This window comes from Canis aureus, chromosome 31, assembly GCF_053574225.1.
Source record: "Canis aureus isolate CA01 chromosome 31, VMU_Caureus_v.1.0, whole genome shotgun sequence".
In the NCBI taxonomy this organism is placed as follows: Eukaryota; Metazoa; Chordata; class Mammalia; order Carnivora; family Canidae; genus Canis; species Canis aureus.
In genome coordinates, this window is record NC_135641.1 from 11,146,696 (window position 1) to 11,290,874 (window position 144,179).

At 40.5% G+C, this 144,179-nt stretch overlaps 3 long non-coding RNA genes across 6 annotated transcripts; 2 read left to right on the top strand and 1 right to left on the bottom strand.

Moving 5' to 3' along the window:
• The first annotated feature begins 2,296 nt into the window (after window positions 1-2,296).
• On the top strand, window positions 2,297-22,287 carry LOC144302348 (uncharacterized). Of its 2 annotated transcripts, XR_013369202.1 has the most exons (4): window positions 2,297-2,419; window positions 11,083-11,563; window positions 18,106-18,241; window positions 19,045-22,287. It is a non-coding gene; the product is annotated as an uncharacterized LOC144302348 (long non-coding RNA). The 2 variants fall into 2 exon arrangements; XR_013369203.1 differs by lacking the exon at window positions 11,083-11,563 and having other exon boundaries at window positions 2,298-2,419.
• A 10,559-nt stretch (window positions 22,288-32,846) lies between these two features.
• LOC144302180 (uncharacterized) lies at window positions 32,847-41,465 on the bottom strand. 3 transcript variants are annotated; one of them, XR_013369024.1, is made up of 3 exons: window positions 41,322-41,465; window positions 36,309-36,478; window positions 32,847-33,156 (listed from the first exon to the last, which is right to left on the bottom strand). It is a non-coding gene; the product is annotated as an uncharacterized LOC144302180 (long non-coding RNA). The 3 variants fall into 3 exon arrangements; XR_013369023.1 differs by having other exon boundaries at window positions 41,281-41,465; XR_013369025.1 differs by lacking the exon at window positions 41,322-41,465 and adding an exon at window positions 39,124-39,351.
• Window positions 41,466-41,595: 130 nt separating this feature from the next.
• On the top strand, window positions 41,596-70,708 carry LOC144302181 (uncharacterized). Its single transcript, XR_013369026.1, has 3 exons — window positions 41,596-41,686; window positions 46,690-46,835; window positions 70,569-70,708. It is a non-coding gene; the product is annotated as an uncharacterized LOC144302181 (long non-coding RNA).
• Window positions 70,709-144,179: the final 73,471 nt, after the last annotated feature.

Below are 144,179 nucleotides of genomic sequence, written 5' to 3' on the forward strand. Positions count from 1 at the left end.
TTCAAGGGCCCACAATGAGCATCCAAGCCCATTAACGTCATCCAGAATCAGAGTGTACTTTAGTCCTCTCATCACCGTGACAAGTTCAAGGGCATTCTCCACACTTTGTGATAATAATAATTAATAATAATAATCTTTGTCTATGATCCAATAAATATAAGCTCCAAAACATGTAGAAAAGCATGTCACCCAGTAATAAACATAATTGCAGAGTAAGCCTGTCCTGAATAACATGATTACCATATTCAGTTACAAGTTGTTTCTTCCATCCCACGATCCCCAAAACTCCCCTTTTTTTCTCTTAACTCATAAACAAAAGAGAAGAGGAAAAAATAGTATTTCCCTGAGTAATGTTCTTTCTTCCCATTTAGAAGCAGCCACATGGTTGCCCACAGAGGTTCCTCCAGGCCTTCAGGGGTATCAATTAATTCAGCAACCAGGCAAAGTTTTCCTTGAGAATTGTTACGTAATAGTGAATGAACAGTGACTGTCCTCACAAGGGCAGCCTGGAGTTTCAGTCAAAGCAGATGCTGACAGCTCCGGACTTATCAGAGACTCAAGTGCAATCAAAATTCAGAAAATCAGAATCAAGACAATCCCACAATTCACGTTCAGCCCTTCCTTGGCTCTGAAGACTGCCTGGAATCTTCCATTCACCCTCAGCTTGGCCCCACCCCGGCCCTTTCTTTTCCTGAAGTTCATTCAGATCCCTTGGCTCCGATCTTCAAACGTGGAGGAGAAAAAAAAAAGAACTTGTAAGTATCTTCAGTGCCTTGCAATTACTTTGGGAAGTTCTGCTCTGGCCCCAATGGTTCACTAATGAACCTCCCAGCTGCTTTCACTGGGGCTGGCCTCTGCAAAGGCCAGTGTGAGCCCTCAAAGACATTGTTATTCTAACATACCCCAGTAAGCCAGGAAACTGGAACAAAATTGCTGCATAACCGCTGCCTCCTGACTCTGCTGGCCCTGAAATCTTGTCTTTACAATTTCTGTGATGATGGTGGTGGACCTGCAAGGTCTGGTTCGTAAAACCAAATGTGTGCAAGTGAGGCTAGCAGGAAGATTTTTAAGAAATGAAGGTTGATATTTGCTCTTCCAAATAGTTAATAATTAATTAGATATGCTGTTTCGATCTTAGGCCTTCTTATGCCAAAAAGGAATAATAAAGCTTCAAACTTGATAGAGCATCTGCACACACAGCAAACAGGCCTGCCCACCCTCCAAGCTTTGAAAGACCGCCCAGGGAGCCGTGAAGTCTGACTCCTCCGTAGGGGAGGAGGTAGGTCTCAAGAACCGCAGGATCCAAAAAACAGAAAGCAGGTGGTGTTAGCTGCTTGTTGTCTAAAATTTAAAACTGCAAAGTAGGATTAACATTAGGGATAAATCAGAATAGCGGAGTAAATCGCCTTACTGCTTTAGAAGAAAACCCAGTGAAACTCACATTTGGTTCACCCACTTGTTTCCCAGCTCCAGAGGCCACACTGAGAAGACTACACAGGCTTATAAGGTGTGCAGAGAATTTTGATTGCACAGTAGGAGAAAGATATTGAAACTCTGCTGCAGGGATTCTGGAGCTGCCCCAAACACAGCAAAGCTGCTGGAAAGAAGGATCTATTTGGAATTCCAGAGGCCCTGGAGAGACTCAAAGGCTGTTAATCTGATGCAATTTGAAGGACATGCAAACAGATTAGGCAAAAAACTCCCTCCCTGGAGGAACTGAGGACCGGCTCCAGTGTGCAGTGGGAGGAGCCAGGTGGGGCTGGGCTTCCCAGAGGCGGGAGAGCCCCAGAGGGACTATTAGGGCCAGAAACCCAAATTCCTGCTTTGCTGTGTTATATGGGCCAAATTATTTGACTGCTCTGAGCATCTATGCCCTTGCCTTAAAATGGGTAAGAAACCTACCATACTAGGTTGATGTAGAATTAAAATAGGAATGACTATCTCAGATGCCCAGCACTTGGTAGTGGTCAATAAATATTAACCTCTTCCTGAGATCTGCTTCCTTAGCATATGCCTCTATTGCCCAAACGAATGCTTTATTAAATCATACAACAAAGACACTAGAAATGCTTGATGTTTGAGAAAGAACTTAGTGTACATTTTATATTCTCTTTGGTAAATTGAATGAGCATATTGGTATGTAAGGATATGTAAACCTAGGTTTCTCTAAAGATTCGGAATTACATAGTTAATTGAAGGGAATGCACCAGCCAACCACTCCTCCTGGTTTTTTTTTTGTCTTCGGGTGCCCAGTTCTGGGCTTTTGTCCTAAGAGCCCTCAATTTAATTACTCAGCACGGAGCTCAGAGAAGCCATGTGGCTCCAGCTCCGGGGAAAGGTGGCTTCCTGAGACATGGAGATGGCAATGCCTCTCCTATTCTTTCACTTGTCCAGGCACAGGGGCTGGGGGCATGAACAGGTAAGTATGGGTGAACTGGGGATGCAACAGGGCTCCCTGGTAGAGACTAACCTGTTCAATCACAGTTCACAGTTCAATCCTCTCTCTTAAGGATAATACAGAAAGGAATGTGGTTATTAGAATAGGCATTTGAAAAAATAATAATAATCTGAATGATAATTAACACTTATTGACTGCTGAGTACCTGCCAGGCCTTGTTTTAAGCACTTTAAATATATTAATTGACACCATCTGCCCAACCCAATGGAGGTACCAGTTATCATCCTCATTTTAGAGACTAGGAAATCAGGCCCAAGGGAGGGTCAGTGAATCGTTCAAGATCCCAGAGAAACAGCAAGTATCTGGATTCAAGGCCATCCAGCTCCTGAGTCTGCAGTCTTGACTGTGTATTTGTTTCATTGATTGCTATCCTACGGATCGTTTGCACAATTATCTTGCTCAGAGGAAAGCCCATTCTTAATCCCCAGCTTAAACTCTTAGATTTATTTGTTCAGTGTTGGTGCAGGGTATTAAATAACTAGAGTAGTCTCAGCAAAAGCAATTATGACTTCATTTGAAATTCAAGTATATTAAGCATTGTTGATTTTATTTTCAAGTGAAATAACCTTTCGGTTAGGTTTATGAGTCTTTATGTTTTTGGCAATTTGTTCCATGGCAAAGAAATCCCATTGAAGTTATTCACGGTGTGCTACCAAGGAAAAACTATTATTTTCATTAATTGTCTCAGGTCATAAAGTGTAACCACCACTCATTCTCTGGATACCTCCAGAGAGTCAGAAACAGAGGGTAGGCTTCTGGTTAAAGCAAAGCCTTTTGGATGCCTACTTAACTGTGATTTTAGGAGCACAGGGAAGCTGTAGAAGAGAACTATAATAGAAATGAAACAGCACAGATAATATCAACAGCCAGTCATTCATTAAGCGGCTCTCACTATATCTGAGCCTGCTGCTTGCACTCACCTGTGGTGACTCAAGCTGCCCTAAGGAAGGTTTGATTCATACCCCAGTCCTATGATTATCTTATAATCTTACAGAATTCTAAAAGTCACCCCCATTTTACTTAAAGGGAAACACATGGATGGTCCCCAGACATGTGACAGCTTGACTTAACATTTTTCGACTTCACAACTGTGTAGAAGCAATAGGCATCCAGTAGAAACTGTTCTTTGAATTTGAGATTTGGATCTGTTCCCAAGCCAGTGATACACAGTCTGAGCCTCTCTAATGATGCCGGGCAGCGGCGACAGATCTCATGTATCGCGATGGTGAGGGTCATCAACCTGTACACTTGACAACCAATCTCAACCCATACAATCAAGCTACTTGTCACTTTTGGTACAGTATTTAATGAATTGCATGAGATAGTCAACACTTTGTTATAAAATAGGCTTTGTGTTAGATGACTCTGCCCAACTACAGACCCATGTAAGTGTTCTCAGAACATTTAAGGTAGCCTGGGCTAAGCCGTGATGTTCTATGGGTCAGGTATATTGAATGCATTTAAAAAAGAATATTTCCAGTACAATTAACATACAGTGTTATATTAGTGTCAGGTGTACAATATAGTGATTCAGCAGCTCTATACATTAGCATTCCTCATGGTAAAGAAACTCTTAGTCCTCTTCTTCTGTTTCCCCCCATTCCCGCCCCTCCCCCTTCCCAGCTGGTAACCATGACTTTTTTCCTCCATAGTTAAGCTTTTTTTTTTTTTGGTTGGTCTCTTTCTTCTTTGTTCATTTGTTTTGTTTCTTAAATTCCACATATGAGTGAGATCATATGGTATATGTCTTTTGCTGACTTATTTCATTCAGCATTATACCTTCTAGATGCATTCATGTTGTTGCAAATGGCAAGATTTTGTCCTCTTTTATTATGGCTGAGTAATATTCTGATCATTCACATATTATATACGCTCATTCATATATGTGCATATGTATGTGCATATGCCACTTCTTTTTTATCCATTCATCTGTATGTGGACACATGGACTGGTTCCAAAATTTAACTGCTATAAATAATGCTGTGATGAACATAGGGGTACATCTATTTTTTGATCAGTGTTTCCATATTCTTTCGGTAAATATCCAGGAGTGGAATTACTGGATCCTATGGTAATTTTATTTTTAATTTTTGGAGGGCCCTCCATACTGTTTTCCACAGTGGCTGTACCAGTTTGCATTCCCACCAGCAGTGCATGAGAATTACGTTTTCTCCACATCCCCTAGTTGTTTCCTGGATTTTTTATTTTAGCCATTCTGACAGGTGTGAGGTGATGTCTCATTGTGGTTCTGATTTGCATCTCTCTGGTGATGAGTGGTGTTGAACATCTTTTCATATATCTGTAGACCATCTGTATGCCTTCTGTGGAGAAAGGTCTATTCATGTCTTCTACTCATTAATAATTAGATTACTTGTTTTTTTGTGTGTGTTTAGTTGTATAAGTTGTTTATATATTTTGTGTACTAACCCTTTTCCAGAGATATCATTTGCAAATATCTTCTCCCATTCAGTAGGTTATCTTTTAGTTTTGTTGTTTCCTTTGCTGTGCAGAAGCTTTTTAATTTGATGAAGTCCCAATAGTTTATTTTTGCTTTTGTTTCCCTTGCCGCAGGAGACATAGCTAGAAAAATTTTGCTCGCTGATGTCAAAGAAATTACTGCCTGTGCTCCCTTCTAGAAATTTTATGGTTTCAGGTGTCACATTTAGGTCTAATTCATTCTGAGTTTATTTTTGTGTGTGGTGTAAGAAAGTAGTCCAGTTTCTTTCTCTTTTTTTTAAAAGATTTTATTTATTCATGAGAAACACACAGAGAGAGGCAGAGACACAGGCAGAGGGAGAAGCAGGCTCCTTGGAGGGAAGTTGATGTGGCACTTGATCCCAGACCCAGGATCACACCCTGAGCTGAAGGCAGATGCTCAACCGCTGAGCCACCCAGGTGTCCCGAAAGTGGTCCAGTTTTATCCTTTGACATGTATCTGTCAGTTTTCCCAACATCATTTGTTGGAGAGTCTTTTTCCCTTTGGATATTCTTTCCTGCTTTGTTGAAGCGTAATCAACTATATAATCTTGGATTTATTTTCAAGCTTTCTATTGTGTTCTATTGATCTAGGTGTCTAATTTTGTGCTGATACCATACAGTTTTAATACAGCTTTTTAAAAAAATATTTTATTTTTAAGTAATCTCTACACCCAGTGGGGGCTCCAGCTTACAATTCTGAAATCAAAAGTCACATGCTCTACTGACTGAGTCAACCAGATGCCCCTAATTATGACAGCTTTGTAATATAACTTGAAGTCTGGAATTGTGATGCCTCCAGCTTTAGTTTTTTTTTTTTTTTTTCAAAATTGCTTTGGCTGTTCAGGGTCTTTTCTGATTCCATACAAATTTTAGGATTGATTGTTCTAGTTCTATGAAAATGCTAGTGGTTATTTTGATAGGGATTACATTAAATGTATAGATTGCTTTGGGGAATATAGACATTTTAATAATACTTATTCTTCCAATCCCTGAGCATGCAATGTCTTTCCATTTTATGTGTCATCCTCAAGTACTTTCATCAGTGTTTTATAGTTTTCAGAGTTCAAATCTTTCACCTCTTTGGTTAAGTTTATTCCTAGGTATTTTATTATTTTTGGTGCAATTGTAGATAGGAGTTTTTTCTTAATTTCTCTTTTTGCTGCTTCAATATTAGTATTTAGAAATACAATGGATTTCTATTCATTGATTTTTGTATCCTGTGATTTTCCTGAATTCATGTATTAGTTCTAGCAGTTTTTTGGTAGAGTCTTTAGGATTTTCTATCTACAGTATTTTGTAGTCTGCAAATAATAAAAGTTTTACTTCTTCTTTACCAATTTATATGTCTTATTTCTTTTTGTTGTCTGATCCCTGTGGCTAGGACTTCCACTATGTTTAATAAAAGTGGTAAGAATGGACATCCTTGTCTTGTTCCTGACCTTGATGTATGTATTGAGTATGATGTTAGCTGTAGGTTTTTCATATACAGCCTTTATTACATTGAGATATGTTCCCTCTAAGCCTACTTTGTTGAGAATTTTTATAATGAATGGATATTATACTTCATCAAATTTTTTTCTGCATCTATTAAAATAATCATAGATTTTTTATCCTTTCTTTTATTGATGTGCTGTATCATGTTGATTGATTTGCAAATATTGAACCACCTTGCATCCCTGGAATAAATCCCACTTGGTCATGGTGAATGTTTTTTTAATGTATTGTTGGATTGGGTTTGCTAGTATTTTGTTGAGGATTTTGTGGTTGTTTTTTGAGGATTTTTGCATTTATGTTCATCAGAAATATTGACCTACAGTTCTATTTTTTTGTAGTGTCTTTACCTGGTTTTGCCTTGTAAAATAATCTTGGAAGTTTTTCTTGCTCTTCCATTTTTTGGAATAATTTGAGAAGAATAGGTATTAACTCTTCTTTAACTATTTGGTAGAATTCCCCTGTGAAGTCGTGTGGTCGTGGACTTTTGTTGGGAGTTTTTTTTTTTATTACTGATTCAATTTCATTGCTGGTCATCAGTCTTCAAATTTGTTATTTCTTCCTGCTTCAAATTTGGTAGGTTATATGTTTCTAGGAATTCATCCATTTCTTGTAGGTTGTCGACTTTGTTGGCATATAATTTTTCATAATATTCTCTTATAATCCTTGTATTTCTGCAGGATTGCTTTTATTTCTCTGTTTCATTTCCAGTTTTGTTTATTTGTGTGCTCCCTTTCTTTCTCTCTCTTTGATGAGTCTGGCTAAAGGTTTATCAATTTTGTTGAACTTTTCAAAGGACTAGCTTCTGGTTTCATTCATCTGTTCTATTGTTTCTTTTTAAATTTTCTCTATCATTTATTTCTGTTCTAATTTTTATTTCTTTCCTTCTACCAGTTTTGGGATTTGTTTGTTTTTCTTTTTCTAGCTTCTTTAAGTAGGGTTAGGTTGTTTGTTTGAGATTTTTCATGCTTCTTGGAGTAGGCCTGTATTGCTATAAACTTCCCTCTTAGAACAACTTTTGCAGCATCCCAAAGATTTTGGACCACTGGGTTTTCATTTTCATTTTTTAAATTTATTTTCTTCTTTGATTTCTTGGTTGACTCATTTCTTGTTTGAAAGCATGTTATTTAACCTCTATGTATTTGTATTATATCCAGATTTTTTCCTGTGGTTGGTTCTAGTTTCATACATTGTAGTATAAAGAGATGCATGGATATGATTTCTATCTTTCTAAATTTGTTGAGACTGGTTTTATGGACTAATATGTGGTCTATTCTGGAAAACATTCCATGTGCACTTGAAAAGAATGTGTGTTATGCTGTTGAGATAGAATGTTCTGAATATATCTGTCAAATGCTTCTGGTGCAGTGTGTCATTCAGTCAGTTTCTTTGTTGATTTTCTGTTTGGGTGATCTATCCATTGCTGTAAATGGGATGTTATCATCTCCCACTATTATGGTATTGCTATCAATTACTTCTTTTATATTTGTTATTAGCTACTTTATGTATTTGGGTGCTCCCATGTTAGATGCATAAATATTTACAATTATTATTTCTTCTTTTCGGATTGTTCCCTTTAAGATTACATAGTGTCCTTCTTTGTGTCTCATTACAGTCTTTATTTTAAAGTCTATTTTGTCTGGTATAAGTATTAATACTCTAGCTTTCTTTTCACATCCATTTTCACGGTAAGTACTTTCCCATCCCTTCATTTTCAATCTGCATGCCTTTTTAGGTCTGAAATGAGTTCCTCAAAAGTGGCACAGAAATGAGTCTTGCCTTTTTACCATTCTGTCACCCTTTATCTTTTAATTGGAGCATTTAGTCCATGTACATTCAAAGTAATTGTTAATAGATAGGTACTTATTAACATTTTCTTACCTATTTTATGGTGCTTTTTCTAGTTCTTCTCTGTCTTTTTATTCCCTTGCTTTCTTTTCTCAGTGTACTGGCTTTCTTTAATGATATGATTGGATTCCTTTCTCTATTACGTTTTTTTTTTTTATTTGAGGTTATCATTAGGTTTGTATATGACATCTTCTGCATATAACAGTCTATAGTAAGTTGATGGTTTCTTATGTTTGAACCCATTCTTTATTCCCCTCTCCTCACCCCATGGTTTGGGTATACAGTCCCTGTGTTTTTAGTGAGCCAGTCAGGGGCTGTCTAGGGCTTGAGCTGAATCAGACCGGATGTTTGCCAGAGATGCAGTAGCACCAAACTTCAGGGCACTTTCCTTGTCTTGTTCCACGTGGAGCTTTCATTAGTGGGCAGGGCCTGTTGTTGAACCAGATGTCTGCCTCCAGCCTATGGAACCATAGCCAAACTGGTGTGTGTGTGATTTTTTTTCCCTCTCCTCAGGGCAGGAGTCAACTTTAGAGGTACTGGTTCCTGCCAGGGCTGCTTGCACACTGCCAGGTTTGTGGTTTTGGTTTGGATGGGTTCTAGCCAAGGGCATCTTGGAGGGGACAGGTCTACAGGAGAATACATGGGCAGGGTATACAATGCCGACAAGGTCTACACTGATCCATTGTGGAATGGGACCTGCAGTTGTGCTGGAAAAATTCCTGCTGATGCCCATGGGGTTGGAGGGATGAGTCAATAGAAGTACATGAAGGCAGGGTGTGCTGTTAGCAAGCTAGGTGGAGAGAGTTGAGACTACGCTGGTTCCTACAGATGTCTGTGTTCCAGGTTGGGTGTGGAGGGAGGGAAATGGCATCTACTAGCTCTTTTGTTCTTGGAGAGGTCTCCCAAAGATCCCTGCTCCTCCACCACATGTTCTGAGATTAGTAAACAAATATCCCTTCCATATGCCCCAGGCATTTTTCAAACTGCTGTCTCTATATTGTATCTCCGCTCAGCAGGGCTGTTTACTATGGTGTCTCTTTAAGACTAGGGACTCAGTTTCCTATTGCCTTCCTAGATTTCCCAGAACTGAGCCTATTGATTTTTAAAGTTCCATGTGTTAATACCCAATGGTTTTTAGAACTCATGAAGTTAGGCCCCTCTTGTTTTCAAAGCTAAATCATATCAGGATTTGTCTTTCCCATGTAGGTCCCCCATGCCTGGGATGACTGGTGTGGGGACCTGTTCCTTTCCCATCCCATGCCTGCTGTGTCCCTCCCTTCCAAGGACAGTCTCTAGGGTCTGCTTAGCTCCTAATGGAGTCTCTACCCTTCCTCTTTTCTTTAATATGGCTTCTTCTCTACATTTAGCTGTGGAGTCTGTTCTGACAGTCTCTGGGTCATTTTCTACACTGATGTGAGTGTTACCTAGTTGTATCCATGGAACAGGGTGAGGCTGGGATCCTTCTTCTCTGCCATCATCCCTGGAAGTCCATATTGAGTGCATTTTGGTTTACCAGAACATAATCCCATCAGATGGAGCAAGATCTGTATGGTCATATAGCTTTGGTAAAGGACTGGATGTCATCATTTACTTGTAGGATTACCACAGGCAAGCCAGATGATGTCTTAGCCTCCACCTACTGCCCCCCACAGATGGCCACATTGAAAGTCCCTATGATTGCACATGCAATGTGTGAAAGATTTCGAATTGAAGTAAACATTGCTAAGAGTCATTCAAAATCAGGATACGGAGGAAGCAGGTCCCATGCACTTCTGTTTCAATTTTCAGAACACCATGAACTTTTGAATTTTGTCAATTGTAACTTGTCAGCTGCAACTCTGTCACCTCCTGGAACACATCCTTCTAGTTTGGACTAAAATAGAGATAATGTAACACCTGTCAGCTAAATAGCCAATCATGTATTAATGAATATAACTCTGTTAGCACTCATCACAATTTTTCCAACAGAATTTACTGACCTTGTGGTTTTTGCTGTTATAAGCCTGAACCCCCCACTGAGCTCCCAATTCATAATTCAGAGCATACTTTAGATTTTGGTAGATTCTGTGTCTCCCAATTGCAATCCCAAAGACCCCAAATAAATACTTTTGGCAGCTTTGCAGCCTGTCTTCCTGATAGTTACATGAAACAATGCAGTTCCTGCCACAAGGTGGTCAATAAACAAGAGGCCTTTTTGATGTCTGGAATGCACTAAAAAATGATTAGGCCAAGTGTTACTTAGATTTTATCTAAACCCAGGTGTCCCTTTCCTAGTAGTTCTGTGGAATAAAAACACCAATTTTGGGAGTACCTGGGTGGCTCAGTGGTTGAGCTTCTGCCTTCAGCTCAGGGAGTGATCCTGGGGCCCTGGGATTGAGTCCCACATCATGTCCTCCCTCTGCCTATGTCTCTGCCTCTCTCTCTCTCTCTCTCTCTCTCTCTCTCACATGAATGAATAAATAAAATCTTTAAAACAAAACAAAACAGAAATTTTTAGTGACTCTTGCTAGTTTATTTTTTTCTGATTCAAATGTATTCTTATCAGGAGCCACAGAATTACAATCTAATTTTCTGAAATCTCAAGACTATATTAGGTAATTAAATTAAAAAAAAGAAATTGGAAAAATGAGGGAAAAAAAAATTTAAAACAAGATAAGAAAACAGCATTTAGTTATTAACATTAAAGAACCTTCCAGATTGGAAAAACCATCATGTAATATAGTCACAACAGAAGATGATAAGCTGAATCTACCCCAAACGACTTCATATTTTGATGTGTTCTTATTTGTTTTTTGCCTGCCTTCTAGGTAACCCTTAACTGTGGCATTTAGAACACCTGGATGCAATTATCACCGGTGTCAATCTACATATGCAGAGGAAAGAAACAATTTTCATCCTTCCTGGAATTTGTATAATTAGTCCACAGTAATTATTTAAAAAAAAAATTTGATGCTGAAAGTCTTTTCTCCCCTACATTTTTATGTTGACACTATTGTAAGAGCATCATTACTGGTATTTAGGATGCGAATAATTGAACAAAGTTCTGTATACTTAAGAGATGGTCAGCATAACCTCTTGGTATCTTCTAAGGCCATTCTGTTTTGAGTGGGTATCCATCTACTCCAGCTCTTGGCTGCAAAACCACAGGAAAGAGTGAGAGAGGCCACCGTGCTCACGGCTGTCAGCAGGACAGGATTCTGTCCTCTGGAAGTACAAAGCGATCACCTAAGATACTCAGTTTATTGGCTGGAAAACTGAAGCCCAATCAGACAGCTGGTGTGAAGACAGGTCTGAAACCTGGTTTTTCCCATTGCCCTCCCTAACCTCCCCTTTCTCGCCTCCCTAGGCAACCAGTCATTTGTCTTCTGTCTATACAGTTTTGACCATTAAGAACATGTCATACACGTGAAAAGGATAGTTATTCAGACACGTGAATGGTTATTATTTGAGGCCCTCTGTCCACTAGGGTTGCTCTCACATTTCATGTTGTAATCTAACCTCCCAACTAATGTTTTCCACATGGCAGTTGCTAATATAAAAACTTGAGGTTTATCTGTTTACTATTTTCATCTTTCATCTGATGAATTCTGTTTCATTTGGGAAGTATTATCTGAGTTTCTCACTGAGCCAGGCTCTCCACTGGTCCCAGAGACACGTGGATCATGGAGCTGGGTGCCCCTGCCAGAAGCTTACATTCTAGAAAGGATGCCATGGACACAATGAAGCGTTCACCATGGCTCAGTGCTTCACAATCCTTATGTCTGTTAGGTCATCCTGCATGTGCCAAAATCCTGATAAAAGGAACTTCAGGAAAAACATTTGAGTGAAGATAAATTTCATTCATCATTCATTCTAATTATTTTGGACTTTTTAGTTAAATGCATATTTTACTTTTAAAGAGGGGACACAGGACAAAAATGACAAAATAGAACATACTTTTATTATAGTGATTGTTAGCTTTTGATGGGTAGGAATAAAGGATAAGTGAATTAAGTTTTTCTAGAAGGTATTATCACTGATTCATTATGCAAATATTTATTAAATGCTTACTAGGTGATGTGTGCAGGCCACAGGGCCCTGTGCTTACTTAGCAGGGGTCCTCATGCTTGATTTAATGCTCTGCCATCACTGTCTTAAAACTATTAATTCTCAACAAGGGTCTCTGCATTTTCATTTTGCTCTGGGCCTTGTGTATTATGAAGCAGAATCTTACAAGGTATCAGGCACCCTGCTGGACTTGGAGGGCCTTTCACGGTTAAACATAGTTCCATCTTTGAAAGATAGCATCTCTCCTGTTTGCTTATTTGTGCTTTCTGACCTCTGATGAATCCAAATTGCTTTCATAAAAACAATTGTTTTGAACCTAAAATACTTATTCTTTGTAGATAAAATACACTTTGACTTTAAAATAGTCAACAATGTAATTTTAGTAAATTAAGAATGCAAGATACATGCTAATAATCCCTTTTCTCTTGTTGCATAATGCATATTACACATTTATTATATATTGTAGTTTTTAGAGGCAAGACTTAAGTCCTAAGATAATTCTGGTGGGTTTTTTTTCCCCTGGAAAATTCCTTGTAGATGTTTTCTTCTTCTTTATAATTCAAAAGAATAACACAGAATCTGTCAAAGACGTTTTCTTTTCGTCATTTTTTTCTCAGGAATGCCGTGATCCCCTTTAACTATGCATACATAGATCTGTTTCAGTTCAGAACTCTTTCTCACCCTCTCCACACACACATTTAATGAGAAGAGTTACAATTCACATGCCACACAACTCACCTATTTGTAATGGACAATTTAATATATTTTTTAGCATAGTTGCTGAGTTGTGCAACCATGAGCACAATCTAATTTTAGCATGTTTTTAGCACTCCAAAGAAATCTTGTTCCCATTCCTTCCCTCAATCGTCCCCCCAACCTCAGCCCTAAACAACCACTAACTTACTCTCTATACTTGCCTATTCTGGACATTTTATATGAATGGAATCATTTGATGTATATGGTCTTCCTGACTTTTGTGACTGGGTCTTACCATGTTTTCAAGGTCCATCCACGTTCTAGCATTTATTAGCACTTCATTCCTTTATGATGCCAAATAATATTATGGATATACCATGTTTTTTTATTCATTTATCAGTTGAGGATCATTGGATGGTTTCTACTTTTTAGGTACTATGAATAATATTGCCATGAACATTTATATAAAAGTTTTCATGTAGACGTATGTTTTCATTTCTCTTGAACGTAGGGGGTAGGAGTAAAATGCTGGGTCCTGGAGTGACACTGTGTTTAACATTTTAAGGAACTGCCAAGCTGGTTTCCACAGTGGCTGCCCATTTTTTGCATTCCTACCGGCAGGTCCTAAGGGTTCCCACTTCTCCACTTCCTCGCCAACTCTTGTTATTATCGGCCTTGTAGAGGGAGGCCATCCTAATGGGTACAGCAGTAGCTCATTTTGGTTTTGACTTGCATTTCCCCAGTGATTAATTATGTTGAGAATCTTTTCATGTGCTTATTGGTCATTTGTATATGAAATATTTATTTGAGTTCATTACCCCTTTAAAAATTGAAGTTATTTATCTTTTTTTGCGCATCATATTAGATCTTTAAAATTTTTGTTTATATTTCATTTCTGCTGTTGTCTTTGGGATCACCAGCTATCTGGACCTTGACCTTCTCCTTAGGTTGCTGATACTATTTGAGAGGTTCTTCTGGACACTGCTGTGCACCATTCCCATTTTCAGAGGGAAGTTTCTTCATGTGGCACTTTTCCATGGGCCTCATTTATTTCTGCAGGCAAGAGTTAGTATTTACTAACAGACAGGGGATACTTGGCCTGGCTTTCTGTCTAAATGAGAGACACCACAGTTCACAACTCAGAGCTATCCTTGTGCACCCAAGTCCCGCTCCATGAGGCTGTGTCTCATCATCTCACCAAAGTTGCTCCTGTCATCACTCCTGCCCATTCTCCTTGTCTCTGGGCTTCTCCTCTTCACCTTTTGCCAGGTCATCCACTCTGGTCACCTGCAAATACCTGTGACCTAGGGCCTGTGATGTCTCCCACTGAGTGCCGGTGACAGACATGGGAAATGACTCCACAGCAAGGAAGGTCTACAAGACATTCTCTGTGACATGGAATGAACCTCAGCCTGCCTTAAAGTTAATGTGACATCCCAAAGATTTGGCCATTAGACTATCTGTCTGCATTAATGTCTTATTATTAGTTTTCTGGTGTCTGTAAAGGTATTTGGGGGAAATGTTTAGAGAGAGGTGCTAGGTAGGAATGTATTAAACTCTCAATTCAAAATGTAAAGCACATCTTGGTGGTAAGATACGATACAGGCCGCTAGGAGTTTTAAAAAATTTATAGCCTATTTTGTTTCCTATGGCTATGCCAAAGCAAAGGGCCTTCATCATTGGCTGTCCCCTCTACCGTGGGACAGTCATACATGTTGGGGCAGTTTTTTAATGAGGTCCCTCTGGTCCTTTGAGAGTTAATCATCTTCAGTGGAGTAAGAGAAAGACCTGCTCTAGCTTTTTGGGGAATACTGTTGTAATGAATTGCTAATCAGAAGTCATGTTTGCTAAGTACTGGGTGAAGGTTTTACATCTTTGAAGCCAATCCTTTGGTGCACTAGTCATGCTGACAAGCCCAGAATTAGAAACCACACCTCTTTAAATGTGGTGGCTTCAGAACCATTTTCCAGCTCCTAAACAAATGTGCTGTCAGTTCCAAGAGGCCACTCTTTCCTGATGGATAATTCTTGGGTCATTTGCTGCCACTGGTAACTGAACTGTGGCAGCCTATCTCATTCCTCCACCGGCAGGCAAATTGAGTGGTTATGGGAGAGATGAGCGTTCCTCTTCTGAGAGCACGTGCTGTCTATTCAGCATTAGTTTAAGCTGTATAGCCAGAGTCCAAGTAACACATCTTCATCGGCAGAGAAGGGAGCTGGGAGATGTACTTCCCATCTTCTGGAGCAGATTGATTTGCAGATTTGTTCTCCAGCCCAGGCTTTCTGTCACCAGCATCTCTTTCCCACTCCATGTAGGAGATGAAGAGTCTATCTCATAAATGTGTGTATTATGCTCCACCAGGGGCCACTAGATGAAAGCAGAAAGGGTTCAGATATTGGGGCGGAATCCCAACCTCATGATTCATGCAACAAACATGGGTAGGTTGCTCTTCTTGGTCATGGACTCTGAGATGGAAATTTGTGCCTAGGACGTTTATTGTGGACTGTTTTGGGGATTGACACCTATGAGACAGACAGGGAGGAGGCAGGATTGTACAGAGGGAGAAGCTCAGCTGCAATGCAGTCCTCAGAAGGTCCTTGACAGACCCTGTAGGAAGCTGTAAAGAGAGGATGATTCTTCAAGTTGTCCTGAGTTGGGGAGAGGAAGCCATGACTTTATTCTCTCTTACTGATCATTCACGAGATGTGACTGCCCTTGGAAGGAGGCATTTTCTTGGCCCAAACAATCTCCAAAGAGGATTAACAATGGAGAGCTGTCTGCTTGGCAGTATGCCCAGAAGCTGGGGAAAGTCATCACCAAGGAGGAGTCTGGATGGCACTAGGCAGCAACCACTCTGCCACGTGACCTTGGGAAGTTCTGTGTCTCCTCACAGCCTCAGTGTCTTTATTGATAATGGGATGATTATAATGTCTATCTCATAGAATGGTGGACAGACATTATAAATGACTGAATGACTTAGCTCAGTAAGTACAGAATCCTTCCCCAACATTGACACTGGAAAATGAAAAATCAGATATCCTGGTGTAGATCCTGCCAATTCTCTCCTTGTAAGGATAGATTCTTAACTGTAAATTACTTCTCTGGCCACCAAAACCTTGTCATGCATTGAAGTTCATTCTCTAGTAATACTTTCTGGCTCTTTCTCCTGGGGTGGAGTGTGTGTGGGGGGGGGTGGGGGTGGGGTGGGGCGGGGATGCTGCCTTTTATGTGAACTCCCTGTATTAGTTTCTTATGGCTGCTCTAACATATTACCACAAGCTTGGGGGCTTGAAATAATACACATTTATTCCATTGAAGTTCTGGAGGTCAGAAGACCATAAGGAGTTTTATGGGGCTAAAGTCAAGGTGTCAATTGGGCCAATTCCTTCCAGAGACTCCAGGGGAGAATCCATTCCTGGCATTTTCTGTCTTACAGAGGACATTCTTATTCCCTGGCTCATGTCTCCTTTCATTTGCCTTCCAGTGTCACCACGTTGCTTTCTTCTCCTCTTGTTGTTAAATATTTATCTGCCTTCCTTTTACAAAGACACTTATTATTTCCTGTCAGCCCAGCCCACCTAGATAACCCAGAATAACTTTTCTATCTCAAGATCCTTGATCACACCTACAAAGTCTACTTTGCCATGGAGGGTGACATTCATGGGACCCAGGATCAGGACCTGGCTATCTTTGGGGCCACAATCCAGCCTGCCACCCTCCCCTAGCTCTTTCTCTATTTTTTAAAACAGATGGTAATTTGCCCAAATTGGTCTGTGGGCTTTAGGAGGATAAAAAAGCTCATCTGGGCTATGCCTTCAGGACAAGCAAATGTCACACACATAAGATGCTCCAAAAACACAACGTTAAATCCCAAACTTATTATCCCTTCTTCAAAGCAGCAACTCCTCATGAAAACTATCAAGCTAACAAGGGCTCCTGTGTCTGAGAGGCTAAGATAAAAGGTGTTTTTTTGTTTTGTTTTGTTTTGTCTTGCGATTATTGTTTTTGTTTCTGTTTTGCCACCCTAGGAGAGTTGTTCGGGCCGTTGGCAGTTTTTCTGTGCAGGGCCCTGAATTTGAGGTCAGAAACAATGCCACCATCAGTGAGTAGGGAGCTCATTTGCATGTCGTCGAATCATTGAACCAGTGTGGATTTGCAGCAAATCTTTGCTGACACCACTCCTATTTCCACATACTATTTTACATACCTGGATCCTAGTTTCTCTCTTTGCTTAGCTTAGTATAGAGTAGAATTGTTAAAAAACAATTTAAAGAAAAATCAGGTCATTTCATTAGCCCTTCCTTAATTTAAAGTCTGAAGGACTGAAGCAGTGGCTTTCTCTCCTCTGATTTGTAGCCAGAATCCCTGACTTAGTGGTATTTACCTGGTGGACACTTATTAAACAGAGAAAAATGTAAATCAAGGAAAGAATAAATTATCAAAAACATTATTTCGAAGAGGAAAAAAAATTCTTTCAAAAAAGAAAGGCAGGATTATTTTGACAAAATAATTTAGATCCTTCTGAAAACACAAGAGGTTCTGAATATTGGTCTTGGGCCCTGAGAGGCTCAAGGCAAACACTCAGTTGCTCAATTGACTGGTACAGTATAGGTACCGGGAGCCAGTAGCTCTGGGACTCCGGGTTTTGTTTGTTTGTTTGTTTTAACTTAGTCCTGGGGATTTAGGGCTCTTGCACTTCTGTGTGCTTTAGGAGCATGTGTTCCACTGCGATGAAGCAAGTTGTCAAATAAGAGGTCATTTGGTAGCTTTCCACATTTAAAGCACAGTTTGCTTTTCTACAGATGTCTTGGCAAAGACATATTTTGACTTGGGCCTTGGGTCCAGATAAGATTTGGATCTGAGGGCATCATATCTGAGTAGAGGGTACAAATGAGCAAAAGCCCAGGGGTGGAGGGCTGAAGGGAGCATGGGGGCCTAAGGAGGAAGGTTGAACCTCAAGAGAGGCCATTCTGATTGGAACACACAGCTCAGGTTAGGAGCTCTGAGGAAAGGGGACTTCAGACCACAGAGAGCATGGAATTCCAGAATGAGGAATGTGGTTGTTACTGAGGTGTGTTTGGCCTCAGCTCTGCCTGTTTGGAAGAGCACCTCATCCCCCAGCCCGGGATCCAATTGAAGGATAATTTGTCCTGCTCTGATGCTGGGGCTGCAGGAAGGCCCAGGACCCAGGATCTCGTCTTATCAACCCATCACCTTGGCAAGGTGAGCATCCAGAGGGGCAAAGGACCCCAGTAGCACCACTTAAGAGTTCTTGAATGGGTAGCTTTATTGATACTGGAGGTGGAAAGTAATTTTTCTACCGGGGTTGCTAAGTCAGGAGCTGGAATCTGGATGTGTAGCCAATGCAGCTGAGGATCAGGTGATTTTTCTATAAAATCCCGAATGCTCCGCAGGCCAGATAGACCGGATCGTCTTCCATGTGACAATGAAGGCCAGCTAACTGCTGATCCCGGTCCCTAAGGTCTGCCACACACAACTCCTCTCATCTCCCAGCACTGCAAGTATTCACCCCACCAACGCATATTAAGTACCTAGTGTCTACTAAGCACCGGGTCCTGCTCCCTGCTAATGGTCTTAGTAAGAAAAGAAACAGGCCACTTCTGCAGATGTTGGCAGGCTGGGGAGGAAAGATAGGACAAACCTCTAGCCAAGAGCCAAAAGAAACAAGTGGCAACACACAAACTCAGCTTTGCCAGGAGAGGTTTTGGATGGTAAATGCGTCAGCTAGAATGGCTCATCTAGCTGAATGCATTTTATCAAACCGAATGCAACGGATTATGGTTTAATTGGAATATTTTTGTGCCAGAGCATCCTTCTTTCTTTTTCCCAGGGATGCAGGAGGTAATTTCAGTCTCTGAAGCTAAAAATCAAACGTAAAAGTGAAACCCGTGAATTGCAAAGTAAAATGTAGTTAAGAGAAAGAGGGCGCTGGAGGCAGAGAGGAAGAAAGCAGCAGACTGGAGATTACGCGAGGGATATTTAATATTTAATATTCTGTCCTATAGGTTTAGCCTGAGTGTGAAGGCACAGGAGAGGTTTGCCTCAGTGGAGGGCAATCGCGCCGAGGCCTCTAAAGTCCATGGCAACAGGAATTCTGCCACTCCGGCTCCTGGTTTCTCAGGCCTGTCCCTGCTGGGAGAGGCCTCCTCGGTCTTCCACCTGCGTGGGCCTATCTGGTTAACCACCCAAGGCACAGCCCGTCTTCTGAAACAAAGAGCGCCAGCCAGCTGCCTCTGCTCTCCCTCGGCCTTGGAGGAAGCGCTGTGACAAAGCCCGCAGGACGCCAAGCAGGCTAACTTTGAAGATGAGCCTCCACTGGCTGCATTATGAGGCCAGCGACACTTATCAGACTGATAATCTAAAGATGCTTTTGCCCCTGGAGCAGTATCTCATTCCAGGGCAGCTGCACAGAGACCTTGGCACAGGCGTTTGGAGCCCTGCAGCCCAGCTAAGAGATGCACCAGCTAAGAGACACACCCCGGGCTGTGGCTTCTCCTGCAGACTGGAAGAGAATGGCCTCCAACAGGGAACAGACGCATTGTGTTTCTCCCACTAGAGAAGAAGCAATACTGAGCCTGCATACTGGCCTTGGAGGGGACACAATTAAACATCAGCAGATCTCAGATTCGAACTAAAACACAAAACTTTCAGAAGTCTGGAAAATCTTTTCTATGCCAAAATAACCAATACTTTTGTCTCGAAGGACTTAGAATCACAACCGGGGGCTGTTGAAAAAAAGAATAAAGAAAGCAGTTATGGCAAGCAGAAGTAGAAAACATTTTCCGCTCTGCAAATTGGAAGAGACGGAAGCCACATGTTACAGCTTTCACTTTTACCGGCTGCATGTGTGTAAAATACGGTGCTTCCTGCCGTGAAAATAGGGTAAACTCAACAAATTAGAAACTTTCTTGTGTGAATTCATTTAAAGTAGTTCTAAATTTCACCAATGTAATGTGTTAGTGGAAATGTTCCTTTATTTGAATGTGTTCTAAATTTGCACAAACAGGAGTACTTTATGAGAGACAAGTGCATGGTGGTCACGTTTATGCCTCTAATCCCTCGGAAACAGACCTCTTGTCCTTAGAGAAGAAGAGACCTCCAGTGGGGCTGGGAGTGTTTCCAATCGTGTGGCTCATAGTTGGAGTGGACGCTGGCGACCTGCTCTCAGCAGCTCCCAGAGCAAGGTTGGAAAAGAAACTCAGAACCCCACCTCCTTGGCAATTGTGTTCTCCAGTTCTGCCAAATTGATGCCCTGGTGGGAGACTCTGAATTGGACCTGACTTACGTGGAGGAGGCAAGGTGCTGCTTCCCTGCTTGTATGAGTTAGATGGTGGCTGGCGCCGCATAGATCTGGAGTCTGGGCGTCCTGGGGCAGGTGCCCGAGTCTGCAGGGGGCTGATTTGGTGGAAATGTGGTTCTACAAGGAGCGGCAGTGCAAACAATCCCTCGATTTACTATAGAAGAGGACAGTCTGGTGACCTGAGAGGTGCCTCTGGGAGCCCCACGAGGTGCCCCTGGGAGCCCCACTAGAGCCTGTTTCTCCCGTCTCCCTAATGACTTTGCAAATGTGCACGTCCTGGTATTCAGTCCCTTTGACTTAACCCTATCGGAGTGGGTGGTGTCGCCAGCAGCCAGACGCTGGGTGGAGCACTGGTGAAGAGCTGGTCAACAGTGGGTCCATGAAAGAAGTGTCATTCCTGGTGTACACACAGATTTCTTGGTACAGAGAAGGCCCCTTGTAAGAAGCACAGACCTTGTGTAAAGGTCCCCAGGCACATTGATTGGTGTGTCCGCAGTGAAACAGAAGCAGCTGACTGAGGATGGAGAGCTCCAGGCCTCTGCCGGAATAGCTTGGTTGGGGAGAAACACACCAGCCCTTCTTGGGAAGGCCTGCGGCAGGCCCAGCAGGTCCCCACAAGGAGAAATCCTCCTGCCGATGTGCTGTCAATGTGGGTTGGGATCTTCGTGGATTGCAAGAGGCTGGTTTACAGAGGCTGCCGTAACCTCTGTAAGCTAGACCTCGTATACGGAGATGCAAGCAGGAAGTTCTTCCTAAAGAAACTCGTGGCTGATTTAATGCTTTCTGCCACGAGAGCTGCCCAAAGTCAGGAATGCCCTCTTGGTAAAACACACTTTATAGCTTTCAGGAAGTCAGAGTACTTTTGGTAAGGGGTCACTTTTCCACCCCCGAGACTCGTTAATGATGGTGATTGCAAGTAGCTGAAGCAATATCCTAGAAATTACTATTAAATGTAGTTTTTTTTCTTTGCATGGGGAACAATTTCAAAGCATATGGTATGCGCTGGAGATCTAATTGGGGCAAGCACCCCCTGAACGCCTGTGTTAATCGCTATCTTGAGAATGTAGAGATCCGTCCTCCCTCTATGTTCCAATCAAGCAGAATGCTCAGAAGGACACGTTGTTCAGTGTTCAAGGTCAGGAGCTCCTGGGGTGGCCAACTCGGAGTGTCTCCCTTGTGACAAAGGTGCCCAAGGGGCAGGCCTTGATGTCCTCAACACGCTGGCCGTGCAAGGAGGAGAAGACCGCCGACAGTTTCTAGGCTAGCTTGCTGGGCTTTACAACCTCCCTGTGCTTCAAGCCCAGCGGCGGATATTTTATCCAGTCGGCCACTCCGGAGGCCTGTGCTTCAGTTCCCCAGTAAACCTGTGTATTTGTCGCTGTCTCCAGGGCTTTTATTTGGCCTCACCAGACCATCACCGACCCTTGGCTAAGTCTGCTAGGGCGGAGCTGCACATAAAGTACTTAAATATCTACGGCTGTAGCCACCACCTCATGTATTGTGAATCAGGGGAAGTTGTAATGAGACAAGGCTGCCAGGCTCTAGTTGTGGTCCTGAACCTATAGATGTGTGGTCTTGGGATGGTCATTCACTGGTGTAAGTCTCAGCACTTTTATTTGTAAACTGCCTGATGTACTAAAGTAACTAGAAAAAATAAAAAATAAAAAATAAAGTAACAAGAGCCCTTTCACCTGTAAAGCTGTACAATTTGTTACATGTGTACATGTGAAAACCCTTTGCCTTCTAAATATGCTTCTAAAAGTTTTAACCGGGATCCCTGGGTGGCGCAGCGGTTTGGCGCCTGCCTTTAGCTCAGGGCGCGATCCTGGAGACCTGGGATCGAATCCCACGTCGGGCTCCTGGTGCATGGAGCCTGCTTCTCCCTCTGCCTATGTCTCTGCCTCTCTCTCTGTGATTATCATAAATAAATAAAAGTTTTAACCCCTTGGATGGAAAAAAACATAACTTCATCAATATGGAAAAAATTGATCTTGTAGTGGAAAGCAGCAGTGCCTCTGGATTAAGACCTGAATTCAAGAACTATCTCTTCAGTGAACTGGCCAGGTGACCTGGGGCGGGTTACCTAAATTCTTCAAACCTTTAAAAAAAAAAACAAACAAGCGTGACATCTTTCTGTGCTGAGTAAATATAACATGGATGGGCAGTGTTGAAATTAATAAAGTTTATTAATGAGAAAATATCTCAAAAGAAGGAGAATATAAGTTACACATGGGTGGAGAGAATTTGTGAGGTACGACGGACAAAGCTTAGTGCCCAAAATATATTAGGAAGCAAATACAAAAGAAAAGAAAGAATGAATGAAGGAGGGAAAGAAAGAATAAGGTAGGAAAACTCAAAACAAACAAAAATCCAATTTAAAATACTAAATTTATCTATGAAGAAAATTATAATTGATAAACCTCCCAATACCTATATATAATTGTCTTATAATTAGCTTGGCACTTCTTAAAAAAATCAAAAGGAATTTTTGGTTTTCTTCTCAAAACGAAAACAATCTAGAAGATAAAAAAATGCAACTGACCCCATTACCCACTATAGAATGAAGACACTAGATGGATTATATATTTTTTAATAGGTCAATAATTTAGCATTTTCTGGTTAGAAAGAAATGGCCCATGCTTGTGCTTTTAATTAAGCTAATTAATATCACACAAAAAAGAGTTCATTCTGAAGCTGTTTCTTGTAAATAAAGATATTAAAAAGTGGGGAAATAAAAGAAAGAAGGAATGTAGGAAGAAGGGAAGGAGGGGAGGGAGAGAGAGCAAGGAAGAAAATCAATTGATAGAGGAAGAAACAGATGAAGACAAGTTACGTGTCCTGAATGGCCCAGGAAAATGCCAATCAAGGCCACCATGGGATGTCATTTTGCATCCACCTGGCTGGCAATAATTTTAAAATCTGAAAATACTAAGAGCTGAAGGGAATGTGGATCTACAAGATCTCTTACCCACTGAGACTGCAAGGTAGACACTGGTGCGCATGTTCTGGAAAATAGCCTGGCATCATCTCTGAAGCAGGACATTCACATACCTGGTATCCCAGCACACGCAATCCCATTGCCCAAGGGAACACCAGACACATGTACAGGAGAAGACATGTGTGAAAATGTCAACCAAAGAATGGACGGAGAAACTATCCACAGCGGAACATATTACAGACAGCAAAATGAATGAGCTACAGTTGCACACAACATCAAAGAATGTTAGCTACATGATACGAAATTTTAAAAAGTAAGTAACAAAAGTTTACATAAAGCTTACCTTCTTGGGGTAGCCCCGGTGGCCCAGCGGTTTAGAGCCGCCTGCAGCCCGGGGTGTGATCCTGGAGACCCAGGATCGAGTCCCACATCAGGCTCCCTGCATGGAGCCTGCTTCTCCCTCTGCCCGTGTCTCTGCCTCTCTCTCACTCTCCCTGAATGAATAAATAAATAAATCTTAAAAAAAAAAAGCTTACGTTCTTATGAGAGGAAAAGAGCTAAAATTAAATATAAAATATAAATTATATTAATATAAAAATATATTTATATAATATATTTAATATATATTTATATTTATATAAAATACAAATTATGTAAATTAAAAATATATATAGTATATATATATAAGCTATATATATATATATATATATATATAACTTTAGGAATACATGACATTGCAATAAAGCTACTAACAGGTAAGCAAGGGAAGAAAGACTAAACACAGAGTTCCGGCATGGTTATCCTGCATGGGGGGAAACTGAATGCCTGTGGATGTTACATAAAGATTGTAGTTAAAAATCTTAGCTTCTTGGGTGGTGGGGGGCAGGGAGTGTGGAATCATGGATGTTTATTACATTGTTGAACTAACTAAATATATGTTAACTAAATATATAGCAGAAGAAAAGCAAACCACGCGTGGCTAATGATGAGAGTGTGTCAAGAGGCAAAAATTATGATTCATCCAGTTCTTGCACCTGGAGTCCGAAAGCAGGAAATGCAAGTGTGGCCATGTACTGCCCCCGCCCCCTGCTGTGTGCACATCAGGTGTCCAATATCATTATTATTGCCACCGACCATGAAACCATGGCTGCTTTGGGCACGTGCACAACTCTGCCCAAACAGGTGATGTTAATTTTTTGATGACTTCCTGTCTTTTGTTGAAGTATGTTTTTTCTCCAAACTTAGGACTTCAGTTCACTAAGAGTAGTTTTCAAGAACCGCCGCCTACGTATACATGTTCTGAGGCTCTTCTAAGGGGTCTACATGCTGCAAGTTTTATTTTTTTTTCTTTTTTTTTTTTATTTATTTTTTATTGGTGTTCAATTTACTAACATACAGAATAACCCCCAGTGCCCGTCACCCATTCACTCCCACCCCCCGCCCTCCTCCCCTTCTACCACCCCTAGTTCGTTTCCCAGAGTTAGCAGTCTTTACGTTCTGTCTCCCTTTCTGATATTTCCCACACATTTCTTCTCCCTTCCCTTATATTCCCTTTCACTATTATTTATATTCCCCAAATGAATGAGAACATATAATGTTTGTCCTTCTCCGACTGACTTACTTCACTCAGCATAATACCCTCCAGTTCCATCCACGTTGAAGCAAATGGTGGGTATTTGTCATTTCTAATAGCTGAGTAATATTCCATTGTATACATAAACCACATCTTCTTTATCCATTCATCTTTTGTTGCAAGTTTTAGAGACAAGTACAGACCAGACACAGGCCATTACAGCTCATGTTGGCTGAGGAAGAACCTGCCCTTAAAATCTGACTCAAGAGGGGATGAGGAGCAGAGCAGCGCTAACTCCTTCCAGAGACTTGGATCACTACTTCCTTTCTGAAAAGAAATTTAAGACTTTATTTTTTTTTCATTTTCTTTTTTTAAGTAGGCTCCACACCCAACATGGAGCTTGAATTCACAACCCTGAGAACAAGAGTCACATGCTCTTTCAACTGAGCCAGCCAGATGCCCCAAGACTTTATTTTTCAGAGCAATTCTAGATTTACAACAAACCTGAGAGAGAGGTGCAGAGATTTCCCATCACCCCTGGCCTGCTCCCCACACACAGAGCCTTCCCCAGTATCAACATCCCTCACCAGGCTGATGTGTATTTTACTAAGGATCGACTACACTGGCAATCATCATCCCTCAGAGTTTATAGCTTACTGCAGGGCCTTATCTCCTGTCAAATAACCCTTAGAATCAAAAGCACCTCTTCCAAATCAATAGCTAGCCTGTTTGGGGGATGTCCCCATTCACAGTAAGAAGTGCTCCTAACTTGCACCCGGAGTCCGCTTACCACTATCTGATCCTTAGAACAATAGATCTTGTGGGATCTTTGACTTTAACACTTCTTTGAATGTAGACTTTGTGCGTGCAGCTAGGCATGGCACTGTGGGACCTGCGAGATGAATGCTCTCCTCCCTAATGTGGCCGAGAGTGGAGTGAGGGAGATGACCATGGAGGGCACACGTGGTCCTAAGTGGTGTTGAAACTCTCACCAGCCCTATTGTTTCCAACAGGAGGATTGCCGTACTTGGATGACCCACTCTTAGGGCCCATCCCACAGAGGCAGATGCGGGGTGCTGGCAGCTCCAAAGCAGGAACACCAGGCAGGGAGGTGGCGGCTCAGAAGTGCTGTGGGGAATACGTGGGGCAGGCTCAGACCAGAGCCCTGGGCTAGCCTCAGGCCATCTCTGCCTGGCCTTCTCTGCAGGGCATTCCGATGGGTTTTGGGTCTTGTTTACTTGTCTGTTTGTGGGTTTTTTTTGGTTTGGGTGAGGTTCACTGAGTTATAATTTGCATAATTAGACCCAATGCAGAGTGCATCTAGTAAAATTCACCCCTTGAAGTGTACAATTTTACGAATTTTTAGAAAAGCTTACAATCATCTAACTACCACCATAATGAAGATACAGAACAGTTCTATCCCCCCACAAGGGTCCCCTGTATAGTCTGTAACTGATCCGTTTTCTCCCTGTGTAGTTCTCTGTCTTTCTAGCATGTCGTGGAAGTGGAATCATACAGTATGTAGCTCTTTTGAGTGTGGCTTTCTTCACTTAATGTAATGCAATGGAGATGTAGCCATGGGGTTGCATGATTAGTAAATTCATTCCTTTTTTGTTACTGGGGCACCGTCCGCCATGTGGGAGGACCACAGTCTGTTTATCCATTCACCACCTGATGGGCATTTGGGTTTTTTCACATTGAAATTTTTGGCAGCTGGAAGTTAACTGCCATCATTCCTTCAACTAAGGGCTTGCATATAATGTCAGGTAATAAACTGTCACTTCTTGTCACTATCCAGGCCCTCATCTAATGCACAGGTAAGAGTTAGGGGCCAGTGGATTAGACATATTTACTGTTAACCAGACTCTAAGTGATGCTCTTATGTTATCTCCTTGAATCCTTACTACATCTTTATGATGCAGCTACTTTTTTTTAAAAAAGATTTTATTTATTCATGAGAGACAAAGAGAGAGAGGCAGAAACACAGGCAAAGGGAGAAGCAGGCTCCCTGCAGGGTGCCCGATGTAGGGCTCGATCCTGGGGCACTGAGCCAAAGGCATAGATGCTCAACCACTGAGCCACCCAGGTGCCCCATGATGCAGCTACTTTTATCCCCATTTCATAGATGAAAAACATAAAACTGGAAAGTTAACTGATCGCCCACATTCACTAAATTCTGAGTAGGTTTTGAAGGCCATCCTCTACGTCTGACTCCCTTGCACATATGTAGAATATGCAACTAATATGTTAATGCAAATGAACCCATGTAGGTATGCTAGCTTCCCAAACAGGGCAGGAATTTTCAGCCATCATTTTATCTGAGCTTCTAGAAATCCTAGATGTCATCTGATCTCTCTTGAAAGTTGAGTGCGGTCTCATATTCCCAAGCTTCTGAGGCTTCTGGACACCAGACACAAAAGTAGCTATATGGGGTCATTTCTTCTAGAGTCAGTCTCACATGATGCAGAACCCACAGCTACATCTGGTAATGTCTCAACTTTGGTTGCAATATGCTATTTGAGGAATATTCAAGTTTGGGGGGGGGTGTTTAAAGTTTTTTCTTTAAGATAAAGACCATGAAACTATTAATGTGAAATTGTCAGGGCCCATCCCAGGTCCCTGAATGAGGTCTTTGTGAGGGCCATGAAACCAAAGCTTCACAAGCTTCATGATGAATTCATATCTTGTGCTGTTTTACTTACTGTTTTTGAGCAACACCAATAAATATTTTGAAAATGTTTTAATAGAGATGAATTCAATCAACATATTTTATTAAGATAACTATTGTCAACTTATTTTATTGCATCTTTGGTATTTTTAGCCTAATCCTCTGAACAGGAAAATGTTAACCATTCATCGTATGGAGGGGTCTGTTGCGCCAACAGATTGAAGCCAGCTGGAAGGGATGAGCTGATCTGCAAATTGTCTCGGCCCAGCACGTAGGGAAGTGACAAAAGTTCTTTTTAATTAGGTCAAAATACAGAGCACACCTGGTAGGTAAAATTTTAACCTGGTCACTTTTCTATACTTAGTTTGTTAGAACTGAATTAATTTTTATCTTGAGCCTTCTCTTCCAGCAATGATCATAATTTGCCTCCCAAACCCTCCACAGGATCCTCTTTAAATCCCAGCTTGGTGGTTGGATAGAAGGCCAGCTTCGGGTGGACATGCTGATACTTGGGCATGGGTCTCTCAGCACTGGCTTCCCTGGTTGCACTTCGAGAACTGTCTTCCCTCCACACCAGCATCCCTGGAAGGGTCTGCTTTCTTGTCTGTTCCCTGGTTGCCAGACTTTGTTCTAGTGGCAAGGTGCTGCCAGGTGCACTGTCTTTCTAGATCAAGCTCTGCTCCTCTCTTGGCTGCATATTTTATTGGTCCCTGCAGTGAGTTTGAGAATTTCAGGGCTGAGCAAGGAAAAGAAAATACAAGACCACAAGATGACAATATTGCATGACAAGCTTTATTGAGTATTTGGACAGGACTGCAAGAGAAGAAAAGTCTCTCCCAGTAGGAGAATTTTCAGAGACAGCCACACAGGGCCCCTGGCCGGAAAAGAAAGAAGGTGAAGGAAGTTCCAGGGGGCAGAGGGGACATGGAGAGTGGGCGTTTACATGTCCAGATGATGCTGACTGCAGCTTGGTGAGGGGTCTCTGGGTCAGGGAGCTCTGAAGACAAGCAGTGGTTTGGGTCTTTTATTGCTACAGGATTTGTCTTATCTATAGTTGGCAGATGTTGGGTGCAATTTCATGGGGCTTGCAAAGCGACCAGGCTCTAAATGGCTAAAATTCTGCCTATTTGGGATCTATTGAAAACAATGGTATGTGTAAAATTTGTTTGGTGCCAGTGGCTTTGAGCTAATGGTTGTAGCCCACTGTGGAGAAGTAAACAATGTTGTGGCCAATACAGAGGGGTCCTTTTTGGCATATTTATACAGTAATCCCTACACAGCACTGGGTCACTCAAGAAGTTTTGAGGCTTCCTCAGGACTAGCCCCTGTGGTTTTTCCTTGGGTGCTGTATTGAATAGTAAGGGGACTCCATGAATCTCATCTTCTTGGCGTCAGATTCTGAGACATGGCTCTTCCTCAATCTCAGTTCCCAAGTGGTCTAATACAAAAAGTATTTTAGATTGAACCACAGAGTTGGCAAGAAAATAAGGATTCCACAGAGAATAAAACTGAGGAAAATCAGAAAACCTTGGTTCTCTGCAGCAACCCCTTAGCCAATCTCTTCTCAGTGGCACGGATAATCTGATGATTTGTGCTTGGACATGCAGCACCTCGTGTTCACACCTCAGATCCAACTCAGTTGCTCCAATCCCAGAACTGAACATCAGGCTCATTTATGTGTGAACGATCTATCCTCATGTAAACATGCACTAACCCTAATTATGTTTTAGTAGCTGGGTTATCTGCAACAAGTGTGATAATCTTGAAATTAAATCTGGTTCTGAAAATGAAATGCCTGGAATTGTCATCACTATCAATATTGACATGGAAGAGTAATTGACTTGCTCAATAAAAAGTTTACTAAATGCCTGTAACATTTTATACTTGATCTGTGAAAAGATGATGAATTTTTTCTAATGCATCTTAAAATATTTCCCGGCCAGTGCAATTATTTTAACAGTCTTCCTTTTGTATAGGAAATTATTTGTTGCCAGTGGGGGGAGGTTCTTGCCCACTCCACATGGCCATGCTATTGTCTGTAATGGAAAGATCTCTACTATTTTCTCAAGCTTTGTTATTCAGTTATTTCCCCTAGTATTCTGATGGAGCTTCAAAGAGGAACATAATGGCGGGGATAACATGCTTAATGTTTTGTTCATTATTCAGGGTAGCTAGAGCAGTATGTATTTTATGACACACAACATAGTCATGTACAAGGCTATTGGCTTCTATGTAAGTCTTTAAAATAAAATAAATGCCTCTAAGAAAAAGAAAGCCAATAATAGCCCATGTAAAATACCTGAGGGCGGAATTTAGATCTAAGAGCCCCTTGTTCTTTGCTAAGTCCATTCTATTTCTGGAGAAAATCTAGAGCACTGATGTGAAGATGGTTTAGATTTGATTTCAGATTTCTCAAGATATTTTTTGTTATAGAAAACATGCCACTATTATTCAGCAAACTAATGTGACCACTGGGTCCCTAAACAGCAAGCATATGACTACCAGCGTCAGAAATGAAAGTGTGACAAACCCAGCTAAACTGAAGGCAGATGATCTGGACTAGACTGTTCGTGTGAAGCTCACACCTTAGAAATCTAATCACAAATATTGGAGGTGTAGGTGTGATGTCCCAGGTACAAGTCTGTAAAGTCAGAGGGCATCGTCTTGTATAACACACGATATGTAAACACATGTGGGTTTTTTTTCCCCCATTCACTTGGCTTTTTTTGGTTCCTTTTTCTATGAAATGACCTTTAGAAATAAGGCAGGAAATTAAAGGGGACAGAATAAAACAGAGCTTTCTTTACCGAGTTAGTGGTGGTGTCAGGTGGTTATAAGTGTACTGTCTGTACATTACAAGAGCAAAAATAGAATAATAATTCTTTTAATTAAAAATAAATTTTAGCTTTTTCTCTTTTCGTAGATTTATTTATCTCTCTGTAGCTAGATAGCTAACATTGTTTATTTTGTATTTAGTATGTTCAGATATCATATACCATAGAATCTTTATTAAATTCTAATGTTTTCTAACTTTTCACATGAAATAATATTGATGTGAGATAATATATAGACTTTAATGTCTTTGCATATGTATATGCAGTATTACTTATAATATTAAAAAGGATGTGTACTTTATTTTTGTAAAAGCATCATCTTATAAAAGTCATGTTGTAAAAGAAGGAGGAGTGGATCTGCATGTGGGCTTGTAGTGTTGCTGATGCCATCACCACATTACATTCAGCAAAGAGACACAGCGTCTTTCAGCTAAGTTCCATCACTGGGTCACATCTCATCATGGCCTCCACCTACCTCAAGGCTAACATCAGTCCACACAGAGAAATGGAAGCAAGGAGCCACCAAATTTCAGTGGGCTGCATGTGGGGTAGCATCTGTTTCAAAGGGGGAGGATGTTGAAGAAGGAGTGACAATGACATTATACATCAGATCCTTTTTGGAATAGAATAAAATACTTTAATACAATAAAATGACAATACAATACCTGTGTAACATAAGCACTATGTGTAATCTTAAATTTTCTAACAGACCATTAAAAAAAGGGAAAAGAACCAGGTAAAACTAATTTTTACAGTACTGTACACCCAGTATATCCAACATATTCTTTCAACACATAGTCAATATAAAAATAACTGGGGTATTTTACATTCCATGTTTTGTACTAGGGCTTCGAAATCTGGTCTGTACTTGACACTCACAGCACATTTCAGGTTCAATGAGGCCCATTTCTGATATTCAGTAGCCACCTGAGGCTAGTGGCTACCATAATGCATCAGATTTTTAAATTCATAATAATAATAGCTGATAGACACTGAACTTTTCCTGTACTTGAGCACTAAGTTTTCATGTTATGTCGAATTTAAACTTCATTTTCAACCTAATTGCACCAGCTAGGTGCGTCAGTGCTAAGACTTAAACTCAGATCTTTGGTTTGCCACCTCAAGGCTGAGTGCTCAACTGTGCTACCATTTGCTTTCCACTTAATCTCCACAGCTCTCTACAAAGTCCTTATTTGGGATGTCACAGATTATTGTGTGACATTGCCGCTGTTTCAAGCATAGGAAAAATTCAGTATTATTGGAGGAAATCAGACCTCAGATAGAAGTACTGTTTTCAGTTGTTTCTGCAGATCTGAGATGCCTATCTTGATGTTCCTACTATAGTCACTTATTTTTCTAAAATAATCTGTTCTTCACATGTAACTTGCTGAGATCTCTGAAAACCTCTTCCTAAGGGAGTAGACTCTACACTGTGGATTTCATGTGGTGCTCACCCCAACAACCTCGTTCATTTGGCATTTGTGAGGATGTGTCTCACAGTTGTAAGACTTGTGAGAAAATCTCTGTCTTCATTATACAGAATCCTTGATCCTTGAGGGCAATCCATCATTTAGGAAAGGATGATGGGAGCCCCTTGCCTAAAATAAATGGACTTCATCTGTAGGCTCTCTATAAATATCCATTCTCAATTTACTTATTTAGAGTCTCCTACACACTGGGAGACTGAGTGTTATTTATATCAGTCAGTGTAGAGTTTTGTGATCCACAGTGTTCCAAATTCAATGTTAAACAATTACTTTTCCAAAATATCAGCCTACATGTTCCTGATAACAAAGAAAATTAACAACTTGAATATACCAAAATATTACCCACTGTTTTACACAATAAAACAAATGTCATTTATGTTAATAGAAAGTTGCTTTTATGTAACTAAAGAATTTTCATTTTCATTTGACAAAAACTGTCAATAAGAAGAGAAGAAATGGAAAAGTTGTAGAAAATACATATTAATCTCCTATGGTTTCAATGTACTATCATAAGCTTCAATTTTATAAACACAATCATTTTCTGAATAGATATATTTCAGTGGTTATATACTAAGATTGTTCAACATCTATTGACATTTTTTGCTGGATAATTCTTTGGTGTGAGGGGCTCTCCTGTACATTGCAGAGTGTTTAGAAGCATCCTTGCCTTCTACCCACCAGATTCTAGTAACAAGCTCCAACAGTGTCTCCAGAGATTGCCCTTGCTAAATATCCCTTGGGGGACAAAACATCTCCCCCAGTTGATAACCACTAAGATATATTTCTCATACATGCTTTTTTTTTTACTTTGGTATTTTTCAGGGATAAAAGATTATAACCAGAAAAAGAAGTGTTATTTTATTTAAGATTAAAAGAAAGTAGCACTCCTAAATAAAATGACTACATACATATACCCCAAAAGTGCATTAATAAAGAACAGACATCCCTTGATTTAAGAGTGACACTGAATTAGTTGTCTGTTGCTATTTAACAAATTACTCTAAAACTGAGCAACTTAAACAACAAACTTTTATGACCTCAGTTTCTGTGACTCAGGAATTCAAGGGGCAGCACAGAGGTGGGTAGTTCAGGTTCTTAGGTCTCCCACCAGTTGGGAGTCAAGATGTTGGTTGGGGCTCCAGCCATCTCAACTTGACTAGCGCCGAAGGATCCTCTACTAAGACACTCACATGGGAGTGAGCAAATTTCCGCTTCTCCCAGGCTATTGGACTGAGCCCTCAGTATTTCATCACTCATGTTAGCTTCTTCACAGGCTGCTCTCTCAACATGGCGGCAGCTTCATCCAGCATGGGGGATCTGAGAAGGAGACAAAGCACACCAGAGATGCAAGCCACATGCTTTGCATGATTTGATTTTGGAAATGACATCCCATCACTCCTGCCATATGAAGTGAACCAGTATGACCTGCCCACCCTCAGTGGGTGGGCATTACACCAGAGCATCAGTATTAGGAGGCATGGACCACTGGGAGCACTCAGAGACTGCCTACCATAGTCTCAGTCACATAAACAATTAGCTTCCTATGAAATGAGATTGACAGCCCGCCCTTGCTTTGCTGATAACCACTTCCATAGCTTGCGACCCTTTTTCTCAGCTGAATCATGTGCAACTTTGTCAGTGAATCCCCTGAATCAGTTTTGAGTCAAAAGCCCCCCTCTGCTCCCACCAATGTTGTCAGGACTCCACCCTGTCACAACCCCCAATAACTCACTAAAATGATTATCAGTGACCTAGCAGTGAAGGAACCTCCTCCTTCCTATTACTGAGGCAGCAGCCAAGCAGATGGTCCTTTCTCTCTATGGAGAGCTGAAAGCTTAGGTGGCCGGGAAACATCCTGCTATTGGTTTCCAATGCAAGCTCTACCTCTTACTGTGCCCTTGAGATTATTTTTCTGACTTGCAAAATTTTTTTTTTTTTGATAGCATGGGACCAATACTACCTACCTCTCAAGATTATTGTAAAAATGAAATGAAGAAACACATAGAAAGTTCCTAGGGCATAGTAGGATATGTTAAATAAAAGTTTTCTTATATTCATTGATTTCTATTAAGAAGCAGTTTTTAAATGGTGTTGCACAAGCAGCGCTATGTATTTGTATTAAATTATAGTTAAATACCATTTCTCAGTCCAGCCTGGGTTGTATACAGCAGTGAAATCTGCCTTACTTTGGGAAAATGCTTTGAGTTCCAAGATGTCTGATTTGGAATGAGTTTTGGAATGATGGCTTGTTTAAATTTGAGGACAGAGTGTGATAGATTTGTTTCCTTGTACTTATTAGTGATTTTAACCAGAATTCCTGACAGAACCATTCTTTTAGTCAGATTCCTGGAATAGGAAACAAGAATTCTGGAATCAGGCCTGGTACCAATTGTTGGGCAAAGGGTACCACTTTGGGCAGGTGGCTTGATTTCAACTGGCCTAATTTCCCTGAGTTTACAATGAATGAGGCATATGGATGAGGTAATTTCCAAGGCTACATCTGATAAAATTCTGTGGTATTCATCTTGTTGGAAATGGTAATGTCATGGGGAAAATCATCCAGTAAAGCAGAAAAGATTTTCTAAAATGTGCCAATAACTTTTTCATGTCATTTAGAAAGGACTGCTATTCTCTACACTGAGGTAGGTGTATAAATATGTATTGAGCTAAATGATTTTGCCATTCCTTACAAAGCTTGGTGGAAGCTTGCAGAGGTTCTTTCCTTAGTAGGAACTGGTAATTACTGGGATGCTAGTGACCAACTTATTTTGAAAACAGGTGAGTAAAGGAGAAGAAACAAATGAAACAAACATTTACTCTTTTTTTCCCGGGTAAATGGTACCATTGGCTATCCAAATAGTGGATGAAGAGAAGTTTTTTTACAAAGCATTCCAGCTAATAATATAAATAAGGTATGATAGAAATTAAAATATGCCCATTTTGTAGTCCCCACTATTAGTGAATCCAGTCAGTGAGCATCAACACCAGCTAAAATCATATAAAAAGAGAAAACCAGACCCCATGAACCTCCTCACAGAGGTCCGCAATACCACTGACAAAGCACTCTTGCCATAAAAATGGAGCCAAATCTGATCAAGTTCATCTAGATTCAATTATCTATATAAAGGACATACAGAACACAACATCACATGTAAATAACATCATGTGGATGCAAGCAGCAACATTCAGTCTCTGGCAAGCTCTACAGGACCAATTGATCTAATTTTTTTGCATATATAAGGGAGGAAAGGATTTGTAGAGAAAACTGCTGATTAAGAGATTTATTAATCAATTATAATGTGTGATTGCATCCAAATTCACACAAACTGTAAAAAATGTTAAGAACATTTGTGATATTTGTGAGACAGAGTTTTGAGTACCGACTAGAGAGCCTCGATGTTATTAAGAAATTACAATATTTAAATGTGATAATGGTATTGTAGTTATGTTAAAGAAGTCCATATCTCCTAGATCTGTTCTGACATATTTATACATGAACTGATAAATTTTCTACAAAATAATGTGGGGATGGGGGATAATGTAAGGGGAACATAGACGCAAAATGGTATAATGTGGAGGTAGGGGAGTCATATATGGGGAGTGCACAGATGGTAGTAAAATGGCCAGGAGTTGAAATAGTTAAGATAGGTGACAGAAACAGGGATGTTCATTACACAATTTTAGGTATATGTTTGGAATCTTTCACGGCAAATAGTTAAAAAGTAAATAAATACCAGCAATTGAAAAGAAAAATAAAACCCTTTACCCTCGAATCCGTTCCATGTTTACAAAAGCCACTGAAGAGAGATGTGTTGGCATCCAAATGTACTCAAAACTGGACTTTGTAAAAACTCAACTTTATAGCCAATAGCAAAATACTAACTTTTCCCCTAGCTTTTAAGAGTTAGAAATGGGCTATAAACAGTGATATGTCAGCTCATATGAACTCATGAGAATTTATTAAAATTTTCACTTGTTAAACACACCCATCATTAAAATTAAATTACATAGTCATGATTCAATCATATACCTATACATAATATAATCAACTATGTACATATATTAAAATATAATAAGTATTCAAAAATCATTACTTCTTAATTATTTTACAATATTTTTCCATTTCCATGCTCTTAAGGCTATTTGCATCTACTGTATGTATATATAGTAGCAAAGCTACATATGGTATAGTGCATCTCTTTGCAACTTCATGTTCAGCGATATCACAATGGTTGCTTGCAATTGGCCATGGTGGAGGATTTACAGCATAAAAATTGGCCAGTACTACAAACCAAGGCTTTTATGTTTCCCCTAAGGGCCAGTTGTTAATCATTTACCAGCACACCCTTGACATAAGGAAATCATCCATTTGGTTCTGAATAAAATATGCTTCTAAGACTTAACATTTATTTATTTAAATACTCAAGAAGTAACTATTTCTATCGCCACATTGTCCCATTCTCTTATACCTGTGTTATGTGTCTGTTTCCTCTACTCTCTGTGAGCTCCTGAGGGTAGAGAATGCATTCACTCATCAGTCTGTTCCAAGTGCTAGAAGAGTGGCTGATGCATTTGCTGGTTGAATAATGAGATGATGGCTATCTATTTAGCATCTTCAGCGTGATCATCATGCCAAATACTGTGGAGAGGCAGGAGAGGTATAAGCATTTCCTTTCCCCTCAAAGGGTTTTAGGTCTAACTGGGATACCCCACTGGTAGGGTAAACAATGGTGTCAGGGATACAGAGTCATTTACCAATTTATTAGACAGAAACTACAAATTCTAAAAGAGAGCAATGAACAAGCAGTCAGGAAGGGCAATGGTATTCAGTGAAATTATCCTAGATGGACGCTCACCAAGTTCTTGGTTAGGAAAACACCACAGGCCATACCAGATACTATGCTAAATAATTTGTATATATTTCACTTAATAATCTTAATGATACTATGAGATAGAAATATTACTCCCATATCACAGATAAAAAAACTGAGCCTGAGAAAGAGTAAATAATTTTCAGTGAAAGGTAAGGCTTAGATTTTATCTGACTGTCCGTTTTCAAGAATCAGGCTCTTAGGCATTTTGCATAGTGACTTAAAGAGGAAGAGTAGAGGGATCCCTGGGTGGCGCAGCGGTTTGGCGAGGGCCTTTGGCCCAGGGCGCGATCCTGGAGACTCGGGATCGAATCCCACATCGGGCTCCCGGTGCATGGAGCCTGCTTCTCCCTCTGCCTATGTCTCTGCCTCTCTCTCTCTCTGTGACTATCATAAATAAATAAAAATTAAAAAAAAAAAGAGGAAGAGTAGAATTAGTTCTGGAAAAATTGGTGTGATTTGAAAAGCAGAGAGAAAGAAAGCATGGTTTACATAATAGGTAAAGAGGCCTCATCAAGGCAAGACATAAGGAAGAGCGGGCTATTTATGAGCTAGCTCGCGAGGAGTATGTCTTGGCCGAGCAGCTGATTCATCTTTGGGAAGAGTAGAAATATAAGACTGGCTGGAAGGACCTATTTTCTTGAGTGCTTTGGAAGCCAGGCAAAGAAATTTGGCTCTGAAATAGGGAGTCATCAATGTTTTTAAGCTGGAGAGTGTTCTAAATGTTACAGAATTCAAAGATCATTAGCAAATCTACCAGATGGATTGAAAGGGTGAGAAGGGAAGCAGATGTTGTAGTAATAAAGATATGGAGCAACATCAAACCAAAATCGAATAAAAGATGTTTTCTTTGGAGGTTGGGAATTTTTACTAAATTATTGCCCATGACCAAAGATGATAAACCACAAGAAATTCTCCTAATCAAACAACTAATGACCTTTCCCCCCTAGAAATCATAGTACAAATCCAATATCCTACCTTAAAGCAGATTGATTACTACTGTAGCTGTCTCTGGCACTCAAGCAGAATGGAGGTCATCTCTGTGCATTTTGATTGAGGTGGTTTGTTGTGTGGGGCATTCAGCATCTGATGCTCCAGGGCACCCACAGCCAGAAAGAAACCCACCCACCCACTCACAGCATTTGCCAGTGCTGTCCTGGCACATTTCCAAACATCCTGTGGGGCAGGGGACACCCCAATCCCATTGAGTCTGAGTCTGAAAGACTCAGATGAGCAGATCAGCTTTCAAATTTAACTTTTTCTTTTCTTTTCTTTTCTTTTCTTTCTTTTCTTTTTTTTTCTTTTTTTAAGGAGTATCTCATCCATTAAGAAGGTTTCATATCAAACCATCTGTCTTTTATTTCCAGGGAAGACTTACACAGGTTTAATTATTCATCACATTGACCTTCCAAGTCTCTGACCAGATGAATTGTTTGAACTCATTTGAAAAGTGTCTTAATGAAAAAAAAAAAAAAAAAAAAAAAAAAAAAAAGAAAAGTGTCTTAATGGCAAAAGGAGAATTACATACCAGTTTCATGCATACAATCTAAGCAGAAGAGGTAAAAACTCTGAAAAATCATTCATAGAATGAAATCACAGTTTATTTAGGTTGTGAGAGACTTGAGGTGGAGATCACGTTAGCATACATTCAATAAAGCAGAAGAATAATGGCAAGAAGTACCTCTGGAGGAAAAGACAGATGAATGCAGGATTGAAAAAGACTCGTAGGGTTTCCATAGCCTATTACATCATTCCTCAAGAACCTATGTCATGCCGTTAGTTCGTGAGACTGATTAGATTTCTAAATTCACATTCAGAAGTTTTGTTTTGCAGAAACGAGTGAGTGGAGATGTGTGAATTTCATTGACCTCCTCTAACCCAGCTGCTGGCAGCTCTAGACCTCAGGGAATATCCCCACAGCCCCAACCTATCCCTTTACAGTGGCTGAGTTCCATCGTTAGGACAGTCAAAACATGAGAGGAAAGTCTGTCTTCCTCTCACCAAATTCTTTTCATGAACTGAGTGGGATTACAAGCAATAGATTGGGGATCCCTGGGTGGCGCAGCGGTTTAGCACCTGCCTTTGGCCCAGGGCGCGATCCTGGAGACCCGGGATCGAATCCCACGTCGGGCTCCCGGTGCACGGAGCCTGCTTCTCCCTCTGCCTATGTCTCTGCCTCTCTCTCTCTCTCTCTCTCTCTCTCTGTGACTATCATAAAACAGAACAACAACAACAAAACAAAAAACAAACAAACAAAAAAAACCAAGCAATAGATTGGCAGGAGGACAGGAATCAAAGACAGGGAGAAAGAAAATCACATTGAACCAAGGGATTTGAAGAAGCTGGAAGCTCCCCTTAGAGGAAAACGAGACGCTGAAAGCTGTGGCAGGTGAAATGAGCTATGGAAACCCACCTTTTGTGGGACTAAAGGACCAATTCCAGGGAAGTCAGAGAAGATTCTGTGCAGGCTGTGGATGCTGGTAGGATGGACACCATTCTGATATCCCCAGGTCACTCTAATTAGTGCAATATTTAAGTTTTGTTTAGTATTTGAACACATAGATTCAGAACACCAAATGAGAATGCTTAATAATGGTAAGTTTTTCAGTGACCTGGAAATTTCTGGTTGAAATCATCTCCCAACTAGTCTTCCTGCACCACTGCACCCCATTCTGTCTTCAACCCAGCACTTTGTGATGCTTATGAAAGACACGTCAGACATCACTCCTCCCTCACATTCCCCCAGTAGCTTCACGTGCCATGTAGACCAACAGCTAAAGCCCTAGGAGTGAGTGGTCGCTGCTTGGTGGACAGCCCTGCAGCTACCAGGTTTCACCCCTTCCATCCTGCTTCACTCCACACCAACCTTACTGACCTCCTTGCTGATCTTCTCACAAGTCAAGTACACAGTGTTTCAGACCTTGACACAGACCGTTCTCTCGTCCTGTCTCTCTCCCCAGACATCCACCTGGCTCCCTCTCATGCTTCCTTCATATCTTTGCTCAGATGTCACCTTCTTAAACCACTCTTCCTCTCACCCCTTCTTTAAAAGGGCAGCAGAGGGATCCCTGGGTGGCTCAGTGGTTTAGCGCCTGCCTTTGGCCCAGGGCATGATCCTCGAGTCCTGGGATCGAGTCCTGAGTCGAGCTCCCTGCATGGAGCCTGCTTCTCCCTCTGCCTATGTCTCTGCCTCTCGCTCTCTTTCTTTGTCTCTCATGAATAAATAAATAAAAATCTTTTTTAAAAAGGTAATAAAAATAAAAGGGCAGCAGAGCCTTCCTGTGCACTTCTACTCCTCCTGCTCTAAGTTTTCTATTTTCTCCTCAGATCATCCCTACACGATACTAATCTGTTCATTACATTCATTACTTACTGTTAGTCTCTACCTACAAGGAGGAAGGAATTTTTTCTGAAGTGCACGATGGCAGCTGCAAATGTAATGCTTGTTTGTCAAACTAATCAATCTAATCCATCTATCGTTTTCTTTGTATCCAGTGGATGTACTGGTGATGACGTCAAAGGTTATGATGTAGAGACACACAATGGAGTCTAAAGTCTGGGCAGGCTACCTTTAATAACAATGGCATTTTCTAAGAGACAACCTGCTTTTTTGAAGCTGTCAACATCATCAGAAACCACTGCTCCCAGATTCTGCTTGCCTTTCCCTGTTAATAGCTGCTTTCCCTCCCAGCAGCATCTCGACCATGCACTCTCTGTTCTCACGTGATGAGTAGTGCTGACGAAACCCATCCTAACCGGAGTCACATCTGCGGTGCCAAAGTTTTTGTCCCCACCTGAGCACCTGAGTATGCACAGATTTCCGTCTTCTCGTATGCAACCTCTGCTAACACAGAGATTCAAGACTGAGGAGGAGGGAAGAAGCACCCTCCGGGGGAAAGCTTCTGTGACCTAGAACACATGCCCTGGGGCCTGATTTTGTGGGTAACGGTGTCCGTCATTTGGTTAGGGGCTGACTGCTACCTACTTCCCCACCTTGCCAGGCCTCAGCATCACAATCTTGGCTGCAGCTAATTAGGCTCATTCCTCCAGAAACTTTTCCTTAACTTCTTCAGAGGTTCTGCAGTGTATATAATAATGACAATATAAAAGAATTATATTGGAGCAACTGAATGTACAAAATACAAAGAACTACTGCTAATTGGATGACATATCCTTAAGCACAAATATAAATATCCAGCCCGAACAACAGAGTGATTCTGGCACTTGCGAGATTGTTCTGTCAGGATGAAAGTCTGCTGAGGGATTGGGTTGATCTTAATCATCGCTGGTGTCTGGATGGCAGGCAGCAGGGGCTGAGTGACTGTGGCTGAATAAATAACTCATTCCTTCCTCGAGGGAAAGCCAGTGGTCTTACCAGCTGAGTCTGAATCTTTGCGGGTTCTTGTACTTGGCTGTGTGTAAATGCAGGTGAGTTATTTGTGCTTCCTATGCCTCAGTTTCCCCACCTGTGAACTATGAATAATACTATTTCCTGTTTCACAAATGTGTGGTGAGGATGAGGTGTGTGAGACCGTGTGAGACCACTCAGGACCAAGTTACTCTCTCTCACCCAGTACTATCTTTAGGTCCCCAGAAACCTCTTCAGTGTACCTTTTGGAAGACAACCAACATTCCGAGGCCATAAAGCAGCCTTTACTTGGTGAAAGATTGCTAATTGGAGGAACATTGATGAATGGTCAGCATGGGAATCCTTGTGAGGGTTTCCTTTTCTGCGAAGCTGGCCCTGGCCCTACTCTTGGCAGCTGGCGTTTCTCTATCTGATCACTAGTTGTGACTCATAAATGGCACCCATGAGTGATGGTGCCATCTACACCTTGGATTGTGATGACCTTGGACTGGGCTGGCTGCTTTCCATCTCATGACCTTGTTCAGGACTTCATTTTGCCTTGACTGTCCTCCCAAACCTCTGTCATCGTGCTCTGCCAACACCGTGCTTCTGTGTTACTTGCCACAGGGTAAACTTCCCCACATCCCAGTCCTCCTGTTTCCTGTTTCCTGGTTCTGCTATCTCTCCACCCAAACTTCTCACCAACGAGTGTTTCATACCATGTTGTGCCAGGGTGGCCTTTCCCATATGATAGGGCAGGTACAGTAACTAGAGTGTGTTCTTAGCTGTCCAGTCTCAAATTACACTCTTCAGGCTTAAAGTAAGCGTTCACTCCGGTGGGTATTTAGTGCAAACTCGTTCTGTTTCTCATTGCCACTTTGGAATTAGCAGTGCCAATTCTGACCTCGTAGAGAAAAAAGTTCTGAGATGGAGTCTTTTTAATGAGAATGTCCCTCACCATTCTGAAGCCATTTACAAGAAACACTGCGCTATCTGATTCTCCTAGGCTGCATACATGGGAGCTGGGCTTATGGAACCTTGGAGAATTCACTTTCAGCAGTTACAGAAGGATAGACCTTACCTTTATCTTACTGTGGCTGGAGAAATGCCCTTAATTTTATCAACTTGCTATAACGATGCACTCATAATCTGTACATTGTCATACGATGTGACTTCAAAGACATCTTGCAAGATGATAATAATATTGGTAGACATTTCCTCCACCAGTAAAACTGAACTTGTTAGTGCACAAATGACATGTAAATTGAGGTGCCAAATGTCTTCAGAAGCAACCAAATTATATTAATGACTCAGAATGGTTGGTTTTAATTAGTGAAAAATATTGGGGGACATTATGTCCGGTACTCTATGAACATTATAAATTGAGTATTTATAAAAAATATTTTATTCCTAAGAGAAAAAAATCTTTCAGATAGTTCATTCAGAGACTAGCTGGTGGATAAAGATATATTAAGCACTCGTTCTTGCTTACGTTATATTAAATATATCCAACTATAAAGCAAAGGTGATTGAATAACCAAGAGTAAATTAGCAATTACGTCTCCTCCAATGAATAGCTCTAAAACTACCTCCAACAAAATTGAAAAATTGTCAAATAAAATGTCACAAATGTACATATTTATTTCAAAATCAATTTGGTTATTAAATATTAATTTTATCTGCTTTTAGGTGTCTATAAGTTTAAGCCAAATATTTTATGAATAATATATGTTCTGTTACCGAAAGCTAATCATTTGCAGTTTGGAATCAGGGCCTCTATTTCCACAACACAGAATGTCCTAAAATCTAATACAGCAACAACAACAAAACCTGATAAATGTACAGTTGGTTGAACAGTTGTGCAAGAAATTATTGGAATTGTAGGAAGTTTTAACTTGGTTGTTCCCTGAAGATAGATTACAAATAATACAGTTAATTTATCTATTTTGTGAGTTTCCTTGTGTGTAGAGGGAGATTGATTGAGATTGGTGGTCAAAGAGTAAGTCACTGAAGGATAAAATAAGAATGAAAACCACGTATCGAAATGCGGAAAGATTACTATATACAAGCACAATGATGACTGATAGAATTTACACACCCACTCATCATGTGCTGTCACTCTCTGGAGTGCTTTATAGGCGCTGACTCATTTAAGCACAGAAAGAAATGATTTTGCATGAAAAAGGCAGAAGAATGCCTGGGGAAAAGGAAGTGCTTTTAAAAAGAGAGATCAGGATCAGCCTAGCCACAAATAGGGTCTTTGAGAGTGGAAACCACGATGAGCTGTCCTCATGACAATACAGAATATATTCCAAATGCTATTCTTGCACTACTTTTGTTGAGTCACCTGATCATACCTATGTACTCAGATTTTGAGACATGAAAGCAAATCAGGATTTCACAGCTTAAGCAAGACAAGAAGAACTTGAATGATTTTGATCAAGAGATCTAAAAACTATTCATGCATTGAGGGAGAAGAAAGATTCCTGAAGGAGGAAATAATTTAGCCTTAAGAAGAAAAGACTGTGGGGATAGTAATGTAGACTTAGTACATCCTCTCTCTCTCTCTTTCTCTATCATCTCTCTATCTATATCTATCTATCCCTATATCTATCATCTAATATATATTACATATTTTATATGCACAACATATATATTCATTTTATTCATATTACATACGTATCTATACACTTGTATACTGAGGTTGCGGTGGATAGGATCGATTTTCAGGATGATGGGATACTATGTTAATACATTGAAACAGGAAATGATAGAATCTTTTCCTTTCCATCAACGTCTTTAAAAATAGGATGAACTCCCACTCATTTGGTATAAATGTGGATATGTCCTGAGATAACAGAATGGCTGGGATGACCCTTTAACACCCCTTCTCTTTCTCAGAACCTATACTTCTCTGGTTATACATTCCTTTTATTAGAACAAGTCCATAAAATTGTCTATAAACAAAAGCAAGCTTTCCTCCCTGAGTACTTTAGCTCAACTGGGAAATATAACTGCATACACAACATGCCTCTTGGTTCTTTTTTTGAAATTAAAAAAAAAATCAATATCAAGAATGCTTTTTTGACTAGTGCAAAATACCTCAACCGATCACAGGAGGAAAACAACTTCTCCGATGTAAGTTGTTTGGGAACATCATGAAGTCCTGATGGTTTGGCTTGTGACAGTAAGATTTCATTTTCTCTGTTATTCCTAGTGTGGAGGCAACACAGATATAATTTCTCCAAGGTCAGAGGGGAAGGAAAATGAAACTCTCATTAGTAGAGTCAATTCCCTGACTCTGTTAACATCTGCAGGTCCATTTCCTGTGGCAGCGCAAGTAGTGTTCTCATCAGAACGTTAGAAATTAAGGCAAACAGAGTGAATGGGGGTGTAGAGATGCACCTGTTTCTGCCTCCAAAATTTATACTCCTACCACGGCCATGCTATTTAATTATACATGAGTTCTATGAAATATGTTTCTTTGATAACTGATCCGTGATTACATGTGCTCTGAGGAAAGTTCTGGTGCATTACGACATCTATTTTGCCATTTTGCGCTATCAGCCAGGACACCTTAGTCTACAATACCTTACTGTAGCCTTATTCCCCTAGCAAATTATTGCCTGCTAACTGTTTATCTTCTGCAGGTAAACCTAACTTCCTGTCTCTTCCAGAAAATTATCTGATCTTACTCTTTTAGCGACCTTCCTACAATTATAATGAGCTGAACATTCATATGTATATTGGTGGAAGGAACAATTTTATGGGATGTAAAATTACTAATAATGTGTAGATTTCAAGCTTCAATTTTCACCTGTTTGAGAATGAAGTCTATTTCAGTACTAAACAAACCCTTCACAAGAACAATCATAAGGACAAAAAACAGATAGCTAATCAAGAACAAAACATCTAGGGATGCCTGGGTAGCTCAGCAGTTGAGCATCTGCCTTCAGCTCAGGGTGTGATCTTGGGGTCCCGGGATCAAGTCCTGCTTTGGGCTCCCACAGGGAGCCTGCTTCTCCCTCTGCCTGTGTCTCTGCCTCTCTCATGAATAAATAAATAACATCTTTAAAAAAAGAGAACAAAACATCTACACTTCAGCAATTGAGATACAAGTGAAAACATCACAAGGGGAAAAAAAAATCTCTAAAATCAGGTAGCAATAAATTATAGATATAGCAGAGATATAATTACAGGAATATAATATGAGGAATATAAACAATTCATTATTTTTCTAAGAATTTTTGAATCATTTTATTTTGGTTTCACTAGTTTTATCTCACATAGTGAATCTTTTGTTGTTGTTTTTGTTGTGTTAGTTATTCACAAAATCAAGGCAATTAGATACTCTTGTTCAATTTAAAAAATGGTCCAGAGGATAGGATTTATTCTAAAATCATTAATATGAGAGAAAGCTATATGAAGATCATTTTTGTTTTCTATTCATTAAAGGATGGAATTCTAATCTTTCTCTTGACACATTTTCTAAATCCTGTCTATTGTTTTGAAAATTTGGGAATTAAGAAAAGCCGACTTTTCCCTGGAGCTGGTGGGAATCCTCCTTAGAGTTTGTGATGTGCAGAAATCTACAATTTGTCTTTCAGCTGGGGCTCCAGGGAGTGAATGTGAGAGAGAAAATAAAATGCGTCTTATTACATCTGGTACTCAACAGTTGCTTCTCAGCCTTTTGGCTAAGATCAAATGCATCTGGTACTCAACAGAGAAAGTGATATTGTTAACGTACATCCCACTTGGTGGGAAGCCAGCTTTAGGATTAAGTAACATGTGTGGGTATACAGAATAACTTGGCTGCAGAGACAAGAAAAATGGACACAAATAACGGATGCATTGAAAACATCTCACCCATCTTAGGAGAGAAATTTGAAGGCTCCTCTTACTACTTCCTCAGTCTTGGGGAGACAATATACACAATGGAGTAATCAACTTTTCCAAACAATTCATGTCTGTCTTTATATCTTTCAAGGATTTCTCATACTTTTTAGATACAATGGATCATAGTTTTGGATTTTTTTTTTTAAATCCAATAATTTTTTAAAAGATTTTTACTTATTCAGGAGAGGCATAGAGAGGCAGAGACACCAGGTAGAGGGAAAAGCAGGTTCCCTGCAAGGATCCCTTTGCAGGACTCAATCCCAGGACCCCAGGATCACGCCCTGAGCTGAAGGCAGACGCTTGACTGCTGAGCCACCCAGGCATCCTTCAATCATTTTTTTTTTTTTAATGTGGAGTAAGAGAACCTCCATCTTTGTGTGGAAAACCCCCCTCTTTGTGTCATCTAAGGGAATTTTAACAAGTGAAAAAGGAAAAGGATAAAGAGAAAGATTAGGGAGTGCATGCATTGACCTTAATTATATTTAGATAATTTGACTTTGGGGACATATCTCTTCTCCACATGAAAAGAAAGGGTTAAAACTGGCCAAAGAAGATTTAAAGTTTTGTATCTCAAATGATTAGCAAACTTATCACTAGATACAAATAGATTGAAAGTAAAAGGATGGAAAAAGATATACCACAAATTCGGTGGTTTAGAATTTTTTTTTTTTTTAGAATTTTTTAAATTTATTTTATTTTAATTTTTTAAAATATTTATTTATTTATTTGAGGGAGGAGGGGCAGAGGAAGAGGTAGAGAGAAAATCTCAAGCATATTCCCCATTAAATGCAGAGCCCAATGCAACGGTGGATCGCGGAAGCTGGAGATCATGACCTGGGCAGAAACTAAGAGCTGGATGCTCAACCAACTGAGCCCCCCAGGTACCCCAACTTTTTAAAACATTCTTAAAAGAGAAAATTACCCCCTCACACTTCTGAAGGCATGAAATGTAAAATCAAGGTATTGTGAAGGGAAGCATTCCCTCTGAAACCTCCAGGGAATGACCATTCCTTAACTTTTCCACCTGCTGGTACCCAGGCATTCTTTGGCTTGTGACTGCATCCCCCAATCTCTACCGGCATTGTCACAATGCTGTCTTCCCTGTGTGTATGGGTGTGGTCTTCACATGGTGTTCTCCTGCACGTGTGTGTGTCCAAATTTCCTCCTTCTTCTAAGGCCAATCATATTGGTTAGGGTTCCACTGAATGGAGGCATCTTAACTTGATGATATCTACAAAGACCCTATTCCCAAATGTAGTCATATTCCTAAGTACCGGATGATTAGGAAATCAGCATATCTTTTAGGAGGGTGCAGTTCAATCCATAGCAGAATTCTGATAACAGAAATTCTGCTTTTACCATGCAGAAGCATTAGAATTGTATCTCAAACCTTTTTACCTTGCATAGGTACCAGCTGGTCACCTGGAATCCCTTAGCTGAATATAAAATCAGGCTGCCTCAGAGGGCCCAGTGGAACTGCTGTCTTAGCTTTGACTCCCACTTTGCCATCAGATTGGCCTATATTCTTTTAAAGAGACTCCTCAGTAACGTATTACTTTACATTATCAATAATTGTGATTTTAGGAGATGAATGTATAAAGCATATCTCTTTTCCTCTATGACCTTTCTTCCCTGCCTTCATTACTCTTATCTAATTGCATCAGTAGGAGATAGACGAGGTTTCCAGTTTTAAACTCAGCTGGGATGGCCAGTCCTGTTCGCAGCTACCCAACAAAAGCAGCCTCTGCCTTTAAATCTGCCAAGTCAGACAACAACCACAGTGACCCATCTACTCACATCTGGGTTCAGAATTTATGGAGGCGGAGGTGCCACAGGGATGCAGAGCAGTGACCAAAGGAGGAGCTACCATGGCTCAATGTTTTTTCTGTAGAATGTTTTGTTTTCCCAGTGGACATCAGATGTGTCTTCCCATAATGTCTAACCTTTCAGGGAAGAGCCCCCTCCGACCTGAGATATTTTCTTCAAGCTGTGTGATTGAAAAAGAAGCAGCCACATTATCTTTACAGACCCTGCCAAGCAGGCCCAAGCAATTGGCTGGAATGGATTATGGAGGAAACCTGGCGAGTCTAGCCACCCAGGTGTCCCTCTTCCCTCTTCCCTCTTCCCTCTTCCCTCTTCCTTCTTCCCTCTCCTCCTCCTCCTCCTCTTCCTCCTCCTCCTCCTCCTCCTCCTCTTCCTCCTCCTCCTCCTCCTCCTCCTCCTCCTCCTCCTCCTCCTCCTCCTCCTCCTTCTTCTTCTTCTTCTTCTTCTTCTTCTTCTTCTTCTTCTTCTTCTTCTTTTTAAAGATTTATTTATTTAAAAGCAAAATGGGGGGTGGGGGGCAGGGAAAAGGAAAAAGAATGTCTTGCAGACTCCTGCTAAATGAGGAGTCCTACTCCGGGCTTGATCCCAGGACCGAGATCATGACCAGAGCTGAAATCGAGTCAGTCACTTAACCAACTGAACCATGCAGGTATCCCAAAAATCTTTCTCCTTTTTAAAAAATACTATGATTTCCAGCTATAGATTTCTCTCTAAGCCCTGTGTTTGCAGGTCTCCATACATTTGATGTGTTGTGTCTTCATTTCATTCCTATGACAGTGTTTTCTAATTTATCCTGTGATTTTTTTTTTCCCTTTGATCCACCGGTTATTTAACTGTGTGTTGTTTAAATTTCCCCAGTATTTTTCTTTTGTTGATTGCTAATATCATTCAATTGTGGTTGGAGGTTTTGCTTTGCATGACTTCAATCACATAAATGTATTTAGTTTGTCTTACGGTTTAAAAATGGTCCATCCTGGAGAATTTTTCATATGCCTTTGAGAAAATGTATATTTTGCTGTGTTTAGGTAGACATGTTGGTAAATCCAATTGATTTACTGTGATGTTCTTCTTCCCATTTTTTTCCTGCCCATCATTGAAAGTGAGGTATTAAAGTTCCAACCACTATTGTTAAATTGTCTATTTCTCCCTTCAATTTTGTCATATTTTGCTTCATATATTCTGGTAATTTGTAGTTATGGGAACATGTTTATCATCATTATATCTCATTGATGGATTCCATTATTTTCTCATTATAAAATTTTCTACTTTATCTTTAGCAACATTTTTTTGTTTTAATGTTTAGTTTTGTCTGATATCCAGATTTTTTATGGTTGCTGTTTGCATAGGATATTTTTATTCATCATTTTGTTTTAAGCTTATTTGTATCTTTGAACTAAAGTGTGTCTCCTGTAGACAGTTAGTTGGGCCTTATTTTATTTTTATCCACTATGATACAAAAGTCTCTGCTTTTTGATTGGATTGTTTCATGGATTCACATTTAATGTTATTATTGGTATTGTTGGTTTATGTTTGCCATTTTCTTTTTGTTTTCTATACATCCAAGTCTTTGTTGTTTTTGTTCCTCTGTTCCTCCTTTACTGTCTCCTTTTGAATTAAGTGAATATTTTTAGGGCAATAATTTATATACTTCAATGATTTTTTTACTATATTTTTATTTTTGTAGTGATTGCTCTATGGCTTCCTTATCAAAACCTACTTTAGATTTATAGTAATTTAATTCCAGAAAGATATATAGATATATACAGACACACATATCTTCTTCCCTTTTTTCTATGTGCTATTAGTATTAAATATATTACATCTGTAGGTATTATAAACCTGATCGTACATTATTATAATTACTACTGTATGATTCTGTGTTTTATTTTTTTTATTTTTATTTTTTTTATTTTTATTTATTCATGATAGGCACACAGTGAGAGAGAGAGAGGCAGAGACACAGGCAGAGGGAGAAGCAGGCTCCATGCACCGGGAGCCTGACGTGGGATTCGATCCCGGATCTCCGGGATCGCGCCCTGGGCCAAAGGCAGGCGCCAAACCGCTGCGCCACCCAGGGATCCCTGATTCTGTGTTTTAAAGAAGTAGGGGGGTATCCCTGGGTGGCATATATATATATATATATATATATATATATATATATATATACCACTTTTAAAGATGGTATATCTTTTTTTTTTTTGCTTAGTTATACTTTTGTGAAGAGTATAATTTTTTTTAAAGCTACAAAATGTCAGTTCAAAATTCACCATTCTAGCATACTTGGAATGCAGATAAATTCTTGGTAGACACCTCTGTATTTGCAGCATGGAGAGATTATTTTATCTAGAACTAGTGAGAGATATTAGCTTTATAAACTATATAAACACTGCTCATCATCTTGATAAGTATATAAATACAAATATGAAGAGTGGGGGACAGTGGAACAGCACGTCAGGGATGGCTTCTCTGAGCGATGAAATGCAGGAGTGAAGCGAGTAGCAAGCCAAGTATATCAGGACTAATAATGTGTACGAATGTATGAATGTCCGGTGGCAGGAAAAGGGACACTTCCTTTTTCTTTCTATTTTTTTTTTAATTTATTTTTTATTGGTGTTCAATTTACTAACATACAGAATAACACCCAGTGCCCGTCACCCATTCACTCCCACCCCCCGCCCTCCTCCCCTTTTTCTTTCTAAAGATTTTATTTATTTATTCATGAGAGACACAGAGAGAGGCAGAGACATAGGCAGAGGGAAAAGCAAGCTCCCTGTGGGGAGCCCAAAGCAGGACTCAATTCCAGAACCCTGGGATCATAACCTGAGCTGAAGGCAGACGCTCAACCACTGAGCCACCAGGTGCCCTGTGACACTTCCTTTTGAGGAGCTGAAGGAGGACCATGCAGCAGAAGTCTTCAGGGAAAGCCTTGGGACCCAATGCTGAGGTGTGCAGAAAGCAGGCCACCAGGGGCTTGAGGCCACACACAGATTCCTGCTTGATATTTCACAGGAGCAGTAAGTGGAATATTTGTGTGTTTTAAGCTGAGAGATAACATCTTCTCATTTGCATTTGAAAATTATTATTCTGGTTTTGTGTGGAGAGTTAAATTGGAAAGGAAGTAATAATAGTAAGTTATTAGCTGCTCTAAAAGACAAGAGGAGAGTACATAAACTGGGTTTGTGTGATTACAGGGGGCAAAATCTATGCAGCTGAGAAAATGTTTTGGACATTGAGAATAAAATGAAAAATGCGGAATTAGAAAGCGTGGGTAGGGGGGTGGGGGTGGGGATCAGTAACATTTGCATTAAATTTAAATCTTTAAAAGTCAAAAAAAAAAATCTTTAAAAGTCTTGGTTCTAATACCTCCCCTTTAGGAAACCAGGCTATTTTAAGCAAATACAGTGCAACATGATGCAGACTGTAAATACACATTAAGTTCAAAAGCCAAAGTAATGAAATCTTGCTGAGCCTAGATCAGAACAATTGAAAGAATTTAAACTGTGGTTTTCTATCTCATTTTCCTTCTGGGTATTGTGCTGGAGAAGGACATGGTTCCCACAGTATCTACTCAGGGAAGTGATTCTCTTGGTTCCAATTTGATAAGCTGCTTCTATGGGCATATCTGCATTTTCAGAAATCCAGCCCTTTCACCACTGCTATGAACTACCCTCTGCTCCCACTGGTGTGGATCCTGGTAGCCAAGACTGACGGGGGATTTTCAGCAGCTGTGAGTTCTCGCGCATGGCTATGACATAAGTTCCTGCCGCTGAGAGGATGTAACCAGTCTCTGTAGATGTGGGTTAGTCTCTCAGCCTATTGATATTCTGGGTGAAGTCATTCTTGGTTGCGGGGGTCTGTCCCATGCATTTGTGGGCATTTAGAAGCATCCCTGGCTTCTACCCCTAGATGCAATAGTGTCCCTCTTCTTGTGACAATCAAAAATGTTTTCAATCATTGCCAAATGCCCCCTGGAAATCGAAATTGTCTCTGATGAGAACTACTGGTTTAAGTTTTAAAGTTGGTTTTTTTTTTTTTAAGGTATTTACAGACTTTGTAATGATTGTTGTAGAGAATTTTGAAAAATGAGACTATTATATATATACATTTTTTGAGAGACTGTATTATATTTAGTTATTAAAAATATACTATTAACGTTCTCTAATGAACAATTTTAGTTTTGGGACTTAAATAGAGAATAAATGCTAAATGTTTGATACCACCATAGCAAAACTTTGATGTTCCAAAATAAGAACATGGTTAAACAAATTTGGTATGTGCATATGATAAATTTAGAAATAGTCATTACAAATATCACAAGGAAAGGACTTGTTGACATGGGAAAATACCGATAAATTGCAAAATGAGGACACAGCAGCTGCAAAGTGATGTGTAGAGTATGACATAAAAAATATGTGTGTATCTATGCTTTGATGAGAAAAAAAAAACTCTCTAAAGACCTGATACACAAGGGACACCATTTTAGATTTTTTTCTAGTTGGCGTGATTGTCCATAAACTTTGTTTAAAACCAAAGCCTGATTTACAGCTCACCACGCATGCATTGTACATCAGCTTTGTGAATGAGTAGCCTAAAGGAAAACCATCCTATCCTTGAGATACCCATCAGTGTTGCTACTCCCTGTATTCCTTGACGTTAAAACTCATGATTCCTGCCCATATGTTAATTTATAATCTTTTGAGCTTTTGTAAGATGTAAAATGTATACAACCCTGTAATTTTCTGTTCATTTTCTGGAGCTCTCCCTTCCCTGTAAAGTGCATGTTTCCTGGGCAGTTGCCTTAACAGTCTTTCCTTATTTGAGAGATTCAAAAAGATTTATTCATTTGTGTCCAGAGCTTGTATATTCTCCATAGATATATGCGACAATATTAAAAGAGGTTATCTTTGAATGGTGGCATTACATAGGATTTTTGTCATTTTTATTTCCTTTGTGCCTCTGTATTCTCCAACTTTCTTGCATTAGACATGTATTACATTGGCAGTGAGAAAAAAAAGCAGACCATAAATGTTGTTCTTTAAAGTTATCACATTTGTAGAACTTCCTGCACCTGGTATTCAATCCCTACTTCTGAAATCATATGACTGAAATCACCATTATGTTCTTACAAACCATATTTGACCTGCACACAGTTGAAAGGATTTTCACTGTGGTAAAGACATACATTAATCCAATCACCCCAATAACTCAAAAGTAATGATTTAAAGTTAAGAGAACTTTTGAACTCTTAGCTTTATATCATGGGACTACTATGTTTTTATATGATTAAGGGGAAAGATACACAGCTACTGCATTGACAAGGAAAAAAAACTGGCTGTGAAAGCAACAGATAATTACATGGAAAAACACATGAAAGTACAGAAAGAAATTGATATGTTTTAACAATATTATTTCCCAAAAATGGGATTTTGTGATATATATTATTTTTCTGCTTTGATAGTATTGCTTGAATGTTCTATTTACAAAAGAAGTTTTGTCTAAGGACATTCAATAACAATGACAAAATGGGCTATTTTCTACAAAGAAAATAGAGACGCAATGGTATCTCCAAAAATAATATAAGCAGAGCTTATTTGAGATATTTGCAGGCAGTTCTCATTTTACAGCAATCAAATAGCATGAGAAATATATGCTATTGTTTGATACCTCTACGCTATTGCAATATATTACCGTCACACCAATTGCGTGACCATGAAACTTATAATTAACATTATTTTGTTTTTTTCTTAGAATTTTGAAATGATTTGAATAGTGCAAAAATTCTAAATATGTCCAGAGAAATTTACTTCTTGTTCCTTCCAATACATTCCAGAAATAGGAAGGTATCATTCTGCTGACAGAAATAGATATTTGCTCCATGTACCTTTTAAAAACCCTAAAGGTTGGCATTTGAAAGGAATTAGCTAATCTGCTCTGCTCAACTAGGGTTTTAGAGAAGTAAAGAAGATAAGAGCCCACTTCAGTTTTCTATGAGGGGATTTCCATTTTTGGCTAGGGAGTAAAACGTTGTGCTTGACCGTTCCTCCCAACATGACTGAAAGAAAACACATACATTCCAATGCCATATAACTACATCGTAAGGACGTTTATATGATTGGACTTCTAGGAAAAAAGAATAGGAAGAGTGGGGCATAAGTGATATTTGAAGAGACAAAGATGGGAATTATACAAAACTTTTGAAAGACTACAATGCTTGTCCTCAATGATCTCAGAAAAACCTGGGAAAAATGAATACAAAGGAAATCTCAACAAGGCACATTATAGACAAACAGATAAAAAACAAAAGGAAAAACCGTAAAAGGAGCCAGAGGAAAAGCTATATCCCTCTCAAGGATTGGAGAATCAGAATGATAGATACATTTTCTACACAAACTTGGAAATGAGAAAGCATTTTTAAAGCTTAAGAAGAGGGCATCTCCACTTCTAGACTTTGAGCAAGGTCTCCAGACATGAAGGCAAAGTAAAGACACTATCAGATACATTAAAGTTGAGAGACATTGTCACAAGTGGGCTGACACTGAAAAACAGTAAGGGAGATCCTGCAGGTTGACACAACACACCATAGAGAAGCCCGAAATCTCAGAAAGGAATGAGAAGCACTGGTACGTCTACATATGTGTCTCCATAAAAGAAAAAAAATTATTGGGGCACCTGGGTGGCTCAGTCTGTTAAATATCTGCCTCCAGTTCAGGTCATGATCTCAGGGTCCTAGGGGTCAGGATTCCTACTTATTGGGGAGTCTGCTTCTCCCTCTCCCTCTGACCTTTCCCCTCACTCCACTCATGCTCTTTCTCTCTCTCAAATAAATAAATAAATAAATAAAATCTTAAAAAAAAAGTATTAAAGCTATACTAATAACAATATGAATTTGAGATTTAAAACATATATAAAAATAAAGGAGACGTGACTTGAATCACTGTAAGGTCTTTACATCATCATTAAGAGGTAAAATAGTAACCCAATAAATATATGAATGACATGGATTCACTAAGTTGTACACCTAAAACTGATGTAACATTGTATGTCAATTATAGTCAAATTTTTTAAAATGTAAAAAGAAAAAAAAGAAAGATATGGTGAGTTAAGGGTGAATATTGTCACCTCTAAGGTGTCCACTAAAATAACAATACGAAAATATACTAAAAGGCAAAAGAAGAGATAAAGAGGAATTCAAAACATATTTTCTTAATTGGAAAGAAAAATATCAAAAGAATAAAGAGATGACACAGTTGGGAAAAAAAAATCACAAGAGAGCAAACTAAGGCCTAACCATATCAGGAATGAAGTGTAATGAAGTGGACTAAAATGAAGACACACATTTTAGATTGGATACAATAGTGTAGCTCAAATTATGTGGCGCTCAAAGCAGATACTGTGTGTATGAGAACACAGGGTGAAAATTGAAAGCATCCCATTGGATATCTACGGAGGTCACACTCTTATTAAAGACTTTAAGTCAAGGAATAGAAGAGAGGAACATTTTATAGGGAGAAAACAGTCAACTGAATGGGAAGATGTAATAATCCTAAATAGGCATATACCTTATGCAGAGCTTCAAAGCATGTAAGAAAACATGGTGGTAGAATGAAAGGCTAGGAGGGTACAGAGTTGAAGAGTTTAGTCAACTACTTTCAGATATGTGTGTGTGTGATCAACTAAACAAAAATCAATAACAGCACTTTTAAAACATATAACATTTTAAAAAGCAACTTTATTAATGAGAGACTTGAAGCCATGAGAATTCAAGTCCTGTAGCTTTGTTCTTTTCTTCCACAATGCTTATGACTTTTTTAAGTCCTTTGCATTGCCATATGAATTTCATAATCAGCTTGACAATTGCCGTGATAAACCTGTTGGAATTTTGATAGAGGTTGTGATGAATCTACAGAATATTTTGGGAGAATAGGCATCTTCATCATTGTGAGCCTTTGTTGTCTTTGTTACGTAAACTAGCCCCAAATGACCTCTGGGTATTGGCTCCTATGTTGTTTACTTCTTTGCTGCAGGGTGAGACCTGTTAGCTCAAAAACCCTCCAGCATCAAACTCAAATTTTTACACAGCCTATTATTTTAAAAATAGCCCCAACAAGCCTTTAGGTTGTTTGTTTCTTTACTGCAGGCTGAGACCTGTTAGCTCAAAAGCCCGCTAGCACCAAACTCAAAATTTTACAAAGCCTATTATTTAGAAATAGCCCCAAATAGCATGCAAGCCATTTGGAGCCTGCCTGCTTTGCATATTCAATAAAACCTCATCCACATCTGTTGGCCATTGATGGGAAGAGTTTTGTGATTGTCAGACCCCAAGCAAGGAGCACCCTTCTGAGCTCTCTGATCCAGAGAATCCCTACTGTGCTGCTAGGTGGCATCACCTGGACAAGTAAGCCTGGGCCCTCTCCGTCCTGGTGGATGTCCTATCCCATCTGGATGGTGGTCTTTGCTACATTAAGCCTGAGGATGGTTTCATGCAGCTCCGTCCAAGCATGGCACAATAAGGGTTGTGGTGTGTTACTGCTTGTCTTGGTCACTTTCTTTTCCCTCATCAGCTTCTAGAAATCCAGCTGTCATCCACTCATGCCTGTGGTGTATCTCTCTTCTTACTTATGTAAGATCTCCTTACCTTCTCTCAACAGCACTTTGTAGTTTTTACTGGACTAGACTTAAACAACTTAATTTGGATATATGCCTGGGTGTTTTGTACTTGTGACACTACTGTAAATTGTATTTTAAATTTAATTTATATTTTTTGTTCCTAGTACATAGAAATACTATTGATTTTTGTGTATTCATTTTTCTAGTCTGCTGCCTTGCTGAACTCACATAGAAGTTCTAGTAACTAGATCCCATAAGATTTTCCATGTTTTCTAAATGTTGGGTAGATTTCACTTGTGAAGCCATCAGGATTAGAATTTGGGGGGGAGGTGAAGCTTTTTGAGGACAAATTCAATTTCTTCAAGAGGTATAGGGCTACTCAGAGTACTTATTTCTTTTCAAATAAACTTCTACAGTTTATCTTCCAAGGAATTTGCTTATTTTGTCTCAGTTGATGAAGTTATAAACTTAAAATGTTCATTCTATCATTTTTATATCTGTAGAATCTGTTATGATGTCAACTTCCTGGTTTCCAATATTAGTAATGTGTTTTTGTACTCCTTTTCCTGCTTTCCTTTGCACTCCTTCTCCTCATCTGTCTGGCTAGAGGTTTATGAACTTTATTAATCTTTTCAAAGAACCACGTTTGGTTTCATTTGGGTTTTTTCTTAATTTTTTTTTCATTTAATTGATTTTCACTTCCATCTACATTATTCCACTAGCTTCCATTCAATTTATTCTTCTAATTTTTAAGGTGGAAACTGAGATTACTGATTTAAGACCTTATTTTTTTTCTTCTAATGCTACTTCAGTGGTATCCCACAAATTTTGGTATATTCAATTTTTCTTTTCATTCAAACTAAATATAAAATGCTTTTTAATTTCCCTTTTGACTTCTTTGGATCATCCTGAAGTATTTTATTAAGATTTCAAATATGTTGAAAAAGTTTCCATCTATCTTTATGTTATTAATTGATCATTTATTTCTAATGTTGTCAAAGAACATTTTTTTTTTAGATTTTATTTTATTGAAAGAGAGAGCACACAATGTGAGTGGGAGGAGGGGCAGGAAATGAGAAGCTCAAGCAGACTCCATCCTGAGCATGGAGCCCCATACGGGGCTTGATCCCTTGACCCCACTTGAAATCAAGTCAATCACTTAACCAAATGAGACACCTATGGCCCCCCAAAGAATATATCTTATGTGACTTGGATCTTTGAAAACTTATTGAGATTTGTTTTATAGCCAAGATTATGGCCTATTTTTGTAAGTCCTCATGTTCAATTGAAAAGAATGTGTATTCTCTTGTGTTTTATTGTTCTATAGAAATTAATTAGGTCTAGTTGGTTCATATTATTTCTTCAAAAATATTACAAAAAGAAATTTAAAACTCTATATATTCCTATATCCACATTGCTTCTTTAATTTAAAAAATGTTTACAAAGAAAAGATAAACCAATTCTTAACTTACTTCATAATACAAAACCACTCTTCATAGCAAAATCTGAAAAGGACATTACAAGTAAAGAAAATTACAGATCAATATCTTGTGAATAGATGCAAAAAATTTTAATAAAATATTAACAAACCATATCTATAGATAAACTAAAAGGTTAACACTTCATGATCAAGCAGGGTTTATTCCATGAATAGCAGGTTGGATTTACATTTGAAATTTAATCAGTGTAATTCACCCCACAGACAGATAAGAGAGAAGGTCTATACATTAGCCTCAACAGATAGAGAAGGAAGTTGACAAAATTTAATATACATAATAAAACTCTCAGAAAAAATAGGAATAAGAAATCTGGTGAAGAAGCATGTCCCATAAATCTAGAGCTAACATCACAGTTAATGATGATATATTCAATAATTTTCTCCCTAAGTTGATGAAGAAGCAAAAATGTTCACTATTGTTGAGTTTCTTCAACATTGTATAGGCTATATTTCTTTTTTTTAAAGATTTATTTACTTATTTGAGAGAGAGCATGAGCAGGAAGGGCAGAGAGAGAGAGGCAGTGAATCTCAAGCAGACTCTATGCTGAGCATGGAGCTCCATGGGGGGCTCCATCTCAGGACCCTGAGATCACAACCTGAGCCAAAACCAAGAGTCAGAGGCTCAACTGCCTATGCCACACAGCTGCCCCAACCTTGTATGGGTTATCTTAGCCAGTATGATGAAATACAAAACAAGTTAATAAAATGTATAAATATTAGAAAGAAAGAAGTAAAATTCCTTTCATTTTCAGATGATAAGACTGTGCACATAGAAATCCAAATAATCTAAAACCAACTAATACCAATGTGAAAATTTAGCAAGGCTAGAGGATGCAAGGTCAGTATATACAAATAACATATATTTTGAGATTCCACTCTAAATAATTGAAAAATATAAATATTTTAAATGTCAAATATATTCTCAATCGAATAAAAAATTCAAAAATGTAGAGATTAATTTTGACAAAAATGTGCCAGTTCTAGAAACCACAAAATAACAGTAGGACAAATAAAAGAGACCTAAATAAATGATGGAATGATGGAATAAATAAATAACAAGAAAAAGTGTTTGGCTTCCAGACTCATTAGGGAAATGTAAACTAAAGTCACAGAGGTCACAGCCCCACACCACCAGAAGGCCATGATTACAAAGACAAACACTGGCAAGGATATGGAGTGCACTAGCTCTTAGTAGTGTCCTTGGAAATGGGCAATGCTCAAGCTCTTTGGAAAACTCTATCTGGCAGTTTCCATTTAAAAGATATTAATGGGGCGCCCAGGTGGCTTAGTCAGTTAAGCATCTGCCTTCAGCTCAGGACGTGATCTCAGAGTCCATCTAGCCCTGAGTCAGTCTCCCTGCTCAGCGGTGAGTCTGCTCCTTTCTCAACCTCTGTGATCTCTCTGGCTCTCACTCTCTCACAAATAAATAAATAAAATCTTTTAAAAAATGATATTAACATTAATTAGCCCAGAAATTCTACTCTGAAATATATATAAGTGAATTAAGTATATTCTAAAAGGCGTTTATTAAAATGTTCATAGCAGCTCTATACATATGAGTCAAAAAGTCAGAAAAAAAACCCTCAGATACTCTCCAACAGGTGAGTGGATAAAAATTAATACATAATGGAATATCACACAATGAAAAAAATTAGCTATTGGTAAATGAAGAATATGGAAAGTTTTCAATTACTTGAGTGAAAAGGATCGCATGTATAAAATTGCACACTCTGTGATTCCTCTTATATGACATAAAAGCAAAGCACACAAAATCAATCCAAAACAGAACCTCAGTGTGAATTGCTATTTACAGAGGTCAGAATAGCGGTTACTTTGGGAGTACAACATTGGAAGAGTTCCAGAAATCTGATTCTCTATCCCCAAAGTTACAGTGGCCTATGGATGTCATACTCATCTCATGAAAACTTTGCAAAATACTTCAATTTTAGAGTATTTTTTAAAATCTGGAATTGTACGAAAACAACAAAAATTTGCTGGGCAAAAAGATCCTCAAGGTAAAATACAGTTTGTAGTAGCAGCCAGTCTGACATCTTTCGCACAATGGAGAGGCCATGCAGGGTGGGCAGAGGCCAACCTCTTTTCTCTGAAAGTCTCAGAAACTCTTCAACCGGCATGTCTGTGAGGAAGGAAACATGGGTCACAGATGCAATTTTACATTTTCTAGTAACCACATTCGGAAATTCGAAAGAATCAGTAAAGTTAATGTTAATAATATGTTTTAGTTAAGCTGATACATCTAAAATACTACCATTTCCACATGTAATCAAAATTTAAAAATTCATAGGATATTAATGGTTTTATTCACACTAAGTCTTTGAAATCTGGTGTGGATTTTACATACAGCACATCTCAGTTTGGACCAGGCATGTGTCAAAGGCTGTGTCACCCAATGTAGCTAGTGGGGACTATGGGTTATTAAGAGGGAGAGGGAGAAGTTCCCGTCTTAATTCTGTGTTTATTTCTTATAATTTTTTTTTTTCTGCTGGGAGTGGGGGTGTGGGAGGAGAGTGAGGTGGGAAGCACAGAGCCTAGGATCTTTTGTATTTGTACATGTGACACAATAGTTTCTTTTTACTGATCTCAACACTCTTTCCACGAGCTTTGAGCTTGCATATATTTCTTGGTCTTATCCCCAGTATAAGAGGCTTTAAAAACCTCCAGAGAAGTGATGCTTGTGGTATCTATCCAACACATTGCTAGGATAATTTGTTTAAGAAACGAGATTTCTTTGTCATGGGCTCTTTTAAGGTGTCATGTCAAGTTTGGGTAATGATTTTGTGTATAATTGTGATCCAACCTTCTAGAATTGTCATGGGAAATCTTGTTTCTGGTTTCTAGTTGGCAGGAGTCTGAGATTTTTCCCCGCTATATAGTAGGACCATATTCCTGGTGTCTAGCACTCCAGAACTCCACATTTCCTGTGGTTTCTGAGGAATGGGAGCTACTGAGTCCATATCTACATCTTTCACTGGGCAGAGGAGGGAGGTACCTTTTTCCCACTTCCTCCCTCTGCACGACTCCTGGTCCTAACTTCCTCCTTTCTGTTGTGCTCCTTGGTGGACAAGATGGAGAAATACAGTCGTGCACCTAATGGTTTCACCTCCTTTCCTCTCATCTGCTAAAATTAAAACATCTGCCACAAACCATGCTTTCCTTTTCCTATTTTACCCTAAATAAGAGGGAAATGGGAAGGAAATACAGAAAGTTTCTCTCTGTATACAGAGAGAAACGAGGCTTATTACTTTAATATGTTCCACAAAGCCTTTTATCATGTTGGGAATTAACCTTCCCAGATGATGGGTTATGATCCTTTATCCTGGTCCGTGGATCCAGATGGCTTCTTTAATCTTTGTTATTTATCCTGTGAATGGGGGTAGTGAACAGACATCTCCTAAAGAAGTGGAGTCTGTTTCATGTGAAACAAAAATTCAGAACCTAAGAGTCTGTGCTCAACAACATGGCAGATTCAAAATAAACTAAAAATCAAAAAGCTTACATTTTTAGAGGCAGAGTATCACAAGTTTCGTAGACCTGCCTTTAACTATTATTGCTATCATTATTATTATTATTAAAAATACTGTTTTGTAGGCCATCCACTCTTTGATATTGTCCTAACCTATGCTAGAAGTCTTGAAAAAAAATTAAGCCCTCCCATTTGCTAGGAAGAACTCTTGACAGGCAAGGGCAGTTCTGTAGGTACAGAAGGAGATGACATTCTAAGCAGTTAAGCCCTTCAAAGAGCTATTTTAACAGCTGAAGTCAGAAAAAAATGACAAGAACACAATTCTTTTCCGTATTTAATAAGCACAAAAATTCCATTCTGCATAGAATTACTTCATAAGGTTGCTTGTCAAAGTCCATTTTGAACATGTGGATTTTAGAGTTTTAATATATCTATTGTAGAAATACAGTATTAAGTTTCTTAAAGCTTCTTATCTGAGTTGGATGCCAACTGGGTAACAATAGTCCAATTGATGCTTTTAATTCTAAAAAGGCAGGTAATGGGTCCACTGGTTTGGTTAAATCTAAGGGTCTTAGACCACCGTGTTTTATTCTTTTTTGTCCTTTAAAGTACTATTCCAGTGACTCTGGTGGATTTCTTAGTTCAAAACAATGTGCACCCAGAAGTCTATTCTGCTCCTTTGGGACCTGCTCTCAGATGACCGGACCCCACGGCAGAGAGGAGAGGGTGGGCACCTGACCCATCCCACAAATCTGCCCAGACTCTCCAAGGACTTTGCTGCTGCTCTTGGTGAGTCTCTAGCCAGGGAGGAAACTATGGTGATGAATGATCCGCAGGGTCTGCAGAGCTATCGAATAGGAATTAAGGACATTTCAGAGTCCACATAAATATTTTCTTGTGGTGGATTCATCAGGTTAAAAACAATCTTGCTGATTTTATTTTCTTGTTCTTTCTGGTACAAATAATTTCTCATGGATTTGAAAATTTGGTGGGACGCAAGTCCCCTTTCTCTTGTGCATCCTGAATAATAATCTAGCCACCAATGGGGAGACATGGTTTCTCAGTCTCCAAAAAGGCACGTCAGAGGCTACCGAGCAAAAGGATCACGATTCCAGGTTCAGTTCTTCTCCTGACGACAGTCCCACGCACCCCATCCCTAGCACCTCATTGCTAGTAACACTGCAGTCCACTGGGAGAGCCATCCACGGATTCTACTGCCATGCCAAGTGGCGACAGGAGAAAAATGACCTCGACATGCCAGCAGGGGAGGGCCTGACAATTCCCCTCTTTGACTGATTTGATTATGGGTTTTCTTAAATCCTGATAAATAAAAATGCCAAATATTACAGAACTAAGGAATCAGATCAAACACACAGTAATCTAAACAGGCAGACTTTTTTTCTGAGCTTGTGGCTTCTTCATCCCCTTTCATTCTTGCATGAGAACCACTCTCTCCCATTCGAGGGCTGTCAAGAGACAGCGCTGCTTTGGGAGATGCCACTTGTCTTGTGCCATTCTGCGGAAACCAGTCAAGTGCTAAAAAGCTTTAACATTGGTCTGTGCTCGTTTTTTTTTTTTTAATAAAGATACAAATTTTTGTAACATGTAGGGAGCTGTCATTTATAATACCATAAACTAATTTTTGTATATGAGAAGTAAAAATTTAGAAAAATTTCCAAGATTTATATTAAGGGAATTATAAGATATTTTTAAAAAATCCTTTTCATTTTGGATCTTAAAATGCAGCTGACTGCTGATTCTTCTCATTCTTGTCTCCTTTGAATAGTCTGTGAGTGAATGCCCAACAGTCGTAGTGTAAGATGGCTTTGTTTCATTTAATTAACAGAGTCGGGTCTTTAGGGATTCTTCCCATTAAATCTGAGCAGTTCTGTAAGTGGAGAAGTAGTTTCCAGAGAGGAGGCCAACATAACCACCCACTGACACTTTTATAGAAATAATTCCACATTGAAGAGAGAGCCCCAGGGTAATGTTAGAGCAGTTTTCATCATAACTTCTAATTATAAAGCATAAGTCACTTCGGCAATTTCTCACATCTTAGATATAATAAAGGGAATAATTAACAGTGATAATTCTCATGCTGGTAGAGATACACAGCAAAGGAGGCTGAATCTTATACTTCAATAAAGTGAGATACTTTGTAGAATATCCCTCTACCTGAATTATTATTAAAGATCATTTACCAAAGAGCAGGTCCTGCTAAAAGCACTTGGGCTCCTATCCATCAGCTGCTGGGAGATTACTGGGGCTCATGGACGTTGTGCTAAGAAACCCCACTGTCAATAACAGACAGTAACTGTTGGTTGAGGATTGTTACCTGCTTATTGCAAACCACCCCAGGGTTGTCCCCTGCGCTTACAGAAGTTTGAAGCAACTACTACCTATCAAATATTTGTAGTGGTTCTACTGATAATGTGTCTAGCTATGATCTTAGTTTTCTTCTTCATACCTTTTTTTTTTTAAAGATTTTATTTATTTATTCATGAGAGACACAGAGAGAGAGGCAGAGACACAGGCAGAGGAAGAAGCAGGCTCCATGGAGGGAGCCTGATGCAGGGCTCGATCCTGGGACTCCAGGATCACGCCCTGGGCAGTAGGCAGGGGTTAAACTGCTGAACCACCCAGGGATCCCATTCTTCATACCTTTATGAGTCCCTCTACCTTTCCTTAAATCCTTCTAGCTACAATTCCTGTAGATTTTCCCTCCTCTGGCTCTCCAGCCCCTGGGCCCTGGACTGAAGGCCACCTGCCTCCTTGCCTCTGGGCTATTCCTCTCTCCGGCCTTCCACAAGGGCAGAGCCATCGTTTAAAGTGCATTAACTTACTATTGCTGGAAAGCCTTTTCTCTGGTGACTTCATATTGCTTATAAAATAAAAATAATCAAGCTCATAACCCACCTTCTCTTTGATCGGGTCCTTGGCTTCCTGGCCAGCCGCATGTCGGTCCATCCCATGTTCCTTTCAGCTCAGCAGGTCCCCTTAACTCCCTTTTCCTGAAATGCTTCTCATTTGCCTGGTTACTCACTCTTACCCAAACTTTAAGACTCAGCTTGGAAAATATGCCCTCCAGGAAACTTTCTTACTCTCCTTCATCTACCGCTTTCTGGCTACAATACTATTCTCTGCATTCCCCCAAATATACTTGGTACTGCTATCTTATTTCATGATAATGATCATTTTCAGTGGCCATCATCCCCTCAAGGTACACAGATTCCTGTAGGGCAGAGAACGTGCTCATCGTTGCCTTACCTTATCTGGTGTCTTGATATGCATGTGATTGAAAGTCAATAAATATTTGTTGAATGAGTGAATGAATGAAGGAAGATTAATGATGAATCTGCCAGCAGTCTTTTTTCTTTTAAGGTTTTTTTTTGTTTCTTTTTTTTTAATAATTAATTTATTTTTTATTGGTGTTCAATTTGCCAACGTACAGAATAATACCCAGTGCTCATCCCACCAAGTGCCCCCCTCAGTGCCTGTCACCCATTCACCCCCACCCCCCGCCCTCCTCCCCTTCCACCACCCCTAGTTCGTTTCCCAGAGTTAGGAGTCTTCATGTTCTGTCTCGCTTTCTGATATTTCCCACACACTTCTTCTCCCTTCCCTTCTATTCCCTTTCACTATTATTTATATTCCCCAAATGAATGAGACCATATAATGTTTATCCTTCTCCAATTGACTTACTTCACTCAGCATAATACCCTCCAGTTCCATCCACGTTGAAGCAAATGGTGGGTATTTGTCGTTTCTAATGGCTGAGGAATATTCCATTGTATACATAGACCACATCTTCTTTATCCATTCATCTTTCGATGGACAACGAGGCTCCTTCCACAGTTTGGCTATTGTGGACATTGCTGCTAGAAACATCGGGGTGCAGGTGTCCTGGCATTTCATTGCATCTGTATCTTTGGGGTAAATTCCCAGCAGTGCAATTGCTGGGTTGTAGGGCAGGTCTATTTTTAACTCTTTGAGGAACCTCCACACAGTTTTCCAGAGTTCTGCCAGCAGTCTTACAGGTTTCCTTCTTTCAGCAGTTTTTGCTGGTTACAGTTAAAGGAACTTTTCCAAGTATTTGTAGAATCATAAACCAGAGAAGCAAGGCAGAGCTATGGAAAACTGTACTGTAATATAAATCAATGTAATCAATGCTTTGTGTGTGTTTATGTGATCATATGATGCTGCAATATGATAACACAGGGTAGGTGTAACATCTATTATCATAGCGAAATAGAACAGCCTAAAATCACAGTATAAAATTTGCAACATCAAGCTACAGTTGCACTGGTCATGATAAGATGGGCAATGCTGCAGTAAAGAAAAAAAAAATCAGAAGAGCCCTCCAGATACCTCCACAAGCTAAGAACGCTAAGTTGTGGTAAGTATTTTTTTATTCCCAATATTTCAAATAAGATCTCTTCTCTTCCACTATGCCATAATTGATTTGCTTCTTCTTCTGTGGGGATAAAGATATGACAATAAGTTAGTATTTGTGTCTTGACCCAAGAGAACTATCTGTCATGAATAGTTGTAGCTTTTAAAAACAACTGTCAAAATACTTTAAATGCACCTTGAAATGGCACTCGGATTGAATTTGTTGGCCTGCTCTTAAGTTTGATAATATAATATGTTTTGTGTTTGCATAAATGTATCATATAGATAGACTCATGATGCATTAAAAGCCTTGGAGTCTGCAAGGTGACCTCACGTGCGGCACAAGACGCTGCAGTTGCCAACACTGGTGAGATGAGGATGTGGGGAGCAGGGGACAGGGCTCTTCTGCTCACCTTCCATCCTGGCACAGACAAGTCTTTGCAAGGTGCTCGTGTGTGGGTGTGGCTCCAAGTGTGCAAACCCCTCATGGCACTCACGACCTTGTGTGGTAATCTGCATACACCTGTCATCCTGGGCAGGGCAGAGAGCAGCTGAAGGGCTGGTAGATCTTAGCTAACAGGACGCACTGCCTGTGGCCACTGTGGCTTGGGCTGGCCCCGAGTCCCTGGAAAGGGCCACTCTTTGTGCCTGCCAGACATCTTCAAGTTCCCTCCGTGGGACCAGGGTGGGGCCAACTTGACTCCCAGATCTGGAGGGGACTTGACTTGGGAATGGGTGGACGTGGGACCTGGGTCCATCCGCCAAGCAGCACATTCCCCTAGCTAGTTGTGCAGAATGAGAGCAGCTCTAACCAGAGAAGAGCCTCCTTCTAGACTTTGTGGAACTTTCTAGAAAATAGTTTCTATTTTTCTGCTGGAATTGCAAGAACAAGGGATGCCAAGTCACAAACTTGCAGCTCCTAGGAGCCCACATGTGGGGCTGATAACCTAGGGCTCGGGCACCAAGAAATGGCCAGACTCTGAGGATGGTGTGGGAGGCCCGGATCCAACTAGGCTGGTGCCTCACGATTCAGCTCCTTGACTTCATTTGTTTTGTTTTGTTTTGTTCTTTACTCTCATCAGAGTAAACTGGGTTGCTATTCCTTGTAATCAAAAGAACAAATGAATACTGAGTGATTTAACTTAAATAATCTTGCTTGAAGAGAATAAAAAACAAATAAGAATCATAGATGTGCAATCTGAAATATGTCAGAAAACAAGTTGTACTTGAACTGACGGATCCTGACAGGAATTCCATTGTAGAATGACTGAGCTACACCTAGTTTTATATAAAATAAGAGATATTCGGTGTATTTTATCATTTTATCAGATGTTGCATCTAAATTGATGCTTAAAATACAACAAATTGCAAAATTAAGTTTTCATGTTTCTTCAGTAACATGTTTCAGTTTCTTCAGTTTCTTTCAGTTGGGAGGTGAATAACTCTGGATTTTTTCATTGAACCTCCATAAAATATATTTCTCTCTTGAGTATATTTTTAAACGTATTATAGATGTAACCCAATACAAATGCTAAATATAAATTATCTGAATAATTTTCTAATGATACTATGTAAGCTTCTGTAGCCTTCTCTAAGTACATGGGCCCCTAGGAAGTCTGTGAGTCGGCTTCCAATGGGTTTGTGACTCCAGAGTAGTGGTGTGTGTGCTTGTGTGTATGTGTGCACACATGTAAACAAATGCACTTTTCAGTGGGGACTGTTCATAGAGTTTTACCAGATTCTCAAAAGAAATCTAAATAAAGAAGAAACACCCTTGAAATGAACCAGAGGGTCTCCAGTCTCTTACTTTATTCTTTGTTTTCTGACCTGTGGGCAGACACTTCTAAGCAATCTGCCAAAGAATCTTTTCTTGGCATAAATTTCTATTATGAAATCAGTAGTTGGATGAAGTGAAATGTCTGAAAAAATGAGATTGGTGTGACTTATATATTCTGAGGTCCTGCTTCTTACTGCCAGTAATAACAGTGTGTGCAATGGAGAGAGACACAGAGAGAGGGAGGGAGAGAGAGGGACCCAGGAAAAGAAAGAGGGAGAGGAGGAGGGACAGATAGGGGGAGAGGGAAAATGTTGGATCCATCCTTAGAAAACAGGAAGCAGCTTTGATACGATGTGTAAAATGCTTGCCCTCATGTCTCTTACCATATGAGGTGAGATGTTCCTCATTTTTATTTGCTACTGGTCTTGCCTGTGCTTCTGTTTGTAATGGTCGCTTTATCTGAGATGCTCCATCAGGCCTCTGTGGCAGGATGCTTCCCACACCCCTGTGTTCCGCAGCCTGTGGGCCCCAGCTCCATAATACCCTGCATCATCAACTCTGTCCCTGGAAGGGATCCATTGCTTCTAATTGCCCTGTTCTTAAATACCTTCCCTTCCACTCTGGAGAGACACTTTATGTCTCATCTCTTTTACTTATTGATAGAAGACTCAACGACACTTGTCTTATGTAGTTAGCTCTCACCCATTCCAGAGGTTTCCAATTGCCTACCTGCCCTGAAGATGATTTCTGAGCTCCTGACCCACATCTATGTGCCGAGTTGACCTCTCCACTTCCATGTCCCACAGGCACCTCAAAGTCATCATTTCCTAAAACAAACTCAGACTTTCTGGGTTGGCATCTGGCTCTGCTGCTCATTGGCTGGATGTGTGATCTTAGGCAAATTGTTTATCCTCATTTTACCTCAGTTTTCTCTTTTATAAAACGGAGATGGCAGAGGAGTTGTAGGAAGAAAACACATCAACTACTCAGAACAGCCCAGACTTGCAGGTCTTAACTGAGACGCTGGTTGCTTCCAGTATCATTGTTATTCTTTTCTCTTGCCCCAAATTGCTCTTCTTCCAGACTTTTCCTCCTCATCAAATGGCACCCCCAGCTTCTCGGGCCCCACACACAGAAACCGCCCCTATCTTCTCGCTACTTTACTAAGACCTGCTGATTATCTCCAGAATGTACCTTCTATACCAAGATGCTTCTTTTGTATCCCTCTTTCCCATCTTGCCTGGACCGTCATGGGTGTCTTGGGTCCCTCTTCCATTCTTGCCCTTCCATGATCCATTGCAGTGAATGTTTAAGAATGTAAACTGCCTCTCATCAATCCCAGCTTCAATGCATTCAGCGGCTTTATGTGACTCAACTGAAAGCCACTGTTACCACCTTCTGTGGCTTCTGGCTATTTCTCAGTCATACTCTCGGCAGTTGCTATCATCTATCTTACCCACCAAATTGTGTGATCCAGTAGGCAGAATTGAATGCTTCCTTTTTCCATCCTGTCTCCAGACTTGCACAGGGTGCTCAAGAAACACGTCAAAAGAAATACAGAAAATTTCTGCTGCAAATTAATTTTGTCCATCACTTTTCTTTAGAGATTGCATCTCAACATTGTTGAATCCAATTGCCTTTTCTTACTGTCCCTCTTCATGGCTTGGTTCTCCTGGCTCCCAGCCCTTGGATGACTTCATCTCAGCTAGAGTCATCAATAAAGCTTTCATTTTCTTACTCCTTCCATCCAGGGTTGCCAGGGCCTATTGTTTTATCTTTCGGAACACATTCAAAATTAGGTAAGAATGCCACTTCCTTCATCAATCCCTTTCTAATCTTCATCGATCATTCATGGTCTCTACCTTCTGTGAATACTCTACCATTTTGTTTTTGTCTTTTGGTACTTGGTGACTTCTGTTTTGTTTGTACAGACATTTGTATATGTCTACTTGACTCCAATGACTGTTTCCACCCATCCGGGCCCACTTTGCTCAACAGATATGAATTTAGCACCTTCCATCAGTTGTACAGCTGATGCTGGGGGTTGGCTAATCAAAATTAATGACACCATGCTCACCCTGAGAGAATCACAATGCCAGCAGACAGAAATGGTCCATCCTACCTACCTGTCTCTTGACTCCACTGCAATACGTGTGCTGAGGTGTAGATACAGTTCTAGGGTAAATTTCTTTACTAAAAAGAGTCATCTTATATTTGAAGTGCTTATTTGATATGTGGTCATTAGTTTGCAATTAAGAAATCTGGAAGAGTGTATGCAACATCTGAATCATAAAGTTACTAATTTATAATATATTATAACATCCTATTTTCAAACTAGAAGGCATCAAAATATATCTGAGTTACATGAAAGACTCCTAACTCTGGGAAACGAACTAGGGGTGGTGGAAGGGGAGGTGGGCGGGGGGTGGGGGTGACTGGGTGACGGGCACTGAGGTGGGCACTTGACGGGATGAGCACTGGGTGTTATTCTATATGTTGGCAAATTGAACACCAATAAAAAATAAATTAAAAAAAAATATATATCTGAGTTCTCCAGGAAAACAAATCTCTATATATCTCTCAGTTTAAGGTAGTTTAGCTTTTAACCTGAAAACACACATATACACACACAGTGTACCTTGAGCAACTGCTTTTTTTCAGGATTCAGTCCGTTTTCTAAAGTATCAGGAAGTTTAGGAGAGGTGGCTGTGATAATAGAAAGTTAATTCATTTTCAATTTAAATTTACTTTAGACCTTAAAGATCACATCCTATTCAATATTGGTCACAACAAGTGTTATAGATACATGTCTACTGCAATTTGCATTGCATGAATTATAAAAGAAAGCATTGGAATAATGTGAATAAGAATATTATTTTATACTGGATGATAGGGAATTAAGTCAACAAAAAATGTTTCAGGTTGCCTATTATGCTTTTTCCTCTTCTAGATTCCATTGGATATTAATGAATCTATTTTTGCCTCTTTCCTGTTTCTCTGTAGTAAGTCTCCAATTGTTTCATGTGTTGTAGATCCTCAGTGATGGAACAAGTAACATCCCCACAGGATTCAAGACATCATGACCATCAGGAATACACTGTATAACACAAGAAAGTCAGTCTCTATTATTTCTAATTAATCTTATGTTGTTTAAGATACGATGTCTCATCTGAGGGGGGTCACCTATTAAATGAAAGCTCTGTGAAGGTCTAAATATTTGAATTAAAATGTTATTTCTGCTGTGTTTATTACCTTGAACATGAGAGAAGCATTCAATCCCTGGACATGTCTTCCTATGAACTCAAGAGCATAAACATTGACTTAGCTAAGGTCCCTGCTGTCAAAATGTGGAGGTGAATGACCTTTACTTTCCAATTAAGTGCATGTTTTTGAAGAATTTACATACTAATAATTCAGATGAGGCATAAAGGGTGGGGAAAACAGAATAATAACAGTGACAGAAAGCAAGTGAATGAATGCAAATCATACTTTCATTTATCTAGAACTGCTGATTAAAGTGCTTTAAAGATTAAAGTTAAGGATAGATGATAGGGAAATGGATAGATAGATCTATTAAAGGATAGGTAGATGTATGGTAGAAGGATGGCGATAGGTATGTAAATAGAGGATAGATTGATGGGTAGATGATAGATGACAGCAGGTGGATAGATAGACAGACACACAGATACAAGACTCATAGCTCAAACGCATCTAATTGTACAGCCAAGCTCTAGCACCTAGAACAAATATTAATCACCGTGAGCAGCCAGGCCAGAAAATTGATGCTTTGAAATCTTGTGACAGTTTTGATTTAATAATTTTAGAGTTGATAGAAGTCTGATGATTGTTTCAGGTAGCTGATTTTGTTTCACTAAAAAGTAATTAATTAGACTTAAATGCATACAAGATCTTTATGTTTAAAACTGCAAATCCTGGTGAAAAAAAAATCAAAGAAGCCTTAAAGAAATAGACCTATATTGTGTTCATGGATTGAGAGACTCAACATAAGAAAGGTTTAAATTTTCTCAAAACTGATCTACATGTTTAATGCAAAAATCCCAGCAGGAAAATTCTGTCATAGGTAGATTTGGGATGAGTGTTCCCTCCATTGTTCCATCCTGGTTTATACCTCAGCTCCATGGATGTACTGCCCATCAAGACCCTACCTGAGTGCCTCCTTCTCCAGGGCTTCCCCTCTGGAATGGATGCGTATCATCCTGGAGGCCAACAGAGCTTGTCCCAAAGGCCCCCAGACATCTCAGGGATGGCCCCTCCTCCCCCATGAAAGTCACCTCTGTTTAGTCCCACACTCACTGGACCCAGGCTGTCAGAAGCATGTCAGTCCCAGTCTGGAAGCACTTGCTGAGACCTGCCTGGGCCTGCCCTGGAAGCTGATGCCACCCTGGTACAATGTCAGATTCTTTCTCCAATGCACAAGGATGGCTCATAAACAGAGAACAGCAGTGTGGGTTTGTGGAGGAGGGATCTGACAGGTCTGAGGTACTCTGGGACAGTACCTCCATTTGGTTGTGCTCTTCCTGTGTGCAAGAATGACACACAGTGAGGAGGCTGTGGTGTGACAGTCTACAGCCCCTGTAGCACCATGCACGTGTTCTACACCCTGGGAGAACAGTGGCATTCTGTGGCGACCAGTCCTGGTGACTTTGGGGAGGGCCTTTATGGAAGGTGTAGAGAGACTGCTCCTATCATAGCTGGCGAAACATGCAATATTTCACCCCCTCCACCCAATGTCTAAATGGAAAAACCAGACACAAAAGTCAGGCAGACATACCTGGCTGTGGCAGAAAGAATGAGATTTTCTTATGCAAACCATGGTTTAAGAAATATAGGCAGATGGCATGATGACTTCAAAATAATCTGACACTTTGGGAAAAAAGTAAGAAGACTTGATTTTGTAGGTAAATGATCTGTATCAGGTAGTACTTCTTCTCTTCTTAACTGTTTTTACCGTGCCTTTCATAAGACAAGGCGAACATCTCATGTTGCCTTTTGCCCAGAAGAAAACAGGAGCCCAGGGCTACCCAGAGGCTGCAGAAGGTTCTACTGTGAGTTACATGGAGCCTGCATCTTCTAATTCTCAGTCTGGGTTTTCAGGCTTTGTGCAGTAATGCCTGCACCCTCTCTGAGTCCAGCCAGCCTCAGGCAGGATGTGCTTCAGTGCAGGTGGGACATGGGGAGGGGGGGAAAATGAGGGAAGAGAGTGATCCCCCAGAAAACTCTGCCTGGCAGAGAGTTGCCTTGGAAACCTATCTTTGTACCTATGTGGGGACGTGTAAGTCCTACTGTGGGAGGGTGGTGGCTAAGGCAGCAGGGAGGGCACTCAGTGTGCGGCAGGTGGTAAACATAACTTCAGATTAGCACTTTAAGCTTCACACACGCCCAGACAGAAACAGCAGGGGAGCAGCTGCTGAAGCTGCAGCATGTTGCACATGGGCCAGAGAAGATTCTTGGGTGTCAGAGTGCCTGCGGTGGATTGATGGGAAGACAGAGGCAGAGTGCAGAGCTGAGGACACGGGGAGGAGAAAGCTCCCTGAGCAGTCTCCAACGGGGTGTTCCTTGCATCACCGAGATGAGCAGAAACATTGTAGAAATTGTCTTTTTTTCTTAAGTTTTATCAAAGTAATGCATGTTGTATTTCTATTTTTTAAAGATATATTTATTTCTTTTTAAAGAGAGACAGAGAGAGGGTGGGTGGGAGAAGGGGCAGAGGGAGAGGGAGAGAACATCCTCAGGCAGATTCCCTGCTGAGGGCAGAGCTGTGTGGTTCCATCCAGGACCCCAAGATCACCACCTAAGCCCAAACCAAGAGTCGGATGTCCAATTGGCTGAGCCACCCAGGTGCCTCTGTATTTCTGTTCTGTAAAAGAGGTTGCTTCTAGGAAGGAACTGCCGACATGAAGGCACTGAAGCTGATTGAGACCAAGAAGCAGAGGAGCATCCAGAGCTGACTCAGCAGCTGTCCTGGTATCTGGTGCCTGGGTAGAGGAGGGAAAGCAGGCTTATGGTCCACAAATCAGTGATGTGAGGAGGCCTGCAAACCCTGAGAAGGAGGGATGGTACATCCTGCCCATCCAGATGGGGAATTGCCTCTGGGTGCTGTCTCTGGGAGAAATGAAAACTGCCGACCAAAATTTTGCCTGAGTGAGGAGTCCAAATTCACTGTACACATGAGGTGAGGGAAAATCTAATTAGAGGGATTAATATAAAAATTGGTCCTTGGCCAGGGATCCTGCAGAGCCATCTGGAAGAATCAAATGGAACGCCAAAACTAAATGGAGGGATGCTTTATCCATTGAGGATTTGTGGATCGACAATCAAAACAATTACCATTTCAAAATTTAAAAACACACATGGCAAACTCCTCTATGAAAATCCTATAGAAAATAGAGCTTATATGAGCACCAACACCAGGTTGGTGCTCATTAAGAAGATGAAGGTAAGTTCTAAAAACCATTAAAAAGACCTGATTTTTTAAAAAAGAAAAAAATTGTGCTAAGAAAAAAAGTTAACTATAGGGAGACAAAAAATAAAATTAGCTATCTACCTTACACAAGATAGAAACAATGTCTAGATGGAAAAATCTCTACTTGTAACTATGAAACTAAGATTCTGAGAGTTCTGATTTCTACCTGGGGATGTAAAGAGCTGGAAAAAAATGTCACTCATATTTTTACAACAACATAAACTGCGTTGAGATGCACCCATTACAGAGGGAAGGTCACAGAGCAAACAACGTCCAATTTTTAAAAAGATTTATTTATTTATTTCTGTGACAGAGAGTTTGAGAGAGCATAAGCAGGGGGAACAGCAGAGAGAGACAGAGACAGAGACAGAGACAGAGACAGAGAAAGCATGAGCTGGGGGCAGAGGGAGAAGCAGACTTCCTGCTGAGCAGGGACCCCCCCCCCCACCCCCACCCCTTTGCAGGACTAGATCCTAGGACCCTGAGATAATGACCTGAGCCAACGGCAGACACTTAACTGACTGAGCCATCCAGGTGTCCATGAAGAAATCATCTGGAGACACAGTCACATTCACTTGTTTTCCTTATCAGTCCAAGGCTGTGTTCGAGCTATAACGGCAGAGTTATAGACAACTTATAGTTAATGAGTTTTAAAATACTTGTTACTTGGCCCTTTCATGGAATATTTCCTGATCTTTTGACTAGACTCGCCCAAAACTCCACAGGAAACAATGAGAGGAAAAGGAAAGATGCTCCCATTTCTGAGCACAAAATCATTTCCCAGTTTCTACTGCGGGAATCTTCCAGCAAAACCTACAAAGCATAAACAGCAACATAGAGAGAGAAAAGAGCAACAAGCTCCCCAGAAACAAAACAGTAAACAAAACTAAATTCAGCTCTGACGCAGATGTGACTATCTAACTGGTAACTCAGAATAACAATTGCTAGAAAGCTGATGTTGACGCCTCTGATGGAAAAGGTGGATAATGTGAAAGAGCAGATAAATAGTATCAGCAGAGAAATGGAAACTGTAGAAAACAAACCGGACACATTAGAAATAAAAAGATCAGTAGTACAGATGCAGAATGCTTTCCATGGTCTCATCCTGCAGCTGAGGAAAGAAGCAGGGTGCTTGAGACCGTATCATGCAGTCACCCACCTGAAACATACAGAAGGAAAGACTGCAAAATAAAAAGGCACCCAATACCTGTGAAAAAATATCAAATAGTTATGTAGATGTAGTGTAGGAATCCCAGAAGGAGAAGAGAAAACAGTGCATAAGAAAAATTCTATGAAATAATGACGGAATTTTCCAAAATGATTTGCCAGCCCCAACCCCCAGCTCCATGAAGCTCAAAAATATTAAGCAAAATATATTAAAAGTATATGAAAATATCTTAAAAACAAACAAAAAAATATCTTAAAAACAAAAATGAACACAAAACAGAAGCATATTTTACTCTAACTTTTGAAAACAAAAGACAAAAAAATTCATGAGGTTAGCCAGATTAAAAAATATATACATTTAATAAAGAGGAACAAAGGTAAGAAATTTAGTAGAATTCTTATCGGACTCCGAGACATAATGCACTGACAACTTTAAAGTCTCAAAAGAAAAGAAAATCTGTCAATTCAGCATATAATACATTGAAAATAACCTTCAAAAATATAAGATAAATAAAGATTGTCTCAGACCAACGATAACTGAGGGGATTCAGTGCCAGCAGACCTATTCCACAAGAAATGTTAAAGTTGGGGTGTCCGACTGGCTCAGTCAGTGGAGGATGCGACTCTTGATCTTGGGGTTGTGAGATTAAGCCCTACATTAGGTGTAGAGGCTACTTAAACATAAAACCTTAAAAGAAAAGAAAAGAAGAGAAATGTTAAAGCATTCTCTTCAAGCCAGAAGGAGTGAACAGAAAGACAGAAAATTGACCAGATAGAAACTTGAAACTACAAAATGAAAAGAGTGTGGAAAATGTAATAAATAAAAGTAAGCTAAAACTCATTTTATTGCTCTTTTATATTGCTTTAAGTGGTAATTAACTGTGTAAAACAAACACTATAATGTTTTATAGTATGTTTACAGTTTATCTAAAATTAAACGGGCAACAAAATCTAGAATATACAGTTGTAAGATTCTGAAAGTATGTGAAGAGGTATAATATTAATTGAATATGGATTCTGATTAAGTAAAGATCTACATTTTGTTTTATGTTTTTAAAAAAGATTTACTTATATATTTATTCATGAAACACACAGAGAGAGGCAGAGACAAGGCAGAGGGAGAAGCAGGCTCCCTGAGGGGAGCCCGATGCGGGACTCGATCCCAGGACCTCGGGATTATGACCTGAGCCAAAGGCAGATGCTCAACGGCTGAGCCATCAGGCATCCCAAGATCTACCGAATAAATTCAGTTATCGAAGGAGTAAGTTCATATTAAACTATTGACAAGTGGTTTTCTTGTCTAAGTGCAATCTTCTTAGGGAAAGGAAGGACAAAAGATGCCCTGGGGTATCATCTTGTCTTACTTAAGGCTTGAGGACATTCTAATGCATCACTGAGAAGGATGGCAACTGGCCATGTCTCCTCCACTGTAATTCACTGTAATTGACCATTTAAATACACACAGCCTGGAGAAGCAAAAAAAAAAAAAAAAAAAAAAGACCAACACCAGGAGACAGAAGACACAGTCTTTCCACTTTAACTTCCCACTAAGTAACTGGCCCTATCCTTTATCTAAAAAGTGGGATAATTTAATTAGAAGCAATCTTTTGTAACTCTCCTATTTGAGTTCTTTCTTTTTATTTGGCTGTGGCCAGAAATTTCCTTCCCATGCATATGCTGGTGTTCTTCAAGTCTCCTGTATCTTCACCAATTTTCTGCCTATTTGTTCTTTTAGGTACAGAGAGAGGAGTATTGCAGACCTCAGTTCTAACTTGTCTATTTTGTCTATTTCTCCAGTTCTATCAGTTTTGTTTCATATATTTTCAAGTGCTTTTGTAAGGTGCATACACGTTTATTACTATCATTAACTGCTTAGGGAACTGATCACTTTACACTTGTGTAATTTCTCTCTTTAACTCTGATAGCAGTCCTTGTTTTAAAGTCCACTTTGTATGAAATAAATAGAGTTACTCCAGCTTTCTTTTGATTACCGTTTGTATGGCACATTTTTTCCCATCCTGTTACCTCTCACGTATCTTTACATTCTTGTGCACAGCACATGGATGGGTCTTATTTTTAGCCAATCTCACAGTATTTTTACGTGGTGTGTTTAGACCATGCACATTGGATATAGGTATTGATATTTTAGATTTAAACACCCCACCTTGTTAGTGGTTTTCTACTCAGTTCTTCTTTTCTTTGTGTCTTTCTTTGCCTTCTGGGTGATTTGAGTGCTCCTGTGATTCCATTTTGATTTCTATTGTTAAATTGTTATTTACACCTCCTTTTAAAATTTTTTCTGATGGTTGTCCTAGGGTTTAAAATGTAGATCTACTAAATTGACACTGTCGGACAATACCAGAAGAAACTTTATTTTTTTTAAGTGTACATGGAACATTTATCAAGATAGCCGCACTCTGGGCCATAAAGCGGCTTTAACAAATTTAAAAGAACAAAAGCACACAAAGTATTTTCTAAAGTCTTGAAGTAAAATTAGAAATCAATAACAGAAAAATATCTGGAGAATCTGTAAATATTTGGAAATTAAGCAGCACAGCTCATAATAACCCATGAGTCAAAGAGGAAGTACACAGTAAAATTTAAAAAATTTTCAGAGGGGCAGCCCCTGTAGCGCAGTGGGGCAGCCCTGGTGGTGCAGTGGTTTAGCCCTGCCTGCAGCCCAGGGCCTGATCCTGGAGACCCTGGATCGAGTCCCACATCGGGCTCCCTGCATGGAGCCTGCTTCTCCCTCTGCCTGTGTCTCTGCCTCTCTCTCTCTCTCTCTCTCTCTATCTCTGTGTGTATCTATGAATAAATAAATAAAAAATCTTTAAAAATTTTTTTCAAACAGAATACAAATAATGAAAACATCATATGACAAAATTTGTGGGGTGCAGCTAAAGCGGAGCTCACAGGGAGATTAATAGTAAAAACTACTCATATTAGAAAAGAAGGAAGGTCTCAAATCTATAATCTAGGCTTCCACCTTAAGAAAGTATATAAAAAAAGAGAAAATTAAATAAGTAATTTGGTTTCTCACAGGACTATTGGTGAGCAATTCAGAAACAAACAAATCAAAGAAAGTTCTCTAAACAAAACTGACCATTGCTTTTCAAAAGTATCAGCTTCATATTGTTGAATCAATATGTTGTACAACTAAAACCAATATAATGTTGTTTATTAATTATACTTCAAAAAAAAGTATCAAGTTGATAAAAGACAAGGAAAGTCCAAGAACTGTAAAGATTGAAGGAAAGTAAGAAGACATGACAAACTAAATGTAATGTGTGTCCCTGTGTTGCATCCTGTAATATAAATTTTAAAAACTGGTGGAACTCAGGTAAAATCTGTTGAGTCACCTCTGTTGATAAGTGTTGCTGTTCTTTATTCATTTTTTTCTTCTATTTTGTATTCTATTGTATGCACATTTCATAAATTATCAGGTGTCACAGAGGAAAAAATGTTTAAAAACTTAGAGTATCTTGAATTCTATATATATATATATATGTGTATATAAATAAATGTGTGTATAAAATCTCAAGTACTATCATAGATATAAGCATATTCATATATATGTTCATATATAATATATATAACTTGTATAATATATAGATTATAAAAACATGGGTGGAAATGATATATTTCGAACCCTGGAGAGAATTTTGTGTGGGAGGCAAGGGCAGGCATATTAATGAATCTTTATCATTTTATTTCTTCTAAGAAAACTGTAGGGGGGCAGCCCAGGTGGCTCAGCAGTTTAGTGCCACCTTCAGCCCAGGGTGTGATCCTGGAGTCCCAGGATTGAGTCCCACACCAGGCTCCCTGCATGGAGGCTGCTTCTCCCTCTGCCTGTGTCTCTGCCTCTCTCTCTCTGTGTCTCTCATGAATAAATAAACAAAATCTTTTTTTTTAATAAATAAAATCTTAAAAAAAAAAAAAAAGAAAAGAAAACTCATAGGGCTCTACCACTAACTTTCCGAACTTTAAGACCTATTAAATCTGAGCACTTGGTTTTGTAGGTGAATATTATGTTTCATACTTGAAATATTTTACAATTTAAAAAGAAAAAATCAAAGATCACCTGCAATAGTGAGGTGGGTAAATTGGACCGAAGTGATGTTGGATGGAGCATGGCCAATTAGGAAGTGATGTCAATAACCAGGTTGTGGGGTGCTTTTCGACTTTCATTTTGATAAGCTGGAGCAGTATTGAGAGTGACCAACTCTGGTTGTCAAAATTAGGTTAACTTTATTCTAGTCTCTGTTTTGTACAAGTGAATATCAGCATACACATGGGAAGGAAATTTCTGGCCACAGCCAAATAAAAAGAGAGAACTCAAATCGGAGAGTTACAAAAGATTGTTTCTAATTAAATTATCCCACTTTTTAGATAAAGGATAGGGTCAGTTACCTTGTGGGAAGTTAACAGTGGAGAGACTGTGTCTTCTGTCTCCTGGTGTTGGTCTCTTTTTTTTTTTTTTTGCTTCTCCAGGCTGTGTGTATTTAAATGGTCAATTACAGTGGAGGAGACATGGCCAGTTGCCATCCTTCTCAGTGATGCATTAGAATGTCCTCAAGCGGGATCCCTGGGTGGCGCAGCGGTTTGGCGCCTGCCTTTGGCCCAGGGCGCGATCCTGGAGACCCAGGATCGAGTCCCACGTCGGGCTCCTGGTGCATGGAGCCTGCTTCTCCCTCTGCCTGTGTCTCTGCCTCTCTCTCTCTCTCTCTCTCTGTGACTATCATAAATAAATAAATAAATCTTTAAAAAAAAAAAAAAAAAAAAAAAAAAAAAAAAAAAAAAAGAATGTCCTCAAGCCTTAAGTAAGACAAGATGATACCCCAGGACATCTTTTGTCCTTCCTTTCCCTAAGAAGATTGCACTTAGACAAGAAAACCACTTGTCAATAGTTTAATATGAACTTATTCCTTTGATAACTGAATTTCCACTGAAATATCTTAAACTGCTTTTTTTTAATACCAGACTCCTACAGTCATGTTAAAAACTCCAGCATTATAACTCAAATTGAACTACCAGCTGAGCTCTATTTATATAAAAATTCTATAATTAGAGGAAACAATGACACCGAGTCTTAATAGCATGTGCAGCTGTAAAATAGAAGAAGCTGGGATGTGTTCATGGAAGTAAAGCTCACTCCTGCAGAGTATTACACTTCAGGGAGCTCTCCTAATTGTTCATCAGTGGTCCTACCACTGCATTGCCCACATGCCTGGCAAGGAGGCACTTTGCTCTCCTGTGCATCTTTGACACACTGGCTCTCATTTGATGTCTGCTCCTGTTGTGGTGAATGAGCCAAGTGACTCCCTGGAACGGGTTTCAATGTGTTATAGAACAGATTAGGTCACAAATGCTCTCATTGTCTAGCTAAACGTGAACCGGGTATAGCCCTTACTTCCTCCATAGAGCCACCACAGCAAGGGATGAGCTTAGTCATTAAATTCCAAGGATGCCTTTCTGAGGCATCATCACTTGGCCACTAATTGAGTGCTCACCATGTGCCCGAGATTCATCCAGTTGCTGAGGATGCACAGCATGTCATGCCCTGCCTGTCAGAGTTCCCAGCTCACTAGAAGTCACAGACAAGTCAGCCAGAAGATTTCAGAAGCAGGGAGAGAAGAGGGGCATTGGAGCAGAGGGAGGGTTTCTACCTCAGTCAGCAGGTGTGGGGAAGCCATGTGGGGGGACACACAGCCCAGAACAGATCTCTGAGGTTATGAAGGAGACTAGACATGGCCAGGGAGGGGATAAACCACTTCAGGCTAAGGAAATGGCCAAAGCACAGAAGTGATGGGGCAGGACCTGTGCTCACAGCTCTTCAGGACACAGAATGTTGGATCTGGGCTGCAGAAGAGGCCTGCATGAGGGCCCACAGGCAGCATGATATCCCCCAGCACATGGGAGTCATTGTGTTGGAGAGCGTTGGATTCCAAGTTGCGGTAGTAGGTACTGCCAGAGTTTCTTTCATAGTAAGCTGCCTTGATCTTTTTGGGCTCCTCAGTCTTACATTCCAACGTCACACTCCTCTCCCTGAGATGTGTCATCCACAGAGTATGGGACACAGTGGGGAACAGATTTTGCTGATTTGTGGGCTCTGGGGCTAACACTCACTCGGGGTCTTTCAAAGACTCTATGACAATTCACATTTATAAGAGTCAAGAGGCCTTGCTTTGGTCCTTTCTTGTGGGCATTACAACTTGAAAGGTTTATTGTTGTACTAGCATCACATTCTCTTGCAGGGGTTTTATTTGAAGAGAGAATATTTGAGTCTGTAAATACAGTGGGGTTCTTTCCAAAGAGCTTTAGATGATTTCTTGCCTTTGAACAAAAGTGAACAAATTAAAAACAGTAAACTAGTTGACTTTACATAGATTTAAGAGCTGCTTAGTTAAAGGAAAGAGTATCACAATGCCCTAGCTTATCTAATCAGTCAAACATGCATAGATAAGCTTGAGAATGAAACAGGGCATAGACAGTATTCAACATTTAAGCAAATCATGTGGTCACTGCCAGTGACATCCCCAGCACTTATTCCACCCCCCCAGCCATTGCTTGTGGCCATCCATCCACTAGAGCTTGCTCCTGATTGAACTAAAACCAATGGGCACAGTCCCATCATCATGCAAATTAAATAAAAAGAAGGAAGTTCATGGGACACCTGGGTGACAGTGGTTGAGCATCTGCCTTTGGCTCAGGGCATGTCCCAAGGTCCTGGGAAGGAGTTCCACATCGGGCACCTTGCATGGAGCCTACTTCTCCCTCTGCCTGTGTCTCTGCCTCTCTCTGTGTTTCTCATGAATAAATAAGTAAGTAAATAAATAAATAAATCTTTTTAAAAAATCAAAAGAATAAATAGAAGGAAGTTCAGAATATTTTTGGATGAAATAGAGTAAGGGGAACACAACACTAGTGTTGTGACCTGGGTCTGTGAATTGGGATGAAATCTCCCTCCTGACACCCTGCAATCACTCAGTGTTAGAGTCAAGATTACTATAAAGACTATCCATAAATCTATGTGATGATATGGAATGAATTGTGTCCTACCCTAATTTCATATATTGACATCCTAACCCTCAATCTGACTTTTTTCGAGAGAGGGTCTTTAAAGAGATAATTAAGGTTAAATGAGGTCATAAAGGTGGAGTCTTAATCCAGTAGGACTGGTATCTTTGTAAGAAGAGGAAGAGCCACCAGGGATGCTCCTTCACAAAGAATAGTCTATGTGAGGACATAGTGAGGAAGCATCTGCAAAACAAAGGGAGATGTCTCTGAAGAAACACCCTGCTAGAAACCTGATCCTGCTGCACTTCCAGCTTCCAGCCTATGAGACATAAGTTTCAGTCTGTGGTATTTTGTTACAGCAGCCCGAGCAGACTAATACCCATTCTATTAGCTTAGGGTGAAAGGATAAAATATGAGATGCCTCTCCTCCTCCTTTCCCAGGCCGAGACTAAAAAGAGGGAGGGAAGACAGGGAAGTGGTGTTCTCTCATGCTCCCTGCTTGTCTCCGTAGCCCAGATTGGCACTGAGGCCATCTTTACACCAGCATCTGCTTGCTTACTGTTGTGACATGGTGTGACTTGTTTCCAGAGACTATAAGGGGCCCTGCTGCACATTTCCCTGATATGAGATCTTGCACTTGATGTGCCTTCTTCCAGTGACCCCTAGCTCTGGTTCCATTGGCCTCTTGCAAATGGCCCTCTCACTGGAGTCCTGGAAAAATAGTCTAAGTCAGTCCATTTCCCACCAAGACCACTTGACCCAAGGGAAAGTCAATCATCCCTATGTTAGCAAAGAGTGGGAGTGCATCTGCTCCATTATCACTAACTGTAGACTGAGAGGAAATGAGGGATCAGCCTCCCCTTCCTGGACCCACTCCCAATCTTTACAAAGTAAGTCTGTTGATACCTTTGTTACCAGGCTTGAAGAGGCACTGCCAGAGGATAGGAACAAAGCCCTAGCCTGCTCTACTGGTCCCATGAGTCTTGTTTGACTCAGTGGTTCTCACTGCTCACCATTGCAGCACCTTCTCTATGGTCCTGGGTGATAGGGATGGCCCTATGTCTTCCTAATGAGGCTTCACAAAATTGCCTGTTCCTCTCCACTGTGACCACTTACATTATGTCTCATATTTGTTAATGAAAAGAAATCAATGAACTCAGGTTGAAAATTTTAGTTTGGGGAAATAGTATCAAAATCTACCTGAAATATGTTTTTCTACATGTAGGATATCCCAAGTGAATATCCTATTGGCAAGTGAAAAAGAGAATAGACTGAAAATATATACTTTTAACAAATAAGCTCACAGAAATATATGATGAATAAAATTGTTGGAGAAAGAGTGAAAAGATGCGAATAAAAGGCCAAAATGACTTTGTTGGGTGATCACCATGCAGAGGTGATGCCAGAGGTGCTTGTGGAGGGGCTTTGAGTAGCAGTCAGAGGGGCAGGAATTTGTGTGGTGCAATAGAGAAGGAGGGTAAAGGTGAGGCTCCCTGAAAAAAAGGAGAACACCTTTGGAGTTGCAAAGAAAGTCTGACAAAGGCTAGATAATGAGATAATGATGATGATGGGGATGTTGGTGATGGTGATGTTGGTGATGGTGATGGTGATGATGATGGTGATGATGATGATGATGTTGATAGTGGTAGTCATGGTGGCAATGGTAAGGATGACGGTGAGGATGAAAATGACATTGAGGATGAGGATATTGGTAATAGCAGCAGCTAATGTTTAAAGAAGAGGTATTCTGAGTCAAGCTATGAGCTTCATGTTTCTTGACTCCCTGACCCTCATGAATGCTCTATGAGACAGGTACTGTTTTCTCATCTTATTATACACAGAAGAAGATTGACATGAACTCCACACCTATGTTGTACAAGAACTGCTTTATGAAGAACTTTTGTCTTTTCTGATCTCAGTACTCTTCAGTGGTAACTTGTGATCATCCTCTGAATGTGTCTATAAACAGCCTGCTGAGCTACTCAAGCCTTTGAAGCCATGATCTAAAGAAAGAGAAAAGTTATGTTTTCCCTCAAGGTACTAAAGAACACAGATCTGATAATCCAGGAATCCTAGATGTGATATATTTTTGAAGCTGAGACTACCTCCAACAATACAGTTAGGAGAAGGTTTTGCTTCCAGAAAGGTAACTACATTTATCTTATTGACTCACATATTCTTTACCTTTCTAGCTATGGAAGAAATAATAGCAACAGCCAGGGTTTGTTATATGCTCAGCCTGGGATTATGGGTAACTTGAAGTCACACAGTGGGTCTGTGCTGGGGCAGAATTTGAATACAGGGACTCTGAGGTCAGATCCAATAAGCAGCTTTATCCCATAGCTATGTCTCATGAAAACCAGTTTCTGTATCCCATCAGAAATCATCAAAGTGACTGAGAGGTATGAAAAAGGCATTCATTAGTGGACCCCAGTGAATGCCTCAAATAGTTTCTTCTCATTCAATCTCAAGTCGGTGCTTTTCTCAGAAGAAATGTTCATGTGCAAAACACATGGAAATGAGTGAGATTTCTAACTTTTGCGGGGAGAAAGATGTGGAAGGCGTATTGAGGTGTCAGTGGAGCAAAACAGATGATAGCATAAACCAAAGAGGATGGTGTGAAGAGAAGATCTAAACTTAAGATCATTTGATGGCAGAAGTTAAATGATCCTAGAATTATGAGAATGACAAATCTCTTTTAAAAAAGCTTTATTGAGTTATGATTTATGTACAAAAAATTGCACATATTTAATATATACAATTTTACGAGTTTGGGCTAGTGCACACACCTGCGATATCACCGCCATGACCAAGGCAATAAATATACATCACTTCCAAAACTTGCCTTGTGTGCGTGTTAAGAACACTTAACACGAGATCTACCCTCTTAAAACTTTGTAAGTGTACAACAGAAGCATTGTTAAGCATAGACACTGTATTGTTCAGTAGATCTCTAGAACGTCTGAGTAACTTAATGAGATAGGTGAATCGCTCTGTGTATATTTAATATCACCGCTGTGGTTAATAGAATTGTGTTGATGCTGGCACAAGTTTGGGAGTCATCTGTCCCCTAGAGTAAGTCATTGAGTACTTTCCTACTGTTTCTGCCAAAGGAAAAAAGTTAATAAATGTGTGCTGTTCTGAGCTACTAGGTTTATGCTTATACAGCCATAGAAAACCCATACATGGGTGAACTGGACCATGGTTTCTTTATGCCATCTCATTTCAATTTCTGCTCTTAAATAAATCCTTGAGATTTGGGTCTCAGTATCTCTCAGTTAGCCCTGGAGTGAATTTAAGAAAAATCAGCATTGCCAAAGTCCTCAGCCTGCAAATATGGTGAGGGTCCTGCTCTCCTCAGTCAAGTGCCAGCGACTCCTTTCTCATGCTGACTTGCTCATAGCGCAGACATTTCCTGTGAATACTCTATCCTGTGGATATCCCTCAAATGGAAACTCAGGTGGCAGTTTCCTCATTCTGGTTGGCTGTTGGGTGGAGTTAGATTACAAATTCTTTGAAGCCAATCAAATTCTAAATTTTAGGATAGAATGATCCACTCAGACATGATGTCTTATTTGCTTTATGCCTTGTGCCTAACAGTGCCTCAACCAGAGGGAGACCCCCAAAAAGCCTTTTGAATGAATCAGTTCAATGAGCAGCAGACAAACGAACTATGCCTTCTGGGCACTCATCTTCCTGCTGCTCTCATAATCTAACATTTCTTTCCATACTTCCAACAATTATTTTTGCCTCAGATAGCTGAAACTCCTTTCTTGACATTTCCTCTCTCTGGTAACATTATAAAAGTTCTTGCTTATTTTATTAAATTCCATTAAACTGGTTTAATGACTAGTTTATAAGCCCTGACTATGTATCTTGGAGGGATTATTCTAGATCCTCTTCATCTAGAAATCAAATATCAGAATTCCCATCCTAGAGAGTTGCTCAAGAAATATTTTATTATAGTATCAAGTCTCTCTTTTATGTCACTGCATTGATTTGTATTATAACTACACAAGAATCATTGTTAAGTAAGCCAAATGGTTTCTGAAAATCTTTTCTATCCAAATGTATCTGCTAAAAATTGGTGCTACCAAGTGACAAATAAGTAAGCAAAAAATATGGCCAATATTCCAGGCCTGCAGCTGGGGGAGGCTTTTGAGACAGTGATACCATCTAGAAAGATTCTCTAAAAATCCAACCTATATACCTGATATTGGTATGGGGAGAAGAGCTCACTCATGGAGGTTGAATAGTAACGTGGTTTCTGCAAGTAACTAGCTGTATATCCTTGTGAGAGTCACCACTTGACCCTCCAGCACTTTAGTTTTCCCAACTGTAAACTGAGAGCATGGGAGTCAACTATCTCTGGGATCCTTTGACTCTTGAGATGCAATGACTCTGATATGACTTTGATGCTATGACTCTCCTTATTAAGAGTTTACAAAATTTTATAAAAATAGCAATAAATACTAAGCTTCCTTAGTTATTGGAACAGGGGCTTAGCAGCTGGATTTTTTCAAAATTTTATTTTTAAGGTGTATGTCTTGTAGTAAAAACCAGGAATGACAAACTGTAGATCTTTTGTTCCTAGAACACAGTGTGAACGCACAGTATCTTTTGAAAGTGATGGTAGCATATAGCAGATCACAGGATTTGAATTGTCTCAAAACCTCCCTGCAGATTTGTAACCTGATAATGACATCCACACTCAGTGGAAACCTGTCCAGTGAGCCAGCTGGACTGCACGGAAGCGCGAAAACATGTTCTGTATCATCAAAACAACAGTAGGCCACTGTACCTTAGTAATAACAAAAATGTCAAATTGAGTATTTCATGGAAAAAAATAAGCATTTTAGTAGGTGTTTATAAAGGACACATGCTTTGAAAGTGTTTTGGAAATTTTAAGGACAATTAAAGTCCTCTCCTTTAAAAAATTGTCAAAATTTATAGTGCTATTGTGCATTAAATAGTGTCCCCCCCCAAAAAATTCACATCCATCTGGAACCTCAGAATATGATCTTATTTGGAAATGAGGTCTTTGAAGGTGTAATTAATGAAGTCCAGATGAAGTTGCACTGCATTAGTTTGGGCCCCAAATCGAATGACTGATGTCTTTCCAAAAAGAGGGGAGGGAGGACTTGGGGCGCCCGGGTGGCTCAGTGGTTGAGCCTCTGCCTTTTGCTCAGGGCGTGACCCTGGGGTCCAGGGATCGAGTCCCACATTGGGCTCCCTGCAGGGAGCCTGCCTCTCATTCTGCCTATGTCCCTGCCTCTCTCTGTGTCTCTCATGAATAAATAAATAAAATATCTTAAAAAAAAAAAAAAGAGGAGAAGACAACAGAGGCACAGGGAGGAAGGTCAGTAAATGTGCAGGCTGAGATGGATGGCATGCGGCAGCCCAAGCCAAGGAATGCCCCGGATTGCCTTCAACCCCAGAAACTCAAAGAACAAGAAAGGATTCTTCCCTGGGGTCTTCAGAGAGAGCAGGGCTCTGCCAATACCTTGGCTTTGGCCTCTCAGCTTCAAAACTGTGAGACAATAAATTTGTGTTGTTTCAAGCCCCCAAGATTGTGGCAATGTTACCGCAGCCACTGGGGAGTTAATCCCTGTGTTGAACCGGGAAGGGGGTGCTCCATACACCGGAGTCCTGCTATGACTGTGCACTTTACATATTTGATCCCACTGAATTCTTACAATCACATCACCTAGGAGGCAACTATTGTCTCCATTTTACAAAAGGAAGACCTGAGCTCCAGGGAAGTTAAGGGATGTGTGCAGGATCATACAGCTAGCAAGTGGTAGATGAGGTTTGAAATCCCACCAAGAAACAGCTTGCATTTTTCCTACTACTGCCATTAACGGGAGCAGAGGCCTTGGTGCAGTATCTAAAGTGAAGGCTGGTGGAGTGAGGCCACCAGCTTCAGTCATCCAGAGGGAAAAATAAGAATATTCTAGGGAGGAGGCGATGGACATAGTGGTGATTCTAGGCAGGGGGTGGTGCCTCACAAGAGCAGCCTCATCACCTCCTCAGTGGGTATCTGAGGCTTGTCACCTTAGAGTTAGGATTGCAGGGGGACAGTGGGATGGCTGCCTGAGTCCTGCTCTCTGCAAGGAAATTCCCAACATTGTCTCTGTGGGATGGTCAGTCTGTGCGCAGTGGGCATGCAGGAAACATGACCCACACTGACCTGTCACAGAGGCCGAGCAGTTCTGTGTACCCTGAAAGGTGCCAATTTCGATCTGCAGGGGGCTTCATGGTATCGCTGCTCCAATGACCTGGCGCTGCTGGGAGGACAAGGATGAACAGAATTTCCTTTCAACTTTGTAGTATGATGTGGAGAAGAAGTGATACACACACACACACACACACACACACACAGCTCATTGACTCTTGCCCTCCCATCATGCAGGAAATTACAGGGGTGTAACTTCACCCTCTGATTTCAAATGTACCAGTTCTGGGACTCCATCGTGTGTTTTCTGGGTTTACTGGAAATCCACGCCTGGGTGTCAAACCATTCTGTGTGTGGTCCCGAGTTGCCCTTTTTAATGCGCATTTCACTTTATAAAACAGAGAGCCACTCAGGAATCTGCGGGCGAAATGCATAGCTAAACACTGAACACATTTCCCATTTGATTACCTAATGAAATCAGAATATTAGGACACTGGGATTAGACATGATTATCTTGGGATGCCTGGGTGGCTCAGTGATTGAGCATCTGCCTTTGGCTCAGGGTATTGTCCCGGATCGAGTCCCACATCAGGCTCCCGGAGAGGGGCCTGCTTCTCCCTCTGCCCATGTCTCTGCCTCTCTCTCGGAGTCTCCCGTGAATGAGTAAATAAAATCTTTTAAAAAATTGATTATCTTTCCAAATTATAAATCTTGGGCCCATTATGGAAAAGGAAAGAGGAATTTTATGGTCTTGGTGATGTTTAGCAGTAGGAGGCAGCTCTTTGGAGGTCAGGATTCCTCAACCTTCTCAGAGCTGGTGGGGCCTGAGATCCCTTTTGTTACCGCCGCTCTCGGCTCTCGCATCTCCGTTGGTTTCTGGTGATTTCCGAACACCAGGGATCAGGTTTCAGAATCTTTGCCGCCCTGGCCCTGAGCAGTATTAACTAATCCTGCTCACTCAACCTCACTGAAAACATGAACTGAAGCTGGGTGGGGAGGATGGGAAGGCACAGCATCTGTAGATGGACACAGGCCCTGGGGCCCAACGGCCAAATCGTGCTCTCTCACCATAACTCTAACTTCTGTTAAAAAATGCCAACTTTATACTGGATTTCCAGGTGACTGCACTATAAAATCGAGCAAAGCCTAAGTGCTGATCTTGGAAAGTGAATGTATTCATCACTCCTAAAATCCATGAAAAGCAGGTCTGGGTCGCCTGTGAGGCAAAATTTGCCTTGAATGTTCAAGAGGAAAGTGTTAATAACACAGCCTTTAATGGGGGCAATTATGGCCTCAGCTTTGCCTGCTGGTGGAGCCATTCTGGAATCTCAGCCACTTCACTCACCCCTTGCTCAGTGCGCTCCCCCCTCCCCCAACCCCAGAGGCCCCTAATGGCCTTAATTATAGTACATTTAGGCTGCAAATGGTGGGGAGAGGAGAAGGCAGCCCAGCTTGGTTCCAGCTTACTGGTCAAAGCCAATCTTAAGTGATTTATTTTGTCTAAGGAATGGCAGTTCCATGCAGCAGTGAAGATCAAATAACTTCACATTTGCCAGGAAGAGGACACTTCGTCCCAGAAACCGCATCTGGAACAAAGAAGCCAGGCCGGCTCCTGGGAGTTTTGTGCGCGGGGTCAGGCCCCGGTGAGGTCGGGCCGAGCGTGCATGACCACCCGGCAGCCCCAGCCCTGCTCCCAGGACACGGCTCCTTAATCAGGAACTGCAGTCTAGAAGTAGGGCTGGGGAGAGGAGCCTGGCTTTGGCTACTGTGTTTTTCAGTCTTTCTCTCCCTACTGTCTTTCAGGCATTTCTTCATGTAAAACCCACTGTTTTTCCCTAAAAAGCATGCATCCTCTGCCCTCCGATGCACATCACCGGGTGGAGTGCGGCTCTGAGCAAATCGGCTGGGATCCTGCTCACCCCGGGGTCAGGGATCCGTGGCCGTGCTGAGGTTGCACATGGGTCCCGGGAGGGGTGCACACGAGCCTCCCACCCCCAGGCGCGCCAAGGGATCAAGTCCAACCCTGTTCCGGGCCGGCCCCTCCCCGTCCATCAGCCGGGCAAAGGGGGCGCAGCAGGGCCTCGGATGGGGAGGCCCTGAGCGACCCCCGAGGCTAGCTGCGGCTGGGCACACCCCGGAGCTGGGCGCCCAGGCCAGTCAGGGGCTGCAGGGGCCTGGAACACATGCTTTCCATGCTGCATCCCGAGCCCTGTACCGATTATAGTGGTTACATCTTAAATGCTTTTGTTTAATCAAAGCCACGGAGCCAGAAATAGATATTGAGACCTGAGTTTCCCCTGAGCAGACTGCCCCGTGGTACAACATGGGGAGGTGCTGCCTGCTGAGAACACAAACCCTCATCTGTCTGTGACCTTCTAAGGTCAGCAAAGAGCAAAAACGATCTAGAGCAAAAATATGTTGTCAAATCTGCTCAATCACAACCTGTGCTTTTAGTTGTTTGTTTGTTTGTTTGTTTAGAGAGGGAGTCAGAGAGGAAGAGAGAGGGGAGGCAGAGGGAGAAGGAATGGTGAGGGGACTCCAGCTCAGGAGGGAGGGAGGACTCAGGGACTGGATTTCATGACCCTGAGATCACCACCTAAGCCAAACCAAGAGTCCCACGCTTAGCCCACTGAACCACCCAGGTCCATAATCCGTAACCTCTGCTTTTAAAGAATCAATGATAAGCAGTGGCTGTCTTCTGGTTCATCTCACACTCTTCCTCTCCATTAAATTCTCAGCCTTGGACTCAGCCTTTCTTAGCTGCTCCCAGCACCCTGTTGAGCTCTCCCCCATGGCCAGGCCATCCCTGTACCTTCCCCTTGAGAGCCAGCCCTCACATCACTGCCTGTCCTTTCCCTAAGGCCTTCGATTCTCAGACAATGATCTCCCAGCTCTATTTCTCTTGGGCCAGAGTCTTCAGATCAAATACAGGATTCGCAGTTAAATTTGAATTTTAGACACACAATTTCAGATCATTTTTGAAAATAAACATGTCTATACAATATTTGGGGAACAATCGTACTAAAATATGATTTGCTTTATTCTGAAATTCAGATTAACTTGTATCCTGTATTTTTATTTGCTAAACCTAGAGACCCTACGTTGGATCCCCATTCTAACGGTCTGTGACAGCACTGGGGTCTTCGAGGCTGTGGTCTGACTTTTTCTGGGGTCCACATTTCTATGTACTCCTCCCAGGACTTGGGTTCCATGTACCTCCTTGTCATTTCTTCCATATTTACCTGGCACAGCCCCAACACTGGCTAAATCCAATTCTCCATGTATTTTGTGCCCGTACCTGAAAAGCCTGATGTGGACTGAGAAAAATATGTTATTTTGCTGACTGCTCTTGCTTTTGAATTTATGACCATAAATTGATCCTTAGCACTGCCCAGAAGTCACACTATATTTCCTTTGCAAATTGTTTTTCACACTCCCAGAAAAACTGGTTCAGACCTGTGCTTCTTAAACCTCAACACCAAAATTTCTCTGCTTACTCTCAGCTGATGGTCCTGTTTCTTATCTCACTGAGAAAACAGGAAAGAAGAGAGTTCTCCATCTCCCATCACCAGTAAGCCCAACTGCCTGCAATGAGCAGGTGTTCTTCTTTCCCTCCTGCTTCTATGTAGGACCACTTTCCACTTGCACACTGGATCCCATCCAATTCTGCTGACTTTAGATCACTGTTTTTCCTATTATCTGCTTTTCTCCCTCTTTGTTAAGTGTTTCCATCTTTAACAGATCACTGTATCTGATTATACTCAGAAGCACAGAAAAAGAGCAATATGTGTAGTTAAATCCAACACTCTTTTGGATTTTATTTTTTTATTATTTTTTTTCCTTTTTTTTTCTTTTGGATTTTAAATCATTTAATGCAGGGGCATCTGGGTGGCTCAGTCTGTTAAGCATCTGTCTTCAGCTCGGGTCAGGATCCCAAGATCCTGGGATGGAGCCCAGGCATCAGGTTCCCTGGTCAGTGGGGAGTCTGCTTCTCCCTCTGCTCCTCCCCCTTCTTTTGCATGTGTGCTCTCACACACTCTTGTGGGCTCTCTTTCAAATAAATAGTCTTTTTTTAAAAGATCAAATCATTTAATGCAAATTGATTCGTGTGTGTGTGTGTGTGTGTGTGTGTGCAGCTACAGCAGGAGGAAAGTATGTACCACATACTTGACTATGGCATATTGTCCCATGTCCACCATGGGGCTCCTGTAGAGGACAAGGCATTATGGAGGGTGGCCAAGGACAGAAGGAACAAAACAAAACTAGCTGGTCTATGCTCTGAGAAAGGAATCCCTGGTTCAATCTTTATGAACCCAGAATTGTAAGACTAGGCACATCCTTATCTCTTCCTCTCAAGGATAGTCAATTTGGCAAAAATGTGCACATATAAGAAATCTAAAGAATACCGTAGGTGATCAGTAATGCTTCAAGAGGAACATAATTTTGAACTCCAACTATCATCCAGACAATATAGATGTCTGTAATATTTAAAACAATGTATAGGAGTATCAGGATGAAGCTTTATAAGAAGGTTTTAAAGGATGGTACTTCTTGGCATTGTATATGGAAAAACCATTTGAAATTTCTAGAATGATTATGTGACACTGAATCTCTTCACCGAATCTCAAGAGAGCAAACTTTCCTCTTGTGTTGATGCCAGGTTTTTAAATGCACTCAAATATTAAACAAAAAGCATCTTGTTTTGCCAAATTTATTACAAATGATTACACTGGCTATTAAAATTTGCATAATGCTTCCAAGTGTGGAAACTCACTGTCACAGCTCAATCGTCACAGTGTGGAAAACAACTATCTGAGTTATGTGGGTAAGGGCTGCCTTTACTCAACTAGCCTAGATTCAAAGCCCATCAATTTAATGTTTTGATAGCAGTAAGAATTACCACCATTTGCATTCCATATAAGACTGAGCAGCAAGATTAATAATATCATCAACCCTAGCGGGATGTGGAATCTGGCCAACAGTTTATGCTAAGCAAGCAGGAAATGGCAAATAGAATTTTCTGTGTGACAAGCAAATATGGGTTGGATTGTAGTCTCAGACAGGAAGGATTTTGATTCTTCAAAGCCTTGGGCTGACCTACCAGGCATCTGATCATCTTATCTTAGATTTTAAAATGGGTCAGAGAACAGACACTTGGCTAATGATGGAATGCTACAAGAAATTTTGTTTGTCTTTCACAAAAATTGAGAAAAGTTAAATTCCAAAACTCTGTATACAGAGAATTATCCAGGATTTGGGGTGGGGCACACATGTTCTGTGGAAGACAGGTCAACTGGGTCTTCGGATTGTGATGTTGGAAGCTGAGTAAAATTCTGGAACCACTTTGGCTACTGTATGCCTCCCTAGATTCAGAGCTGGAAGGAGGTGTTTGTTTCTGTGCTGTAAGATTTCCCAAGGAGCTTCCCTGGCCCTTCACTTGTGTTATCTAATCCAGTGTCTCACTCTTAGGAAAGTAAGCAATGTTGCTCTGGGAAGGAAAGCAACTCTCAGAAGCTTCACTCATTATTGGCTGTGTGACCCCAGGCAAGTCACTTCCATGAGCCTACACTTCCTCACCTTAAAAAGGGAATACTTACAGTGCCTGCCACACTTCATTTTCACAAAGGTTAAATAAAAGCATGCTTGGAGGGGCGCTTGGGTGGCTCAGTGGTTGAGCATCTGCCTTCGGCTCAGGTCATGATCCCGGGGCCCTGGGATTGAGCCCTGCATTAGGCTCTTCACTTGGCAGGGAGTTTGCTTCCCTCTCTCCCTCTGCCCTTCCCCCTGCTCATGCTTGCTCTCTCTCATGCACTATCTGTCTCTCTCTCAAATAAATAAATAAATAAACAAAATCTCTTTTAAAAAAGCATGCTTGGAAAGTACTTGGCACAGAGTCAGAATCATAGCACATTTTCAATAACTGTTTGCCTGATACTTATTATTTACCATTGATGTTATGATATTACACCTGCAATTGTGTTTTGTTCCTTTAGTCCAAGTCAATGCAGTAAACGTGTATTGAAAGCCAGCTCTGTATCATTTAGCAGGTTAGCTTTAGTTTCGCTGGCACATGTGACCCTGGTCCACCTAACTTCCTTGGGTTCTGGTCATTAATCCACAAAGTCCCACAGCAGGATAGGCAGGGTATCCTAGGCTCACCATCACAGTCTCTGCATTTCCTTCAGCTCGTCCTTACCAACACTCATCTCTGGAGATTCCAAACCCAAAGGCAATCAACAGTACTCAAAAATTATGAATTGTTGAAAACTGAGAGCAGTGGAACATTAAAAGAGCTTTCTTACTCATCCATTGAAGTTCAATAGCGTTATGGACAAGTAATAAAAAAAGGGGAAAGAAATGTCTTAGAAGCCCGAATGTGTGTTTGGATTGATAGCAAATGTAAGGAATTGTCATGTTTATTGTCGGGCATGTATGGTGGCCTTAATGTATATGAAAGGAAAAGGCTGGTGACTGTCCCACCCCCTAGCTTGTGGAATTAAAGAAAATATGTTCACCAATATTTATGATCAAGCATCCACTACAACTTTACGGTGAGGGATTCCGACGAGTCATAATGGCATTTGTGGTCTGGGCACTTACTGGAAAGAGAGTTTGTTTTCATGGTTGTTTATCTCTCTGAACCTCCTTGTGTTTGGTTTTTAAACTGTAGTTTAACTACTAATAATAACTGCTACCACAATAATAATGACTACTTCACAAGTTGTCTGTGAGGATTAAATTCAACATTTGTGAACACAGTGTCTGACACATAGTAAGTAGTTAGTATAAACGCCTTTCTTATTCCTTTTAACTTTATTTTCAATACAGGATTAGTCGTGCTCTATCTTTTCTCCAGATTTTAAGTATTTGATCAACTGTCAAAATAATTTTGGCCATGCCAAGTGTGGATGCCCCATAAGAGATAAATTCTCTAATGCTCAATTTTTAACTATCTGTGAGTTGTCTGCACACAAAGCTAGAAGCTTTATGAATAAAACAAAATAAAGATGTAAAAGAACATAGTTTAGATGTTGCCTTTGTTCCATACTTTGAAAAAACATGGAAAAAATATCAGGTAGAACTTGAAGGAACTGTATGTTTAAGAAAAGAAGATACTCTCTAGAAACGAGTTAATCTACTTACTTTGACCATTTCTTTTTCTGCAGCAGGGAAAAATAAGTGGAGAAGAGAGAAACAAGCCTATTCCTATAATACATGGCTCTCTTTTAAGGGACATGGGTGATTTGAGTGGAGGTTTACTTACTCACTCAATCAACTAACTTTTAAGAACTCGCTAGATGTGATTTTGTACACTTAACACTGGAAATGGAGGTAAGGGTAGTCACAGCTATGATATTGCTCACGATACATTCCATGGGTTACTATTTGACTCTTAGCCAGAGCTAGGGGTCAAGAGAATGTACCAGAGTGTGCCACCTTGCTGAGTTCTGAAGGCTATTCACCTAAAAATGAGCATATGGAGGTGACTGCAGGCCTAAGCTAAAAGTCCATGACCTAGATGGTCACGGCTGCACACTTCCATGAAGACAGAAGTATAGGATATAAAAGGAAGGCTGATTGTTGAGGCAAAAGAGCAAGGAAGTGGCTGGGTCCTCTGCTCAGACTTGCTCAGCTCGGGAGTTAATAGGTGAGTGATCCATCTTGAACTCTAGACTGCAGCCTGGAGTATAAACTAAAGTGGTCTGAGATCGGAAGCAGCGTTCAGGCAAGAAGTGTAGAGAAATTAAATAAGGGAGTAGCTGAGAGAATGAAAAGCAAGTCAGGTGAGTTGGCAATGGTGAGTTAGTGACCAAGTACATGTGGAACATAGTCTTGAATAACACCCAGGTTTCTGGCTCAGGTCACTGAGACTCTTATAGTGAACTCATCAACTTGAGGAACAGAGGAGGAGGAGGACCTGGTGTGGTGCAGAGGGATGAAGAGGATGGGGAGAATGAGGTTGATTACTTCAAATAGGAAAATGCTGAGTTCGAGGAACCTATGGGTTCCTATGGCTGCCCAGGATACAACTGAACATATCAAGAAGAAAGCAATAATTCTTGACAAGGAAAAGGTAGTGATGGTAAACAACCCCATTGGGATTGGAGGGGAAAAAATCCTGACAAGTGCTGATAGGGAAAAAATTATTTATTATGGAATTTTTTCTTAAATTAAATGAAATTAACTTCAATCCAATATTGGCTTTAAGAATTATCACAAGGGGGCAGCCCTGGTGGCACAGCGGTTTAGTGCCACCTGCAGCCCGGGGTGTGATCCTGGAGACCAGGGATCGAGTCCCACATCGGGCTCCCTGCATGGGGCCTGCTTCTCCCTCTGCCTGTGTCTCTGCCTCTCTCTCTCTCGCTCTGTGTCTCTCATGAATAAAAAAAAAAAAAAATCAAAAAAAAAAAAAGAATTATCACAAGGTAGATAGAGAAAGCATTGTTTACAAAAAGGGTGAGAAACAGAAGCATGTGGGATCTCTAGGGTAGAGGTGGTACTTGCAGTTGTGGGTAGGATTTAGTTTGCTCACAGAAGCACATCAGGTTAGTGGAAAAATACTGACCCTATATCCTTGCCCCAACACTTTGCCATGCCTCTGAAAATGCATAGAACTGGTCTTCTGAATTTCTTTCAAACCCGAGACTAAAGCACTGACTCAGAAATCAGATTGAGAAGGACAACAAGAAGATGTGCAGAAGTGTTCTGCTAATGCTTTCCAGTATGCAATGAAGTTGGGTGACTGGGTTTCTTAGGGACCATGGGCATTGACTACAAGCACGAGCAACATGTCATACAGCTTATTTTCAGGAAACACAAAACTAACAACATATCAATAAAATAAAATGCTGTGTTAACCCAACTGTTAGATAGCTTCATAAATATATTTTGGAAGCACATGTTTATTTCTCCATTGCTAATATGTATGATAGTTCATTTGTAGCCATCAGGATTCATTTGGACTGTGAGTGATAAAAATCAAAATAGCAGTGGCTTATTCAAGTTTGGCTTATTTATTTCTGGTGTACAAGAAGCATTCTGAGGCTGGTACTAGCACCGTGGCTGTCAGGATCCCAGACCCATCTGGGGAGCTGCCCCACTGTCCTCAGCATGTGGCTCTCCAACGTGGGCTCTGGCATTCCAGCCATCTCACATACATCCCCATCAACAGGAAGAAGGCAGGGGGACCTGCCTGAACTTGGACAGGACATTCCCCATCCACCCACTGTTCAGAACCTAGCTGCCAGAGAGAGGGAGAAACGTAGTTCTTCCTCTAAATACCCATGTACTCAGATAAAAATGAAATGTTTTATGATCAGGGAGAAATGGGGAGAATGAGTACAAAGGATGATGGTAAATGTCTACCATACATGTCCATTAGAATTATAATGGTCAGATTTGAGCAAGTATTCATTTATACTTACTGCAGCCAAATCTTATATACTCAGCCCCTATCTTATACCAGGTACTTCTAGAGGCAATATAAGGAAACAGCAGTGGACAAAACAGAAAAAAAAAAAAAAAAACCCCTGTCCTCACAGTGCTTAAATTCTAACAAGAGATAGTTGTTTTTACCCTTGGGATCAGGCCAACATTGTTTTTAAGGATTTTATTTATTTATTTGAGAGGGAGAAAAGGAGAAAGAGAGAGAGAACACAAACAGAGGGGAAGGGTGAGGGGAGGAGAAGCAGACTCCCAACTGAGCAGAGAGCCTGATGCAGGGCTCGATCACAGGACCCCAGGATCCTGATCTGAGCAGAAGGCAGGTGCTTAATCCACTGAGCCACCCAGGTGTCCCAGTCAAGCCAACCTTTAACCAGAAACTGGGACAAAGGATGAACAAGCTATATCCTTTTGTGATTGAACTGAGGAGTGGAAGCACCGTGCCTTGGTTTAACAATCCCAGGGCCAATCAGAATATCTTGCCCTCTGACACAAGCAGCTTCATGGGCAGAAGAATGATATTGTTCAGACAATATATAAAGATGACTCTCTAATCTCAGCATCGAATGCCTTCAAATCCAATACCTGTTAAACTTTGAGCAACAAAACAGAGACGGCAAATTTAAGAATCTCCCTCATTTCCTCCTCTACCATGATGCTAGGGATTGCCTATACCATTGGTTTGTTCCTTGGTCTTGTATTCCATGAAGCCATACAGAGTAGAGATGGCACCTTTGGCCTTTCTGAGTAATCTGGAGTCATTGTTTAGTGCTGCTTATGGGTTCCTGATGCACAGGGCATGATGTAATGCTGTCCCAGCCTGGAGAGAAGAGAGAGGGGTCAAGCTTCAGATACAATATCAAGGGCCCATCTGTTTCTGAACTACAATTTTGTCATCTATAATAAAATAAGAAAAATAATATTACCTATCTCCAAATGCTGTTTTTTTTCCTAAATGCTGTTTAAAAGTGAATAAGATTACATATATATACAGACACACACAGTTTCTAATCTGTAAAGCATTAATAAAAATGTCATGAGTGCATGAATAATATTGTTAAAATGTGAATTCTCCGGGTGAGATTATTGAGCAGACTAAGATATTTTAAAATTAGTATGCATTTTGATTTATGCTATCTCTTAGAAAAGAAATCATTCAAAAATTTTGTATTTGTAGTCAGTGTTTAGATAAGCTTAGCTGACCTTTTTCCCAATCTTGACAATTAGCTGGTGAAACGAGATATGCCCTGCGAGGAGAAGACACGGTGTACTTTACCGCTGTGATAAGACAAACAGCAAACCCAATACCAAAGAGCAAGCCATGGAGACAATTAAACTTTGGAGAAGGTGTCAGTCCAATGTTCGGCCAAGCAGACATAACAACCTCTGTAACAAGTGGTATTTTGATTTGCCATGAATCCTTTTATTTTTGCCAGTGAAAGAGCTGAATTTGTTTTCATTGGATACATTTCGTATTTCTCCAGAACACAGTTTATTTTTTAATTGGGTTTTCCACAATCATCAGATTGGCCTGGCCTTTAGCATTTTTGGAGTGTCCTGGTAGCTCTGAGGGCTAAGCTAGAAAACATTTTGCTTGAGATATGTATTGTATTTTTATGGACGCAGCTGGCTCTTGCCACCACCTGAGAGGCGGAATGGGGAAAGGGATGAAAGATTGGTGGATGGGCAGCAGGGACATGAGCCAGGGAAGAATGATCAGAAGAAAAAGACAGTCTCTAACGAAACACAGAGATGTTCTCCCCTAGAGACAGTAATTCTGGCCCACTTTTGTAAGGCATGGTGTTGGGCTTTGTTGTGAGCTTTTTAGATGACTTCTTTTAAAAGGGTGAGACCATTCTCTCATAAGATGTGGAGGAAAGTTCTGTTCATCTAATCATGTAATATTGATTTCTTCTCTAAGAAAAATTAAATATTGGGTTGGGCAAGATGACTTTAGAAAATGCTTCATGGGTGATGGTGTCTCCAAGAGATCAGAGACCCAGAAACCCCTGGAATAATCCCCAGAAGATGGAAGGTTGTATGCCACGGAGAAAGAATCTAGAAATATTAGCTCTGAAAAGATACTGCATGTATGCTTTACTGACTGTCCTTCACTTAAGATTACAGGACCCCAAGAACAGTGTTCCCCGGGGTAGGGGACACGGAATTAGGCAATGGGAGATAGAAGCTGGGCACTAGAGCATCCTGAGGAGAACTCTAGAATTCTGATTCCTCCAAACCCAGGGCTGGGATCCCTCTAAGGGTGTTCTGTCCCCATAGACACCCCAGCCACTCTGGAGAACCCCTTGGTGGCTGTAGGATCTATATGCCACCTGGTGCCAGGTGACTCTCCCAGGGATGTTCTACTGGAGCCGACCCCCAGAATCCCTCAGATTGGGGTCCCACTTCTCAGAGCTCCAGAAATACCCTGGCTGGATGTGGAAGAAGAGTCCCCATTGGTGGCTGTAGAGCACATCTCCAGGGAGCTGAGTCTTACCCCTCCACTACATAATCAGTTTTCTGCATTGGGTGGAGCTGATGCTACCTTTTTTAGATTACAATGTTCTGAAGTCTAAGAGCTCACTGAGCAGGATGCATTGTTATCAGGGAAGGAAATGGTGCCCAGAGATAAATTAATTTAAAAGGAATTATCCTTACTATTGGCTGTGCTGGAAGATGGCAGTGGGGAGTGGGTGGGTAAGAGATTAGAGGGACTTGAACATTAAATGAAGTTCCCTCAACTTAATCCTTTTTAAATGTCTTTAATGATGATTACAAAGGGAAATACAAAATTGCCCTGGGCTTTCCTTTTAAGATTTAGTCCTTAGTATACAAAATCTCTGATGCAGTTCTTGACACTCCTATAACATGTCAATGAAGCGCTCCTACTGCCGTCATCCACTGTGTTCACTGACCTTTGTTTCCTATGCCAAACCTGTTAATGACACTGTGATCACAGATTCTCTATTTCCTGCACTCAGAAATAGATTCTGGTAGAGTTCTCCCCACCCCAGAGTTATCCCCCCTTTTTCTTTGACTCATCACACACCATGAGGTAAGTCATTTTCTCTGAATTCATGAATTAATAAGACAAAAAGAACATGTATTCAAGTAGTTTTTAAAATGCACATCACTGTGATTTTTTTTTAGAGAGAGAGTGGGGGAAGGGCAGAGAGAGAGAGAGAGAATCTCAGGCAGGCACCACACCCAACACAGAGCCTGCTGTGGGGCTCTATCTCATGACCCTGAGATCATGACCTGAGCTGAAATCAGGAGTTGGATGCTTAACCGACTGAGCCACCCAGGTGCCCCTGTACTCACCATGATTTTTAATGAAATTCACCTAGCCCTTAAAATCCAAGATATGGGTAGATTTAAATCAATGTATTCCTACTGAATACTACTATGAATATTTTAAAATATGTTTTTGTACTTTAGTGATTCCTATTTTCAAAAAAGAGGAGCATGTTTAGTTGTGGAGGAATAAGGTAGAGTGTGGGTGGGATGACATAGCAGTGGAGTTCTGGCCTCATGGGGCAACTTGAGTTTTTAAGATTTCTCAGTATGACTTTCTATTGTTTCAGCAAGTGAAAGATGGCCAGAAGCACATTAAGTGATGCTACCTCTCCAGTTATTGGGGTGTCAAAGACTGTGGAGACTCAGTGACTCAGGAGAGAAGGTAGGACCCTGAGGGATCCTGATTCAGATGCTTCCGAGGTAAGGCATATCTTTCCTTCCCTTGTCCCAAGCTTGCTGTCTTAATGAACCGTGACTAGTATTGGCCCAAAGTACTGATTTTCCCATCTCCTGTTTTTATCACCCATCCATTGGAAAATAGTTGCTACAGGCACCTGCCAATGACACAGCCCATGTGACTCATAATCATGGGGCTTTTTCCTTCTCATTCAGCATAACAAAAGAGAATTGTAGCTTCTCTCTGCCTTTTCAGAGGCTAAATTTTGACTCATGTCCAAGCAAACTTCAAATTAGAATTGCATGCAATCAATAGGAAATGACTTTTTTTTTTGCTATCAGTTTCAGAGTCTTAAGACTGATTCTCATAATTTTCTCTCTTTGTTCTTCCCCTATAGCAGTTACTAACAGCCAGAAGGACAAATTCAGGCAAACAAGTAAATAGCCAAAGAGTTTGCTTGTTGAGGTGGAAACTTTCCCAGCAGATATGTGTCCTCTTCATGCATAAATCTGGGTAGTGACAGTTGTACAATGGCACACAATCACATTGCACTCCGTTTTCTATTGATCTGATTCTCTACATCTGTGGGACAGAAGAAAAGAATAAAAGAAAGTGGTAGTCGTTTTATTTCCCATTTGCCATTGGTCCACATGGACACAGTACAACAACAACAAAATGGGTAACCAGATAAATATCGTTTCTGATCTGCTAATAGGGTAATATAATTAACTAAATTACGTAATGCCATAGGAAAGATAAAAATTTAGACTGAATTTCAGGAAATGCTTCCTGATTATAGGAAATATTTGATTAATGGAAAGGCTCTCAGGAGGATGGATAGAAGTTCTACCACTCAGAACATTTCAAATTAGATCAAAGCCACAGAAATGGAATCTGGGCTTTTGTGTCTATCTGCACATCTCTTAGATTTTCCTTATCCAGACCACCCAATACAGGAATGAGAATATTCTATTTTAGTTTTGGACAACTCTGTATAATAAGCAAGTTATTGACAGCAATGTTCTTCCAATATGAACCACACTTTCCAATTTCTGAACAAAAGTCATCGTTGCAACACAACTTGAAAGGAATGGTTTTACTCTATTTGGGAAAATACAAAACAGACGAATATCTCTGTAGCTTCAGGTTTTCCTTTACATATTTGACATCTGTCTGTTCTTTGTGGCTCTGAAGTTGACTTGAAAGGCAAGATTCCTTCTTGTCAGCTCCTGGAAGTGTTCAGATAATCATTCAAAAAATTTTGGAAAAGCTGTTATCCACTGACCACATCTGATGTGAGGCCCTTATGCTTTCTGTGTGGTTCTTCATACACAAAGGCCCATTGGGTCCTGGCACCCTCTTCATTGAGGTGGGTGGGGTGACCTGTTTGTTTCACTCTCCAGTTTGATCATATGCCAGTTATTGGACATATTCTTAGGCTTAAAGAGATAAGCAACACAAAGACGCAAGATAAAAAGTTAAGCCCCTTCCCCACCCTTCCCCAACAATCCAGATTAGTTGGTATCAGTTCAGAATTTATTGTTTTACTAATTTAGGCACATGTGTACATATGTAGCATGTTTTTTTTAAATTCCAGTGAAGTTAACGTACAGTGTTTTATTAGCTTCAGGCATACAATAGAGGGGATTTAACACTTCTATACGTTACTCAGAGCCCATCATGACAGGTGCAGTCCTTCATCCCCATCACCCCACTCACCTCCTCTCTGTTGACATCAGTGTGTTCTCTGTAGTTAAGAGTCTGCTTTTCAGTCTGTTTCTTTTTTTCTTTGTTTCACATAAACATGTGTTTAACTTAAATAGAACCATCCTATTTTTGTTGTTCTGTAATTTGTTGCTTTCAATTAGTAGTGTATCTTGGAGATTTTTTTTTTAGGGTAAAACACATGGATCTATGTCATTCTTTTAAAAAAAACTGTATAGTATTCATGGGAACAGCATTATTTATATAATCATTCTTAAATTAATAAATGTTATTTCTAATTTTTCACATCTGCAAAGAATGTTATAATAAATATTCACACATATATCTTGTATGTGAATATGAACATTTCATAACCTTACAGGCACTTACTAATATGGCAGATGTTGTTCTCACACTTGGTAAATTTTACTTCATGTAACCCTCACAGCTTTAAGAGGCCGATACTATCATTCTCATTTATAGGCGATGAAACTGAAGCAGGGAGTATTACTTGCTCTTGAGATTGGGACTATTTTTCCCACCAAGTGTTTTCATTGGTTATTAACTGATTTATTACAATATTATTGATTTTTATATATCAATCTTTTAATTAATCTTTACCTTGACTTCACTCATAGGATTTAATAGTTTTAAGTGATTGCATTGACTTTTTAAAAAAAATTATCCATCTATTTTGAGAGAGAGCATGTGTGTCCATGTGCAAGAGGGGGCAAGGGGCAGGGGAGAGGGAATGTCTCAAACAGATTTCCGGCTGAACACAGACTCAGATTCAGGACTTGATCTCATGACCCTGAGTTTAGGACTTGAGCCAAATTGAAGAGTCAGAAGCTCAAGCCACTGAGGCACCCAGGCATCCAGATTGCGTTGACTTTTAAAACAGTTTCATTAAAATAAATAAATAAATAAATATAAAACAGTTTCATTGAAGTATAGTTTTCAGACCATAAAATTCATCTGCTTTAAATATACAATTGGTCACTTTTAGTAAATTTTCCAAAGTGGACAACTGATAGCATAAACCAGTTTTAGATTTCTCATCACTCTAACTAGATCTCTCAAGCCTATTGGTAGTTAACTTTCTGCTTCCTTTAGCAATCAACAAAGCATTTCTGTTTCTACAGATTTGCCTTTTCTGGACATTTCATTTAAAAATTATCATACGATATGTGGTCTTTTGTGTCTGGCTTCTTTTATTTGCTGTCATGTCTTTCAGGTTCATTCATATCATAACATGTATAAGTATTTTGTTTCCCTTTATCATTGAATATTACTCCATTGCATGGATAAATTTTATTTATACACTCAACGGTTAATGGACTTTTGGGTTTTTCTGCATTTTGATTGTTAAAAATGATGTTACTATAAAAATTAGCATGGAAGTCTGCATGAAAACATGTTTTCATTACTTTTGGGTAGGTAACTAGGAGTGAAAGTACTAGGTCATATGGTATATTTATATTCAACTTCTTAAGATACAACTAGACTATTTTTCAAAGGGCTACACAGTTTTACTTTTCCACTAACAATGTATTTCCATTAACAATGACTATATTGTATAGTCACTGATAACACTGTATTGTATAATTGAAATTTGCTAAAATATAAAGTATTCTCACCAGGAGAAGGAGGAGGGGGAGTGATTTTTCTGTGGTCCTAGCCTATAAATGGCAAAGTTAAGAATCATACTGAGATCTTTCTGACCCCAGAACCCAATCTCTTAACTATGGTAACATCAGCAACTTCAAGATAATTATCAATGGTTCTCTTGGTGACAAAAATCAATGATTCTAATGATCTATTTAAAAAAAACTTGAATTCTATATGGATACAGTTGTTACCTTTTGTTGTTGTTGTTAGTAGAGGGAATATAAGACATCAAAAGGAGAGAGAGATTGAGGACAGACACTGATGGAAGGAGCGCATACAATGGTAGCAGGTCAGATGCCTGCTCTCCCAGGTCTTGCTGATCCTGCTGCCTGAATCATCATATGCCCGCTTCCCTCTTGGGTAAATCATGGTCTCCCCTCAACACTTGACCCATGAATGTCACCCAAGACAATGGCAGAATAACTGATTACCCACCCATTGTTGATACATTGCACTTTCCAGGGGGTGTTAGACATTCTAAAAACCAGTGACACAGTCCTTTGTTCTCTACTTTGAACATCCCTTCTGACACAGCCCACCTGCTGGGCACTGCCCAATGCTCTCCCACCCAACCCAGTAACATGTCCTGGCTACAGGGATACCAAAGAACACTCCCAACTGCTCTCTGGATGCTGTGATCATAGCGTATGAATCTATGAATATTTCAGGGGTCTAGGCACATGATTGATCTCTTAGGTGACCATAACATCCATGTCCCTTTAGTCTAATGGTGATGTGCAAGGCTAACAGAATGGACAAGGGAGATTGTGAGTCTGTCCCTGCCAAAGGACCTTCCTCTGTAGCTCAGGTCACCTGGTTGTTTGTACCCTCAAAGAGAAAACAGACCACTTCTCCTTTCACTCAATAGACCTACTGTATTCCAACATTCTCAACACATTCCCATTTTCTCTCCCTTTATTTTTTTTATTTTTCTGTTCAAATTCTCTGTTTTCTTTTTTTTTCTCTCCCTTTAGAAGTGACAGAGCAGTTGGTAGACCAATTTAGAAATGGATGGATATGAACCCAAATTAAATTCCTCATCTTATCTACATCTATGTCCAGCATGTATACCGTTTGGATCCAATACCGAGAGAGAATTATCTTTCTCAATCCCAGCACTATCTGACATATTTAACATACTTAATTTTTCCCAATGCACCAGATAATTCAGACATTCTTAAATCTTATTGAACAAGAGCACAAAGTTTAAAACTTACTCCCAGTGTAAGGCTCTCCCAAGTCAATAACATGCTGTGTTGACACAGCATGATAGAAAAGCTAATGTGGGTCATAGTAAGTCTTTTTCTAAAAAGCTAAAGCACTCGGTCCATCAGGGTGTTGATTTATTAACATCCCTGAGTTAAATGCCAGCTTCACAAAGGGTTTCCACAAGACTTATTTCACTTTAAACACATTGAGAAGAATCTGTATGTGCAAATACGTAGAGTGGCAGGCTAGAATGGATTTTTGTAATAGTAACATGGATTATTCGCTTAAACTCTGACTCTTAGCTGAACAAACAATTTTCAGCATGCTTATGAAAAAAATATATGCTGCTTTTCTCTGAATCCCTTGGAATTTTAGCAAAAATGACCAGGATTCCTTCAAGGAAAATACATGTCTGGAACATAGCAGCTGAAAGGAAGCAGGATGGCTTTTAGAACAGAAAGTTGGAAGTTTTTATTTTTTAAAAAAACAATGTTAAATAAACCAAAAGAATAGCCAGGAAGAAACCAGAGAAGGCAGTTGGATACTCGTTGAATTTTTTTCCAGTTTCCAAGTCCCACTGGTGAAGCAACATGTAGCTGTTGGAAGCCCTACTGTTCCTGGTATTATTTCAACAATATTCGCATTGGCTCTTACCTGACATTCTTCAGCGAAACTGAAAGGAATGTCTTCTTTTCAGCCACTTATATTTTATTAATATTTTGGATACTACATATGTTTGGGATAAAAACTCTCATTTTGACCTCCAAAACTAATTTGTTTTCCCTTGCTAAAAAGTAGATGAGAAAAAGATGCTTTCATTAGAAAAGAAATCTTAGAAGATTTGAGTGTAATACTTTATGCTATAGTTCATTCCACTGAATTTGATGTTGATGAGAATAGATATATTGATGTAAACATTGATGTTTTTGAAGAAAAAACCTTTTCAAAGTGTACTTATATAATTAACATTAATTTTAGGGCACCTGGGTGGCTCAGTGGGTTGAGCGTCTGCCTTCAGCTCAGGTCATGATCCCAAGGTCCTGGGATCAAGTCCTACATCAGGCTCCCTGCTCGGTTGGGAGTCTGCTTCTCCCTCTGCCTCCACCCGCTTGGGCTTGTGCTCTCTCTCTCCCTCTCTGATAAATAAAATAAAAATCTTTTAAAAATAACAATTAATATTAGTTTTAAAAATTCATTTGAATGCCATTAACTTTTATGTAAAACGTTAAATTAACTTATGGCACAAAATAGAATAAGAGGTATTAAGATATTTAAGTTATTTAATATTTAGTTTACAGGAACTCATACTGAAGCAGGGTTGACTGTCATTCTATTCGTTGTAGGCAAAATGTTGTGAATAATTGTTTGGATTTTAAAAGAAGCTCTATGAGCATCTTTTGGATACCCCAAGTACTTCTCTTGCCAACAATCCCCTTTATTGACACAGCAATAGAGCCAAATGCACAATTTGGGAGAGAATAATATGTAAGAGGGTTAGAAGAATTACAAGCTGAAAATCCTTCCAGAGGAAAAGTCAAATGTGGTGGAATCTCAGAGATGACAATGTGAGTCTTACTTACGCCTACCCTGGTATCAGCTTCCCTTCTAACGGTCATGCTTTTGCTCTCCAAAGCCTTGAAAACGATGGGAAATGTCATACCTTTATCACCACTACTACTGCTAGCACCAAACCACCACCTTGAATAAGATGCATCATTTTCTCATTAAGAAATACGTCTGGGGTGCTTGCGTGGCTCAGTTGGTTGGGTGTCCAAGACAGATTTCCTCAGGTCATGATCTCAGAGTCGTGGGATGGAGCCCTATATTGGGCTCCACAGTCAGTGTGGAGTCTGCTCGAGGATTCTTTCTCCCTCTCCCTCTGCCCCTCCTCCTGCTTTCACACACTCTCTCCCTCAAATAAATAAATAAATCTTAAAAAAGAAAGAAATAAGTATATGTATATATGTGCATATAAATACACATGTAAACATAGACACATAAACATATTTACATTTTAAAATTTAGGATTTCTCCTCTGAGTGTATTAGAAGCAGCCACTAGTTTCATAATTATACAACCTCCTATTTTTGATGCAAGACACATGCCAAATTGTGGAAAAGATACCAAGTTAACCCCCTTCCACCTAGTGGAAAGCAGCTTCTTTCCTCTTAAAGAAGATGCTACTTAACTCTGCACATTCTGCAAATAAATATTCTATAATGTGTGTATGTAATCCTTAAGATGCAGTAAATTTAAGAAATGACCACTCTCTGAAACATTACAGAAAGCAGTATTGAAATGTGGGTCCAGTTGTCTGCAGAGCATCCTGCTCTAAGGGAACATATCTGCATATAATTGATGGGACTTAGGGGTTTATCAAATCTCCATCGGGAGTCCGAGGGAGTGTTCTTGGGAAACACAGCTGGAATGTAATGTTGTGATCCATCTTATGGCACCGAACACCAGTTCTCAATTGATGATATGTCTTCAGCAATGTCAAGAAGAGTGGAGAAAGACAAATGTTGAATGATGTCACTCATAAGCAGATTTAAAGAGCCAAACTCATGGAAACATAAAATGGAACAGTGATTACCAGGGACCAGAGTGTGTGGGGAGAACAGAGATGTTGGTCAAAGAGTATAAACTTCCTGTTACATGATGAATATGTTCTGGGGATCTAATGTACAGCATGGTGATTATAGTGATTATGGTGATCATAATACTGTAGGATATCCTGAAAGGTTGCTAAACAAGTAGAACTTAAATGTTCTCACCATAAGAAAGACGTGGTAACTATGTGACACGGTGTAGGTGTTAGCTAAGGCTATGGTAGTAATCATTTTGCAATACACAAATGTATCAAATCAATATGTTGTACACCTTAAACCTAATACAATGCTAGATGTGAATTACATTTCAATAAAGCTGAAAGGAAAAAGAGCTTCTGAACATGTGGCCTCCCAAATTCCTTATGAATTCATGTTCAAGTGGGCCCCCTCCCCACACACAGAAACCCTGTTCAAGTGGTATGTTATGTGCAAACAGAGAGGTCCTCTGATTCAAGTTGGGGTGCATGTTGATGAAGTGGTGGCTGGGAACAGAAGGGCTGCGACCCACCTACCTTTTTTAAGAGCTATCTTCATAGACCTTGGTAGTGCTCAGGCATCTTGAAATCCTCTTCCTGAGCATATCACAGAGGCAGAGGTCATTGCTTGTATTTTACAAGGAGGTGGTACATCACAGTACATCACAATATGACGATTTGTCTTTAGGATGATCTAACCACTTGCTTGCCTCAATTTTGGGCTCAGCAAGCATTGTCAGCTTGATTCCCTTATCACCATGTGTGCTTGGGAGAGAACACACAGATCCCCTGGTAAAAACAAGTTGGTCAATACTTCTCATGATAAGTTAACCAATAGGCATATTTACCAGGTAGGTTCTTTGGATCCTGAGATGTAGATGTTTTATGCTTGGTTCAACCTTTTATGAATTTTGTTAAAAAGTTTTTGAACTTGCAGAGCTGAAGTCCAATCTCTACATGAGGGGTCATTCCTATGGGAGCAGGTAGTTATGTGAACAACAGGGGCATGTTGGGGAACACTGCAAAATGAGGCTGCTTGGCTTGAGCCAGTAACAACCACATAGCAATGTGAGACCACCTGTGGTCAGATCTTACTTTTCAAAAGGAGGTAAGTACCCAGATTTTTGTGGCAATACTACTGATGTTTAAAAATTAGCACAAATGTTCTAAAACAACCAGATGGGATAAACAAAACATGCTCAGAAGCCAGATCCGACCTACGGACAACCAAGAGTGACTTCGGTCCCAGGCCTTGTTCTAAAGCAAGGCAGTCCTGATTGGAGTTCTGGACGTTTTCTTTGCTTACCACCACTGTGTGGCTCATCTGAAAATGACCAATGAGTCTCATGAATTTAGGTGACATTGTACAGTTCAGCTAGTTTCACATCTGTCATCTTAGATAAGTTAACAGAAGGTATCGAAATGAATAATTATGGTAACAATTACAAATAATATTCCTCTGCACACACATAGAGTGTCATAATTACATATTCATATGTACCCAGCTGTGGAGCCTATCCATCCAAGGAATAGAAGTCATTCTTCCTGATTTGCCATTTCTAGTTAAAAATCTTAAGATACAAAGGTCTGCATGACTTCCATGGACCAAGAGTCTCCCCAGGACATACCATTTGAGTTAATATCTCTAGACTTCCTCTAATGTCGTCTCTCTCTATCACAGCATGTAGAAAGGCCGATGAATTATGTTCCTGCAATAAATTGAGTGGCTGTTTCAAAAGAAAAGTCTGTAGCAATGCACCTGCAATGCTCTCCATAGTTTATTGTTTCTTGTACCTGCAGAGTTCTGCATCAATCTTATCGATTAACCTCTCCATGGGTTTGTGTCCTTGCTGATCTATTTGATCTGGGATGATGGTAATACCCTTATCCAGTGCCTGGATCAGTCGTCATCTCATCTGTGTTTTCTGCCTCACTGGATGCCCAAACATTGTTTCTTTTTCTACTTTATGTGCAATAAAAGTATAAAAGAAAATCACTAAAATTGGCTTCTTATCGAAATCACAAAATGAAACAGTGTGTTTGGGGCCAGGGTTTTCCACTGAACTTGTCATTCAATGATGCAGCCTCCAGGTGTTGCCTTGTGCTGTCTTGTCTGTAATGGAAGGTGGATGTGATGGTCAGATCTTACTTTTCAGATGGGAGGACTGTTTATAAGGCTGTGCTGGCAATTTGGGAAAAAGAAGTCACACTGAAGTGTCTTCACTTGGCTCTCCTGGTCCATACAGAGTGTGGTGTGTAGGTAAATGACAGATGGATCTGTTTATAGCCTCTCAGTCCCAATTTCTTTCTATTTGTCACAGTGGAGAAGCAAATGAATCCTAAATTGTTTTTTATTCTGAGATAGATAGATAGAAAGAGAGAGAGAGAGAGAGAGAGCAGTGGGGAGGGGCAGAGGGAGAGAGAGAGAAGCTCAAGCAGACTCGCCTCAGCACACAGAGCCCAATGCTTGATCGCATGATCCTGAGATCAGACCTGAGCCAAAATCAAAAGTTGGAGCTTAACTGACTATGCTGCTGAGGTGCCTCTGAATCCTACTTTTTTCTTTCTTTTTTTTTTTTTTTACTGTATTTCTTTCTCTTTTTCTTTTCCCTCCCATCCATATCCCATTTTGTTCTTTGAGCAGCCAAGTATGTTCAGGCTCTTTTGACACTTGCTGCCATAAGCTGAAGGATGTAGAAAAGAACCACCCTGGGGAATTGGTAATCCCATGGGCTACTCACCCCAGGATTTGTATTTTAAGAGCATAGAATGGGGAATTACATAATTTAGTGGAGCTAGTTCCTAAGGGCTATATCTTTGACACTATACTTCTTAGATGAGAAAATGAGACAGAGAGAGAATGTTGTTGGGGGAGACTTTATTATCATGTTGGAAATCGCATCATGCCGTACAGCAAATCTCTAGAAGTTCTTTAGGTTGCATAACTAAAACTGTGTTCGATGACCATCTATCAAACAGCATAGTGCCTTCAGATAACACTATTGTGTTTTCTAAAAAGGTAGAGCTTATGCTTCTTACCACACACTAAAAAATATAATAAGGAAGGTGGAGAGAAACTTGGGGAGGTGATGGATATGTCTATGGCCTTGATGGTGGTGATGATTTCACAGGTTGATACCCATCCCCAAACTCATCAGGTTGTATGCATTGAACATCTACAGCTTTGCACATGTCAATTATACCTCAATAAAGTGCTTTAAACACACACACACACACACACACACACACACACACACACACCACGAAGGTAACTGCTTTCTGCATCATGCACAACAAAGGAATAAATAATAACATTCTTGGTCAAATTTTATCAAGCCAGTAAAGTAGTGTTTTGTTTTTGCTAAATGTTGTGCCAAAAAATAGGTATAATGGTATTAAAAACTCTGGTTGACCATTCTTATCCAGTAACTGACATTAATCTAGGATTGTTTAACCCACGGAGACCTCTGTCCTGAGCTGCCTTGTTCACTGCTGCACTCCAAGACCCCATATGGCACACTCAAGATAGATTTAGTGAATGAATGAATTGAATAATGCAGATAGCCCATGGAAGGGTCTCACAGAAGCCCACAAGAGTGACCAGTCAGATGAGAAGTGAAAGCTCACGCAGGGAAACGTCCTTACACTTAAGTTGTATTTCTACAAATTGAGGAGATGAATCTGTATAAAGTGAAAAATCCGTGCCTCAGTGGAAATCAGAGCAGAGCCAACCTCCCTGTTAGCTCAGTCCCGCAGTAGCGGGGTGATTGGGCAGGAGACCCAATGTCTCCCAGTCTGTATTTATCTCTACAGTCCAAGTGTGCTTACCTCAAGGGAGGCTGTATTAACAGCAAAAGTGAGTTCTTTTTTGCTCATGGGCCAGCCCATGAGCAAACTCTGCACTCATTTCTTCTACCATTCCCACTACCTGTTTTTTCTTGCAACACTTCCATGTCTCCCTCTCCATGCATGGATCATGAGACATTCACATCATGACTGAGAAAATTACACCACGTGTTCAATTGCCTGCCCCACTGCTCATCTGTCATGTGACTTTTGACACGTTATTTAAATTCCTTAGGATCTTTTCTCCATTTTAAAAATTTTATTTATTTAAAAAAATTTTTAAAGTAGACTCCATGCCAAGTGTGGAGCCCAATCACGGGACTTGAACTCATGACCCTGATATTAAGACTCGCGCTGGAATCAAGAGGAAATGAGAAAAGGGGACACCTGGGTGGCTCAGTGGTTGAGTGCCTGCCTTTGGCCCAGGGCGTGATCCTGGAGTCCTGGGATCGAGTCACACATCAGGCTCCCTGCATGGAGAGTGCCTCTCCCTCTGCCTCTGTCTCTGCCTCTCTCTCTTTCTCTGTCTCTTATGAATAAACAAATAAAATCTTAAAAAAAAAAAAAAGAAAAAACGGACACTTAACTGACTGAGCCCCCCCAGGTGCCCCCTTTCCTCATTTTGAAAATGGGAGAAATGATACAACCTGTAATGAAATGCATTCACGAGAGCCCATTGTCAATCTCCTTCTTCCTTCTTTCTCTTGGGGAATTATGGTTGCTGTATTTGTCATGGTCCACCCAGGAAACTAGGAACTGCTCTAAATATGTACACAGAAGGAATTTCATTCAGGAGATTGGTAGGTCGATGATGGAGGAGGTCGGGAAGCCAGCTGGAGGAAATGGGGTATTGGGGGAAAGCAGTGATTGGCAAGGGCAGCACCGCGGAGGCGATGGCACAGGAGGCTCAGGACAGGAGAGGCGCGCCCGGGGCCTGTCTGGTGGGCGCTGGCCCAGACACTGGGGGGAGAAGCACCCCAGCTGTACTCTCCCTCCCATCTCCTTGCTGTCTGCTATGCCCTGACCAAGGTCAGTGGGGTGAGTGGGGAAATGCAGCCCAGGGTGGCAGCCTGTGGTGATGGGATCGGAGCTGAGCCAGAATGGACAGAGGATGGCAGGGCTGCAAGCTCACGGCCCTCAAATCCACCACACCCTGCTGACCATCACAGAAGCCACATTCCGAAACCAAAACCTCAATTCAGTAGATAGAGACACAGAGAATAGATTTAATGTGGGGTAAAAAGGTTTTTATAAGTGGCAGCAAAAGACTCCTGGGATTCTGCAGGAGTCTTTCAGTTAAAACTTGGATTTTCTCAACTATTTACACTTAGCGTAACTTTAAAGAACTACACAGGGACACCGGTGTGGCTCACTGGTTGAGCGTCTGCCTGCGACTAAGGTCATGATTCCAGAGTCCCGGGATCGAGTACTGTATCGGGCTCCCTGCAGGAAGCCTGCTTCTCCCTCTGCCTGTGTCTCTGCCTTTCTGTGTGTCTCTCGTGAATGAGAATGAATAAATAGAATCTTTTTCTTTAAAAAAGGACTATGAAAACATTTTTTCTGGACTCTTAGAATGACATCAACAGAATAGTTCCTCAATTTTTATAAGGATGGTCAACAAGAAAAAAACAGCAAATAAAAATAGTGGTCCACATTATTTCTCTGATAGTTTGCAGAACAGTATTTTCAAGGAGTTTCATTTATTTCATTGAAGGTATAGGTAGGTCTAGATTTGTTCAAAGACCATTCTTTCCAAAAAGCTAGTTCCTTGCTGTCTTATAAATTCTTCTGTCTTATAATTCTTCTGTCTTATAAATTCTTCTGTCTTATAATCTACTGTTCTTTTACAATTAATCCACGTCTTTATTAATTTAGTATTTGTCTTGAGCTTTATGCAATGCACGAGTATGAATAAAGTCATCTTTTCCTTCTAGAGCTCAGGCTTTATTTGGGAAGGAATGCAGGATAAAAGACTATAAATTATGACATAAGATATAGCAAGTGAGGGCAGCCCTGGTGGCTCAGCGGTTTAGCGCTGCCTTCAGCCCAGGTCGTGATCCTGGAGCCCCGGGATCGAGTCCCACGTCAGGCTCCCTGCATGGAGCATGCTTCTCCCTCTGCCTGTGTCTCTGCCTTTCTCTATCTCTCTCTGTGTCTGTCATGAATAAATAAATAAAATCTTTTTTTGAAAAAAAAATATAGCAGGAGAGAAATTACATGTTAGGAGGGCTATAATCTGGAATCTGGAACTTGAGTTGCTTTGTTTTGTTTTGTTTTGTTTTAACCTTTGAGCTAACAAACAGCTTGAGGACCCGGATGTCTTTGGCAGGGGGATTACACTGCACACCACAGGTACCATTCAAGAGTTTGATTTGATGTGCTCATCAGTGGATTAAGGTCAAATTTAACAAATTCTTTCACTGCCTTCTTAAAATTCCAAATTAATGACTTTTTTCCAGCAATTCCCCACCCCACCCCCCAGTGCTTGCCAGTACTTCTCCACGCTTGTGCCAGGGTATGTGAGCCAGCACCTACCCTGACAAGTGCTAGGTGTTCCCTGAGGATGGAGGAAGGCTGACAGAGCTGCAAAGTTAACAGCTGTTCAAACACTGAAGTCTATGAGCACCTCATTTTCAAACCTCTTGCCCCCCTGTTTTTCATTTCTAAAGAGTTATATCAAGTTTGGACTATATTTTCTTTCATCCCTCAACTCCTTTGGAAATCTTCCCCCCCACCCCCGCCCACCGGCTGCACCAGGGAGGTAAGAATACTTGAGACAAAAACTGGGGGTCCTACTTCACTTCCCCCTAATCTCCCTGAGCAATGAGGATAAGCTGGGTTTGTGTTGAGTGGTGCAAGTGGGTGAAGGAACGAGTCAATGGGAGAATGAATGAAAGGAAGAGCCAGGGCAACAAAGCAACTGAGAAGAACTTAGGCTTTAGAATAATGGAAATCGGGTTCCAACCCACCATCTTCTCACTGTGTGATTTAGGATAACCCACACAGTGGGTTATCTGGGCCTTTCTGCCTGATTTATTGGGATAATTAGTGACAAAGAATTTAAAGCTTGTACCAGAAGCAATGACTCCACTATAAATTCTTAAAAGATGGAAGGCTTTATTCCATAAAGATGAGGATTTTTATGTGGTGGTTTAGTATAGGGGAAAAGAAATCAAGAAAGTTTGAGGGTTTTCCAAATGTATTATAAAATAATAGCTGGTTCTTGATGCATAATTAACTAAAAATATTCAAGTGTGGTCACAGCAATTTCTTGGCGATTCCTTTCTTACACTTGGATGGGACATAACACTATGAAGAAGGATTGTTGCCACTCCCCTTGGCTTGAAATGGGAACATTTCTCTTGGAGTTAAGACAGGATAACTCAGCTCTGAGAAACTGGGTCCTTAGTGTCAGGTGAACTTGACAAATCTATGCCACTGTTTTATGGAACTCCATTGGCTATAATCCTGGAAACAAATATATTTTTCCTAACAGAGTCTCCAAATACACCAGGTCAGCTCTCCTGTGCTTTCTCAAAAATACCTTGGATGGCTTCCAGAGATTTCTAGCTTCATTCAGATGTTAGGACAGTCTTCTTAGATATTATGAAGTTGATGAAGTCTAAATAAAATCTGATTCATTGAAGTCTAAAATTCCCATTCTCCCTTTCAGCATGAGAGATGGGATGGGATTAGGGTTTCTCTAGACCAGGAGGGGAGATGTTTAGACTTTCTAGAACTTTCCCTGCTTCATCTCCTTTCCTATTTCTCCTTCCATCTTCAGAGTCTGGGATAAAGGGAGGAAGAACTAGAGAAAAAATGTTTTGATTCAGCTGGTGCTGTTTTTAACTTTTTGTCTTGGGTCCAAAACTGACTTTGCCTCTCTGGGCACTTGGTCCTACGGAGACATCCCCAGTCCCAGGAATCATGGCTGCTGCACAGGCTCCTACTCAGGCAATGTCCCCCCAGCATGCCTGTCTGCTGAGGATGCCACCACGCAGGCTGCTGGGCAGGGTCCCTTCATGGTCCCCAGCTGCCTACCTTCCCAAGGCATAGAGGAGGAGAAAGTGACTCTTGTACCAGCCCTCTCATCTGCTTCCTTTCATGGCTGCAGCAGCCATCTTCCCACCTTCAGACTTGTCCAAGCACCTGTCTCTATGCCCCTCCAAACTTAGAGGATAGGCAGGCACCAGTCCAGGTGTTCCAATAGGTTCTTCACACTGAATTTGAATAGGGTGGGCTTTTGCAATGGCTCAGCAAGCATCCAGCCAGGTTGAGATGCCATCCTCCCTTTTTGTAAACAACTCTCCACCACTACTCTCTTGGCTTCAGAGTCTGAAGGGTAGGAGCACTGGAAGAGGAGGAAAATGAGGCCACTCCTCTACAGCTTTAGGAGAACTTCCCATAAAGCCTTGATCCTCTCTTAGGTGGTTACTGAAGATGGAAGTCATGAGAACAGTTTGGCCATCCCTGGGCCATTCCTCTGGGGATGTTTTCATGCTACTCTTTAGAATGGGGGACACCATCACTCACTATTTTCAGCTTCAAGAAGTTAGCCAAAATTCAGGACAGCAAGAAAACTCTTCCTATATTAAATTATGTTATGAATGTACAATTTTTTCCATCATAGGCAGAGAGACACTGCAGCTCACCCAAAAGCATGGTGTGGGGCCCAGAGGGCACACATTACTGAAGGCTGAATTTTTCTCTTTGCCTTGTTTTTTCTGCAGTCCAATTTCTTCATTTAATTGCCTTCCATCTGTTCTATCATGATCTCATGTTAAAACAAGGTAGGATTTAAATAAGCTTATAAATACTACCACTGTGTATGACAAAATATCAGTCACTGACTTTATAAAGCATAAATGAGGAATTATGTATTATTGTTTCCATTTTACAGGTGGAGAACTGGAAGTAGAGTTAGTCAGAGTTGCTCAGGGTCATGGAACTGGTTGACTGACATTGAAAAATATGGACACTTTCTGGTTCTGGAGTCTGTGCTCTGAACACTATAAGTACATTTTAAAGGACTAACAAATGGGCATGTGGGCCACTTCCTTGATGATGTGCCTGACCCAGTTTGGCAGGCTTTGATGTGGAATGTGGTCCTGTCGCATACCTCAAAGTAGCTTAGGTGCCCGAAAAGTGCAGGTTTAGCTCAACTCCTATTTTCACCATTGGAAACTCTACTGCAGACATAACTGAATCTATGCACGTTCTCTCTGGAAACACATGGCCCTTATTGTAGCTCCTGGAGAGGGCAGGAGATGGGAGGCACAGCTTGTCGAATCAAATGTGCCAAGTCTCCAAAACCCTCAGGGAGGGCTGAGAGGATGTCATGTGTGGAGTTTGAGCAAAATTCTTTGTATTGTCACAGGATCTGTGAGGAAGAGGGACCACTTTCAGCAGGGCTCCCTTTCTGCAAAATCTGCCTGCTTTACATATATTTGGCAGAAGTCGAAAGCTGGTACACTAACGTGCGCTTGATGTTTCCCAATTACTGGGGCAAGAAGGTAAGCATAGCTTTACCCCATCCTCCCTACTTATGAAGGGAACAGTGTTCTACTTTATTAAGAGAATTAAAGACCAGTGCCAGCCTGTGGACAATGTGACTTAGGTTGCACAAAATGAATTTAAAAAATAGACATACAAGAGTTTTCCACCTGTCTCAGAAGGTAGAAAGAGCAATTTTGTAAGACTTAGGAAATCCAGGTTTTAATACAGCTTCTTCCCCTGACATGTGACACTTTTTACTTCATTACTCTGAGACTGGTTCTTACCCACAAAATGGGGGAGAAGGCCCAGGTCAAAGATGCTTAACTTTCTTTTTTTTTTAAGATTTTATTTATTTTTTCATGAGAGACACAGAAAGAGAGGCAGAGACAGAGGCAGAGGGAGAAGCAAGGTCCCTGCAGGAGCCTGATGTGGGACTCGATCCCAGGACCGCTGGATCACGCCCTGAGCTGAAGGCAGATGCTCAACCACTGAACCACTCAGATGCCCCCACTTAACTTTCTTTAAAGTGTTTTTATTTGAAAAATTTCATCTTTCAAGAATAGATGCAACAATAGCACTGTGAGCTTCAGTGTCCTGTTCACCTAAATCTGCTGACCCTACCATGCTGGTTTCTCTCTTTTCTGTGATGATGATGATAATGATGATGTAATTAATAGTATTTGATGCAGTATTTCAGAGTAAATTGGAGACTGGAGTCTTTTTAGGTTTAATTACTTCTTTTTTTTTTAAGATTTTATTCATTTATTCATGAGAGACACACAGAGAGAGAGGTGGAGACACAGGCAGAGGGAGAAGCAGGCTCCATGCAGGGAGCCTGATGTGGGACTCGTTCCGGGGTCTCCAGGATAAGGCCCTGGGCTGAAGGCGGCACTAAACCACTGAGCCCCCCTGGCTGCCCTGGTTTAATTACTTCTGTGGATCACCTCTTCCAAAACCACAATGCAATTATCAGTGAGAAAATTCACACTGATATGATGGTACTATATAATCCACAATCCATATTTTAATTCCATCAGCTGGCCTAATGTACATTATAGCAATTTTTCCTAATCCAGGATCACACTTTGGTGGAACTCAAGAGGCCTCCTTCATTTCCTTTTATCTGAAACATTTTTCCTACCTTCTTTGTCTTTTGTGACATTGATCTTTTTGAATTGCAGAGTGGAGGTTTTGTGTCAACACAATGCTCCCTCCTATTCAGATTTGGGTTGTGCGTTTTGGGTAGGGATACCTAAGAAGTGAGTTGTGTCTTTGTGTATTAGCTCAAACGCTGTGAAGCCAACTTGTCTTGTCAGTGATACTCACTTTGATGACTCCGTTGAAGAGATGTCCTCTGGATTCCTCCATTGCAAGTGATCACTTTTCCCTTTGTATAAATAAGAAGGAATCTCTGTGAAGATTCTGTAAGGCTGAGCACATCCTCTATCTTCATCAAGCTTTCATCAAGGAGTTTTGCTTTCTTTGATGAGTCATGCCTGAAACACTCACCACCTTGATGGTTGCAAAATGTGATTTCCTATCTTTCCTTCTGCATTTACATATTGGCTTTCTGCCATAGGATGGGGTTCATTCTGCTCCATTTAGTTAAGCTGCTTGTTGTCTGTGTTTTGTCACTATGGACTTGTGGTTGAAACACTTTTTTTGACCCAGACATTGAGATAATGACACCAAAGCACTAGGGAAAAAAAAGCACATACTCACAGACACCTGCCAAAGTGCATAAATTGTTCGGATTTTGGTGGATCCTTGAAGTCCATTGATGGGCCAAATCCTAAGGTACTCATGGAAATTTGCATAATGGCGCTAAAATGCAGTGATACTTCTGCACCTGTTGAAATTATTTGCAAGGAAGCAGATGTTAGGGATATAAAAATGAGTAGGACAGATGCATTCCTAACTCCTCAATTACCAGATACTTCTTAAAAAGCAGGTTATTTTGGTTTCTTTTATGACTATCACTGTACAAGAGCTTTCAATACACACTTGAAAGGCATACAGTTTCCCTTGAATGCTCAGAATGAGAGAAACCCTCCCCTTGGCTCCTCCTTTAGCCTTTGGGTCCCTGCTACTTGGAGGATGGTGTAGGCTCTCTTGATTCCATGAAGTACATAGTGTACTCCGGCGTGGCTTAAAGTCACAGTTCACAGGAGGGTGTGTACTGGAGAACAGTACACACCCTGCAGCAAACAGATCCCCCATGAGTGCCATCCATAAACAATCACATTTTTATTCTAATGGAGGGAAAATATTGTCAATGCCAGGAGCTGATTACTCTGTGTTTCAGGCTCTGAGACAGATAGACCAGAGTTCCAGACCCAGATGGGCCACATAGGCCTGAGGGTGTTATTAGACAGCCCTAAATCTTAGTTCGCTGACGTGCACAGTGAGGACAGTAATCACCTCTGGACCAAGTGTCAGAAGAGCAGCATTGGGGCTGTGCAAAGGAAGAGACGGAGACTGGCAGTGATTCAGAGCCTCACCAAAACTACCATGACCATAATAGTGCCCAGTACATTCATTCATTCATTCACTCACTCACTTCTTCCTTCCATCCTGAAACATTTGCACATGGATACTATGTGCAATTAAGATGGCAAGTACCAGCCCAGCTTCTCATACCAAGGAAAAAAATATCAACTATTTCATTGATATAAGCCTAAATATATGTTTTTAAAGATTATATTTATTTGAGAGACAGAGAGGGCACAAGTGGGGGGAGGGGCAAAAAAAGAGAGAGAAGCAGCCACCCCTTTGAGTGGGGAGCCTAATGTGGGACTCGATTCCAGGACCCTGAGATCATGACCTGAGCCTAAGTCAAACACTTAGCCAACTGAGCCACCCAGGCACCCCAATCCTAAATATCTTAATGATTTCTTCAAGGAATGCTACTTGCAACTTTAACTAATGCCCATAAACATTTGGGGATATGATTTCTAGAAATGCTTTATCAGCCCACATTACTATCTATTGTTAAGATCATTTATCTCCTTTGTCTGTAAGGAAGGCATTTTATTATCTTTGTTATTATAATATTCGTATTATTTTTTGATAAGGAGCAGATATTTCTGCGGTTCACACTTCCTTTCTTTGGCAGAAATTCTCTGCTTCCTTGACAAAGTAAAATAAGAAAAAAATGGAAAGACTCCAGAGAGGTGCAACCAGGTGAGGTTGGTTAGGAGATTGAACATCAATATGCCTTTAGAAGTGAATGACGTATTCAAAGATGTATCCTTATGTATCAAAAAAGACACCAGGTGTCTAATTTAGCCAGATGAAGCATGAAGACATTATTACCACATGTCCTATCACAGTTTAGAAATTGGGAAGAATAATTTAAAATTTATTCTACCCTCAGCAATAGTTGATATAAATTTTTTCCAAGTCCTTCAATCTTTGAAATGTTAAAAAACAAATGTTACTATGTCTGAGGAAACTCAGAACAAGGCAGAGTTTATATTTTCTGAGAATTGATGTGTTCAATAGTGGGTGGGAAGGAAGAAGACTTTGTTGGAAGAAGTGGTGGGTTGGGTCTGTGGTATAAAAGTGGGTGAGGGTAGGGGTGAATGGTGGGAGTTAGGGGTGGACTGTGGGGCATGGGATGGGTGGGAGGAGAGCTGGTAACCAAAGCACTCTGGGTCTGGAGTTAGCATCCGGATTTGTTATTTTTTTTTTAAAGATTTTATTTATTTATTCATGAGAGACAGAGAGACAGAGACAGAGACACAGGCAGAGGGAGAAGCAGGCTCCATGCAGGGAGCCCGATGTGGGACTCGATTCTGGGTCACCAGGACCATGCCCCGGGCTGAAGGCAGGTGCTAAACCGCTGAGCCACCCAGGGATCCCAAGCATCTGGATTTGTAATTTGTTATTACAGCCCTAAATGAGGATAAAAGGTCTTGTGTCTTTTATTACACAGGCTAGTTGTAAAAATCAAATGAAGTAATGTGGAATGTTTATATAAAGTGTAATGTGATGGACAAATATAGCATATTTTAGGAAGGGTTTCTAAACTCAGGAGGAATCCCATATGATCACCATATGGTGTTAACATTGTCTCCTTTATGGGAGTGCAAGGTAGAGAATTGGAACAGCATTGCCTGCAAATACTTACACGTGCATAAATTTCTAGTTCTGGAAAACTTGCCATATTGGAATGTTTTCTTGTAACAGTAGAATAAAACTAGCATTTACCCACTAGTTCACCAATCAGTAAGCATTGAATGAATTCCCAAGATGTGTTCAATCCAGGCCGGACCCCAAGGATTCAGAAAGGTACAGATAGTACTTGAACTGTGAACTCTCAGGGGCCGGGGAAAAAGACAGGCAGTAAGGGAACTGTTGAATATGGACACATATCTTCCTGACTCCAAGCCCCTGGCTTTCCATTACTGAGAGCATTCACTGTAGAAAACTTGTCATTAGAGAACCTTTCTCTGCCCTTCGAGTTGTGGATCTTCTCCCAGACTCTTGCTAGTTTGAAAACCCAGGAAATATCATTCCCAAGGACCTGGAAGCCATGCCTGTGAACTGTGGTCATCAAGGAAGACAGCATCCCTGACTCCCAGGCTCTGTAAGAGGATGGGAGCCTAACTTTGATAAACACCAGTTAGCAAATTCAGATGGCCTAAACTCATTAGCTTGCCTGCCCATAACCTTCTGCAGTGCTTTTCCACCGGCTCTCCCAGGGCTTCAAAACTCTGTCCTCCTTTGTGTCAGTACAATTGCCTTCAATCTCCTCTATTGGAAGACAGTTTCTCCCCTACTGCAGTAGCCTTGAATAAAATCTTTCTTGCCTTTTTAACTGAGCCAGTGCAATTCTTCTCTTATGAGACAAACACAGAGGAATGAGAACAGAGAGATGGACAGAGAATTAGGTCAAAGATGGATGAGCCATGACTTCCGAGATCACTGGAGCTGCTTAGATGCTGAACAGCATTCCAGCCCCATGTTCCAGGGTCCATGCTTCCTGAGCTTTGGGTACACCAGTGGTTCAGCTGTATCTGCCTTGTTGAGAGACAGCATCACATGAATAAAATACCCAGTACATCATTCAGCTATTCACAATACCCAACTACTCTGAGATAAACAACTACAACTTACCAGTGCATGATTCAGAGAGCTAGAGAACAGTATTTTTCCAGTGAAGGAAATTAGCATTGGTTTTGAGGGAAAGTGCCTTCATTTTAAAACATGAATGGGTTGGAACTTTTGTGCTCTGGAACCTGGCTGAGGTGCCACAGAAGAGCAGAGACAATCACAGTAAGAACTGGGAAGTTGAACAGAGCATGTGCCACAAGGGCAGATATTTGTGTTGGTCTCATCAATCATTTCTGCATTCCCTATGGTGTCCCTTGGTGAAGTAGCTAACATTCCATTCCCATCTTTCTTCTCCCATGGACTCTGGTCCTCAGCCTCAGTTAACATCATTGACTTGCTGATGGCAGCAGACAGACCTAATCTTACCAATAATTGAAGTAGATTCCAAGTCTTCAGTGGCTCACCATGGAGTTTTACCAGACTGGACACAAGAGGGACACCAACTGGCATTGATGCTTCTGGGTGACACTAGTGGGTGACTGTGTGGCCATAATTGAGTTGTTTTGACAGGTTTCCTTTGGCAATTCACTGTCCTTAGGACATCAACAGCCATTGACCTTTGTTGACTGCAGTCACTCATCAATATGCACCAATGATTTTAAAGCTGTGTGATATTCATTAGTGTATTGGTATTTGACAGTTCAACCCACATATTCACTGGCTTGTCATACAAGAGCACTGGTTTGGGGTTGCATGCAGCTTTCTCTCTCTTGGTGCTGGTTGCAAGTTTGTTCTTCCAGATGGGAAACAGAAGGAGCCACATCTCACAACAACTTCTGCACAAAGTTTATTTTCTTAGCTGGAGGTTCTCATACTGTGCATCTTCTGAATTTTTATTTTCTTTCTTTTTCTGGCTGCCTCCAAACAATTGTCGATGTTCACAAGCTATATTGAAGTTTCTCTCCATTCCCTACCTGAAAGTGCACAGGTACTTTTGAGGAATGAAAGATTTTTCACCTCTGTAAGAACATCCTTCAGCCCTCAGCAGAATGAGAATGCACTGAATCCCCAGTAGCTTCCCTGGACCCCAAATCTGCAAAGGCAACCAAGGAGCTTATGCTGAAAAAGATATCCATTTAAATATGGCATCAGTGCATCCCCTAAATTCTTTCTTTCAACAGAATGTTGTTCCTTTTGAATATCAGTTTTCCTATGAGAGGAAGAGCTTGGTGCATATGAGCCAGGCTTAGAGAGGCTGTGAGTTCAATACCAGGCCATCAATGAGTTGTTGAATGATCAAAGATGAGCAATCTAGGCTGTAGGTATGTATGTTATGTAAGTAGACTTTGTTTTTGTTTCTTCTTTTTAGAATTGGGTTATATTTTTTATTTTTTTTTAAGATTTTGTTTATTTACTTGAGAGGGAGAGCATGAGCAGGGGGAGAGGGAGAAGCAGGCTCCCCACTGAACAGGGAGCCTGATGTGGGGCTGCATCCCAGGACCCTGAGATCACCACCTGAGCTGAAGACACATGCTCAACTGACTGAGCCACCCAGGCAGCCCTGTAGACTTTGTTAACAGAGTATCTAACTAGATGCGTCAACACTCAAACAACATAGGTGGAAAACAGCTAATTTTTTAAAAATGTCCATCCCTTTGCAAAATTCAGCCTTGATTTGTTCCATTGAATGGATTTGAACACCCTGAAGGAGAATCCACTTTGCTGAACTGGATATCATTTCTACAAAATTTTTTCTTCAATATGAAATCCTGAAGTAAAAAGTAGTCATAAATCAGTTGGTCATTGGCTTCATGTAGAAATATTAAATAAAAATATTAAATTTGACATCGTGTAATAGTTAAGTCAGTGAGTAGAAAATAAACTTCAGGAATCAAGTAGTCAGACCCCTTGCCTACAAACAGGTGCTCATTTTAACTTTCTGGGACTGAAAGATTTGTTTTGCCTTCCACCCTTCAAGCCTGATATGATGATCTTCAGGAAACCTCAGTAGCTCATTCTGATATATTGGTCAGCCTGATTGACAGAAAGTTCTTCCTTACATCTAATTCTATTTCTTCTATCTTCACTTAAACATGATGTGGACTTACTTTAGATGGTATATAAATAAGATATTTGCCTTAGGCATGCCATGATGCATGCCATCATGGACTGAATGGCTTAAATAACAGAGATTTATTTTCTCCCAGTTCTGGAGCTTGGATGCCAGTATGATCTGTTTCTGGTGAGGACTTTCTTCCTGGTTTGCAGGCAACCACCTTCTCACTGTGCTCCCATGGCCTCTCCTTGATGCAAGAAGGGGATGGATCTCTCCCACATATCTTCCCATGAGGGCATTAATCCCTTTAGACCATGGGCCTGCCCACATGGCCCCAACCAACCTCCCAAAGGCTCCATACTCAAGTCCATCAAACTGGGAGTTAGGGCTGAGAATTTTGAGGGACACAAGCCCTTAGTCCTTAATAGCAACCTGTTGAATACTTTCTACCTTTTGGATTTTATTAGTCTGAAATTCTAAATATTTCAAAAGATTTACTCTATATTTAGAAAATCATTAATGCCTACCTCCCAGCACTATATAGCTCCTCCTCACCCTTTAAACATATGATTCCACACAACTACTTATAATACACATATTTCTAAACGTGTGTGTGTGTGTGTGTGCATGTGTGTAGTATCTAACCAGCATCTGAGAAAAACTGCATAACTGCATAGCTGGATTCATAGTTCATTGCCTACATCAAAATAAAACCCAGACGAATGAATGAAATGTAAACGAGAATGGAGTTTTCAGAAAATCAAACTTAATAACACTGACAGAGAATATAGAAATGTCGCTAAAAGCCTTACAGGAGTCTTTCTATGCAAAAATTCTAAAATTCAAGTTACATTGATAAATGTTAAATTTGACAAGACATAAAATTAAAGTTTGCTAGATGGAAAAATAAATGACAACAGTAAAGTAAAAATCAAAGCAAAACAAAATGATGAACTAGAAAAATGTGTATAATACCTATCATAGACAAAGGACTAATGCCTTTAAGACAGATCAACAAAAACAAAGAAAAACTCAACCCAATAGATAGTCAGTAATGAAGTGAAGAAATATTTTAAAATATATTAAAAGAAACTCAACCTTACTTATTAAAAAATACAATCATATAGCAATCCAAATAGATAAAAAGTCATAGGTAAAATGGAAAAAGGTAAAAAAATACAATAAGAACTAAATGAGGCACCATTTTCAATCGTTAGACTTATAAAAAATGTCTTAAAAGTCTCATAAGCATTGACACAAGTGGGGAGAAATCATTCTGACGTGTTGTGGTGGAAGCATTCTTTAATATCACTTCTTTGAGGAGTAATATGGCAAAATATTATCAAAATTTAAGAAGCACATACTCTGACTCAGCGACTCTCTCACAGGAGATTCTCCCTTGGACGACTCTTGTGGCAAAAAGCATGCACTCACGGATACGCAGTGGAGCTTTGGTTGGAGTGCAAAAGCCTAGAGTCAATACCACTTGGTTCCTCAAATCATGATTATTCAGTAAAATTCCAGGGGACCGTCTAAAGAACAAAGAACCTTTTAAAAATTACCTTTCACTGTGTGTTGATGCATTTTTTTCTTTAATTACTCATGATATGAATGCATTACCTCAAAAATAACCACAGCAACAATGGCCCTGGTAATATTTTGCAGAAAGTATGCATCTAAGGAGGTGACTAGTAAGAAATATCTTACTCATCGTTTCTAATTAAGCACTTGTCAGAGCTACAAAGTTTATTGCCCCCAATTAGCCCTCGTGTATTTCCCACTGTGCACCTGATGATACATGCCTTGTTGAATGGGTCGTCACCACTCACTCATGATCTCCAGGGTCTATTTTGTATACTTTACCCATGCTTTCCATAAACACCTACATTTGCTGAATACTCACTATATGCCAGGCCTTTGCTAGGCACAGAACACTGACATTAAAATCTTAAGATGGAAGACTTCATAAAAGTACAGTTGGCAGCACTTCCTCGATTTGAGCACAAAGTTCTCCCATAATTAAGCCATAAATAAGATGGCCTTGAAAAAATACTTTTGTACATCTCCATTTCCAAAGTTTGAAATAATTTTCATAATTAAAATAGCAATCTGAGTAATGGGATAATCATAGGCAACAACTATTTTAATAATTGAAATAATCTTTTTATAATGTAATAATTTTTAATATTTAATATTAATAATAATTCTAAAGAGCTGGAAGTCATGAAATACAAACCAGGGTACTGAATTTTGCTTTGGAATTGTATTTGCTCTTTTTCTAAAGTTTATATGGGCTTTTTTGTTTTACTTCTTTTTCTTTTTTTTTCTTTTTTTCTGGAAAGTGCAGCTGAGCACAACTAGGTCAAGACAGTTAAAAAGAAAATCATTTTTAGCCACTTATCTTAGCCAGAAAATCTGTTGAAAGTGAATTCACTGCTGTCAAAAAAAGCTGTGTAATACCGGTTTTTAAAAGTACATGGTATTTTGGATTCAATTTTCTGGAACAAAATCCAGGTGGGGGAGAAGTCCTCATTGCCTTCTTTTTTACATTATTCTGTTTTGACTCATGTGCTTTCAAATACTTATTAATTATTAATGTAGAACTGTCTATGTGGATTCCTTTAATGTGAATCCTGATCAGAGTTATTCATCAAAAAGTAATTCATTAAAAATAATTTAATAAAAATAATTTAATCAATGCCTATTGTAAACTGCATCATCATACTGTTGTTTTCTCAAAAAGAGTTACATTTTAAAAGAAATAGATTTGAAAAAAAGAGCAACACAATCCTCAACCTGCAAGATTCCAGATCACATAATTCTTTGCTGCTGTGCTCTTGGAGATGTGAACATCCAGATACATTTTTCAATAAAAAATGTAATTAGGAAACATCACAAAATCATTATGTATTTGAGCTGACTGGAAGCAATTCTTTGTTCATTTTCTCTCTTGCACTCTGAGATATTAACCTTCAGAATATTCCCCAGCAGACCAAAGTCATTACTTTCATAGAAAAGGCCAATTCAGCTAAGCTATGCGGCACTGCTCTATATTTATCCCCAGTAGATGCAGGCTTTGGGTGGAGCTGAGAGGTTAGGGGTGATTTAAACGCTCTCAGGTCTGGGTTAAGTGTACCTCCCAACACCAGGTAGTTACCAGCAAGCAGCACCATGGCTCACACGGCCCTCCCCATGCTGAACAAGAAAGGCAAGAATGGGCATGCCAGCAGAGAAGAGCCTGGGAGGACAGAAAGGAAATGCTAGCCTCCCTGAAAAGAAATGCAAGTGGGCAGAGAGCCCATCGAGGTAGAGGCATGGACAGAAATCAAGATAAAGGAAGAGGAACCTCCACACAGTTTTCCAGAGTGGCTGCACCAGTTCACATTCCCACCAACAGTGTAAGAGGGTTCCCTTTTCTCCGCATCCTCTCCAACATTTGTGGTTTCCTGCCTTGTTAATTTTCCCCATTCTCACTGGTGTGAGGTGGTATCTCATTGTAGTTTTGATTTGTATTTCCCTGATGGCAAGTGATGCAGAGCATTTTCTCATGTGCATGTTGGCCATGTCTATGTCTTCCTCTGTGAGATTTCTGTTCATGTCTTTTGCCCATTTCATGATTGGATTGTTTGTTTCTTTGGTGTTGAGTTTAATAAGTTCTTTATAGATCTTGGAAACTAGCCCTTTATCTGATAGGTCATTTGCAAATATCTTCTCCCATTCTGTAGGTTGTCTTTGAGTTTTGTTGACTGTATCCTTTGCTGTGCAAAAGCTTCTTATCTTGATGAAGTCCCAATAGTTCATTTTTGCTTTTGTTTCTTTTGCCTTCGTGGATGTATCTTGCAAGAAGTTACTATGGCCGAGTTCAAAAAGGGTGTTGCCTGTGTTCTTCTCTAGGGCACTGCTGGGGATTTACCCCAAAGATACAAATGCAATGAAACGCCGGGACACCTGCACCCCGATGTTTCTAGCAGCAATGGCCACGATAGCCAAACTGTGGAAGGAGCCTCGGTGTCCAACGAAAGATGAATGGATAAAGAAGATGTGGTTTATGTATACAATGGAATATTACTCAGCTATTAGAAATGACAAATACCCACCATTTGCTTCAACGTGGATGGAACTGGAGGGTATTATGCTGAGTGAAGTAAGTCAGTCGGAGAAGGACAAACATTATATGTTCTCATTCATTTGGGGAATATAAATAATAGTGAAAGGGAAAATAAGGGAAGGGAGAAGAAATGTGTGGGAAATATCAGAAAGGGAGACAGAACGTAAAGACTGCTAACTCTGGGAAACGAACTAGGGGTGGTAGAAGGGGAGGAGGGCGGGGGGTGGGAGTGAATGGGTGACGGGCACTGGGTGTTATTCTGTATGTTAGTAAATTGAACACCAATAAAAAAATAAATTAAAAAAAAAATAAAATAAAATAAAATACAAAAAAAAAAAAAAAACATAAAGGAAGAGGGAGGCATTTGGACTCTTAGAAAGAGCAGTGTTGGGGATCCCTGGGTGGCTCAGCAGTTTGTGGCCTGCCTTTGGCCTAGGGCGTGATCCTGGAGTCACGGGATTGAGTCCCTTATTGGGCTCCCTGCATGGAGCCTGCTTCTCTCTCTGCCTGTGTCTCTGCCTCTCTCTCTCTCTCTCTCTGTGTCTCTCATGAATAAATAAATAAATAAATAAATAAATAAATAAATAAATAAATGGAAGACCAGTGTTATCAACATCAGATTTTTTTTAAGATTTATTTATTTATGATAGACATAGAAAGAGAGAGAGAGAGGCAGAGACACAGGAGGAGGGAGAAGCAGGCTCCATGCCAGGAGCCCGACGTAGGACTCGATCCCAGGACTCCAGGATAGCGCCCTGGGCCAAAGGCAGGCACTAAACCACTGAGCCATCTAGGGATCCCTCAACATCAGATTTTTAAAACACACTTGAAGGCCGTAAAGGACTCTAAACAATAGTAAACAGCTCAATGACAATTAAAAACAAATTGTTCTAAAGGTATAAAATTACCTCAGTCATACCTAACCTATGCTGAGTCTTGTTGAAAATTTTCATCGTTGCTGTCATCATTAATAGATCCAGTGACACTCTTGATGATGTTTGTTATGTATCTAGGATTCCTCCATTGTTCTGGGAAGTGCATGACCCATGTCTGCTGACCCATGTCTGCTGCATCTTCTGACCAACCATGCTCATGTTCAAGGGTGCCTGAGTAATGTCTACAGCCCAAATATCAGATCTCCTACCTTTAAGATGCATTTTCCTCTAGTTGGTGTGTTTGGGTAGACTTCCAAGGCTGTACCTGGATGATGATTCTGCACTGGGTACATACTTCCATCCAATGCTTCTCAGCACCATGCTATTCAGAGCCTGTCCACACACAGACCAGCAGGTGCCCTAGTCAACAGCCCCCTGGAAAGAATCTAGAGAAGTAAAGGTTGGGAAGGGCACACCTGACTTTATCTCATTGCCATTATTGCACTACTGTAAGTCTACAAAGGACCCTTTCGGTTTAATGAAGAATAGGGATTACAGAAAGGAAATTAGGATGTGGGAAGAGAAATTTATAAACCGTAGACTCCAAATGAGTGTTCCCTTAATTCAATGAAAAAGCCCAAATTGAACTTAAACTATGTGTCAGAGACTCTTGTGTTTTGCTTGCTGCTGATGTATCTGCCTTCAGCAGAGGACATTTCCCATTAGACCTTTGTAGAGATATATACCTTCACCCAATAGGTGGTCCATGGACAAAGGAATCCCTAGCAGAAACTTTCCCCATGTCATGGGTTGGATTGTGTACCCAGAAAAGATATGTCCAAGTCCTAGAGCAGAGGCAGGAATTGGAATGGTGCTGCCATATGCCACAGATTGCTAAGAGTCACCAGAAGGTGGAAGAGGAGAGGAAGGATCCTCCCCTAGAAACTTCAGAGGGAGCATGGTCCAGTTGGCACCTTGATTTCAGACTTCTGGCCCCCAAAACTATAATAGAATAAATTTCTTTTGTCTAAGCCATCAGTTTTGTGGTGATTTCTTTTGGCAGCACCAGGAAACTAAAATACCCCCAATCTGTGTTATTTAGTCTGGGCCAAACTAACATTAAGGGGAAGGCAGAAGTTGGGGGTAAAGGTGGAAGGGTCTGAAGCTTCAGAGGACCAGCAGAGGAAGGACCAAAGAATGACAAATCTAGGCTTGTACCAGGTGCCCCAAAGTCGAGCATGGATCTCAATCTGTGTAGACATAAGACTGGATCAAATTTGACTGAGTCATGATTCAGTGAAACACTTTCCATAGGTCTCTATGAAGACCAACATAAATTCTGAAAGATGGTGTTATCTAATTCCATATTAGGAAATAAAAACTTTCCCCTTAATGCAGCACGATCTTCACATACTCCTGCCCAGAATGGAAATTTCTCTTTACAATGTTAAGCAAAGTAAGGTCTTCCTCTAGCCTCCCCTGACCCACAGCATCCTCTGGCCTTGGGTTTTCCCTGGTGCTTCCCTGCACCACAAAGATAATGATAGTCAATAATAATGGTATAAATAAAAATAATTGCAGGCACTAATGTAGCACTTACTGTGTTCCCAGAAGTGTTCTAAGCAGCTTAGATCCTTATATTACATTTTTTAAAAATCTGAGGCAGGCAATTATATCCCATTTCATAAAGGAACTGAAGAGAGAAAGCGACTTGCTCAAAGACACACTTGGCTAGCAAATGGAAGGGACTTGGGCTCATTACAGGATCTACCTGTACGTGGGACTGTCATAGGTTGAACTGTGTCCCTCAAAAAGATATACTTGAGCTCTAATCTCACTACCTGTGAATGTGGCTCTATTTGGAAATAGAGTCTTTGTAGGTATATCCAGTTGAGGTCATTAGAGTAGGACCTCATCCAATACGATTGGTGTCCTCATAAGAGGAGGTGACTAGGACACAGACACCTGCCCACGGAGGAGAAGTCCACATGAAGACACAGACACAGAGGGAAGATGGCCACATGCAGAGAGAGCATGCAGCGAGTCTGCCACAAACCAGGGAACCTTGGCAGGGCCAGAAGCTGGAAGAGTCAGGAAAAGCACGCTCCTCAGGGGCTTCGCAGGAAGCACAGCCCTGCTCACACCTTGGTTTTGGACTTCTGGTCTTCAGAACTGAGAGAAAATAAATTCCTCTTGTTTTAAGCTGCCTAGATTGTGATACTTCATTACTGAAGCCCTAGGAAATTAATACAGAAATCTAGTGAATTTTCAGAAATTTCTCATTTTCTTCTATTTGTGTTCATATGTTTTTAATAGAAAAAAACAGACAACTAAGTGATGAGGCAAATGCACTCTCCTCACCCACCAGGTCCCAGAAATAAAGGAATTTCCAAAACCCCGAAGCTTCCTGTATCTGTAATTCTTCTGAATTTTATGTAAGCAATTTTATTTTGATATATGTATATATTCTCTTAACCCTTCAGAAGGGATTATTATTATTATTATTATTACTATGGTCGGGTTTTGCCTGTCGTTTATCCTTGTAGAAGGATCCATACAGCATAGATGCCTCATGTGTTCATCAGTACAAAGATGAACAAAGGCTCACCTGGCTTGCTTGGGTCACCACCATGCCAATGAGATCATCCACATGCTCCAGAAACAGTTCAGTAGACGGATTTCTCCAGGTTTGCCCTTCCTCAGGAGTGCCTTGCGTATTACTGGCTTTCCTCATTTCCACAGAAACTTTAGAATCAGCTTGTTTTTTTTTTTTTTTTTTAAAGATTTTATTTATGTATTCATGAGATGCAGAGAGAGAGAGGCAGAGGGAGACACAGGCAGAGGGAGAAGCAGTCTCCATGCAGGGAGCCTGACATGGGACTCGATCCAGGGTCTTCAGGATCATGCTCTGGGCTGAAGGTGGCACTAAACTGCTGAGCCACCCAGGCTGCCCTAGAATCAGGGCAATTAAGTTCCATTTGAAAGTAGGATTTTAATTATATTTCACTGAATCCATAGATGATACTGGGGAGAAGTGATATTTGTTCAATATCAAATATTCTGCTATATAAACATGTTAGAACTCCCTTTCCTTACTTCCTAATTTCTTATTAAACACATTCCACAGATTTCCAGATTGAATTACTGGGCATATTTTATCAGAATTATTCTGAAGCACTTGCTACTTGTATGCTATTTTATTTTATTTTTTATTTTTTTTAATTTCAAATGCAATAGTTTAATAAAGCTTCTACACCTATTAAAAGTTAATCTCCACCCACCCTCCATTTTTCTTTTATGAAACATTCAGGTCACAATGCTCAATAACTATTATACCTTTTTAAAATGATGTCTAGATTCTTGCATCATTATTATTTTTTAATAACAAATTTATTTTTTATTGGTGTTCAATTTGCCAACATGCAGAATAATAACACCCAGTGCTCATCCCGTCAAGTGCCCCCCTCAGTGCTCGTCACCATTCACCCCCAACCCCCGCCCTCCTCCCCTTCCACCACCCCTAGTTCGTTTCCCAGAGTTATTTTACATATATATCTTTAATTTCATGGTCTGTTTGTTTCTCATAGATGAAAAGACTTCTGTTTATAGACATAATAGCATGTTACACTTATAAATTCTAATAATTATAAATTCTAATAATTTATCACAGATTTTGTTATATTTTCAAGATATAAACATTTATATCACCTGCCAATGTTTGTTTTTATTTCTTCCTGTCCAAATATTCTACATCTTTTTTTTTTTTTTTTTTTTTATGATAGTCACAGAGAGAGAGAGAGAAAGGCAGAGACATAGGCAGAGGAAGAAGCAGGCTCCATGCACCGGGAGCCCGATGTGGGACTCGATCCCGGGTCTCCAGGATCGCGCCCTGGGCCAAAGGCCCTCGCCAAACCGCTGCGCCACCCAGGGATCCCCATATTCTACATCTTTTTCTCTTTTCTCACTGCAAAGGCCAGGAGCCTTAATACAAAACTGACTAGAAGTTGTAAGAGTGAGCAATCTGGCTTGATCCCTGTCTCAGAAAGGAGCCATTAAGTGATATTTGCCATTTAAGAAACCTACTGTTTACTGCAGTGGTTTTTAAAAATACCTTTCTAAGATTAAGAGAATTCCTTTTTGCTACTGGTATGCGGTGGTTTTCTAAAAATGATAAACAAATGCTGACTATTATACAACTCATTTCTGCATCTATTGAGGTGATCATACTATTTTCCTTCTTGATTCTTTCTATTCATGCAGTAAATTATAATATTGATTTTGAATGATAAACAGCTCTGCATATCTGAAATCTAGAGCCAGCTGACCATGATGTCACATATTCTTATATATTTAGGATTTTTTTTAATATTTAGGATTTTTAAGATCATGTTTTTATTTTGTTTTTTTTTTTTTTTTAATTTTTTTAAATTTATTTATGATAGTCACAGAGAGAGAGAGAGAAAGAGAGAGAGAGAGAAAGAGGCAGAGACACAGGCAGAAGGAGAAGCAGGCTCCATGCACTGGGAGCCCGACATGGGATTCGATCCCCCGTCTCCAGGATCGCACCCTGGGCCAAAGGCAGGCGCCAAACCGCTGCGTCACCCAGGGATCCCCAAGATCATGTTTTTAAAAAGGGATTGCTTTTTTTTTTTAATGTGGTGCCTGAACTCACAACTCTGAGATCAAAGCCCTCAAGATCAAGACCTGTGTCAGAAGCTTAGCTGACTGAGTCATCAAGGCATCCCTAAAATGTGATTGCTTTCAATTGTATGTGTACATATAGAACAAAAAACTTCAAAAATTATGTAAATGCAATAGATAAATACTTCCTTTTTCAAGTTTTGGGAAAAGATTGTGTAAAACTGGTATTATTTCTTTGTAAATATTGCATAGATTTTACTGGCAATGCTATTTGGGCTTGGATTGTCTTTTGTCAGCTTTGGTAATCTGACCTCTTATGAATGTGTCTGTTATGTCCAAATTTTAAACTTACTCAAGCTGCTCATAATATCCTCCTGTGATCTTTTTTAATATGTGTGGATCTGTTTCATTTCTGTTACTGGTCTGTGAGTAGTGTATGCCTCCTCTCCTTTCTTGTTTGTTTGTTTACCTTTCTTTTTCCTCTTGTTTTACCATGGATTTATCAATTTTGTTAGTCTTTTTAAAGAAACAACTTGTGTTTTAATTGACCATGGATAATATATATTTTTCCTAACTCATTAATTTCTGCTTTTATTTCTACTAGTTCTTTACTTCTAATATCTTTTGGTTAATTTTGCAGCTTTTGGGATGTCTAGGTGGCTCAGCAGTTGAGCATCTACCTTTGGCTCAGGGTGTGATCCTGGAGTCCAGGGATTGAGTCCCACATTGCACGCCCTGCATGGAGCCTGCTTCTCCCTCTGCCTGTGTCTCTGCCTCTCTCTCTCTCTCTCTGTATCTCTCATCAATAAATAAATAAAATGCTTTTTAAAAAATTTTTGCAGCTTTTCCTGCAATGCTGTAAGATGGGTGTTTAGACCATTGATGTTCACTCTTCTTATTTAAGTACAACGAGAAGTCACTCGAGCAAATCAGGTGAGTAATATGACCTCAGTGACATTTTTTAAAATATTGTTCTGGCTAAGTTCAAAAGATATGGTCATAATTAACATTCTATTTTGTAGGCATCCTATGCTTATTTCCAAAAAAGTAAGTAATCACTCAGAAATGCATATATTGGGAAGTTGCCATTGCAATTCTGGAGTTGTTTCAATGATAAATATGAAAGGAAAATAATTGAAAGAGAAGAGATTTTATAGAGAGTCAGACCTGCAAAGAAAGTAGAAAAGGGAACGTAGTACATTGTGAGTTCACAGTGTGTTGGACCAGATGGAAAGATGATTCTTCAACAAAGCAAACAACCAAGTCATGGGTATTAAAGACAAAGGGAAGCTCTGAAATGAAACCAGCATCATTCAAGTCCATTTCCATAAGAACGCCTAATGAAGGTCAAGTCATCCGAATCACAGGTCTTTATCTCTTAAATGATCAGTGCTTGGATGGTTCCTTCATTCTCTAGCACCCACCATAAAACAAAGAAAAGCATACCGTGATGTCTTTTACCTTTACAGATGAAACTGTTTGTATTGACTTGCTTTCATCTGAAAACAAGCCAAACCTGCCTATCAAGGTAGGTTTGACTTTGTTTACAGAGAAGATCAAGTTCATATATTTTTTTAAAGATTTTATTTATTTATTCATGAAAGACAGAGAGAGAGAGAGAGAGAGAGGCAATCTAAAGGACACTAGAAGAACCCAAACAGAGCCCAGCCCAGACTGTCAACCTGCAGAAGAAAAAAGCTGCTTTCAATGTCATGTCTCATGCCTCAGTTGGGGTGATTGGATCTCCTTTCCACATGGTCTTCATCCTCTAGTGCATTAACTTAGGGATCCAAGTGTGCAAATGGAAATGTGCAAATGTTCTTGAGGCCCAGCTCAGAACTAAAAATATGGCTTTTCAACCACACTTTATTGGCCAAAGCAAGTCCCAGTTCAGCTCAGATTCAGGGGTGAAATAAGTAATGGATTCCACCTCTTGATGAGAAGGGCTTATCTGGAGATTTGACCACAGGGAGATTCTCCTGCATGGCTTCTGAATCCCAATTGCTCCATCCTTTGTAGCCATGAAAATAGCATCTGTGTGGCCTCTCTACAGAAAAACTTACGTCAATGCTAAATGAAAAGAGCAGGTTGCAAATTTGAATATACAACATGAAGACAAAATAAGTTCGCCATAAAAGCAGGGAATAATACAACTGGAAGTTAATAATAACCGTATTTTGGTGGCAGAACTGTGGACAACTTTGCTGTTCCACTTTACATTTCTGTGTTTTGAAAATCCCAACATAATGTGAACATTTGTGCATATATATGTGTACACATACACACACGTGAGCAGAAACAGAGAGAGACAGAACATTTTGGCTTACACTTTCTCTAGATGGCTACGTATCATGTGGTAGAGTTGGAGGTAGAGTGAGACAGTTTTAAAACCCATTACGGCTGCCTCGTTATTTACAAGTCATTGGCTCCTCCTGATTGGGAAGGGGAAACCAGTCTACATAACTGCTTTCCTATAATATGTCACAAAACCTTTTTAAAGGTTATAAGCATCATTAAAAGAGCACATATAATTAAAACATAAAGAAGAAAACAGAGAACAGAAGGGATTTAATGCAGATGGAATTGATGCTTTTCCAATGGACTTAATGCTCTACGTGTAAGTGTGCTTGAATCCTTCCTCTGCGTATGCAGAGCAACAGAGGAGGACCCACAATACCCAAGAACACCGTACTATGCTGCTATATGAGCAGAGAGCATGATTTAATGTCTGGGGAGGTTAAAAACCACAAGGAATACCGTGGCGGGCACTTATTCAAGTTATAACAGCTGAAATCACAGGTAGAGCCCTGTGGTCAAAAAATTGATTGTGAGGAGGACTCCAATCACTCTTGAAGTTTACAATGAAACATTTCTTTTTTTTTTCTTTTTTTTTTTTTTTTGTGATAGTCACACACACACAGAGAGAGAGAGAGAGAGGCAGAGACACAGGCAGAGGGAGAAGCAGGCTCCATGCACCAGGAGCCGATGTGGGACTCAATCCCGGGTCTCCAGGATCGTGCCCTGGGCCAAAGGCAGGCGCTAAACCGCTGCGCCACCCAGGGATCCCCACAATGAAACATTTCAAATAAAATGTATTATAGAGAGAAAAAAAGCCAGAGGCCCAGCAAGAATTAATTGTTAATTATTTATTATTAATTAATTATTACTTGATCGATTAATTGACAAGCATGGCAGGCAAACAAGTGTGAAATCTTAGGCTGCATGAAGTGTAGCAAAGTAGCAAACAAAGCTGAGTTCCACATGCACTTGACACAGTTGGCACCCACTTCCTAATAGAGTGAAGATTTCTTATTATTATCATTTCCTTTTTAATTCTGAGATAGATTTTTTCTTTTAGAATTTTATTTTTAATTTTAATGAAATATCCATAGCCACCAGTATTTACATAACTAATGTTATAAGATTACACCCATACTTCAGTCCATGACTAGGACTCCATAGTACCTGCTCCATATGTGATTCTAAGTTTTTCAAAGAAGAATGTGTGTATGTTTGAGGCGTCAGGAGAACAAGGTAGAAACCAGCATGGTTCAGTCAGTGAAGAAGGGGACAGATCTTGAGGGCTTCTTCATTCTTTTTATTCAAGATTTTATTTGAGACAGAGAGAGAAAGAGAGCACAAGCAGAGGGAGGAGCAGAGAGAGAGGAAGTAGGCTCCCTGATGAGCAGGGAGCTTGATGTAGGACTTGATCCCAGGATCCTAGGATCATGACCTGAGCCAAAAGCAGATATCCAACCAACTCAGCCACCCAGGTGCCCTGAGGGATTCTTTAGTCCAAGGAAGAGACTTTAGATTTTAGTTCCAACATGATGGAAACTCATTGGAAGGTTGATTTTCCATGGAGTGATGTTATCTGATTTAAGACATTATTCTGGATTTTGCAATAGAAGTAGAGAAATGAGTCCAAGTTACAGAAATGAAAGTGATGAAACATGGTCCTATTTGAAATATATCATGAAGATGTCACCAACAGATTTGGCTAATGGACTAAACTTGGGTTGCAAAAATAATGAACCAATGTGTTTGGCCCAAGAGCTGGTTGGAGCTAATGTTCACTGAGATGAGTGGTAACAGCTTTTTGCGAGGAAATCAGAAGATTTTTATAAAGACATGTTAAATTTAAAATGCCAATTAGACATCCAAGCTGAGATCACAAGTTGCCCATAGGATTCACAGGTCCCAAATTCAGAGAAGATGGAAACTTGAAATAAAAATTGGGGAAAGACAGAATGTGTGTGTACCTACTACAGAATGACATGGCCCACCTAGGGAAGAAATGCCTCTTACAGAGCAACTCGCTTTCTTTCTCCTAGAGATGAGGTGGCTCTGTTCCTGAGCTTCCAGGACACCTCTCACTCAGCCTTGGCCTGAATGGAGTCATGAGCCCATGCCAGTCTCAGGACCCAGTGAATGTCACCAATCCATCCTAGGTCTGGGGCCCTGCCTGGTGAACATGGGCTGCCTGGTGGAGGGAAGGCGACCAAATGAAATATGGTGTATGCCAGGGGAAGTAAAATAAATCCTACCCCTGCCCCACCTGATCCATCCAAGGCGGAACTGCAGGATCATTCATTTCTATCAGTGTATTCCCTTCCCTGTCCTGTTTCCCTCCTTCCTTCTCAGAAGTGTGTATTCATGAGTACATCTCCTGATTGAGTGTGCAGACAGCATCCAGGGCTGGAGATTTCCCTACTCCCACTGCCTCATCCTCCCGCCTTCATCTGAGGGGTTCCCCCGACCCTCCAGACTAACACAGTCCCCTAAGTCATATGCCGGTAGCATGCCAAACCTCCGTGAGAATGCTTACACTCAACCGATTCACAGATTCCATCTTGCCTGCTGGACACTGGTTTCCACACTGAGGTTGAGGACTCATTAGTAGGTCAGAATTCCACTTAGTAAGTCATAACCAGCATTTGACAGATGGCATAGACTAGATTAGAATGGACAAAAGAGAAAAACGTCAGAGCATCATATAAGAAAATAGGGAACGATGATTCTTCGAGTGTTTGCAAGTGTGTGCGCATGTGTGTTTATTTGTATTACAATGTACAGAACGTGTATTTCTTCTTGTGGTTCAGAGTCAAAGCATTGATCACCCCTTTGCTAGACTGTAAACTCTATAAGGGCATAGACTCTGTTTGCTTGGTGGATGCTGTGTCTGCAGCACCCAGAGCAGTTGCCAGCACCTGGTAAAATACAGCAGTAATAATATCTAAGAGATATAGAGAGCCTACTATGTGCCGAGCATTATTCTGTATGTTTTCTACATATCTCATTCCAAATTCACAATTACTTTAGGAGATGCTATTGTATAAATTTCACAAGTAAGGAAACTGATGCTTCAGTAAATACTTTGTGGCAGGTAGGCCAATAGTTTTATTTTCCTTCTATCAATTATAATAACAAAAATTACAATTTGAGTGATAGCCAGTTACCAATTATGAGCCTGCTGCCAGCCAACTGGCATAGGTTGTATCCAGTCCACTCCAAATTCGGAAGGCAGCCATTATAAATACCATTTTCCAGATGTGAAAATGAGGCCTCAGGAAGATATATAACTTGCCCAGAGTAAGGAGCTAGGGAGCATTTTCCATACAGTGCACAGTTAATATATATTTGCTAACAATGAGCTGTGGCATCCCATCTACAGGATTGGAATTTCAATATCCCAGGAGACACTGATGGTGACTGAGTAAAAAAGTTTGTACATCGATGGATTTATCAAAAGCCTCTCTTCAGACAAAGTAGATTAGATGGAACCAAACTAATGGCTCTGATGCCTTCATCTGTGCGTTGGCCTCTTCACTGTTAAGCTCTGGTGACAGAGGCAGCCAATCTTTGTTTCCGCACTTGCTGCTCACTATTCTGCAGACACCATGTGTAGCATCCTCCCACTCTTTTTTTTTTTTTTTTTTTTTAATTGCCGGTAATCAGTAAGTGTACCTGGAATTAATCAAGTCTGGGTTAATGGGGTTAAAAATGATCACACAAAATAGTCTTTTCCTGACCTTAGGTTCCTAGAGATACTGTAACAAATGAGCACCGACAGACTGACTCAAAATAACAGAGATTTGCTCTCTCCCAGTTTTGGAGGCCAAGAGTCTGAAATCAAGGTGTCAAGTGGGACAGCACTCCCTCTGGAGGCTCTAGGAGAGAATCCTTTCTGCCTCTGCCAAATTCTGGTAGTTTTCTGGCAATGCTTGGCCTTCCTTGGCTTGTGGCTTCATCACTCCAATCCCGACCTCTGTCTTCCCCAGACTTTCTCTCCCATGTAATAGTTGCCATTTCATTTAGGCCCCCATCCAGGTAATCCAGAACGATCCCTCCTCCAGATCCTTAACTTAATTACATCTGCAAAGACTCTTCTTCTAAAGAAGGTCACATATTCAGGTTCCAGGGGTTAGGATGTGGAAGAGGGGCACCATTCATCCCATCTTCACATGGGTTCCCCCAAAGCAGGACCATGTGTCCCAGGGGCTTCTGAGGAGGTCATCTTTGGAGACAGGGGTTTGATGCTTGGGGAGATGATGCAGTCAAGAAAGCAGGTGCACTATCAAGATCACCACTGAGAGAGCTGAGGTTCAATACCATCTAGAACTTTCTGGTGTGTGTGTGTGTGTGTGTGTGTGTGTGTGTAAAAGTCTTTCAGAATATCCCCAAATGTCTCTCTCCCTCCACTGCTGGCAGGTTCCCCAGGGACTCCCACTGCACCTGTGGCTTTGGAGAGGCCCAGGCAGGAAGTGAAACACCTTTGAGGCCAGATTCCAGAGAGTCCTGGCAGGCAAGACATCTCATAAAGTGCGGTACTATTACAAATATGTATGTGCTTGAAACATTTTGAAGTGATTTGGAAATAAGCTGCTGCCTTAAAATAGGCTTTATTTTTGCTGAGCTTCAGTTATGACCATCTTGCTTCCATAAGACAGACGGTGCTTTTACAAGGCCTTGGCTTAATGGTTAAGTAGGTTTTATTTTTTTTTATTTTATTTTTTTTAAATTTTTTATTTATTTATGATAGTCACAGAGAGAGAGAGAGCGCGCGGCAGAGACACAGGCAGAGGGAGGAGCAGGCTCCATGCACCGGGAGCCCGATGTGGGATTCGATCCCGGGTCTCCAGGATCGCGCCCTGGGCCAAAGGCAGGCGCCAAACCGCTGCGCCACCCAGGGATCCCGGTTAAGTAGGTTTTAAAGGAGAAAAAGAAACTTACTTTAAACTCAAAAGAGAAAATTCAAAATCTTCAGAGATGAAAGCTGACTTCAGGTAGAATTTATAGTAGACTTACATTTCACATAGTCCTGAGACCCACCATCCCCACCATAGAAAGAGAGGCAGAGCTTCCCAGCCTGGACCCTGGACCCCTAAAGAGGTGGCTGAGGCCAGGTTGACCCTACTGCCTCCCAGTGTGTTGATTATGTGATTAATGGTCAACAAATAATTATTAGATGTTTTAAGAGCACTAACGAAGGTACAACAATGCATATAGATTTGTATTTAGGAACAATAGTAAATTTAGTTTTATAAAGGAGAAAGATAAGTCAGCAATGACCCAATAAAGTAAATTTTATCATAGAAATAACAGAAATGCAAGATACAGTTTACGACAGACATTTTTTTGAGGCTGTGAGGCTGTATATACATTTTAAGCCAAGGTGGGGTGACCTTTAAGTTGCACACATTCTTGGGCTTGGACTGTTTGCCTGCATCTGTCATTAGGAAAATATTTTCTCCTGTTGATCAGGGTTTCTTGATGTCAATCCTATGGCTATTTGTGACCAGATAATTCCTCATGGTGGGGGCCATCCTGAGTGTTCAGCAGAATCCATGGCCACAGTGTACCAGATACTAGAAGCATTCCCTCCACACATCAGTTAATGCAAACAAAAATGTCTTCAGACATTGAAAAATGCCCCCCGGGGAAGCAAATTACCCTGGGTTAAGAATCATTGCTGTAAACTAATGCTAATTTCTTTTTCACTATATTGCCAGCTACTGCAAGGGAATCATTATCACCAATTTTGAGCCAGACATACTTGGGTTCAAATGTCACCCCACTATTGTATGATATATAGCTTATCATTTATTTAAGAAATTAAGTTACTTAACATTACTTAGCCTGTTTGCTCATGTGGAAGATGGAGAAAGGATACCCTACCTTTTAGGGTCACTTTGAGGACTAATTTGGAACATCTTTGTGAAGTGCTTGGCACAGTTCTTGGATTCTAATGAGCAATCGACAATAGTCTCCATTATTCATAACAGTAAGCGGCAGATGGCTGCATTCAGAGAAAGTGTTTAATACCATTACGAATACCATAAAGTCCATGAGCCCACATAATAAGTAATCCTATCTTTCACAGGTATAAGGGAGGATTTCATTGTCCTGCCCAAAGTGATAGGATACAAGACAAGCCACTACAACACAATAGGGTGGAATTCTCAAGAGAGGGGAGCAGGTCAAGGATATCCTAAAAAATGTCATTGATTTCATTCTTTCATTTATTCATCAAACTTACATGGTGTACATGCTCCATTCCAGAGTGTGCAGTGGGGGGAAGAGGGGATACAATATAGTCCCTGGCCCCAAGTTACTCAACAGTCTAGAAAATTCTCAGAGATTAAGAGAACTTCAAGGCCACCTAAAGAAGCCACCTGGTAGCAGGAATTTGGAGGAGTACTTTGAAAGAACGTAAAAGCCCCCTAAACTGAGTGCAATAAAGACTCCTATGTAAATTCTGGACTCTGGGTGAATGCAGAGGCAACAGCCACGTAGGTCCTAAGAGGAGGTAGCCATCCACAGAGGGACATGACTGGCAGGTCCTTATTCAGATTTCTAAAGTTGCCTCCTTCTTTTGCTCATCCACTTTGGCCCGGGATAAAATAATACCATGGGGCATGGTATCTGACTTGGAGAGTCCACCAGAATCAGGACTCAATCCAGAAATGCAAGAGATTGATCTCTGCATGGTAAACTGTAACTGATGGGAAACAGGAAATGCAAGACAGTTGGACGCACAAACCCCTGCTTTCTCTTCCTTGCACCCTCTGGAGGAGTCCTATGCACCCAGTGAGCGCTCAAGCTGGGTGGCCCACCGAGTCCCCTTGTGGCCGGCTGTGAAGCTGTGCCCAATCAGTAGGCAGTCTGTCAGGCTGCTTCACACCTTCCCTGCTCTGCACCTGCAGATCTTCTTTCAGGGTCTTTCTCAAGGGATGCAACTAATACACCATACATCCCAAACTTTCGTGACAAGAGTGGCTTCAGAAACAAAGAGATTCTGTAGAATCTGGGACGTCCAAGGACAAATTCAGTAGGATTTGCCTTAGCTGTAGCTGGCTTAATTTTTTTTTTTTTAATCAACTTGGGCGCAAGAGGAATTGGATGTTAATATCAAGT